General features: G+C 52.3%; 3 protein-coding genes across 3 annotated transcripts; 1 reads left to right on the top strand and 2 right to left on the bottom strand.

Moving 5' to 3' along the window:
* Positions 1–30,693: 30,693 nt before the first annotated feature.
* On the bottom strand, positions 30,694–55,138 carry SPMIP7 (sperm microtubule inner protein 7). The gene is made up of 9 exons (XM_037041076.1): positions 53,502–55,138; positions 48,854–48,951; positions 47,602–47,678; positions 45,954–46,092; positions 43,524–43,591; positions 42,749–42,790; positions 41,061–41,168; positions 33,620–33,727; positions 30,694–31,567 (listed from the first exon to the last, which is right to left on the bottom strand). The coding sequence occupies exons 1-9, from the start codon at positions 54,058–54,060 to the stop codon at positions 31,444–31,446; spliced, it is 1,323 nt and encodes a 440-aa protein (XP_036896971.1). The 5' UTR covers positions 54,061–55,138; the 3' UTR covers positions 30,694–31,443.
* Positions 55,139–55,173: 35 nt separating this feature from the next.
* ZPBP (zona pellucida binding protein) lies at positions 55,174–80,556 on the top strand. The gene is made up of 8 exons (XM_037041077.1): positions 55,174–55,377; positions 57,215–57,295; positions 63,981–64,106; positions 66,068–66,217; positions 70,497–70,715; positions 74,418–74,494; positions 76,890–77,067; positions 80,353–80,556. The coding sequence occupies exons 1-8, from the start codon at positions 55,254–55,256 to the stop codon at positions 80,445–80,447; spliced, it is 1,050 nt and encodes a 349-aa protein (XP_036896972.1). The 5' UTR covers positions 55,174–55,253; the 3' UTR covers positions 80,448–80,556.
* Positions 80,557–81,997: 1,441 nt separating this feature from the next.
* VWC2 (von Willebrand factor C domain containing 2) lies at positions 81,998–129,943 on the bottom strand. Its single transcript, XM_037041309.1, has 4 exons — positions 129,271–129,943; positions 112,214–112,343; positions 83,281–83,657; positions 81,998–82,009 (listed from the first exon to the last, which is right to left on the bottom strand). The coding sequence occupies exons 1-3, from the start codon at positions 129,913–129,915 to the stop codon at positions 83,506–83,508; spliced, it is 927 nt and encodes a 308-aa protein (XP_036897204.1). The 5' UTR covers positions 129,916–129,943; the 3' UTR covers positions 81,998–82,009; positions 83,281–83,505.
* Between the last annotated feature and the right edge of the window lie 11,127 nt (positions 129,944–141,070).

The raw sequence follows: 141,070 nt of genomic DNA, 5'->3' as shown, positions 1-141,070 counted from the left end.
GGGTGAACCCCTTCCCCTCTCGAAGCCTCGGCTTTGTGTCTGTGGAGTGGGAATACTCCCCGCTTCCCAGGCTGCTGTGAGGATGGAGCTCATGAATGTCCATGCCATGGACAGTTTCTGTCACCTAGAACCCTTCCTTTCTTACCTGGCCCTTCTCGTTGAGCTCCTCTGAGCCTCTCCTCCTGCCAGGCTCTGGTCCCTGTAGCTGGATGACCCCACCAGCGGGACACGGGACAGCTGTCCCCAGTGTCATTCAGCCTGCTCAGGCACCAACCGGCTCCTGTTCTCCTCAGGCAGATGCCCTCTCTGTGACCCCCTTGGCACAGCTCCTGACACCTGGGTCCTTCCTGAGCCTGGGAGTTCCAAGTGCACCTGGCTGGGACCTTTACCACCTGCGGACACTGGAAAGGTACCTCAGCTTTTTGACATCACCCATCCCCACAAGGCTGCTGTCAGGAGACAGTGAGAAAGTCTGGCTTCCAAACTGAATGGGGTTGGCCTGTATTTGGGAGGTGCATTTATCTGTCCCTCTGAGCAGTGGTTTACCAGCCTGCATTTTCCAAAGGCTGAGTGGCGAGGGGGAAACCTGAGAGGTGACTCCCTTCCAGTGTTTAAAGACCACTCCAAGTTCATTTCCACATGAGATGTGCGACCCAGACTGTTGAGCAGAGCGTGGTCACGGGTTCCCTGCCCGCAGGGGAGAGATCAGAGGCTGGCATTTCTGAAAGGGAGGGGAATGCTCTTGTGTAGAGAGTGAGGGGAAATCGCCAGGCTGTCCATGATTACCAAAGGATATGTAAGAAATGTGTTGTCTAAAGTGGAAATTGCTCCCCTTGGGTAACAGGAAAAGGCTGGCCATTACATTAGAGGTAGGAAGTGGAGATAATGAAATCGCCGCCCCGTGAGGAGCCGCCTCGATAAGGGGTCTTGCATCACAGTCCCCCATCCGTCTCCTGAGATGCTCTTCCCTCAGGCCCTTGGGCTCCATCCCCAATGTCAGTGGGGGAAATGTGCCCAGAGCTGTCATTAGCACTGGAGGCTTATGCCAGTGAGGCGTCCGTAAGGCAGCCCTGCAACGCCCCCCCGAGACCACATGCACCTCGAGGGATCAGAGCGGATCTTGAGCCTCTGCGCCTCCACAACACCGCATTCAAATGGCCTGAGGGTACCGGGAGGTCACGCGTTCCTATCTCCAGAGAGTCAGGCTTTAGCCGGGTTTGCAGCCCTGCTTGTCCAGAGAGGCCCTTGTGAAATGCCTTTCTGATGTGGCAGTCCAGCTGGGCCCCCTCAGATGGGTGACGGTGTTTTTAGCCACACTCCCCAGTTTGCACCCTGGATGGGCCAGGCTGCTGGCAGGTGGTAGGGTCTTTGGTGGGTGTGAGGCCAAATGGGTGCTTCTCAACGTGTCAGAGATAAATGGGCCCCAAACCCCCTCAGAACACACTGCCGTGTTCACACGCAGTCTCTGTCCAGAGTGGTCACTGGTGAGGGGCCCTGCTGGCAGGGGCTGGGGGGGCCTCCTCCCTCTGTGGCTCAGGACACAGGTCTCAGTGAGGGGGAGCCCGAGATCTGACAAGTCAGAGACCAGGTTGGGACGCAGGCTCCCGACCCTGACAGTACATCTCCCCCGACCCCTGCTCCCCCCTCAGCTGTTGGAACTGCTGTAATGCATGGTGCCCACTGGGGGCACAGCAGAGGGGCACAAGGCCCAGGCTGTGGTACTAGAGTGGTCTATGGGACCCGGGCTGTGGAATCGCATGCATACAGCCCGAGGGCTGGCCTGTCACCGGTGCCTGGAATATGCGTGGGTGGCCCTGCTGGGCACACGCCAAGGGGACAGGGTCTGCAGAGCCTGATGGAACAGAAGGAGTGCAGCCCCCAACGGGCTTGGGCTGGGGCTTGGGCCAGGACCTGGCTCATTAGGATGGAGCTGAGGGGCAAAGGGCTGTGCAGGCCCAGATGAGGTCTTGCCGTCCTTCCCATCAAGGAGGGGGCATCGGGGCCCGTGTGGAAGTGGTTTGCTCAGTGTTGCTCGGAGCATGCTGGATGAGTGGGGGGACCCAGGGGTTCTGGACGCTGAGCCTGCACCCTGAGCCCATGATGCCATCAAAGGTAGCAAGGATGGGGCTCTGGGTGAAGGCAGGCGGCTGGGTGGGGTATTTGCTGGAACAGGCTGATGGCCAGGACCTGAGGGCACCCCTTGCAGGCCCAGGAGACAGGACGGTGTATTACGGAACTCAGAGGCATCTCTCTGAACCTATAGGAAGCATCCTTAGCACCCTCCCTCTTCTCTCTCGCTCTCTCTCACCTGCTTCTGCCCTTCACTGCAGAGATAGACTGCCATAGGTCCAGCCACCCGGAGACTCTTGAGACCCCCAACTCCAAACTGTTGCTCAGCATGGAGGTATTGGCCCTCCGAGTCTCACCTGTGGTGGCAGGCAGGGGTTGGGAGGGATGTCCCTGGAAAATGGGACAACACGATGTTGTCCCGGAGGGTCCAGGAAGCAGAACAGAGAGAATTATATGAGAACCCTGCAGCACGGGGCCCCTGCTGTATTTGGGGAGCTGGGTCCTTCCTGTGAATGGGGTGGCCTGACCAACTCCAGGGACTTCAGGACCCCATGCTTCTGTCTTCTCCCTTCAGTGACGGGGCGCCAGGCCTGCAAGATGGAAGTGGAGACACAGCCACCTCCTGAATGAACGGGCTTAGGCCTGCCTGTTCATTCCAGACCCTGTCAGAGGAGATTTCGGCCACCCCACCCCAACCCCAATGCTGTCCTTGTATTAACTGGCTGGGGTGCCCGGTCCTTGCAGTGGAGAGTTGGGTGAGCCCGTGTGGAGTGTGTGGGTGTCTGGGAAGGGGGCCCCCTTCTGTGCAGGCTGTCCTTTGTTTCAGGATAGCTGCAGACTCAACCTGGAGCACAGGCTTAGAGGCTGAGGACCCCTGACGCCAAGGGGACTGGCAGCCCATGTGAACTGGGGACCCCAGAGTCTACCTCTCTCTCCTCAGCAGCCGGAAACCCCACCCGCGCCACTGCCTTGGCCTTGCACCCGGGCATTGACGTGACCCCTAACTGCTCTCCTTGCCCCCTCCACCCTCCTTGCTAATCCCTTCTCCTTTGGGCCCAGTGATCTTTCTAAAGTGCAAACCCAACCTTGTCCCCCACTGGCTGAACCCTCCCACGGCTCCCCAGTGCCCATGCGTCTAAATCCCACCACAGCCCCAGGACCTGGCTGCCCATGCCATCCAGCGGAGGTGGCATAAGGCCCCGCTAACTGCTGCTGATTGAGTCAGGGCTCCATGCCAGCCTCTGCACTGTGCCTGCTACAGATGATCTCAGATGGACAGATGGGAAAATTGGGGAACCACAGGGGAGAGCAAGGGGAATTCTGTGACTCCTGATATCCGGGAGCATACAGGCCCTGGGGGAAACAGACATTCGGGGAAGAGATACATTGGGGAACCAGGATGGGCCTGGTAGAGCCCAGCATCCAGGAGCAGACCCTCCAGAGTTCTATCCCTCCATGAGCTGCAGAGATGAACCTGCGGGGAGCCCTCCCCGCCATGGCCATGCCTCCCTGCCATGGCCAGGCCATTACAAAGGTGGGAACCAGGGAAGCATTGCAGCTCTGGAAACACATGTCTTCTGTCTTTGCAGGGCCCACACGAGGCCTAGAGAAATCACCGACACGTGCAAGCCACACATGGGAGCCATTCTCAGGGGTCCTCAGCTGTATTGCCACATCTTTGAAGCTCCCATCTGTGCTAAGACCGGCTTAGGGAACTGCAGAGAACACAGCACTGACTGCCGACCACCCCCCCGGCCCCCTGACCCAGGAGCACCTTTCCAGAGACACACATGCCTGAGCCTGGAAGGGCCTGGAGAACACAGACAGGCCCCTTTGCTCTTTCCAGAGATGAGTGTCTTTCCTCTCTGACTCAGTTCTGGTAGCCGAGCACCTGCCTTTCTGGACGTCGTGGTCTTCCTGGCATCCACACCTCCCATGGCCCTTGCCAGGGTGCCCATCAGGCCTTGGGGCCTCCTGCAGAGATGGGGGTGGTGGTGGGGCCACAGAGATGGATCAGCAGCTCCCTCCCCAGCACTGTGCCCTTGCCCAGCGTGGGAGCATGGGGCCCAAGTCAGGCAAAGAGATCATTTACTTATTTCACCTACCTAATCTGGTACTGCTGCCCATTTTACAGATGGGTGTACTGAGGCCACCTCCCAGGGAGCAGTATCCTGGGAGGTGGGATTTTTCCCCAGCCTCGGGGTCTGAGGTCACACTCCTTAGCTCTAACATCTTTCTGCGTCCGTGCTGGATGCACACGTGACATGCTTGGAGGTGGGGTAGCAGTGAATGAGACAGGACCCTGAAGTGCCCCTAGTGCTGGTGCAGAGAGATGCCCAGGGGAGGCCAGCCAATGCCCAACACAGGGACTGCCACCTCTCTATGTGGACAGAAGGGCCAGCCACTGCAGGTGTTGGTTGTGCCTGCTGGCAGGCATGCTAATGTGTGTGCACTGAAACACAGAGAAATGGGGGTGAGGAGGGTTGGGGAACTGGGGGTGATCCCAGAATGGGGTCCGAGGCCCCGGCGCTCTGCAGGCGCTGCTGGCAGGAAGCGGAGGCAGCTGCTAAAGGCCAGCCTCCTCCAGCACCGGGCAGTTCCTGCCGGGTGGAAGCCGAGGCGCGGATGTGGTTTCCAACTCTCTGGAGGCCCCCGAAGATATGCATCCTGGCCTGGTTGGGCTCGATGTGGAGATAAGCACCGGCCTGGAACAAGGCGGGGGCAGGGGCAGGGAAAGGTGCCCAGCATAGATCCCGTTCCCCACACCAGCCCCCAGCTGTCTCCCTGAGCGTCCCCTGCCTGTCACCCCCTTGTCTCCTCGGCCCTCCCACCCCGCCCTGGTCCTGCTGCTGTCTGGGATGTGCCCAGCCGAGCCTCAGTGTCCTGAGTCTGTCCTGTGACGTCGGACCTTCCTGCCCTCCTGCCTACTGAGAAGGCACTGGCCGTGGTTATCAGAGGTTATCATGATGGTCATGGAAGAATTCGCTGCCAGGACAGGCTTCTGTCCCACCTGTCACTTCCACGTCCTGGGCCTGACGTGGTCCTGTGGGCTGGCACCCTTGCCTTGCCTGTGACCAGGTCTCAACCCCGAGCCCCTCAGCCATCAGCTCCCACCTGTCCCCTCAGTCCTCTGAGCTGGGCTCCTCCCAAGCTTGGCTACACTTCACCATCGCCACAGATCCATCCTCAGGCCACCCCTGGGCACTTCACCATCGGTCTCTCGAGTCTTGGGCAGCTCCCCTGTTACCTCTCAGACACAGCTGTCCCTCCTCAACCTTGTGACCCCAGGGACATCTCTCAGGACTGCCTGCAGGGTCAGGGGCTGCCAACCTCTCCTCTCCCAGGCTCTGGGAGACAAGAGTCAGGTCAGGAAGGCACCTCTGGATGGTGGGACTGTCTATCCTTCCCTGGTCCATCCTCAGTGAGACAGAAACCATGTGAAAACCCTCATCCAGCTGACGGGGAACGCCGCCTGGAGAGCGCTGCGGCCCGCATGGGAACTGGGCAGGACCTCAGGAGAGCAGGTTTGGGCAGGAAGGCCACTTGGAGGTGGAGAGACTGAGACACAGGCAGGTGGGGGGCAGGACACGGGAATCTACCCCAGTGACAGTGAACTGTCCCCCTGTCCCTGGTCTCAGCTTTCCCCTCCCTGAGGAGTAAGCCTGGCCAGTGGAGGGCTGTGACACTCCCACGGCTCCTCAGTTCAGACCGAGTGGACATCTTTGTGCTGAGCAAAGCTGTAGGTGGCTCACGGGTTGCCACTCATCTCCATGTGGAAGGGGCTCAGAGCTGTGCTTGCTGACGTCATGTCTTCCCGCAAACTCTAACGACACAAAGTTCGAGGTCCCAGATGGCCTTGGGGGAGGTGAGAAACTGCACGTGGAAGAGGAACAGTCGGTGAGCAGCCTCCACTGTGGCCCCTGGGCAGCGGGCGCCTCCCACCAGCCCCAGCAGCGCCCTGCTGTCCGCCCGCCAGAGTGGTGGTGGAGGAGCTCAGATGCGGCGTGAGGGCGAGCGCACTTCGTCCCTTTGCGTTTGTTGAGGAATGTCACCTCATTTAACACCAGCTTATGAGGGAGGGCAGGAAGGTGTTTATTGTGACATTTTTAGGAGGGGAAACTGAGGCACGAGGGTGCAACAACGTCCCGGGCCTAGGTGGGGCGAGTGGGGCAGGGAAGGAGAGCTCCTCCAGCCCAGGGCTTCTCCCACTGGGGAGCGGAGGCCAGGCCAGGCCTGCTTCCAGCGCTTGGGCCAGGAGGCTGCAAGTGCTCTTGGGTAAGAGGGCTCTAGATGCGGTGGGCTATTGCACAAGGCACCTGGCCAAGCCCTCGAGGGCTCTGCTGGGCTCTGGAGGGGGACCGGGTGTTGCACAGCAGACGCCGCACAGATAAGGGAGATTTGCGAAGTGCCATGGTTGGTTGGAGCAGGTTCCAGTTCAACCCCACTCTCAGGCCGTGAATTCAGTCACTGAAGGAAGGTTCGGTGAAAGCCACTTCTCAGTCCAGGTGCTGCCCCTCAGCGGTGGAGGGCCAGGTGCAGCTCTTGGGGACGTTCAGGGGAAGCTGCACTTTGATTGGCAGGACAGACAACACTTGGGAAGGCGTCAGGCACAGGGGCCCCCACGCCAGCTCCAGCATGCTCTGTGTGATGCTGGGCACGCCATTCCCCTCTCCAAGGGGCGGTTTCCACATATGGAAAATTGTCGACCCCTGAGCACTGATTTCAAAGCTAAGAGCCCGGTGAGTTTAGAAGGTGGGCACCTCCTCCTGCACCCCTGGAGTGCGGGGGTGTGGGGGAGACACCGCAGGGAGACGAGGCCTCTACCCCAATGACCTCCTGCACTCTCCTGAGCATCGTTTTATACTTTCGCTCCTCCCACACCTCAAGTGCCTGATGTCAGTGTTCTGGTGACACCCCCCGTGGACGGGAGGATGGCAGGGACACACACGGGCAGTCCTCCGCCTCACTTCCTGCCTTGTTTCTGCATCGGAGAAAGGATGGAGTTGTGCAAGCCATGTTTGCGGTCTCTCCACCTTGACCTTCTCTTAGAGTCTGTCCACAGTTGTGTGGAAACATCGGGGCTGTGATCACGGGAACACAGAAGGAGAAGTTTCAGGAGCAGGGACAGAGAGTGGGGCTGGGGGAGACAGGAGACCGGGGAGGGGCACTGGGGGGCCCTCTGAACTATGGGCCCCAGGCAGCCTCCCAGCACCTATAAGTCCCCATGAGCCCCTTTTCTCTTTGGTCTTCAGGCTGCGTTGCCCCTCAACCCAGCAGTGCCCTTGTGAGAAGACACTGTCGCCTCTCTCAGCCTCTGCAGTGGGGACTTCACCATCTGCATCCCCAGGGAAAACACGAACGCCCTGTCCCTCAGGGTCTCGTGCGCGTGCACCCCGTTTGGCTGTCCCACGCTGTCCGAGCACCGCTATCCGGGCACCACGGCGTGGCGGCGGCCATCACTCATGGTTGGGGACAGCCCCTGCTCCAGCCTGAAACCTGCCCCTCATCAGCTGTGGGCTCTCGAACAAGCCCCGAAGTCTCCTCACCTGTATACGGCCTGCCTGCCATTCGGTGATAACCAAATTAGGAATGATACCTAACAACGGAACAATCCATAAAGTATTGTTTTAAGATATCCTTGTGACCAAACAAAGATTGCCTTTGCGTATTTGCTTTTCCCCCTTTGGCAGGAAACCACCGTAAATTTCTGTCTTAAAGCTTCGCTAAGATTCTGTGAAAATGTTAGAAAAATACTTTGTTCCTGAGAAAGAGACACCAGTGCTTTACGAGGACAGTTTCTTCAGGGAAATCAAACAATAAGCCGAGTGGCCCCCCCATGGGTGGGGGGGGTGCCCTGAGGGAAGCGCAGGGCCGCTCGAAGATGGAGGGTTTCTCCTTGATGAGTACAGAGGACAGTTTCCGACCAAATAGGACGGTCTTCTTATTTCAGCTGTGGTCTCACTCCACCTGCCACCGTCAGGAAGGACCGCGACAACGTGTCAGCTGGCAGAGGAGGCTTTGACAGCAGAGGAAGAAAAGGCGAAGGAAGAACGCTGCCGACTTGGAAGCAGAAAGACGTCTCAGGGCAGAGGGACCTGAGCTGAGGGGCAGCTCAGTCTGTGGCCAGGACCTGGTGGACTGGCCCTGCGGGCCAGTGGGGGAGCATCTGGCAGTTACCCGCCATCAACTGAATGTGGCTTTTGCCAGAAACCTCAGCCTGAGCTTTCAAAGGTCTTTGGTGACATCATAGGACCCTTCCCAGTTTACATCACTCCCATTTCGCCCAATTGATCTTTCAATGGCATTTCCCCCCAGTTCCCCTTTCACTGCCCCACCCCGACCCCGACACATCTGATCCCTCGGGAAGTTCCCAGGGCTTCACAGTGTCACCTTCTCTTCAAACACAATCATCCCCACCCCAACAGCAAACTCTGGTCCTGGTCCCTGTCCCCATCCCTGGAACACGCCTGCGGCCTCACCCTCCCTTTGTTCTCCAGTCTTCCTGGGACCAGAGTTTGCGCCTCTGGGTTAAGTCAGGACCCACTGAAGCCTCCCGGACCCTTTCCTTCCCAGAGTCAGCCCTGTACCCCTCCTGGCCCAGAGGCCCCAGCTGAGTTCCCTGCTGGCCCCTCTCCCATGCCTCCCTCCGGGCCCTGCCTCCTCCTGTGAGGGGGCTGGTCCTGCCTCTGAGCCTCCTTGCTGCTGTTCCCGCTGCTGGGAATGGGGGCTCCTCTCTCACCCGGCTTCCTCAAAGGCACCTCCTCAAAGAGGCAACTCCCAGCCACACTGAACAGCCCACCACACTGAACAGCCCACCGCACCGTCCCCAGGGTCTTTGGAAAGACAGCACAGAGCTCACTCGACCTCTGCAAGGGCGGCCCTGGGCCTCCCTGTGGGGGTTGATCCACATCCCCAGGGGTCCCCCCGGTGCTCAGAGCAGCTGCACCTTACATGTGAGGACCTGAGTTGAGGTGCACGACTGAATGGTCCACTTTTCAATTCTACTTCCAGCCAGCAGCCCTGGGATCTGGGACATGCTCCTTGTACCCGGAGACATCCTTTTCACTGCTTGTCTTCAGACACAGCCAAGTAGGTGACACCATGGCCACTGACCACTTGGAGCACCCATTCCCCCCTTGACGTGCCCCTCCTCCCTCAGGCTCTGACTGTGACCAAGCCCTGCAGGCTGAGCCTTGAGACAGAGGGGATGACACCAATAAACAGATGCAAAAACTGGTGCAGCTGTCCCCAGGCTGACCACACAGTGCAGGGGCAGACCAGGTGTGGGGCAGACAGGGTGGAGGGGTGGAGGGAGGCTAGGGGGTCTCTGGCTTGGGGGCAGGGTGGGCCTCAGGCTCCTCTGTCTGGATCCTGACATCCTGACATCTGTCCCTCTCCAGGAAACGTGTCCTGCCCTCATGCGGGGCCAGTCGCCTCTCCCCCCACCTCCCCGTTGGGGAGGCAGCCTCAGCCCCTGCACCTCACACCTCGCACCTGGGCGGCTTCCGGAATGGGCTGCTCCCCTGCTTGGAATAACCTCACCTTCCTCCCTGGCAGGCAAGTGTGAGTCACAGGCGACTTCAAACACAACCCAAATGTCACCCCCTCTTTGAATGGTCCCTGCCTCTCTTCCTGCCCCACCCCCAGGGCAGGAGGGCGCCCCATCAACTGGTAGGGCCTGCATGTGGGCAGCCCCTGACCGCTGCCAGCTCCAGGGTGGGATGCTAAGGGCAACACCCGAGACCCGGGCCCAGCTGCACGCCGGGTACACGGCGGCCTCAGCACACGTGTGCCACCACAGGAGCGGGAACTGCTCCGGGCGTGGAGCTGGGCACCCCGAGAGCACTGTGACAGCGCCCACCGGGAGCCAGGAGCATGTCCTGGATGGTGCCGAGCCTCAGTTTTCCCCCTCACTCCCAGCTGGGCAGTGTGCGGGAGTGTGCGTGCCTGGGCCCAGTCACTACTGCCATCTGCTGGCTGTTTACCCAACGTGCAGGCTGAGCACCTGTGAGCTGCCTTCCCTTTCAGGTCCCGGCAATCCCTAGCCACTCCCCAGTTTCAGGGGGAGAAGTGTTCCTTGGGGGGGGGGGGGTGTGCTGTGTTTCTCCCCGTGGCTCTCCCATGCCCACACCCCAGCCTAGACGGCCCCTGCCCCTAGAAACCTGGTCCCCTCCCTGCAGCCTCGGGTGCCCAGGTCACAATAGACGGGTGGGGACAGGCGGCGTGGCCCATCCGGCTCAGCTCCAGCCGGTGGGCGGCACTGGGTCTTACTCTGGCAAGCGTGCGGACATTTTACCAGCATGATGGAAACACGCCAGCCCAGCCCACAGACTCACGCCACCTGGGACCCCTGTCCACGTCCCCTCGTGGTGACCACAGCCCAGAAAACACCGACTGTGCGTTCTTCTTCTCTGATGCCCGAGGCAGTGGTATGGGCCCTGAGGAGCAGGGATCAGGTGCCCAAGGAGTCAGGGCCCTGTGGGTTCTGTCCCAGCTCCTGAAGACCAGGCGCAACAGGGGCATCGGGGAGGGCATGCACACGGGGACAGTGGCCCTCCCTGAAGGCGGAAGCACAGGAAACATTTCAGATCCAGAAAATAAAACTCCAACGGGCCTCATGATTCTCCCGAGAGAACATGGCAGCTCTTCTGAGTCAGGGCGCAGATGCCAGAGCCCTGTTCCAAGGACCACTGCCGTGGCCGAAGCGGACAGACTTCAGGGTGGGGCTGATGGCATGTCTGGCACGGAGGCCCTCTGTGGCGGTGTGGGTGTCCCCTGCAGTGCAATTCCCTGTCTTCCACAGAGACGCCGTGCCTGTCCCCTGCCCTGGGACCAACAGCCAGAGAGACTGGCATTGATTGGAGCTGAGAATCAGAGAAGTGGATGCAGGGTTGCGCCAGTTCCAGCCCTGCCTCGGAGGCCTCTGGACTCTTGCTCTTGGCCTCTTGGCCTTTGTTCCTGAGACCACCCAGCGAGAACCTCGGCTCCTGGAAGGCAAGTGGTTCTCTCCATCATGGGGCCGCCCTACCATGGAGTTGGCTTTTCTGGGTGGGAAAAGGGAAGGGGGCAGGACGGGGGAGGGGCACATCTTATAAATTAATCTGCGAAGGCCACACCACACCCTGCAATCACAGCCACCATTCCTGCCACCGTGGGGGGTGCAGTCATGGGGGGATGACACAGGGATGGGGAGGATGGAGTCACTGGGGTCCCTCGAGGAGACACTGGCGACATTGCCATGATTCCTTCCTGGGAGGCCAAGATGGGCGACGACGTTGCAAAACACATCCCGGGAGCCCACTCCCCTTTGCTTCCAGCGGTGAGCGGCCCCGCCGTGGCTCTGTGCAGTGACCATGCAAAGGCTGTGTAACCAGCACCTGCGTCTGCAGGGCCTGGACACATGAGGGAAGGGTCTGAGAATTCGAGAAAAGAACACATCACTTGACCTCATCCCACCCTCCGGCTGCCACGATGGGAAATGTCCACGCTTTTCTGCATGTCCATGGCAATTGAAAGGATTTCACATTTCCCAAAGGAAAATGGGCTCATTGCTTGATTTGGCATCAATGGTCCGGCAGGTCTGTCTGTGGTCTCAAGTCTTACTCGCAGGGCGTCCCTTCTCCTGGGACTGGCCTTCCCTTGGTCAGCACAGCATGTTCGCACAGCCATTCTGCTCCCACTGTCCACCCAGGGCCCCGTCCCTTGAATGGCTCTGTTCTCCCCTCTCCTGCCACCGCGAGTAAATGTACTTGAGGCAAATGGAAACGTTGCCTGTCTAGTTGCTGGTCTTTGATCAAAGCTGCAGGAGACACAGTGGGTCAAGTACAACCATGAAGAACAGAAAAATGAAGACAGCAAGAATAGCACAATCAAAGAAAACAGCCTTGGAGGACCCATAGGCGAGCCTGTCACAGCACCTTGATGGATCAGCTCGTGTGGGGGGCTTGGCATCCGAGGGGCCCTGGGTGCCCAGCCTGAGGGTCCTTCCCACAGATGCCAGCAGACTGCACCCGCCCAGGAGTCTGGAGGCCGGCATGACTACTCGGCGCTGGGTCACCACAGGGGGGTGAGAAGGTTGGCCCCCTAAAGACAGAGCCAGCATGTTCTGCACCCTGAAATCTGCCAAGTGGGGGAGCAGGCGGCACGTCCTGTGACCGCCTGGTGTGGGAGTGGGCGCTTTGCCTAGAATCTCAGGTCGACTGTGAACAGACTTCTGGTGAGAAGCACAGCAAGGGTTCAATAGCGCTCACGCAAGTGGGGAGCTTCCGCATTAAAAAAGATCCGACTGTGCTCAAATACCCACGGCACAGACGTTCCACTTAACACTGTCCCAAGTGTCCAGTCCAGTGGCGCGCAGTGCGTTCGTTCACACAGATGTCCAACCCTCGGCCCACCGATTCCAGGGTGTTTTTCACTTACCCAAAAGGAGACTTTGCCCTCACCAACTTCTCCTTGCTGCTGCCGAGCGTTCCATTCTCCTCGTCACTTCCTGCGATGGGAGCACACGGCGCTCTTCTGTTCCTGGAGGGTGCATCTCACTCAGCCTCGAGTCCTTGAGGCTCCTCTGCCACATGGCCTAGGCGCATCAGAATTTAACCCCTTCACGAGTGTGGATTGAGTGTGCTCCTCTATTTGTTCTCCGTGACGAGCACTGGGCCCTTTCCGCCTTCTGGTCACTGTGAATCAGGCTGCAGTGAGTGCGAGTATACAAAGTGTCTCTTTGAGACTCTGCCTCTGACTCTGGTGCACACAGCGGAGACCTGGCACTCCTTGGCCATGGGATCATTCCATTCCATGTTGCATTGGAGAAGCTGCCCGACTGCCCTCCGTAGGGGCTGCCCCATTTACATTCCCACCTGTGGGGGAAGGCTTCTCATTTCTCTGCATCCTCACCAGCACTTTTTTTTTTGGTCTGTTTGTTGTTCTCTTTTAAATATGAGTCAGTTTAATGGCCACAGAGCTTTTTGGTTGGACAGACCAGCAAACCAAGACTCAGCAAACCCAAACGGCTTGCTAGAGGGCACCTACTACCCAGGGGCAGGCCTGGGCATTGAATGCGGGGGTCTGGGTCCAAAGCACAGGCTTTCTGTCACCTTCGCCCCAGGTCAACAAAGGGGGTGAGCTCTCGCTCACGGGGCTCCTGCTGACTGAAGGAGACTGCTCCCCTCGGGCCTGTGCACAGCCCACATTGGGGTGACCAGGCAGACAGAAAGTGCTTCCACCAGCCGGCAGTGAGTCTGCAGTGGGCTCAGCCAAAAATGGATTGATAATCTGGGGCCGATCAGACCAGAACAACTCCTGAGCTTCGGTGCAAATGCCAGGGGACCTGCACGTGGATAATTTTGGAAGCCAACTGAAGGTTTGAATTATGACTTGTCTCGGCGCTTCCTGCTTTCAGTTGGGCCTGGACGTGGAAGTGCCAGGCTCTGCCAGGAAGTCTTCTCTCGTGGTTTTACTGGTCAGGGCTAATTTAGGAAGGGCTGGAAATCTCGCAGAAACCCCTTGGGAAATTTTTACCTTGTTTTCCTGCCTACGAAGTTCCACTCGGTTACAAAACCTCAGAAGTGACATCTGGCCTCCCTGCTGGCTTATCTGGGCTAAACCTGGCACTTTTCCCTGCCATCCAGTTCGCTGTCAGGCAGCCCAGACAGGTGACATGGGCCACTGGGGGCTGGGGACACAGGCAGGCAGGGCGCTCTGCTCCCTCTTGCAAGTCCTCCCACGCCCTGCGTACACTGTCCTGTGAGGTGGGCGTCACTGTTTCCATCTCACCGTAGAAGACCTTGAGTCAAAGCAGGTGAGTTAATTTACCCAACACCCGCCAGCTGGTAAACAGTCAGGCCAACAAACTGAAACACATTTCATTTGAAAAACGAGACTTTTTTTTTTCGTTGCCCCTCTCTGTTTCAGAAGTGTCGGAAACAGTTTCCCTCTTGAGGGGTTTCTGAGCTCTTCATACAGGAGGAGAAAGTGTGAGTTCCTTCATCTAACAGAGAACACAGAGGTGGCACAGGGTCCAGGGCCCCCACCCTCCATCCAGTGTCCCTGTGAGTCCCTCCCGGCTGCTCTGAGCACCGCCACCTGCCACCACACCCATCCTCTCTGCTCCTGGACAGACCCACACAGCCTGTGTCCCTCCCTCTCCTCACGCTGCTCCTCATGCCCTCGCCTGACTGGCCTTCCGAGGCCACTTCTAGAAGACCTGTCAGAGAAGCCATTGTTCCTTCCCGAGTCTCAGGCCCCCCCAGCACGAGGCCCAGACCTCTTTCCTGCACGTCACTCTCTCCCCTCAAGCAGCCCACCTGCCCCGCCCACCCAGATGAGGCGAGCCCTGGCCCCCCCGATGCCCACACCTGGGGTTCAGCGGAGCAGGAGCACCTGGGTCCTGAGCCCAATGGGGAAGGCGCATGGGGCGTGCAAACCTATGGGGACAGAACATGCATCGGATTCAGAAGATGATTCCACAAAGCAGGGAGTGGGGACACCCATGACAGTGTCAGCGATAAAAATAGAAGAAAGGAAAGAAATTTAATAAAACATTTGGATGGTTACGATTTGAGGCTGCGAGCAGGAAGGCAAGTCTGATGGAGCAGAGCCGAGGTGGGCTGATCAGAAGTGAGAAGGGGCCCCCAGGGAAGGTGGGTTCTTGCAGGACTGGGGTGAAGGGGGTGCGGACACCCTGCCCGTCTTTAAGAAATCGGCTCCCCTGTTCCCACGTGAATCAGAGAGAACGAGAAACCATATGCAGACGCACGAGGACTTGCGATGGGGTCCCACTGTGATGCACCCGTCTTCAGCTGGAAAGAGTCTGGGTTGAAGAGGCACTGAATACACCTCATTTCCTGGAACCCATAGCTCCCCCTGGCCAACCTTGACCACACTCCCCATGCTCCTGTTAGCTCCCAGCCAGGCACAATCGTCCACCACAGAGCCCAATTCCCAATCAAAGGTCGCCTCTCCTGTGGAACACCTCCCTGGGCACTGGGCTGGGAGTGAACACAGCACGTCTGCATGTGGGCTCACCATCAGTGCGCACACTGCGCGCACGCTGGCCTGAGCAATGCTGGGTATTGAACCGCCATTACCTGGGATGGTGTGATGCCACTGGGACTGGGGTGGCAGTGCTGCCGTCTTCCGGTGAGGCTCGGGGGAAACGCAGCCATCAGCTCCAAAGGTGCAGCAGGTGTGGCGCTCTGCCTATCACTCTCCCACGGGGAGTCGAGAGCTCTGAGCTCGAACCTCCGTGCATCGGGCCTGTCTGCATCATCGCAGGCGCCCACTGTGCGCCAGCCATCGTTCACTCCTTTGTGGAATGAACTTGTCACCTGCTGGCTGTGCCCGAAGATTGAGTGGGTCCCTGCCCTCCTAGAAGAGACAGTTGAGCAAAGAGGAATCAAAATCAAGACCTGATTTCACCTGATTTCACCTGATTCCTCGTGTGGAAGGCGGCAGGGCAGCCAACCAGCTGGAGCCAACAGATGGACCCTTTAGCCTGAAAATGGGGCCCCATGGGCGTAGTTGTACTGGGGGAAAAATTGAACTCCATTTGCTCATGGGGACTCATGGAAAGCGGAAGATTGAGAAGTAAAATTTCAGCATGTTTTTCGCCCCTTAGAATTAGTTTTAATAATGAAGAACCGTGTTTCAGGGTAAACTAATCCAATTCTGTTCCTTTGGAAAAATAAAGAGTGAAAATTCTCGTAGCTGCCCCCGGGATGCTCTCTGTCATCAGGGTACCAGTCACTGGCCTCCTGTTTTCTCATTCTGAGATTCAAACTTGATTTCAGACATTTGGAAATTACATGTGAAGTTCTCAAACATAATTTCCATATCCAGCAGCATTTTGAGCGAAAAAAACAAGTGAGAATCAAAACATTTCTTTTCTCTGGGAAACGAGGTCCCAAGGCTGGTGGTGGCCCCTCTGAGTCACGGCTCCTCTCCCTCCTCCCACCCAGCGGAGCGTGAGGACCCGGGCCCACGGAGGGCGGCGGTGACTCAGAGCAGTTCTGGCCACGTCACCACCTGGGGAGAGCTTGCCAGCGTGACTCACCTCCGGCCCGGCCCGGGGGGCCTCCCTGAGACCCCCTCCAGGGACACGAGCTTCCTGTCACTAACCCTTTGCTTCGCTGGTGCTCACAAAGCATGACTCACAGGCCTGGTCCCCTCGTTGGGTGAGGGGGCAAATGAACCATTTTTGAGTGGGGATCGGCTCCAGGAGGCCAATGCCAGTCACTGGGGGTGTGTTCCCCCTCTTCCCTTGGGGCAACGCACTGTGATTAGCTTTTGGTTTGGGTGGCAGAGCATTCGGGAACAACAAAGTCCATGGTCTTGGAAGGCTCCAGGGAACAGTGAAGTCACCTGTTTCCCCACTCTGCGCTGTGGAAAGGGGCAGGGGTGCGATGGAGCTGGGTGTCCCGAGGAGGAAGTGGGACCGGCTGTGGAGCATCCCTGTGGGACCAGGGACAGATCGGGGGACAGTGTGGCCTGCTGATGCCAGGGGCAGGGGAGCTGATGCCTGCCAGAAGTTTCCTTTCTACCCCGTAATCTTCATACGCCAGCCTGGAGCCTGAGGACAGTTGCCAGGAACAATAGCCTACAGCCCAGCTGAGCTGTGAGGCTGAACAGAATGAGCCCGGAGGGCGACTGCACTGAAAGTAGGCTGGAGACTTCGGGATCCTCAAGGCAGACCAGAGGCAACCAGCCTGTCGGGACAGCCTGAAGGAAGCGAAGCCCCCTCTTTGTTCAACTGTCTCTTCTAGGAGGGCAGGTCCCTCCTGGTGCTTGCTCAGAGATGGTGGAGAAGGTGGGGAGGCTTGGGGGCAGTCAGGTTATGCTTGTATTCTCACCATTTCTGAGCAGTGCTAGAGGAAAATTGTGATAGATTGGAAGTCGAGATGTCCTAAGTCAAAGGCCTATTCATATATCATCTGAGCTTAGGCATGTGCCATGGGGATCGACGTGGACCAGACGCGCAGGGATACCTGAGAGCAGAGAGCTGGGTGTATGCGGCCGAAGACCACCGTGGGAAGAACGAGGTTGTCCCAGAATGCTGGAGATGGCCTGGGCTCAGAATTGAGCCCACATTTGGTGAACGTTAGTGGTGTGGCCTCAGCAGACTGGCGTTGCCCCTCGCAGGCCGCCCAGAACCCCAGTGGAGACAGTCTCCACTGGGCCCAATGGTGGTTTTCGTGTGTCAGCTGGTGACACTACTGGTGACACTACAGGTATCGGCCAGGCACCACTGTGGGTTCTGGACATTGCTGTGGCTGTGAGTGTGTGAATGTGCGTGTGTGTGAGTGTGATAGCCTTTTATGCCACTGGCCTTTGAGTATGGCAGAGCTCCCTCTGCGTAGGATGGGCCTCACCTAAAAGCCGTGGAAGGACTTAAGACCAAACACTGAGATTTCCCTGAGGAGGAAAGGATTCTGCGCTTGCGCTGCAGTGCCGGCCCCTCGCTGCCCACCTGCCTGCTGGCCACCCTGCAGGCTCCAGCTGTGCCAGCCTCACAATGGCACAAGCCAAACCCTTAATGTGAGTTCCCTGTGTGCACATGCACATCCTGCCTGTTCTGTTCTTCTGGGGACCCCGCGGCTACACCCAATACTTGTTACTCTCCCGGGCCCACCTCTTGTGCGTTCAACTTGAAACCTGGTCCCACCCTAGGGTCTCCCAGGCCTGGAGGAGGGGCAGAGACTGATGGAGGTAGAGAGCCCATGGCCCTTGGAGGGAAGGGATGAGGAGCCCAGGCTTCTAACTGGGTGCGTGAGTCGGCTGCACTGAGCCAGGAGCCCACTCAGTGGGTAGACAGGGGGCCGAGGCGGCCTGACAGCAGGCCGGCTGCCTTGTGCCAGGTGCAGGGACCGTCTTGGGCGTGGTGGCTGCACTTGGGGTGAGGGGGAGAGGGGTGCATGTGAGGTGCCCTGTGCCCCATGCCAGGGCAGCCAGGAATGCTGCCAGGCAGACCGCAGTGCTCAGATGGGGCAGAACCAGTGTGTGATGAGAGGTGTGGAGGATGGGCCGAGGTCCATTCTCCATCGTCCTGCCTGAACCTCAGGCATGAGGTGGCCCTGGGGCAGGTCATTTTCAGTGGGGAAACCAGAACCGTCTTGCAGATAATGAGAAAAAGGAATAACTCAATTTGTACCCTAGTGAATAAAAGAGGTCAAGGCAGTCACACAGAAATAGTCTTTTAGTCAATTCTGTCCAAGTGGCCGCGCTCCCCAAGACACGGCTAAGGGACCATCACACCAAGGGGCTGCAGGAAGAGGGCTGGAAAGCTGGGGTCCTTACACCCTCTGGGTGGGGTGAAGGGATTGCCCCAGCCCACAGAGACGCTCAGCAAGTCCTGCCTGCCTGCCCCTCCCCCTGGGGGGAGCCCCTGCCTGGTTTAACGCGGTGGCCTGGTAGCAAGAAATCAAGCCAGGGTCTCCGGGCTCCTGCGTCCCTGGGCACGAAGCCTTGCAGCGCTGGATAAAAACAAGACCCGGCTCCCAGGTCCTTTGTCCTGAGCCCGCTCCGTCCCTCCTGGAACGTCTGTGCCCTGCTGGTGGAGAGAAGAGGCAAGTCTGAAAATCGGGCCCCAGGTTGAGGATCGCAGTTTTTATTGTCTGAAATCTAAGCAAAATAATATCACCTCGCCGGGTGCGGCTGCTTGCTCAGAAAGGACGCGCAAGGCTCAATGAGACGCGACGCGGCGGCTGCCTCCCTCCCCGCGCTCCTGACCGCTTGGAAATAGTTTGTCAAATCGCATTTATGGTCAGACGGGTTCATGCAGCAGCTCTCGAGTTACCCGCCCGGAACTGCACTGGAGATGGGAAACGAGGGACCAAGAGAATAATAAAGGGTCAATTAGGGCTCCAGGGAAGAGAGGAGAGGAGACAGAATCAGAAAGAATGTTAAAAGGAGCCAGATTTTTTTTATTTTTATTAAACCATCCAGGGAGGAGGAGTGTGCGAAAATAAGTGTCCCATTGGTAGACAGAGAAAGTGAACTCAGAGGGCACCCAGCACCAAATTCCTAATATTCACCCTCCTCCCCTCCTAACCACCATCTGCCAGGATCAGCCCTGCCCCCGTCACCTGGGTCACTAGGGCTGTGTGGGCAGTGATGGTGTCAGTATTCCCGCTGCCCAGGTGGGGCCGCAAGGTCTGGGAGCTCAGGCAACCTGCCTGGATTCCCCCAGCCCTCACGGATGGGGTGGGGTGAAGCCCGCAGCTTCTGACGGCTGCACCCCACGGTTCCCCCAAGACCTCTGCCTCCAAGGTGGACAGAGAAACGACGCCATCTCAGCCATACTCTGGTCCTTTTGAACCTGTCTTCTCAGAGAGGTGCTGGGAAGCTCCATGGGGAGCTTGCTGAGCTGGGGCTGTGCTGTGGATGGGGGCTGCCAGACTGTGTCCACAGACAGCCCCCGACTCAGAGAGCAGGGCAGGGGTGCAAGGGCTGGAGGGCAGGAAGTGCTCCGGGATCAGGAATGGGGAACAGCGACCGGGGAGGGAGGAAAGTCCCTCTGGGCCTGTGGGGGGGCCATGGCAGCACCTCCGAATTTCCCACCAGGGCCCCAGAGTGGGGTGTCTGTCCCCTGGCTGGCTGTCCCCTGGCTTGGTCCCTTGGGGCAGGAGGCACCTCCTGTGGCTTCCCCCTGGCAGGGCCTGGACTGTGCCCTGTGCCTCTGAGGAGGGCCAGCAGGAAGAGGGGGACAAGGAGTCAGAGCTGAACTGTCACCCATCAGGACCCGCGCTCAACTAGGGAACACTCTCCTGCAGGGTGGCAGCTTCCTCCTGACAGTGGGAAGGTCCTAGCAGCAAGGTCCCCGCATTTCCCAGGTCAGACCCGCCCCTGCAATCATCGCCATATGGGGCTTCACGGTTTCTAAGATGCATCCATCTGGCCCTTCTGAGGGTCTGTGAGCTGGAGCTTGCGGACCGCCCCACACTGGGAGGAAACCGGGGCCCCACGGTCCCAGGGTTCTTCTTTCCCTTGGTTCCCCATGTCTCACGCCCGGCGGGGTGGGGGGCTCCTGCAGACGCTGCCCCCGACACCCAGGCCCTTCGCAAAGTCAGGTGAGCAGCGCACTGTGAAACAGCGGCTTGTGGGCATGGGGAGGGAGGTCTCAGCTGGCGAGGTCTCCCCCAGGAAGAGACACTCAGAGCCCTTCTTTGTTTTCGCTTTGTGCCTTGACCGCACGGTATGGTGTTGGAGTCGCAAAGCAGGCGGAGCTGCCTGTGTCCATGTTTCCCGGATGTCCAGACACGCCAGGGTCTGCCCAGGGAGTGGAGGCAGAGGCGAAACATCAGCCCGAGCTGTGCAGAGCGGACCACCCCTGCTCTGCTTCCTCGGGCAGGAAGCTGGCGTCCACAACAAGTTGTCCTGTGGTCCAAAGGGATGAGAGCTCGCTTTGTCGGGCATCTGCCCTCAGGGTGCAGGTTTGCCGGAGGAAGAGACACAGGGACTGCCCAGCTGGAGGACCAGGCCAATGCAGTCAGTGGTGCTGACACCTGTGCAGCAGTGGGCACGCACACCCATGTCAGGGAGTGAGGCGGGGTCAGATGGGCAGGTGGGAACTGAGACCCAGAACACCCTGCTCACCTCTGTCTGCAGCCTGGCACAGGGCTGCTGGTGGGAGGGCCCTCTCTAATGGGGGCCTGAGAGTCTTGGACAGTCTCTGGGCTGACAGACCCTTCCATGTTTAGATAGCCCCCCTAAACGTTAGGCACCCCAAGTCCCACAGTGGGGCCCCCCCGTTCCTCTTGCTCCTCTCACCCTTCAGAAAACCGTCATTGTTGGACTGCGGGGACTCACCAGCAAGGGCTCCCGGCCTCTGGCCTCTTAGGACGAGAGATCGCAGGCGGGACCGGGAGTATTATTAGGAGGAATCTTGAGAATGGAACAAAAAACTGGTTTTAAAGCTCCCATTTCAAAATCATGGCATTTGAATAATTTTTGAGCCACCAAATGAAATTTAGTTAGGCTAGTTTAAAGGCTAATTGATACAATTTCAGTTTTGAGTGGAAACATTACTTATGATGCATTGTCATTTATTTTAATGGGCGTTAATGTTGAGACGTAATTGAGCCTCCGAGAGAGAGAGCATCATTAACCCGGCTTTCACTGATCGACGCCCAGGAACTTCAAACACAGCTGCTGGCTGGCTCCTCAAGAGGCACAGCCGGTGTGTCCGGGGAACTCTGGAGGGAGACCAGGTCTTCCCAACTCTCTGGCGCAGGACCCTGGGATGTGGAGGAATGAACGAGATGCCTAGGCAAGTGCCCACCTAGCCTTGTGCCTGAAGCACGGTCAGTGGTCGATGAATAGCTTCCATGTCTTAGGTGGACTGTAATTTCACAGCCGCTCCCAGAAAGTCTCACTGATTTTGCATCCCTCGGCCTCTGGGGGATTCCCGCTGGATCGGGAACATGTGCTACAGGAAGTCTCAGAACAAACCTCCGTCTCGAGCAGCAGCGCCTGTTGAGTTTCTGGTGCAGGGCAGGGCCCCCGGAACCCTCCTGATGCAGCAGAGCACTGGCCCCCCCAGCAGCCCCACACAGGGGGCACTCTCTCCCCCTTTTATATGCCAGGACCCTGTGGCTGGGAGGCATTTGGTCCCCAGATTCCCAGGAGGCACCTGTGAGGTGGCAGAGATAGAGTTTCACCTGATGTGGTGGCCCTAGTCCTGGACGCTCACACCCCTGGGCACCAGGAGGGACCCTGGGGACAGTGGGTCACTTCTGTTTCTGGTCACAGGGCCTGACTCTGGTGCTTTTGAGAAGAGAAAGGAGCATGTGGCTGGGTTGCCTCTGCCACACAACCACGGCCCCTCTCACTTCCCTTGGCCTTGGGACCCCCCCCACCCCGAAGAGCCCGAAGCCCACCACTGTGACCAGTTCCCTGAACTGGCTCCACAAGGCGCTTCCTCATGGCCACCGGTGCTGAGACGTTCTGGGCTGCGCCCTGCTGCCCGCTGCAGGGCCAGCATTCCCAGGTGTTTCTGGGAAGAGCTTGTTGGGACCCTCTTTCCTTGACCGGGCCCATTATGGTCTCTGCTGACAGCAGAGTCCGCAGAGAGTGGGCGCCCGAAACACTGCCCGGTGGTCTTCTCACCTTGGCCCACAGAGGCGGGAAAGGCTTTCAGAGCCTCCAGGGTCAACTGGCCAGGGTGCCAGCACGCAGGCACAGCGCCAGCCCGGGCGCCAGCGCATGGGAAGGCCCAGTGTCTGGAGTAGAGGAGGGGCCCTGAGTCCAGTGCAGATGCACAGGCGTGAGCAGCCCGTCGTGCGAGACCTTCCCCACAATCACTGCACTTTGTTTTCCCCGAGCACTGTGTGTGTGTTAGGTGCTGGCAAGCATGAAGGGTCCCATCAGTCCTCACTGTGACCCCAGTGGAGTAAGTCCTGTGACTCTTCCACCTTCTGAGTGGGGAAACCGAGGTCTAGAGATGTAGAATGACTTCCTTGAGACGCTCCGGCCATCAGAGGAAAGGGTCAGAGTGTACATCCCTGTAGTCTGACTGTGTAGCAGGAGCTGTCACCCTGTGTTCCTCATGGCTGCGTGTGGCTTGAGGACAGACCGTCAGTGCAAAGGGAAGACCACAGAAGGCTGCATGCAAGAGGCAGCATTTGGCTGGAATCTCAAAGCTTGAGTAAGAATTGGCCAAGCAGACAAGAAGAGATGAAAATTCCCAGCTGAAGAAAGCACATGCTCTGATGCCTGGGGGTCAAGGTCATTAGGCGTTTTGGGAACCTCCTACAGAGTTACTCAAGTGAACTTCCTGGTGAGGGTGCGGCAATCAGGGAGGGAGAGAAGGGGAAGTGGCGATCGGGGTTGGGTCACAGAGGCCTGTGGCCGTGCGACGCTGGAGGTTTGATCCTGCTCATGAGGGGAGCCCTTGGAGCAGGTGGAGACCCCCACTGTGGGGCGATTGAATGTGTGGGTGTGCGAGCTCTCTGAGGCTGACTGTGGAGCTGGAGCTCGGTGGGCTGCTGAAAAGAGGGCAGTGGGTGTGGGGGCCAGCCCCTTGGCTCCCGCAACAGGCCAGGTGAGGCGGGGTGAGGTGCGGAGAGAGCGCCCTTGCAAAGCCAGTCAGCAGCAGAACCCAGTCCTTTGTGAGAACGCCGAGTGCCTGTGGGGGGGGGCCGGGACTCTGGGTCCTGCGCTGCCCAACAAGCGATGCAAACTGGCTGGCATGAGCCAGAAACAGGACTGTGAGGGTGTCCATTAGAGGCCTCGGAGACAGTGAGGGTCAGAATCCACCTCCAGGGGGCCGGCCAGAGCAGCGGCAAGGCCCGCGGTGGCCAGAGGTGAGGACGTGAGACTTAGCGAAGAGGCCGTGGCTCTGGTCTCTCTGACTCCCAGGGGGAGCACACACCTGCAGTGCCACAGGCTGCCAGGACAGGCACACATTTGTCCACAGGAAGTGCCCAGGGCCCCTGAGGGCTGCACCTGATGGAGATATTGGTGCAGGCGGCCAAGCATCCTCCCAGACAACACACGGCCTCCCCTCCAGAAAAGCGGCGGCAACCTGACAGGGAGACCAACAGTCTACGTTTGGACGAGTGAAAAAGGTTGAGATGCACAGCACATGAAGGTCATTTCTGACTGTAAAATACAAGCTCACTTCAGGAGTGAACCCGCCCCAATTTGGAAGGAAGTCCATCTATGGCAGAAGTTCTGGCCATCGGGCTGAGAGTCTAGGGCAGTACACACGCAGCTCCCCGGAGTGAGTGACCCTGGGCCAGCCTGACACCTGTTAGTGGGGTATTTGGGCAAAGCCACTGAAGTCTGTGAGCGTAGGTTTCCCCAGAAATTTTGGCAAATCCGGTTCCAGACCTACTTGGCTTCCGATTCAGTAGTCTGTGTTCCCAAACGTAGCCTGAGTGACAAGGATTGAAAACCAGTCAATGGGAAACTCCAAAGCAGTCACCTTTCCACCGCCATTCCTTCCTTCCTGCCTTCGATCCTCCAGCCCCCATTTTCCCAGCACCTACAGCCACCTGCCAGGGCCTGTGCAGGGGGCCAGCACCGCCATGATGCTTCGGGCAGGGCGCGTGGCCTCCTGGGACCTAACGTGCGACAATGCTGTGAGGAAACGAGCCCCAGCAGAGAAGAAAACGCCGTTGTGCCCAGCCAGGGGTGGCCCCTGCTTATCAATCCACTGCTGGGAACTTCCCCGCCTCTCTTTAGCTCCTAAATTCCTAAAAAAAAAAAAAAAACACCAGCAACTCCGGACTTAGAGATGGTGTCACTGTGTGACATCCCCCAGGCCACTTCGGTTGGTGTCTCCCGTTCGTTTCACTGGGGGACATCTCAGAAGGCCCAGGGCAGGGTGGGCCTCGGTGGTGCCCTCTCCCAGCCTCGGCCCTCCCACTGCAGGTGGGCGCAGGAAGGAGCCCAGTGCTCTGAGGCTCTGCTGCTTGACAGCGTCAAGCTGAGCACCCCAGACGGGCAGGGACCTGGACCTCACCTAACCGGCCCCAGGAGAAGTCCGGCCACGACATGGTTAACCCGGACTGCCCTGGGCTGCCTTTCCATGGGCAGAAGTGAGGAGCCCACAGCCTGGGAAGAGCCTGCCCGGTGGAAAGAGGAAGCTCTGGCTTGTGCTTGTGCGTGTGGTCAGGGTGGGGGGGGCAAAGTGGGGGAGAGGGCTGGGAGAGGAGCCGCTGGGATGCGTGGGATTCAGCTGTATTTTCAACAAAAAATGAAGTGATTTGCGAGTCTCAAGGTTGGAATGCAGGTTTGTGTGTCCCATGTGTCGCTGCGGACATGGAAGGATGAGCTTTCGTCCGCGCCCCTCAAGGCCCCAGCATCCCCAGGGCCTCACACGGCATCTGGGATGCAGCCAGTGTCAGCATGTGCGCTTCTGAGTAAGTGCCCGGTGGACTGGCGAGTCTTGACCAAGAGAGCAGCCAAAGGAAGCCATGCCAGGTGCTACTGTGCCCATGGTATGGTGGAGAGGGAGCCAGGCTTGAGGAGGTGGCCCTGGCTTCCCTTTGGCAGCTCGGAGTTTGAGAGAGTGGACACGGGTACCAGCTGTCCTGGCTCCCAGTCCCAGCTCAGCCACTTGCTGTCCAAGGCACCGGGCAGTGCCACCAAACTCTCCCTGTGGTTCTCCCAACTGCCAGTACAGGGCACCGAGCCTGCCAGCGTGCCAACTCTGCAGTTACGTCCTGGAGTGGTGTCAGTGTGATCGTGCCCTGAGTGTGTGGGGTGCGTGTGTGCATGGTTGAGAGTGTGTGGGTGTGTGCGTGTGTGTTGGTAGTCAGCAAGTGAGAAACACTCTGCAGCATCCCTGCCGCAGCGTTGGAGCCTCGCAGTCTGAGCCGCTCCTGTCACGGGAGCGGAAGCGCTGTGCGCTGGGACGCACCAAAGTCACTGGAGCTGGGCCTGTGCTGCAAGCGAACCAGGTGGAACTGTAGCTGCCTCCCAGAGAGGCCATAGAGGCTGTGGCTGGAGGTGGGACACACCTCTCCTTTGGGTCCTGGCGCTGGGCCATTGCCGACCTCGACCACCTGGGTGTAATTTTGTGTCTCCTGCATTTCTGCTTCCTTTTCTGTCCCTTGCAGAAAATAAACAAATATGAGTCTGTTGTCAGATACAGTTGTATTTCAGGTCCCAAGTGACTGAGCAAGGACCTGAGAGGTGAATTCTCTGTGAGGACAGAAGGCACCGTCCTCAGGTCTGATAACCATGGCTTTTAAAGTCTTGGCATTTCTTTTCCCTGTCCTTGGAATGGCTCTAAGGGACCTCAGCATTTCCAGTGAAATGTCTTATTTTCTTCAGGAACTGGTGTAGCCAGAACCTGAAGGCGTGGGGTGGGACGAGGCAGGTGGCTGGGGGTACCTTCCATGAGCCCCCTCAGGCAGGACCACCACAGAGGCCAGCTCAAACCCAGCTTCCTCAGCTGAGGGATGGGGGGATTTTTGGCTGGGACCCTTGGGCAATCCCCTGGCTGCTACCTAAACGGTCACAGGGCCTGCCGCGGACGCGGGCCAGAGGGCGTCGCTGCGTCTCCTGAGAGGAAATGTGACCGGCAGAGGGGCTGGATAAGGGAACTTCTGGGCTGGCTTTGTCCAGAAATTTCCTGTCGGGTGTTTCACTTCACGTTTAGGAAAGGATTGAGGAACTCCTGGGAATCCAACTCACGGGGGGCGTGGCTCGGTGGAAAGGGGCTGTGCGCAAGCCTGTCTCCAGGCCTGGGGACACCAGGCTTCATGCCTCGGGTGGGGAGGGGCCCCAGGTCTGAGAGGTGGAGGCTCTCTGCCTGTGCCTTGTGTCTCCACTTTCCGCTGGTCTTGAATTTGCACTTGGCATTGTCTTTCTTTATCTCCAGGTCTTAAAAGAAAGACGGAAAGACAGACAGGAAACGCGGGCAATGGTGTGGCTCTGGGTACACGCCTTCAGCTCTGCCCACTGTGCCGCAAGCACAGGGCTGCTTTGTCCAGTCCCCGAGCCCGAAGGCCTCCCGTTTCCTCTCAGCCTCACCCTGGAACCTCAGCCACGTGAGGTGAAAAAGCAGGTGGCCAGGCTCATGGAGCTGTGGTAGGGAGTGTGCGTTTCGGCGCCACGCAGGAAAGACTGTGCGTCCTTCCGGGGTGCAGCTCAGCCGTGCTCTGGGCTTCACAGAGCGGATTTGGGAAGCCTGGACAGAAAGAAGGCTTCGGGATTTTCTTCTCATTTCATGGATCCTTAACCCCTATTTAAAGCAGATTCTGGATTTTAGACACAGCCAGTGCGCTGGTAATTATTTCAAACACTTAAAAAAGCTAGTTAATGATGTTCAACATAAGTAATCATGTTAAATAGTAAAATTTAATTTCTTAAAAACTTAAATCCTCATATCTTCTGGAATGCATTGTTCTGTAGGATGTCTGAGTAAATTAAATTCTCTCCTGCACACTAAAGCATCAATTTCCTTATGGTAATTATCTGCTAGATTGGATCTGTCAGAGGCAGGGAAGCAAGCCTGACATTATACCCTCTTTACAAAAAATGATTACAAAAAATTAAGACGAATGAGTAAAATTACGGCTGCGGCTGGTAAGCCGCTGCAAAGCCCCATGGATCACCCGACGCAGGACGCCATTGTGCGGGGCCAAGCTTTTAATGACTACCCGCATAATCAGGCGAGGCCATTATGGACTGGCAGAAGTCACCGATCACACAGATAACGGCGAAAAACGATTTTCCACCGAGGAGAAGCAATTCATTACACACGAAACGCGTTTCTAACAGGAGTGCCCTAGCAGGGGGGACCTGCAAAGTTGGCGGGCTTCTTTCCCGGGACATTCGACAGACACGGTGACGCTTGGGGTCCCCTGGTGCTTCGTCTTGGCCTCAGGCCCCCCCTTCAGGGCCGTATGGGGCTGCTCGGAGGCTGCAGCTAACCAGGGTCTGTGGGAGCCAGCTGGCCCCCTGGCGTCCCTGTGTCAGGTTGCCCCTATGTCTGGTCTAGGTCCTTAGAAGCTCCTTGGGACAGAGAGAACCTTCGGTTCCGAGCTGGACTCCAGCTGACCGCACTGTGGCTAGCCACCGGGTCCATCCACTGGTGTTAAACCCAGCCACATGTGACGACAATCGGGGTGTAACTGCCCAGCTCTCTCGGCTGGCACATTATACTAATTAACTCTAAGGCTAAAGAAAAAGCACAATCCCCATTGAACCCGAGGGCAGCGTAACAACCGTAGACTCCCGCGTTCGGAGCCCCAGAGTGGCTGCCACCCTGTCCCCACCTGCCCCCCCCCCCCACCTCCCTACAGGACTCTCCAGCCCTGGTGGTGCCTCTGTTTCTCTTGGAGCATGATGGCGATGCCCCCCTTGGGTCTGGCCTCACCTTCCCAGTCTGTCTTTGCCCTGGTGCCCCCTGCACCCCGTGAGGGCCTAGCCCTGCTGGAGCAATCCCTGCAGGGGTGCAGGTCAGCTGAGTCCCAGGACCAGATGGCAGGGAGTCCTCAGGCCTGGCAGAAGCTGAGGACATGCCTGGGAGCTAAAAGGAAGGTGGAGGGTGTTGGTGAAGCCAGCCCCACGGTGCTCATGCCCACGAACGCAGGTGGGGACAGTCCCTCCTTAGGAAGTGGAACAACCTCGGAGAGCGTGGCACTGCTTTCTTATCTGACTTAGGCAAAGTCTGAGCATTTTCAAAATAAGAGGGCTCAATGACACAGACTTCCTGATGGTCTGCAGCTCGCGCCCACGGCCTGAGCGGGCTGGAGGCAGCAGAGGCAGAGCACGCAAGGGCTCGTCTTGAGGAAGCCCGCCACCCGCTGCCCACTGCCCACGGGGAGCCCTTCTCCCCAGCACCCGCTCAGCGTGGGGGACATCGGCATGTGCCCAGAACCACGCCGAGCCCACGGTGACTCACTAGTGGCTGCAGCCTCCCCACCACCAGGTGACTGCTACATCACACAGGAGACCTGGTAAGGCAGTGCCAGGTGCCCCAGGGTCAGGGGACTGAGGTGAGCGCCATGCTGAGAGGGAAAGCAGGCTCCATGGTGGAGGTAGGGGACTCCTGTGACTTGCTCTGGCTGCCAGGTCCCGGTGCATTAGGATGGCCGCCCAGGTGGTCGGGGTGAGGCTGCAGGGCATACTCGAGTGGCAGCCCCAGGCTCGGGGCAGGGTGGGCAGGGCTGTTGGCCACAGGGACAGCTCTGCAGCCCAGGGGAGCTGGGGCCTGCTTCAGAGTCCTATTAACTCTGATGCAGCAACAGCTGCTGCAGCTGGTATCTCCAATGCGCCTGGTACCACGGGTATTCTCTCCCTTAGTGCCCTCACCACCCAGCATCTTCCTGATGAGAAGTTCAAGACCTCCACAGAAGTCCTTCACCACAAATCCAGGCGCCATGGCCTGCTCTGAGAGACACTGGTTCCGATATGGTCCAGGCAAGGTGGCTGCCAGGGATACTCAGGGTAATTTAGAAAGTTAGAAAATGAGGAATGTAAAAACTGACACTAGGAGTGGGCAAAAACCCTGGCCCCTCACTCAGGGGCCAGGCCCCAGCAGGGGCGCAGAGGAAAATGGGGGTCCTCCACACCCTGAACAGTTTGTCCCCCTCGCCCCCAGCAGCCCTGTTTGTCTGCGCCTCCTGCACCCCGCTTTCTCCTTGGGCCGGAACTTCACCAGGTGACCAAGCACAGCAGCTCACCCCAGGAAATACTTGGATGGGGAGGGTCCCCTCTTTGCCTCTCGCTGTGTGTGTGGGGGGGGGGGCGCAGTCACGGCTGCAGCTTTCTTAGGCAAGCAGGTGAGGCTCCTGGAGGACGGACCAAAGGAAATCAGTGAAGCCACAGCCAATGAAAATAATGTGGCTCCCTTCCCAGACTGCCTTCACCTTCCTGGCAGAAGAGGGTCAGGTCTACAGAGGTCCCTGCACTCTGACCTCCACCTGAGCCCTGGGAGACTCTGTGGGGCCAGCCCAGTGCCCACTGGGGGCTAGTAGAGGGCAGCTACACCTGGGTCGACCCCTGCACCAGCCTGGCTCCAGCATGAGGGATGGGAGGCAACTCCTTAGTTCTGTGCAGCCAAGAGCTGAGCTAAGAGTAACAAAGATTGGCACTGCCCAGAGCGGCATGAGCCACCCTCCCTGGGTGATGTGCAGCCCATCTGCTTGTGCTGCAAGGAATCTGCATTATGGGTGTTTCTGCCAGACAGCCCCGCAGGAGCAGGGTGGGAGGGCACCCCCATGCCCCGAGGTCTCCCTCCACACATGCTCTGTTCCTCCGGCACCCTGGGCCAGGCCCAGATCCTTCCCACCCCTGCTGTATTCAGACAGCCTGTTTGCAAGTGCCCAGTGCCTTCATGTGCAGGGCTGACTCCCCAGGCCCTTCGGTTTGGTAACAGGCAAATTCATTACACGATAATTCTCGGGGAGACACAGGCCACTAACTCCGTGATCTGCACCGCCACACCTCGACTCGCACTGCAGGCTGTGCTTTGCTCCCCTCACTTTAAAAGGACATTAATGTTTCTGTGACCTTTACTGGGCAGCCCAGGAAACATGCCCTTTCAGCAGCAAGGCCGTGAGAACCAAGAGCCCAAAGTGTAAGCTATGGACCCTCCTTTGAGGAGCAAAGCGGGGCAGACCTTTTCCTGCAGAGAGGGCCCCCGTAGGACAGCTGCGGCTGGAGGCCCGAGTCTACAGATGGGCTCCGACTCAGCTGCTGCAACGCAGGAGGGCTCTCCATGCCTCACTGTCCCACACAGTCTCTTAGGGTTTCCAAGGGTGACACTTTCAGGCAGCGTCTGATGACAAACCACGGAAGGGCAGGTGCCACCTGTCAGAGGGTGGGTGGCCGTGCTGCCACCCAGGGGCACCATGCTGGCCTTGGCAGAACGCCCCTAGAAGGAGCTTTGCAGGTGCTGGGTGTGTGCAGGCATCCAGTGACCGGGCACGGTCCAGGGCAGAGGCAGAGCTGAGGTCGTGTGCTGCCAGGCCCCAGCCCCGGAAAGGCACCAAATGGCAGCAGGTGCCTTGGATCCTAAGCGGTGGTGTCCCCTGACCAAGTGGCCTCAGTGACCTTCACCGCACAAGGCATTGCTGATCCTCCCCATGGTGTGGGGTTTGGGCCAGAATCTCCAGAAATGGAGATTTTTGCTTTGGTCTATTTTTTTTTTTTTTTTTTTTTTACAAAATTGCTCTTTCTGAAACGATTGAAGGGCATGGTCAAGTGCAGGTGGAGTTGATTCTGCTCCAGAGATGAGTCCGCTCAGTGGGAGGGGTGGCCGCCCACTTCCCGTCTGTCCCCGAGTCAAGCCAGTACATGGTGCATCGGAGGGTCAGAAGCCCAGTCCTCGCCCCCAGAACAAAGAGAGCAGGTTGCGCCTCCAGGTGGGGTGAGCAGGGAGGACCCCGAGGAGCGACATGTCTGCTCAGAGTCCTGGGGGGTGTGCTCCCCATGGAGGTCCTGGGGCCGGGGAGGGAGGGTCTGCCCTTTCCACCCAGCTGACATGGTGCCCTCAGGGACAAGTGGCAGTCTCCCTCAGTCACCAGGGGCCTCGGGGACAACATGTGAATTTTTGAGTGGACAATCTGTGATCATAAAAAATGATGGTCTGCACTCTGCCTTCAAAACACCTGCATTAATTTGGTCAGGATATGAGAGCTCTAGGCACTCCGACTCTGGCCAGGAATCTTCTCAAAAGGAACCCTTGCTGCCGGTGGCCTCCAGAAAACCTTGGTCGCTGTCATGGAACAGTGGCGTTCTGGGGCCAGGACCACTGCATGGCACAGGCTGGGTCCAAGCTGCCCCGCAGTCAGAAAAGAGCGTCCCACCTCACTCCACTGGCATAGAAGCACAGGACATACTCCAGTCTTTTATTCCCTGCTGACGGTGCACAGGCCTCCTGGGCCCGAGGTGTGGGTGCCCCTCTGGGCTGGTGGCCCCTCAGTAGCTGGACTTCTCCTTCCCCTTCCTGTTGAAGGGGTTGCAGGGCCTCACAGGCGTGACTAATCTGGACAGCGGTGCCCGGCGATGGAAGAGGCCACCTGCCAATTCTTCCTGTAGGACGCTGAAACACAGTGGGAGGAAAGAAAGATGGACGCATCAGACGAACATAAAAACATGTCTACTCCACAACTAGTCATGTACTCGTGCCAGAGAGCGTGCATGAGAGAGAAAATCTGGGGACCACTGGCCATCACGCGCGCTGCTCCGCTTGCTTGTCCGCCACCTTCACTTGCGAATGCTGCGTTGCGGGCACCGTGCCGCCCTCCATTTTGCTGGCTGAGAGCCCTGGGTCTAGAGTCATAGTAGGTTCCAAGGGCACAGAACAGGAAGCCTTGGCCAGGCTGCTCAGTGGGTTAGAGCATCACCCCCAACCAGCAAGGACACGAGTTCATCCCGGTCAGGGTGCAGACAAGAAGCAGCCAGTGAGTACACTGATAAAGGGGGCCGTGGGTTGCCATCTCTCTCCCTTCTTCTCTCTCTCTGGGATGAATATATTTAAAGAAAATTTTAAAAAAAACACAAAAAACAGGAAAGGCAGCTACAGACCCCAAGGGTCACCACAGAGAGTCTCTCTGGGTCAGGCCAGGGGTGTGGGGACAGAGGCAGGGTCACCTCTCTGCCCGGGCTGCTCTGTCACGGTGTGGACCTGCGCCGTGAGACCCTTTTCAGTAGCAGCGCTGCCCGTGGCAATCTGGCTGCGACTCTGCTGCTGTTTGAATTGTGTACACAGCACGATGGGCTCCTGTGTGGCCGGACTTACAGCGCACACAGTAGCGAGCCCCGAAGTGGTTTTGGTTTTATGCTGTGATTGTCATGGAGCAACTACTGTGTTCTGTCACGGGCTGCAGCCGCTGAAATGAGAGCTCGTGCACACGCAGAGGGTGTGGTTGGGGCGAGGGAATGTCACCCCAGGCAGCAGGGCTGCTGCGGGGACGGGGGTCCAGAGCCCCTACGGGTGCACCCCCTCACTCTCAAGGTGCGGGACTCTCAGTGCCTCGCCCAACCCACCGCCTGCACCCCATCTCCTTAATTACAGCCTTGTCCAGCAACCGCTGTCCTTGCTGTTCTGCATCTTGACATCCCTGCTGAGGTATGGCTCTGCGCCTACCTCGAAACGTGCCTGGGGCTCGCACAGCCCTCGGCTGCTCGGCAACGGCTTCACCGCCTAAGCAGCTATGGCCCAGCCCCCACGGGGCCAGCCAGACACAGGTGTCTATGGCGAGTGTGAGGCCTGCCGTGGGGAAGGGAGTGTCGCCAGACCTTGCCCCCCGTTCACTTCACCCACTTCCCACCTGGCAGGCCAGCACTCTGTGTGTACAGCAGTGCAGAGTTCAAAGCAGAGCGGGGAGTGGGCTGGGAGCACAGGAGGCAGTGGGTAGAGGTGGGGTGTGAGCGTTCCTGAAAGTCCAGAGGCGGTCTGGCAGCAGAGTGCACAGGGTGGGCGGGGGTGGCAGGGGAGGCAGGCGAGGGGAGAAAAGTAAAATACCAAAACAAAAAGTTCAGAGGCAGAAGGAAGGAGGGAGAGGAGGAGGATGGCCGCTTGGAGGGATGTGTGGGCGCTGGCAGCAGGGCCGCTGGCAGGACCTCTGCCCAGGAGACCCACCCTGTGGGTGGGGTGGGAGCAGGTCAGGGGATCGAGCGCCAGGGGGCAGGATGGAGCCTCCAAAAGAGCAAAGCGCAACATGCCTCCCTGCGGTGGAAGGAACAGAAGCAGCGTGAGCAGAGACTTGGCTGTGGGGGAGGGCAAAGCAGAGGGTCCTCTGGCGCAGCCTGGCTGCCCCTCGCCCTTTTTGGGCACAACACGGGGCCCTTCTGTTGAGAGGGACCTGGGGGAGGAGGCGGGCTCCAGGCACAGAGAGGTGAATCTGGCCATACGGGGACTGGATGGCACGGGCCCTGAGCAGGAAGGGGAGCCTTCATCGGGCCGGACATTCGAGGGTGCCGTGCCGTCCCTGCACTTCCTGCACAGTAACTCTCTCGTCCCTTTGGACTTGATGTCCCACTGGTTAAAGCGGGTGGGTTGCCTGTGGGCACTTCACTGCTCTTTAACAGGAGAGCTGTGACCAGTGCGCCCCGGTGTGTCCGAGCAACCTGGGGCAGTGCTCATGCTTACCGGTGCGCTGCGGTGTCCCGCGAGGGGGTGGCTGCCGGGACCTCGGAGTTGGCTGGGTGGGTGGCAGTGACATGAACCTTCCCGGTGTACCCTGGGATATTTGCACAGCTGGAGGAAAGAGATGTGGGAGGGGGACAGAAGATGGAGATGACGACTTGTGAAATGGTCACAGTCACCCACCCCCACACCCAGAACCAGGACAGCAGATACAGCAGAACAGATCTGCCCTTCAGGCTCTGGGACCTGCCACCCGTTGGGAAGGCGGGAGCAGGGAGTACGCATGTCGGGTGACAGCTCTCCGCCCGGACGGAAGGGGCTGATCTCCAGGCCCTGTCTCCGAGTCATCTGAGTTTCTAAGTAGTTCACGTGTGCGGGGCCCTGAGGACAGGGCACAGAGCGGAGACCCTAGTCCCACACGGAGCTCTGCCCCTGGCGCCAACATGAGTGGGCCACACTGTGTTTCCAAATGATGTTTCCTTCTCGTCACCACTGGTGCACCCTATGACCGGTTTCAGATGACTTCCCGGAACTGCTCGGATTTAAACAAGTGCAATCCCCTTACTTCTCTGCGTCCACACCCATGTCCCACCAGCCAGGGGGAAAACAGAGAAACACAACATGTACACGCATGTTTCCATGTGTGTAGGAAGTCCCTGGGTCTAAAGCCAAACTCACATTCAGGAGAAACAGTCTAACACACACTTCAGCGGAGCCGCATGTCTCCCACACTCAAGCACACAGCCTTCTCGGCGTGTGTCCTGAGTGGGCGGTGGGCGGGAACCATAGGACCGGACCCTGGGTGGACTGCATCCTGAGTCTGCTTCAGACAAGTGGCCTTGACTCCAGGAGCTGGGGACTGTATTCCAAGGACACACTGTAGACAAGTCACAAGGCTCGCCACAGTGACCCTGTCACCTTCCTCGTACTTGGTGCCCAGCGTCCTCTCTGTGCTAGGCCACTGCCTCTGGGCCCACTGTGGACGGACAAACACTAGCAGTATCCACACACCCAGAGCAAAGAATGGGGCAGGGTCCACTTGCCACTGTGGTCACTCAGTGTCTGGAACCCCCATTCCTGGGCCCGGATTTGACAGCAGCTCTCAGTGACCCTAACTGAGCTGCCCAACCTCACCAACACGGTGACACTCTGCTAATGAGACAAAGGTAGTGGCTCACACCATGCACCCTTGGCATCCTTCACGACCTTGGTCATGTGCTGGGCTCAGAACCTAAGAGAAAAGCGCATGTAGCTAATCAGCCGCATGCGTCTCTCCCTAGTGATGTTTGGACTCTGTACATGACGACGCACTGGCTTGCCGGGACATGGCTGGGACACCTGGTGCTCAGAGTGAGGGGGACCGATCCAGGGCAAGAGCAGAATGAACAGGACAAGTCGATGGGTCTCGGGAAGCCAGGAAGCAGGGAGCTGAGGGGCAGGGGCCACCACACTGGCAGCTGGGTGCCACCCATGCGCAACTCAACTCCCAGAGCCACAGTGAGGCCCCTCCCCAGTGGGGAGCCCCTGGGCCTCGCATCTGCTGGCAGTGGGGAAACAGCCCTAAGCTCTCAGGAGCACCCTGGGGTGAAAGGGACCCAATGAAGGTGATTCAGCTAGCAAAGCTTTGCACTTAGGTGCCTGACTACCTCCAGTGGAGACGTGAGTGTAAACAGATCATCATCCCACACGCAGGAGCCTGGGTGGGTAGAGAAAGCAGAGGCGTCCAGCGCAGGCCACCAGCCAGATGCTGAGACACTGGCTCCCCAACACTGCTGCAGCTGCTGACGCTGGACCCCCAGCCTGGCTGCTTGGGTCCACTGGGGGCCTGGGGAGGGGAGTGGAGGGTGGGGCAGTGAGCTGCTCATCTGTCTCGGGAAGGGCTGAGGGTGAAGCACTGGTGTGCGGGCTGCTGGTGGGAAACACTGTTACCGCAGCATTTCACAGGGCACCTCGTCCAATACCAGCAAACAGGACCTGGGGGACCGGGCTGCAGACGAGCTGTGCAGACTGGGGAAGGGAGTTCAGCTGCTTGAGAAGCCAAGTCCTCACCCACAGTGACTGAATGTAATCACTGAAACCTGCTGAGGGACATTAGGGGGACGTCGTGCCAACCTCGTATCGGCAGGAGGGGAGTCTCTGCCAGACAGTCCCCAGACAGCTCACAGGCGACCTCATTTTTCAGGTAGGAGAGGCAGCCCAATGAAATGTGCTGAAATGTGCAGCCTTTCCAATGGACTTGCAGATGAGTTACATGTTCAGAGCACCCCCTCCCATTTAAGGAAAGCAGAGAGAAGCAGGAACCATCTAAAAATCTTTTAAAGTCTCCATTTCTTGTCTCTGTGCCATAGTTTCTAGCCCTTTGAACCCCTTTTGTACCCTAGTTCCCCAAGTCTGCCTGGATTTTTCATCGCTGGGCAAATCTGAATCAATTACTGCCTAAGTTTACCCCGAACTGGACTTGTTCAACAAAGCACAGTGAAATGGAAATCACGTGACTTCAGAATCTGAGGAAGTCTAGTTGTCCAGAAAAGAGAGCACGGGTGCGTGTAACTGAAAGCTGGGTGGCCCGTAAAGAAGACAGAGGAGCCCATGCTGTGCATGGAAGGCAGACGGTGCTCACACGCACACACTCCAGTGTTCACCCGCTGTCCGCACGCTGCAGACCAGGCGAGCCCTCGGCAGGCGAGCGTGTGCCGCACCGGACACCACCCACAGCTCGAGAGCCGACTGGTGCTCACAGTCCTCAGTGTCATCCCAGGTCCTGGTGTCCTGCCCACCCATCTGCAGACGTGGGAGCCGGGAAAGGTCCACCTTGCAGGGACACAGCCCTGTGCCCTCCCAGCTGGGACTCCCAGCAGAGCCAGGAGCACTCTGCTAGGTCCCGAGACGGCGGACCTGTGGGGTGCAGGTGGGAGTCCAAGCCATTTCACTGGGTTTTCACGGGGATTGGTTCTATGTCAGGGGCAGAACTGGGCAGAAGTCCAGCTGGGTCCTGACAGCTTCCATACCAGTGAGTAAAATTTTCAAATGCACATCTAGAGGCTTAAAGAATCTGAGGTGGGCAAAGACCACTGACGCAAAGGGGGCAAAGGGTGTGAGAGAGACGCAGAAAGGAGTGCAGGGGCCAAGATGGTAGCGGATGGCACTGAACCCCAGAGCTGCGCCTGCCAGCATATGGCCTTGGACAGGGAACTGAAGCTCTGAGCCCCCCTCTGCCAGTGGTCTGCCTGGGGCAGGCGTGACGGTGTCTGGGTGCAGAGCCAGCAGGGTGCAGGCTGTGGGGTGGGGAGCAAGTGGGAGGGGGATGCTCAGGAGGTCAAGGCTGGGCCGTCATGGAGGTCGGTGGGAACGGAGCGGGCAGCAGAGAGAAAGAAAAGGGCCGAGTGCTTCTTCACTCTGTGAGACGCAGACACCACCACTTGGGCCACTGGACTGCGCTTCTCTGATGGACACTGCGGCCTCCAGGCATGCCCAGGCACTGGAGTCTCCCTGCCATCACCGCCCTGCCCAGGGACTGTGTTCTGTTCAGTCCGGACATGCTGCACCCCTCCCTCAGTGGGGCACGGACCCCGTGCTAGGGGAAGGTGGTGGGCAGGAGCACCTTCCCAGCGGCGGAGCCACCCTGGCACAGCACAGGGGGACTGCAGGCTGTGCTCTGGGCCGGTGGGGGTGGCACATGGCACTCGGCAGTCCCTGGCGCCTGGACGGTGTGGGGTGTGGGCCTGCCCTGTCCCCTGGTGTGCGCCTGTCCTTCTCCAAGCCTCAGTTTCCTTGTTGGTAAAGTGGGCCGGACCAAGGGAGATGCGTGCTCCTCCCACCCCAGGTGGCTCCAGCAGTTAGTCCACACAAGCCTGTGTGGCCCAGCAGGTGCCCCCACCTGGGGGTGGGGGGCAGGCTACACACTTTCGGACCCGACTTTGCACAGGTCTCCTTGCATGCCATCCCAGTGAGGTAGGTGCTCTGCACCCATGGAAGCAACACCTGTGGGAACCACGTTGAACCACATTGACCTGCAAAACCACCGCTGGGGGACAAAGAGCTTCCTGTGGCGTGCCCCTCCAGCCGGAGAAGGGGGACAGCTCAGCCTGGAGCAGACGGGCGGGCCCTCATCAGCCTCGCCTTCCCAGTGTCACCTCGAAGACTGTCACTGGGCGGGACTTCGTATCTCTTCTTAAACTCCCAAACAGGACCCTGGTTTGGTAAATAGCACGTGTGTCCTGAAGGGACAAAACAGCCGTTTGTCCAGAGCTTGGAGAATCCCGCTGAGCCCAAAGGGTGTTTCGGGTCCCAATGACCCCTCACAGTCTGAAGTTAGAAGTCAGGAGCTTCCCTGGGAACTGCAGTGACATTCTGAGTTTCTTAACTTTACATGTTCTTCAGGAACTGCAAACACCTACCAAATCACCAAGTACTTTCAGCGAGGAAACCAGTGCAAGAGCCCCACTGGGAGGGTTTTGTCCCCCAGAGACGCGCTGGCAGCGCGCACAGCTCCATGTGGGGGTGTGCGTCACTGCGCTCCCACCTGAACGCAGCAGGGCACAGCAAGAGGCAGCGAGCGCCCAGCTGCGCAGGAGCCCAGATGGGTTCCGGCGGGGAGACGCAGGCGAGGGGTGTCCCTGAGACCTGGGGGGACAGCGACGCCATAGCAGGAAGGCACTGCTGTGGGTGCCAATCCCATGACGTGGGGATGCCAATTCTAAATGGTGTTTCTGATTGTCAGTCCAGTAGTCGTCAGTCTACAGTCAGTGTATCTAAACCATAAAAACAAAAACCCCACAAAATCCAAAAAGACAAGCCACTAAAATGGGAGGCCATATCGGCCAATGATGCATCTGATAAGGGGTTGAAATCCAAAATTTATGAAAAACTCACTCTACTCAACACCAGAAAAGCCCCAAAAATCCAATTAAAAAATGGGCAGAGGACCTGAACAGACTTCTCCAAAGAGGACATACAGTTGGCCAACAGACATATGAAAAGATGCTCCACGTCACTAATCATCAGAGAGACGCAAATCAAAACCACAGTGAGATATCACCGCACACCTGTCAGAATGGCTGTTGTCAACAAATCCACAAACAACAAGTGCTGGAGAGGATGTGGAGACAAGGGAACCCTGGTGCACTGTTGCTGGGATTGCACACTGGTGCAGCTGCTGTGGAAGACAGCATGGAGTTTCCTCAATAAATTAAAGATGGATCTGCCTGTGACCCAGTGATTGCAGGTGAGGAAATTTATCTAAAGAAGCCCAAAACACTAAGTTGAAAGAACATGAGCACCCCATGTACACAGCAGCACTACATACAATCACCACGCTGCAGAAGCAGCCTGAGTGCCTGGCACTGGAAAAGCTGTGGCGTGCTTGCCCAGTGGAACGCCGCTTCACCATGAAAGAGAAGGAAATCTTACCCTCTGGGACAGCAGGGATGGACCCGGACAGGGGGTGTAAAAATACAGTGAAATAAGTCAGTGAGAGAGAGACAGACACCGTGACTGCACGTAGACGTGGGATCCAAAGAGCACTATAATCGCACGAACAAAACAGAAACTGGCCCATCAACACAGAGAACAGACTGATGGCTGGGGGCGGGGGGGTGGTTGGGGGCTGGATGGGAGAGGTGAGGGGAGTAAGAAGCACAAATGCGTGGTTACAAAATAGTCTCAGAGAAGTAAGCACAGCACAGAAAACGTAGTCAATTATATCCTGGTAACGTGTGGGGCGAGGTGGGCACCAGAGGGGTCAAGGGGAACCCCCTCTAAAGCGTTCAACTGTCCAACCACTAAGTCGTATGCTTGACACCAATACATAATAACAAAACTTAAAACAACAGAGCGAACAGCAAAATGAGGCGGAAAGCACGCCCCCAAATCTGTTCAAGTTAAGCAGTGAATGTCACGTGAAAAATGCTGCAGCCTGCTCTTCAGTCTCTGAGAGGGACCCCGGAGAACGTCTCCTAGAACTATTCAGCATTCACGTGTCCATTTCAAAGCAGAAACATTATTACATTTTCATGCCCATCAAAGATTTTTTTAAAGATTTTATTTTTTAGAGGGGAAAGGAAGGAGAGAGGGAGAGAAGTACCGATGTATGGTTGCCTCTCGTGAGTCCCCTGCTGGGAACTGGCCTGCAACCCAGGCATGTGCCCTGACTGGGAATCGAACCTCCATCTTTTTGTTCGCAAGCCCTCACTCAGTCCACTGAGCTACACCAGCCAGGGCCCGTCAAATATTTTCAAATTGGTCTATCCTGTATCCCTGCTTTAACATTTCTAGAGTGACTACATTTAATAGCAATAATTTCTTTTCAGAATTGATCGAAGACTCACATCCACTGACCCTTCCTCAGGACTCAGCTCCATGTCACATGGGGGACTGAGGCTCCAAGTCCCCAGGTGGCAGTGGTCCCTCCACGCATCGGAGGGATGGGGAGTAGTCAGCTGGCCTTTCGGGGGACTTGGCTCACCCGCTTTACGTCGTAACCACTTTGCATGAGCTTGTCAGCCCTGCAGAGTCCCTGGGGGCGGGAGGGCGAAGCCTTCGCCTTCTTCATCCTCACGTCACCACGGCTCTTAACACACTCTCTGTGTGACTCGTTTTACCTTTTGGTTGGGTTGGACAGACATTTAACTGAGGTAAGTTACATAACTGTATTTTAAAACCAAGTGCAGTTTTGAAACATGTTTTGCAGTTTGGCCAAGTGGTCAAAAGAATTTAATAGTCAGGACAGAAGACAGAAAAATTCAGGATTATTGCAGGATATTGGTTTAACCACAAGTACTTTCTGAAAGCAGTGAATGTGAAATGTAACTTGTTTCTCACAGGCACATCACATGCTTTTAAAAAATAAAAACAACAATATTTAGAATACAGCCACAAGTCACACCACAGCTTTGCATGGAGCCACGGCAGGTCTCTTTGCCACCCAGAGCCCGATGGCATGCCACCATGGCACTCACCAGCTCGGTGGCGTGGAGAGCGCCCAGGATTTCGGCTGACACCAAGTGTCCTAGGAGTCACGCGGAGGTCATTTCCGGGCCTCAGTACTCCCACTGGCACAGTCCTCAGTACTCACTTAGTACTCAGTACACCCACTGGCACAGTATTCAGTACTCACTCAGTACTCAGTGCTCACACTGGCACAGTACTCCATACTCATTCAGTACTCTGTACTCCTACTGGCACTGTACTCAGTACTCACTCAGTACTCAGTACTCAGCACTCCCACTGGCAAAGCCAATAAACATGTGTATCAAGGCACCTCGGTGAGTCTGAGCCCAAGACTGTTGTCTCCTTGTGACAAACTGCAGTTCACTGAAGAAAGGCTATCTGTCCCCTTCAGCGATGCGCAGTGGCAGGCCATATTTCATCCCTTCATTTCCAGTAAAATCTGTCACCATGCCCCATCCTTAATAACAAAGTAGGGATAACAGTGAGTAGAACTCACCAACTTGTGTTTGTGCAGAGGATTTGGGAGTGCCGTGGCTTGGCCAAAGACTTGATGTCCCCACAGGGGTTATCCACGTCATCGGCATCAGTGGACTGCACATGGCCACTGTCGGGTGAGAAGGACAGACAGCGTGGGCTTCTTCACAGGAAACACAGAAGAAATGGACACACAGTGCTCTGACCTCTAAAAAAAACCCATTTGCCAAAATATACCAAAATTTGAAAATAAAAGAAAAACCCACACATGATGGTGGAACAATTTGCCTGAAAAGAAACAAAGCAAGGAGGTTTTTCCTCTCTTGAACAGGAGTCCTCAAGGTCTCCTGAGCTGAGTGTGGGCTGAAGGGAGTGTGGTGGCCGGTGAGTGTGTGTGAGCAGAGGCAGCTAGCTGTCTCTGCAGCCCGGGGACAGCCGGTGTGGGACTCAGCAGGCGACCTGGGCCCCAGGGGTGAGGGGGGACAGACATCTGCCAGAGCTAATGGGGCTCCTGGGCAGACAGAAATGCACCAGCGCCTGGGCGACCGAGCGCCTGGGCGACCAGCCACATGCCTTGGGGCCTGAGAGGAGGCTGAGTCCCAATGGGTCAGGGGTCCTTGGGGAGCGGCAGGGCTGCTGCTGGGAAAGCCAGTCGACTCGGCTGGAGAGCCCAAGAGGCCACAGAGACGGGGAAGGGGTGAAGGTTCACGGCCCCCACCCCTCCATTTTCTTGCATTTACTTTGCTCCAAGGTGCTAAGACCTTAATGCTCTTGTCCCCTCCCCCCATACCCAGAGCTCCTGTGTCAAAGCTCAGGCAGCAGGAGGAGGCGGTGCTGCAGTTGGGAGGGTAGGGCACTCCTAACGGGACTCATGCTCTTACAGACGTGACCCCAAGAGCTCCCTCACCCCTGGCACCACGCGGGGACCCAGTGAGAAATCTGGGACCTGGGAGAGGACCCTCACCTGACTACGCTGGTGCCCAGACTCCAGAACGGTGAAGAGTACTGGTGTTTGGAAGCCACCCAGTCGGCATGTTTGGTTACAGCCGCCCAAACAGACTGAAAGGAAACCCAACACCCTGCGTCCATCCGAGGCAGAGAGGGCCTCAGATGGGTGCGCACACCTGCGCCCCCCACAGAGCCAGATGCAGGTTCAGACGAGAACGAGGCTGCATGCGTGGCAGCACTGTCAGTGACACATCGCACCTTCCACTTCAGGTGAAGTCGTCTTCCTGGTCACCCTCGCCTGGGTTAGGACTGCCCAAGATATTTCATTCCCAATATAGCCAATCTGGCAAAGCATAAAAATGCCACTCCCCATTTCTTTATTAAAACCTGAAGCAAACCTGCCCTGGCTGGTGTGGCTCAATAGATTGAGTGCCAGGTTGTGAACCAAAAGGTCTGTGGTTGGATTCCCAGTCAGGGCACATGCCTGGGTTGCAGGCCAGATCCCCAGTAGGGGGCGTGCAAGAGGCAACTACACATTGATGTGTCTCTTCCTCTCTTTCTCCCCCCTTCTCTGCTCTCAAAAAGTCAATAAAATCCTTTAAAAACTATCTGTCGCAAACCCTCGATGGAAGTGCTGACACCGAGTGCACACCGAGCCAAGGACAGGCAGGATGTGTTAGAAAGCAGGAGCCACCACAAAAAGTGGGTGCAAACCACTCAGATGAGATGCAGGGGCCTCAGAGCATAAGGAACCTTACTCACGTGTAGAGAGGGATGTATTTGCTTCTGGAACTTGGACTCACACTTGGAAAAAGAGAAAATACGGGCAGTAGAGTTACTGACATTTACTTAACAAACATCAAATTATTGCAGTATTTCTTTCACTGAAATAAAAACAAGGCCTTCAGAGCCCTCTCATAGGAACTGGCTTCCCAAACTGCTAATTTGAAAGAGCAATAACGTAAGGCATAGTGTCCACTGGGCAGTAAGCAGAACAAAGTGGCCCGAGCTCTCGGGGTCGCGGGTCTTCATGGGTGCTCATGAGCTGGGTCTGGCGCCAAGCTCTCCCCCTGGGCGTCTCTGGTTGTTTGTCGGCTGCTTGCTCCCTCAGAGATCAGACAGGGTGGCCGGTCGTGGTGAGAACAAACATAAAGAGACTTTCAAAGTCATAAATGCCATTTTTCAGACTAAACGAAAAAGGTACATATGTGGGAGGATTTCTAATAAAGTCACAATTTTTAGCATTCATGGAGCTCTAAAGAATTATATGACACAGGGGCTAATAAAAGGAATTTATAGTCCCTTGAAGTTCACCCATTTTGCCGCATTAGAACGCTTCACGTCTCTCTAAAGCACCCCTGATTTTTAAATTGTTGGGGTGTGCTGAGCAGCCTGGATTCTGAGGGGGGCTGAGAGACAATGCACAGAAGTGGCAGCCTCTAGAGGCTCCCCAGCCACGGGCCAGCACCTGCTCTCTGGGCGACGAGTGGGCACCAGCAAGGAACCGGTGCTAACAATATTAGGAGACAAAACTTACAAATTCACTGGTTTGACCGGCACCAAGAAAGATCTTGTCTGAAATCTGTCCCAGAGTCCACCGACCATCTGAAACCATCAGAACAAATGACTGAACTTCACTGGGAAAGTCACTGGAACCTCTAGTCCATGAGCTCACTTCTAGTCCGTGAGGTCCAGTGGCTGTAACTGTGCTCTGCGCCTCTGTGCAAGCCCCAGGCTCCCCGTGGACCGCGTGCTCAGAGCAGTCCCAAGCGCACCCTGGACATTCGCTCTGAGGGACTCTGGTCACAGACCCTACATGTCTGCTGTGTCATTGTGACTGGGTCTGTCTCACCCCCACCTCCCTTGGGGGAGCCCGTGTGGAGGTCTACTTTGGTTTTCACACCAGAAGCTGTGCTCTTTCAGGTCTCCCTTAGCCCCCCACTCCCCGCAGCCCCAGGCAGGCCTCCCTGTTCCTGCCAGCCTGAACCCTGAACTTGAACCTCATCTTGCAGAGAAGGGGCTCGGACACCAGTATAACTTAACAACAGATGATGTGTAGTAAAACGACCCATCTTTGTAGGATATCATTAATACTCTCACATGGTTGAGAGGGCCTTAAAGATGTGTAAGTTGGACACCTTTGCTCTTGTCCTTTAACTGATTTTAATTTTCCTGTGAAAACCCCATGAGACTATATTAAAGCTGTTTTTCCTCTCTTAATATCATTTTTCTCTGTAAAAGCTGAAAAAAGTTTCAGGATTATGTGGGCTTCTTAATGCGAGGTTCCGGAATGCCCCGCCCCCACCCCGGGTTGATGCTGAGGATGGTGTTTCACCGTGGGGGGGGGGGGGGGGCTCCGTTCCAGCCCTACATGCTTCACTGCAGGAAAGGGTGCTGCCCCCGTGCCTGTGGGGCCTCTAAGCAGAGCGAGCTGTGGGAGGGATGCGGGTGTCCCAGCAGATCTGCCCGCGCAGCGCAGTGGGTGTCCGGAGTGGGGAGTGAGGGCTGACCCCTCGCTCCGAGGCCTGGAGGGTTCCTGAGGGTTAGCCTGGCAGTGCTGTCCTGCGTGGCAGGAGTAGAGGGCGGCGGGCAGGCTGGCCGGCACAGGGGCTGGAGGNTCTTAATGCGAGGTTCCGGAATGCCCCGCCCCCACCCCGGGTTGATGCTGAGGATGGTGTTTCACCGTGGGCGGGGGGGGGGGCTCCGTTCCAGCCCTACATGCTTCACTGCAGGAAAGGGTGCTGCCCCCGTGCCTGTGGGGCCTCTAAGCAGAGCGAGCTGTGGGAGGGATTCGGGTGTCCCAGCAGATCTGCCCGCGCAGTGCAGTGGGTGTCCGGAGTGGGGAGTGAGGGCTGACCCCTCGCTCCGAGGCCTGGAGGGTTCCTGAGGGTTAGCCTGGCAGTGCTGTCCTGCGTGGCAGGAGTAGAGGGCGGCGGGCAGGCTGGCCGGCACAGGGGCTGGAGGGAGGGGGGTGCAGGAGCAGAGGTGGCGCTGCGGCAGGGTCGTGGGCATGTGCCCGAGCAGGGGGATGGGTCCACGTTGCACAGAGTGCGGGCTTGGACTCAGTGGAGCATTGGGAAGGGGCCCCAGGTGCAGGAGGCAGCCCTGGCTGTGGTGCCGACAGGACCGTCCCTGCGATGGGTCTGCGCTGCCCAGGAAGGAAACATGCGGCCACCTCTGTGGACGGCCACCTCTGTGGACTCAGGCACGCCCCGCCTCCTAGACCCAAACAGCTTGGCGTTCATGGACAGACTTCCCCATTCTGCCCGGAAAGGCCCAGAGGTCAGTTCTAGGTTCATTTCAGAAAGTGTCCCTGGCACAGGCTGTCTGGTGGAGCTGTAATCACTTCTCTGAGTCTTCACTGTTCATGCCTTCTTTTCCAGTTTTTAAAATGGGCACAGGCAATGCGAATGACTCTTGAGAAAGAGGTAGCATTAAGTTTCTAAAATATTCACACAGTTATAAAAAAATCTGAGGTCACTGATGACCTTCATGGCACGTACTTCCAATACCCCCCTGCCCCCCCCCACACACACACACTTGTTCTTCCCAGGATGCCACCACTAAGCCGAGTCTCACTGCCACCCAGCATTTGGGCCGTGNAGAGGTCAGTTCTAGGTTCATTTCAGAAAGTGTCCCTGGCACAGGCTGTCTGGTGGAGCGGTAATCACTTCTCTGAGTCTTCACTGTTCGTGCCTTCTTTTCCAGTTTTTAAAATGGGCACAGGCAATGCTAATGACTCTTGAGAAAGAGGTAGTGTTAAGTTTCTAAAATATTCACACAGTTATAAAAAAATCTGGGGTCACTGATGACCTTCATGGCACGTACTTCCAATCCCCCCCTGCCCCCCCCTCACACACACACACTTGTTCTTCCCAGGATGCCACCACTAAGCCGAGTCTCACTGCCACCCAGCATTTGGGCCGTGTGCAGCAGCCCGCTCACTGCTGCCCCGGGGCTCTCTGACCTGCGTGAGGGCAGGTGCCCTCTCATATCTTTTCAGTGTGAAACACTGTGTGATGGGGTCAGCGGCTTTCTCCACTGTCGTGTCTTCCGGACCAAGTTTTGGTGGCAGCATCTTGTCCCAGGGAACAACTTCATAAGCTCTACAAAATTATTAAATGATGACAGTTTACAAAAAATACATATTCAGATAGGATAGCTCACCCCACACCATGCACTGTGGGCAGCAGAGCTGGAAGGTGTCCCCCAGGGTTCCTGCCCCGGCCACACAGGCCCTAGATGGTGGCCTCTCCTCAGGCGCAGGCTCAGCAGGTGGCCTCAAGAGGCTGTCACTCCTGAGACTTTGTGTGGCCACTTCACAGGACAGAAGGGATTATGCCCATGTAACCAGGGTCCCTAGTCAACTGAATCTGAGTTCATCAACAAGCAGATGATTCTAAGGAGTCCAATCTGAGCTGGTGACCACAGTGGACACTCCTTTGCTGTCCCTGAGCCAGCCGAGAGCACCCAACAGCTTCAGTGGGCAGGACTGTATCAGCAGCCGTCATGACCTTGGAAGACACCTCAGCCTGAGAAACCCTGACTCCAGGCCCCATTGGGCAAGCCTGGACTTGTGAGCCGCAGAACCAGGAGATAATGAGTGGGCGTGGCTTAAAGCCACTAATCGGTGGCCATCCGTCACACGGTGTTGGGGAACTAAGGCGTGTACATGTGTGCATCGTCCAGGTTACAGAAAAAGTTCGTTATGTCGAGATGCTGGAACACTTGCTTTGGGGCCCTCAGCGAGTGGTCTGGCCTTAGGTACCCATCTACAGGCCATGGCACCCGGAAGCATTCCTCTAGTGCAGACCGCTCTCCCTAACTTCAAGCAATGCACCCCACTGCCTGACAGGGCCACTGGATGTCCACTGGCCATCTCCATGCTCTGTGCATCCCAAACCAACTGCTGACCCCTCCCTCCGACCCCACCATACCTGTCTTCATGATGCTAAGGGACACAAGCTCGCTATGTCCATCTGCACAGCCCACACTTGACTTCCCTGCTTCAGGCTCATAGCCTCCAAGCTGGGAATTGTGCGGGCTCTGCTTCCAAAACACACCCAGAAGCCAAGTGCTGCCTGCCAATTCCTACCTCCTACCTTCAGCTATGGCCATCTCTGACCTAGACAGCAGCACGTCTCCAGTGTTTTACAGTCTTATCTCCTTCTCAGAGGTGAACTGTTACCTGTGTTTGTTGCTTGGTGTCTTCCTCCTTTCAGAATTAGAGCAATTTGAGGGAGCAAGATCTTTGCTTTATTCGCTGATGAATCTCACAGTACAGGGCATAGGCACATAGTGGGTTCACTACATGTTTTTTGACGGAGTAAATGAACTCCCCCTTAAGCTCTCTCTGCTCCTGTTTTCTGAGGCTGCGCTCATCCCCTCTCTCTCCCTGGGTGTCTCCCTTTTGGGTTCTACTCTTCCACGAAACACAGGGTTCCCGCTGACTTCTTTCTGTTTACATCGGTGACAGACAGAAGTGACTACGTAGCTGTATCTACGTCCTCCGAATTTCTCATAAAGTTTGGGATAATGTACATACAATGGGGACATATCGTTAAAGGTAAAAGAATCACATTTTTAAATCAAGTTCTATTTGGAAAAATTCTTACTTTTGTGTAGAGGACTTATAAAAGCAGTGCTTTGCACTGTATTTCTTGTTTGGTTGTGAAAGTGGCTCGCCATCACCCTAGAAGTCATAAAGAATAAAAGAGATCAGACGTGCGTGGGGATTGGCGATGTTACCTACTCACCAGGCCTTCTCCTTACTCCTCCTTTTCTTCCTTTATAGCACCTTCTGGATCAACAAATGGGTGCTGCCCTACCCACTTTCCTCTACTGTCTCGGAAGGTTACATTGTGTGTATATTATCCTTAATGATGAAGTTAAAATTCACAATACGTGTATTAAAGTCAATGGAAAGTCAGATTTTTGTGAGAAAACTTTTGAATTTTAAATCTTGGCAGATAGTGTTTAGATCCATGGAATTATATTTAATTTTTTTGTCTTATTAAATAATACAAAGACACTAGCTTTGAGATATTACCTTCTTCCTTTCAACTCATCTTTATAAAAAGAATTTAATTAAATATTATTATAAGCATTTTTATTGCCACCTCTGGTGGTTACTATTTATTTAGATTTCCCACCACATTTTACCAGTCCTCCGCCCACTTTTTTCCACTGTATTCTCCTTGTTTTTTCCCCTTGGTTCTTGGTTCTATCTGGTTTTCACTAAAGTTCAATTTTCAGTAATTTTTTCAAGGATGTACATTTCTGCTACTTCTATTTTTTCCCTCATCCTACATTTGACCTGTGTCCTAGTCGTCTTCAGAAGTCTAGTTTGGTGGTTATGAGCTCCCGGAGCGTGGGTGGTGTGGCTGCACCGACTGCGGGCCACACTGAGCAGAACAGTCCAAGGGCATTCTGTGTCCTCCACCCCCACCCTCTGGGCATAGGTCTCCCTTCAGCTTCAGGGTGACTCGTTCAAGGCAGCATACAGCTTTGCTCATCTGTTTTGGGACTCGTCATGCTCCTCTGGTCTGAGAGTCCAGAACTCTGGAGTGGGGGCTGTCAGCCACGCTCGCTACCCCTCCTGCTGCTAGAGGGGTGCACTTGAGGAAATGGGGTCTGGGCTTGGCACTGCCAGCCTCTCCCACTCAGTCCTCCTCCTGAAGCGTAGTTGAAGGGATGGCACAAGGCAATGAAAACACGCAGTGATCGCGAAGGTCCACACAGGGCCTGGCACATCAGACACGTTTTATAAATCACAGCTGTCTGCCAAGGCTCAAAATTTCAAAGGCACAGACCATAAAATAAACAATCACACATGTTGTATTGCATCACCTGGCGAGGAAATCTTACCATGCATGTAGCTTCCTCATCGAATGTATATGTGTGATTCATTGAGCACCCTTCATGACGATGCGGTGGAGGCGGGACTTTCAGTGGGCTTGTCCAACCTGAAAACAGACGCGTGCTTCCACCAAACTGCGATAACCATTTCTTCTTCCACCGGAAATACTGCCTATCAGAACGCTACAACGTGTGCTGGTGACTGATTCTTCTCAGCTGGTAATCTAGCAATTTTTCTCATCATTGAGAACAGAATAGCTCTGAAATTCATGTGTTAGGACTATTACACTAATGCAGAGTTAGTATTTATTACTCACTGGGAATTTAGAAATTATCTTGAGACAAATTAAAATGAAAACACAAACACAACAAAAATCATAGATTCGGCAAAGGCAGTGCTAAGGGAAAATTTTATAGACATGAATCCTTACCTTAAAGAAGAAGAAAGAGTTCGAATCAACAACCTAAATTTGCACCTAATGGAGCTAAAAAAGAACAAACTAAACCCAAAGCTAGCAGAAGAAAGGAAGTAATAAAGATTAGAGTAAAGATACAAAATAGAAAAATAGGGAAAATCAATGAAAGCAAGAGTTGGTTCTTTGAAAAGATCAGCAAAATTGACAATTAGCTAGACTAACTCAGAGAAAAAGAAGACTCAGATAAATAAAATCATAAATGAGAGAGAAAACATTACACTGATTTTACAAAACTAAACTAACTATAAGAAATTTCTGCGAATAATTGTACACCAACAAACTATATAACCCAGATGAAATGGACGATCTACTAGAATCACACAACTGCCCAGACTGAATCATTAAGAAACAGAAAACACGAGCAGACCTATAAACACAAAGGAATTTGAATCAGTAATCAAAACCTACCTAGACAAAATGCTCTAGACCAGTTGGCTTCCCTGGTGAGTTCTGCACAATGTTTAAGAACTGACATCAATCCCCCTCACTCTCTTCTTAAAAGCTTAATGAGGAGAGAACACCCCCAGGCCTACTCACTATGCAGCCAACATCACACCGACACAAAAGCAGGACTTGACCCCTAAGAAACACCAGTGCACAATTCCTCTACAAAACACTGGGGAACGGGGTTCGGAGCATGCCGAGAGGACTAACCACCCTGGCCAAGCAGGCTTCACTCTTGAGCTCGAGTACCAGAGGTGCGCACTGACGCAGGACTGTAAAATGCGCACCTGCTGCGAGAGTTGGCGGGGGGGGGGAGGGTGGCCCCTCACAAAGTCAAACACAGAGTCACTGTGGGGTTGAGTGCTCCCACTTCTGGGTGCACATTTAAGGAGTTGAAAGCAGGGTCTTGAAGAGATACTGGTACATGTGTGCTCATAGCATTAGTCACGACAGCCAACAACCCAAGTGAAGAAACCCAAGTGTCCACGGATGAATACACAGTTTAAAAATGTAGTGTATACCTGATGTGGAAACTCATACAGCTTTAAAAAGAAACGAAATTCTGACACATGCTAAGACATGGACATTGCAGTGAAATACGCTGGTCACAGAGAGACAAATACTACATGATTTTACTTATATGAAGTGTCCAGAGTGGTCAATTCATTGAGACAGAAAGCAAAACTGGCCTCCAGGGGCTGGAGGAGGGGAGAACTAGGCAGTTAGGGTTTATTTGGTACCAAGTTTCAGTTTTGCAAGATGAAGAGAGCCATGGAGCTGGATTGTGTAGGGGTTGCACAATGCTGTACCACATACTGAAAATGGTTAAGGCGGTTGTTACAGAGTGAATGTTTCTGCACCCCCAAATCCTCATGTTGACGTCTCCCCCAAGACGTGATGGTATTTGGAGGCTGGGCCTTTGGGATGTATTTACAACACGAGGGGAGGGCCCCACCACAGGATGGGTGTCTTTCTGAGAAGAAGGGAGCCCAGAGTGCTGTCTCCCAAGTGAGGACAGAGCACAGATAACCTTCTGCAAGCCAGAAAGAGGGCCTTCAACAGGGCCTACATCAGCTGGCACCCTGGCCTTGGACTTCTCAGCCTTCAGAGCTATGAGAAACAGAGGTCTGTTGTTTGAGCCACCCAGGCTCTGGTACACTGTGACAGCAGCTCCAGCCATGACAGTGATTTTAAAAAAATAGGAAGGCATACGAAGAGCTATAAATATTGACACTAGGAGGATGCAGGCAGGGAAATCAGGCAGGACACAGTAGGCAACCTCTTCTTTTTCATAGACAAGGACGACTGCGTCATCTGCTGCAACGGGAGGCAAAGAGACCAAGCGGTGAAGGATTTGCATAAAATTAGGGTGAGTTTGGAACATTTGATGGGTGCAGGAGGAAGACAGCCAACTCCGAACAAAGAAGGAAATACTGCACCCAGTTAAATGTCTAGACAAGGCCAGAATTGGGCAAGTCAGCAACCCAAGTTGTTGTGATTTGGCTTTGGTATCTACGAATGCCTGCTGGGTTGTGATACAATTAATTCTCAGAAGATGTACTTCCTTATCAGAATATATTGGCAATCTAAGTATTTAGGTTTGCTAAAAACTGAGTACTTATTTATAATTAATGACTCTTTCCAGGGTCTACAAAGTTCTTGAAAGCCTAGGACAGATTATATTGAGACCAGTCCCCAAATTCCTGGTATTACTCTTTGAAAATGTTAAAAGCTAGTAATAACAAGTACTATTAATTGCATGCTTTAACATGTTCCAGAAATTTTGCTATTTGATATTTTTAATTCATTACTTCTTACAACTTTACAAGAAAGTACTATTATTGCCAATTTAACTAAAAAAATGGACAAAAAATTCTAGACTTTGCCCAGCTTTATAATATCTAACATTTACTGGTGTATTGCCTCATGTTAGACACTTTTACATGAATCACACTTAATGGCCAGCACTCTAATCTCATGAAGGATTATGAGCATGTGAACTTATTTTACAAACTAGGACACACAGGCATAAAGAGATCAGCGACTACTCCGAGGCCACAGTAAAAGTCAGCTTTCTGCCTGGATTTGAGCTGGCACAGTCTGACCCTACGGCCTCTCTTCTGCTGCGCAAACCCAGGTGGTGCAATGTGGAGGCTAGATCAGCTCTCTACTTGGTTCTGAATTGTGGGCACTACCACTGCTAACCTTATTTTAGTCAGAAATTAGCTTTTATAAGCTATTTCTTCAACTTGTAATTTGTTGGAATATAGTTCTTAGAAAAACTTACACAAACAGCCCAATATTGGGCTGGGTTTTCGATCTTACAAGTAGAGTAGCATGGTGACCCTACAGAGGACAACTATGCAAAACACATTCAGTTCCTCTCAGGAAGTACCCTTGACAATGAATGCTGTTACAAAGTGGAACACGAGCAAATGCCTGACCTCATCTCCTTTACTGACAGATTAGAACAGCAGGCACCAGTTCAGAATCAGTGAGATGTGAGACGGACCAGAACTCGCCATCGTCCCCTCAATGCAGATACTTACATCTTTTACACCTAGTTAGTGTTTATAATTTGTAAACAAAAGTGCATTTCATTCTTAGTAATGCTATCTTTCCCTACATTGTATTTCCAATGGATTGTAAAACAATGATTTTTTAAACATGGGCTGTTAAACTTTCTTTATATGCTTCACAGGAAAATTCCAAAGAGAACTTTTCCTAAGTCCCCTGCCAAGTCCACAGCTGGAATGCACAAAAAGCATAATTCTCATCCTATGCTTGTGTCTCTGCAAATTGCTCTTTCTGGCTCAAAAGTGGGCACCTGGAGGGCGGGGCTGTGAAAGGTACCTATAATTGTCTTCTTACCCTTTTCTGACCTCAACTGCCTGTGGCTCTCTCCACGCAGCGGCAGGACCAGCGATTGCCCACACTGCTCCACTACTCACTGGTGTCACTGTTCCGCCCCACATGGTCCTCATGGGCCTCTGGGCCATGGCCGGGTGCTGAAGAGGAGCAGCACAAGGCTGGTGCAGCTTCTGACGCCGGAGGTGTCATCAACCTCCTTGTGCTCCCTTGTCTGCCAGACACGCGTCCATCCAGGGACATTCCCTGGGGCTTTCATGTGGAGGTGCATCTCAGGACTTCTGGGCCAAGTCCAGGATGCTCTCTGGAAGCACCTCCTAGAGAGGCGCAGGGCACAGCTGTTGGCAGGGCTCATCTGCTGTACCTCCAGGGCTGGGCACAGCTATTTCTACAGGGGCTGCTTCTACCCTACTCCTGTTCTTACCAGACCTGCAAATTTACTTCCAATTACTTTCCCATTCTATTTCAGTCCTGGAAACCCTTGCGTAATCGTCATATTATCCTTTCAAGAAAGAGATAAGGAGAGGAGGCATGCTACATATTTATCAATGTCAAATACAATTTGCCTTGTGGTGAAATTAGGTTATCTACATGTCTAGAATAAATTATCTAACATATACTTTGTGTTGGTCAATTATACTCATAAACGCGCTTTGAAAGGTCAAATCTTATTTTACAAATATGATAATTTTAAAAAAAGTTTATCATGTTTACTAGTTTTCTTAGTCTGTAATTCAAAAATAAGATTTCCTTATTCTGTTCTTTACAACTTTATGTTAAATCAAATACTAAATAGTGAATCTTATATCCATGCTCTTCTCCCTTGTCTCAATGTTTAAAAATTATAAACCCTATGTCACTTTATTTACCTCCAAGTCTTGCTCTGATGGAAATGTCTGGTGTTGACCTAGAATTCCATTTCCTATCTTGTTTCAATTCTTCTAAGAAAAGTGTTTGCCTTTTCAGTGTCGTCTGCAATCCCGTGTCTGGCCTGGGAACTCGTTGTTGAGGTTTCACATCACTAAAGTCCACCAGGCTTGGTATGGTTCTGCCAATGTCAGGGTTTAAATCAGCATCAGCCCCGGGACTCACAAACCCTGAACAAGGGTCACCTAAGGGCACATCATCACGAAGTGGAAATAATGGATAGTCTGGCCCATGTGGTGGGGGGTAAGGGTAGTGTAAGTGATAGTCTGGCACGCCTGAAGAGGGATAAGGATGAAATTTAAGGAAGCTGGGGTTGCATTTCTTTTCCATTCTGCCAAAATCATGTCTGTCCTCAACTCCTTTCACAAAAGGCATGTTCATTTTTCTTAAGAGGTTACAGTAATGTGGGTAATCTATATTCTCCACAGGGTTTATTCTGGAAAGAATAGCCTGTTCAGAGATACTTATCTTCCCAGGGGTGTGCTGTGAGTACATATCCATGGCCTTTCTCTCTTGTAGAATTTTGGATGACTATAAACTGTTTCTGATGACTCCTTTCTCTGTAACCACAAAACATATACTTCCAATAGTTGAGAACTGGTTAACCTATCATATTATTGGCTTGATTTTTAAAATATTTACACAGTAGGGTTTCCTTTCTGTTTTAAAGGTGAGAATTTTTTTCTTGACCCAAAGCCATATAGACCAGTAACAAGCCAGGACAGAAAAACAAAACAAAAAGAACCTTTGCTGCTTAGTAACAGCTAGAACTGCAACACATTGGATCACTCATTTCTTCCTATTAAAGGTGACAATGCACACTGTCATTAGACATTGTGTTGTCATAGTTGCTGGAAACTTCATTCTTCAATGTATTTTCACGAACTGGGTAAGATGTGTTTCTCTCGCAGGTCTGCACCCATTAAGTAAATCCTCCCAGCTGCAGAAAAGCAGAGACACGATTCTCTTTAACACATTCGGGCGACAAATACTCTCGCAGGCTGATAGATGGTTTTATCTATTTTTCTGATCTTAGGTGATAAAAGACCAACTTCCAGGTTGTGTGTGGCATGAAGATCAATTGTATGTAAAGTGACTCCCTCTGTTCTTCTCATTGAGCTTCTTCCTGGGGCTAAAGACCTTCCAGGCGACCTCAGCGGTGTGCGTTTACCCTCCAGAAGTCACACACATCTGCAAGAACTTAATGGCTGCCGTTGGAAGATGGAGGCAATGCTCTGAGGGCTGCCGGTCTACTGACTCTCTCAATGCTCACTGCCTGTTGTTCAGGGCTGGCCCCGAGGCCCAGCCTCAGTCTCCCACCAGCTAATGAAAGCGCCTTCTCTGGGCGCACGGAAAGGCAAAAGCGAGAGCTTCTGGGCCCGCGGCTGCTTCCTAAGTTCCAGAACTTTTGACAGGACGCTCATGCTCCTAAGATTCCCTGAGAGGCAGCATGGTCCCGAAGGCCCAGGTGCATCGGGCAGGGCAGGTTAACACTGCCTTTCTTCAGCAACCTCAACGACTCTCGGCCCGGCGGCCATATTGGCCCGGCCCCGCCCCCGCGGCGGAAATAGAGGTTCATTCTTCCGGCCGCCATTCTTGTCCACCGCCCGCCAACTTCCGGTGCGGGGGTGGGCGCGCGCTGGGTAACGACGGGTGGCGCCGACGGTCGGCAGGTGGCGGGCGGCGGCGTGTGGATGGAGGCTTCGGCCCCCGGCCGGGCACGGCGGGGCAAGCGGCAGGCCCGGGCTGCGGGCTTCCCGCTCTTCCGGGCCGCAGTCGTCCTGCTTTCTGCCTTTGTAGTGCAGGCGCCCCCGGCAGGTGAGGGCTCCGCGCCGCCGCTGGTCGGTCTGGGCGTGGCTCCGGATGTGAGCGTTTGTGCCTTGTGCCCCGCGGACCTTCCGAAGCGCCTTCCCGGCCGGCACCTGGCAGAAGTCCTAGGGAGGAACCCGCGTGACACGGGAGCGCTGGACGGGGACGTTAATACCGTGTGCACAGTCACGTTTTCTAGTTAGGTCGGCTCTTAGTAAACGCCCTGAGTGGTCCGTGCGGCTTCGCCAGCGCCACCTGCGCCCGGGTGGTGCTACGTGTACCTCGCCAGGGAGCCAGCGGTCCCGATTTGAGGCTGTCCTTGGTGCTGGAGCGCCATCTGTTGGTTCTAGTAGTAAATGCAGGGAACTCTGGGTTTTCGGTTTTGACATCTTGCTGCCCCTGTTCGTTTCCTCCGTTGTAGCCACTCAACGGAGTGGCTACACTCACCTTTTCCATCCTGTTTTGAAATTACATCTAAGATGCTGATGAACAAACACGGAAGTGAGAGTTGACTTGAACTGTTGTCATGTAACTAGGCAGGGTTTGGCTGCGTTTCTGTGTTCAGATTTTGTGTTAGGCTTTTATAAAAATAAAGTATCTCCGAGACTTGAATAATAAACACGAAAGTGATTTGTTTAAAATGCTAAAAATTGTTCAAATAGGGGATAATGTAGAAAGAAGTCCTCCCAAGAATATAAACGTAGAAGGGCTTTGGTGATGGGCACGGGAAAAGGAAGAGAAAGGAAAGGGATGGAGTGAAGCTCGTAGGAGGAAACAAACCTAGGCATCAGGACTGTAAAGGTCAATGTTGTGGTAGAAGCAGGAAGTAACCAGTAACCTTTCATTACCCTCTAGGGAACGGGTGCTTTGTGAGCTTGGCCCAGGGTCCTATACTAGATAAAGGGTAGGGTGTGCATGCCTTCTTATGGTCCAATAAGAAAATCAAACTTAAGTTTATAAGAAGTACAATAAGCAGTCAGTATTGTAACCTGGATACTGTGAAAAATAAAGACTGGTGTTAACACATTTTATAGTTTATAAAATATTCCATTTAATTCCTGCAACAACTCTGGAAATCTGGAATGTAGTCTCATTTTGCAGATGAGAAAACTGAAGGGTTTAAACTCAGGTCTTTTGACTTTGAACACCATACTCTTTTTTCTTTCTTCCCTCTCAATTCAAGGATTTGGGTAATGCTTTATAGCATTTTTTAATACTGCTCCTCCCATTAGTTCTGTGCACACTAGTATATCCATCACACTTGCCCATTCAACAGTGACTGGAGAATAGCAGAGTATATCATATTTAACAATCATTATGTAATATTTACTATGTACAAGATACAGTGCTTGGTGCTAATTCTTGATGAGTTGGCACAAACACTGATCCTATTAGAAACAGAGCTTTTAACCTAATAAGGAAAACTATATATGTGCACAAAGAACCGTAATACAGTGTAGAGTGGGCGTTATAAGAGAGGTGCTGGTGATAGACTGGGAAAGGTCGGAAATGAGATCAGCAAACAGAAGGTTTAAAGGAGGAGGGGACATCACATGATCTGCATCTTGAAGGAGGCTGGATTTAGACTTTTACAAATGAAGAGAGTATTTTAAGTGAACATAAAAAAAGGTGGAGGAAAGAGATAACAGGGGGAGTGGGGGAGAGATTAATTTTATTGCATGATAAGGGCAGTAGGGCTGGAACAAGGACACCATTCTCAGGGGGTACAGACTAATGGTTCACCTCTTTGACCAAGATCAAGTGTACTATGATGCTGTGCTATTTGAATGTCTTGGAATTTCTCACAAGGCAGATTGTTGCTCATTTCTTTTTGTATTTTTGATAGTTGGGCATTTGATTCGATTACCAAGAGGTTTTCGCTTGTCCAAAGATGTGCTGAAAATAGTGGGATTGCCAAACTCTCCAGGTATCAATAGATTTCCTGTAATTTTCAGAAAATAATTAGCATTGATTTAAGTTTTATCAGCCTTGTCCAAAAGTCTACTGTTCCTCAGCTGTTATTGTCTCCTATAGCCTCTTTCTTCTATGATAGTGGATTAAAGTTGTTTCCTTATACTCAGATTAATCCAAATCTAATCTCCACACGTAACTGTGTTAAGTGTGCAGAAATAGTTATTTCTAAAAGTTAATGTAATTAGAGTTGCCTATAATGTTTTCTTGTTATTATATAATAATTACCATATTATGAAATATATACAGTTCAAATATACTAGATGTTTTTTCAAGTGAGATCTATATATCATAAAGACTTTGGATTCATAAGATTTTGCAGTAGTCATGAGGCATAGCAAGTAAAAATTTTTTGAATGTTTTCTTAATCATGTAAATTCAGGTGTCTTAAAATCTCTCCTTTAAAGCATGTAATCCAGTAGTTTTTAGTATATTAATAAGTTTGCACACACTGTAATTTTACATTTCATCATTGCATAAAGAAATGCCATATCCATTCAGCCATCATATTGTAGCTCCTGGAAACCACTAATCTGTTTCCTGTTTCTATGAATTTGCTTATTCTGGGCACTTCATATAAGTGGAATGACACACATGTGGCATTTTGTGTCTGGCTCCTTTCACTTAGCACAGTGTTTTCCAGGTCCATTCATATTATGGAATGTGTCAGTGCTTCAGTTCTTCTCATAGCTGACTGATACTCCATTGTGTGGGTGGGCCACTTGTGCACACCCATCAGTTGGTGGGTGTTTGGGTAGCTCCCACTTACTGGCTCTTTTAAACAACGCTGTTGTGAGCGTTGCTGGCCGAGTGTCTCTGTGCTCACACACTCCAAATCTACTTAGTCTGTGTGCAGTGGACTCTCACTGTGGTTTTCATTTGCATTTCCCTGATGAGTAATATGTCAAACCTCTTCTGTGTTTGTGAGCCATTTGCATACCTTCGTATAGAAAGGCCTATTTAAGGTCCTTACCCATTTTTAAATTGGGTTGATGTTGTTATTATTGACTTGGTAGGTTTTTTTTTTAATACATTCTGGGTACTAGACTCTTACTAGAGATTTGACTTGAAAAATACTGTCTCCATTCTGTGGACTGTGCTTTCATTTTTTAAATTGTGTTTCTTAAAGCATACATTTGAAATTTTGATGAAGTCTTATTTCCTTTTTCAGCTTGGTGCTGGCACTTTGGGTGTTGTGCCTTCAAAACTATTGCATAATCGGCACTCGCAAGTTTTAATCCTGTGTTTTTAGATGACTGTTATAATTCATCTCTTACGTTAGGTTTTTAAGCATTTTAAATTAGTTTTGAATATGGTGTGAGGTAGGAGATCATACTTTTTTTTTTGCATGTGGATATCCAGTTGTTCCAAAGCCACTTGTTCAAGAACATTTTCGTTCTCAAGACAAGAGGAATTGTCTTGGTGCTCTTGCTGAAAAGCAGTTTCCCATAGATGTCCTTTTCTTCTGGACTCTAAATTCTGTTCCGTTGACCTATATGTCTGCCCTGGGGCCAGTGCTGTACTGTCTCCGTTACTGCTGTTCTGTACTAAGTTTTGAAATCGTTCAGGATGGTTCGATGAAATTTACCACTTTAAAGATTGCTCTGACTATTCTGGGCCCCTTGAAATTCCATGTTAACTCTAGCATTAACTTGTCAGTTTATGCAAAAGTCCATTGGGATTTTAATATGCATTACCTTAAATGTGCAGATTGACTTTGGGGTTTTACCACCTTAACACTACTAAGTCTTCCAATTCGTGAACTTCCAGTTCACATTCAATGAACTTCCCTCACTGATGTTTTAGGTGTTTAATTTAGGTGTTTAGTTTCCCTCAGTGATGTTTTGTGGTTGTCAGTGTGCAAGCCTTGCACTTGTTTTGTTAAGTGTATTCCTAAATATTTTACCTTTTTGGTGTTACTGTAAATGCAGTGGTTTTCTTTATCTGGTTTTTGGACTGATCACTCCTATAATCTAGGAATACGACTGAGTTCTGCAAACTAGTATTGTGTCCTGCCACCTTGCTACCTTGCCGAACCTTTTATTAGCTCATGCGTGTGTGTAAGGGGAGGAGGAATTAATCTTCATGGTTTTCCATATGTGACATCATATCATTTGCAAATAGAGGCAGTTTTATTTCTCTCTGTCCAATCCATATGTTTTTTTCTGTTGCCAATTGCTCCAACTAGAAACTCTTCCAGTTCAGTGTTGATGGTAGGAGACACCTTAATTTTATCCCTGACCTTGGAGGGAAAGGTTTCCGCCTTTCACTGGTAAGTATAATGCTAGCTGGGAGCTTTGTGTAGAAGCCCTTTATCAGGTTGAAAAGGTGCCCTTCCATTCCTAGTTTGTTAACTGCCTGAGGCATTATTGTGAAAGGAGGCTGGGCTTTGTCAAATACTCTTTCTGCATATATTGAGATGGCCATGAGGCTTTGTCCTTTATTCTAGTGATGTGATATGTTATTACATGGAGTGATTTTTGTACTTTGAACTAGCCTTGCATTCCTGGGCTTAATAGCCATTGATTTTGATGTATAATCCTTTTTCATGCTCCTGACTTGGCTGCTAACAACTGAAGGATTTTTATGTCTCTGTTCCTGAGGGAGATGTCGCGTTCTTGTGTTGCACCTGTCAGATGCTGGTCTCAGGGTAACAGTGGCTCTGTAGAATGAGGTGGGGTGTGTTCCCTCCTGTTGTATTTTTGGGAAGCATGTGGGAGCTATTGTGGATTAATTCTGCTTTACTTGTTTGGAAAAACTCACCAGTGAATTCATCTGGGGTAGGCTTACTTGCCTTTTGGGAAGTCTTCTGGTCACTCATATAAACAATGTGCTTGTTTTAGGTCTCTTCGGACTTCCTATTGCATTACGGTCCCAGGTAAAAAGTAAGCTACTGACTGTACTGAGGATCACATGTGTGTAATGCATTGCCTTCCCTCTTGCTGTCTTCAAAATTCTGCCTTTGTTTTTGGATGCTGACTGCTAATCATGTGTGTCTGGGTGTGGGTCTCTTGAATTTATTGTAGTTTGAGTTCATTAGCGTCTTGGAAGTGTAGATTCATGGTTTTATAAAATCAATTTTAGGAAGATTTTGCCATCATTTCTCAAATATTTTTCTGTCCCCTTTTCTCCAGTTTTCAATGGGACTTGCGTTATATGTGCACTGACATGCTCAGTGGTTCCCTGCAGGTCTGTGAAGACTGTTCATTTCTAGTAATTCTTTTTTTCCGCTGTTAGATTGGATGATCCCAAACTGACTCACCCTCAAGTTTATTTTTTGTTTCACCTGCTCAGGTGAAAACAAATTCTTTGTAATGAATTTGCCAGTTCAGTTAGGCCCTGTACTGGGGCCTAACTTTTGATTCTTTTAAATAATTTCTGTCTCTTTATTGGCAGTCTCTACTTGAGGAGCCATACTTTTTATACTTTTCTTCAGCAAATTAGGAATGATCTTCTTTGATCATATTTTAAAATAACTGATTTAAATTTCTTTGTGCAGGAAGTCCAAACTCTGGGCTTCCTCAGAGATAGTTTATCTTGGTTGCCTTCTTTTCTTCCTGTCTGTGGCTCTACTTTCTTGGTTTTGCATGCTTCATATTTTTGGTTGAAAACTGGACTTTTTAAGTCACATAATGTAGCAACTCTGGAGATTCCCCTTGCTTGGGTGTCGGTGTTGTTGCTCCTTGCCGTGAGTGTTTGTCAGCAGCTTGTCAGTGCTCAGCTCACTCAGTGAAGCTAATGGCTGCCGGAGACCCATCAGCCACCTGGAGCCAGCCTGTCTCCCAGTCCCTGCTGAGGGCCCTTGAGTGCTCCTTACGGCATCCCTGGAACATTAACTGGCCGCTGACAACCCGACCTTACTCTTCCCTCTCTGCGGTGCAGAGCCTCAGCTTTGGCCAGAGGTGAGAACTCGAGGTCTCTCGGTCTTCAGTGAGCATGCCAGTCTCGGTCACGCATCCCACCCATCCATGCATGGGACCCCCTGTCTTCCCAGGTGTGTAGCATAGAGTTCTCATGGGCATGCACTTCCCCTTGGCTCCCCTGGGCTGTTACTCAGTGTGTCAGGCAGTTACATCCAAAGGACAGCTTTTGGGTGTCTGTGACAAACAGCCTTGGGAGAGAGCTTTGTACAGCAAGTACACTCCAAATCAGGTCAAGTGAAATCATCCTCGTGAGCAGTATCTTTTAGGAAACTGCCAGAAATGTCAACAAAACAAAACAAAACAATGGCTCTCCAGGAAGGAGGCCTTGGAGACCCTTGAAATTGCCCACCTCTCTCCTGGTGGCCATTGTGCCTGTGATTGTGGTGTGTGGCTTCTCAGGGCTCTCGCAGAGCTGAGGAGGGTGGGGATACTGAGAGTGAGAGAGCCATGCGCTCTCTGTCCTGGCCAGGCCTTGGTCTTCCAGGCCTACCATGACAAAGTTCCCCAGGAGGGACGGAGTGAGCAGGAGACATGGGCTGTCCTGCAGTTCTGGAGCTGGCAGTCCCCAGGGTTGGGCAGCAGGGGCCTTTGTTGAAGATGGGGGGAGGGTCTGGTCCAGTCCTCCTCCTCGGCTACACGCAGCGTCCTCTCCCAGCATCTCTTCATGGGGCTTCCCTCTACATCTGTCTGTCTGCACCTTCCCCTATATCAGGACCCCATCACGTTGGACCTGGGTTTGCCTTCACAACCCCACTTGAACTTGATGGCTACTGTAAAGAGTCTGTCTTCAAACAAGCTTGCTCTCTAAGGGACTGAGGGTTAGGACTTTACCATATGACTTTGCAGAGAGGTATAATCCCACCCATTACACCAAGATACACTTGTTTTTCTTGAATACATTTTTACTGGGTTCTTGCAAGTCTGATTAACTTCCACAGTAATGAAAATGTTGAGTGCTAGCAATTTCTACTACTTTTCTCATTACCTTTAAAAGGAGATAATTTTTGGAGTTTTTTCTTTCATCGTTTTCACTGATATCACAACTTTTATTACAGCTTTTGTTTTAAAACTGTAAACTTAAACCTGAATTATAAAACACTTAAGTAAAACTAATTTCCTGTTTCAATGCTTTTATATTGGATATTACTTATTCATGAAAATGGATTAACATTTCAGTTCATCATGTATTCATGTATTTTTTATATCACAAAGTATAATATTATATGATATTTTACTAATTTGCCTCCATGGAATCCTGACTGCCTGTTTTTTTTTTTTTTTGTGCCTAGAATTTCTCCAGTTGCTTCTGCCATCCAAGGCCCCAGCACCTGTCTCCTCTGTTCTATTATCTTCTCTTTAAATTAGTCACGCATCATTCATTCTTTTTTCTTCAGTTGGCCCTTTATTTTTATTCACTCATATATCCATCGATTTGGTAGTCATTTATACATCCTTGTTGCATTTTTAATTCACTCCATTTGGGGGAGGTGTGTGTGATGAGTGCCATGTTGTCAGTTTCTTTTGGTACCTGTCCCAAAGTGTCCTGGCTGTCTCGTGCCTGGGAGTGGAAGCTCACCATCCTAGGGTCCGGGCAGTCTGGGTCTCACTGACGTCGCTCTTCGGAATGGCTGTGTCAGCAGACCTCCCCTGCGGCACTCACCCACATCCTTGCCAGCACGAAATGTCACCCACATTTTTTCCCATCTGCTCAGCTGAAATTGCTGCTGCCTCTGCAACATCGTTTTTCTTGCTGTTTTCAAAGGAGATCTTTTCATATTGTTATGTTTTGGTTGTGAATCCATGAGTGGTTTTCTTTGTTGCAGGTAACTTCAGGTATTACGTTGCTCTTGCTCTCTGTCCCAGATGTTAACTTTGCCTGCGTTGTATCGAAATGAACAGAAATTGTTAATATTTAAGCAGTTATTTGTGCTGCTGCACTTCCGAAGATGAGAGGGCCTTCGTGACTGATGTGAGCAGAGCCACACAGTAGGGTAACCCGTGCTCCCCTAGGGAGACCGGCGGAGCTGACCCTGCAGGCGGCAGAGGTTACAGAGTGAGCTGCGGTGGTGGGCGGAGGGCCAGAGCATCAGGCTGAGGAGCCGCAGGAGTGGCGGTTTTGTGCAGTCAGTGTTTGTGAAAGAAGTTAGGGAAGGAAGGGGGAGTTTAAGGCAGACAGTAAAGAAGTAACAGAAGAGATTAATGGAGGAGATCAGGGAAGAAAAGTCGGTGAAGTGGCTGTCTTTGGAGCAGTTAGTGGACAAACTTGGTAAATGTTTCATGAGAGAATGATGAAAGTAGAATATTATGAGTACATAAAGGTAATAAAATTTAAAAATAGTAACTTTACATTCTAATAATGTTATACTAAATAAACTCTAAATAACTATAGTTAAATATAAATTTCTAAGACAGACTTGATTTTGTTACTTAGTAGATTAATAATTAAATTCTCCTAATAGGTAATTAAAAGTTCATTTTTCTACCTCTTCTTGCTAAGTAAAACAAAAGAGCACCAAGTTTTAGACTTTTTCTGGGACAGAAAACTGTATATTATTTTAGAGAAAATTTATAAAAGAAATATGCCCAGTTCATTTTGTGTGGCCATTATAACCTTAGATACCTACCTTCATTATCCTAAATGCTGAATGACAATTTTGATACTGACATTGGAAATGTACACCAATGGTGCCTCGGGCACACGCTGACCTTGTGTTTCAGTGAAGGTCTACGTCATGCTCCACCAGAGGAGCCCCCACGTCCTGTGCGTGACCCAGCGGCTGCGGAACTCAGAGCTGATCGACCCGCTGTTCCAGTGGCACGGGCCCAAGGGGAAAGTCATTTCAGGTATGTGCTGCTTAGGCGGGCCCAGCCCAGTCAGTGTTGCCCAGCTGTGCAGAGGAGAGGAGGGGCGGCTGTGTTTCTTGTGCACGGGCCTCGCCCTGCACTCCTGGTTCTGGGGCCACTTTTGGGAGCTGAGGCCTGTTCCCACAGACCTCCTGCTGAGCCCAGATGGACGAGGCGCGACACCGACTGGGGAGTTCTCTGGCCACCCATGTGCCACACCAGAGGTGTCACATGTGTTTGAAGTTCGAGACGTCATTGTGGTTGCCTTTGTCAGACTCCCATTAGTCACCCATTTGTGAAGGAGCAACCACAATCCGGGCTTTTGTTAAAAACACAGGGGTACTCTGAGCCTCGGCCTTGTAGACATGGCTGTGTTTGTTCCATGCAGCCCCACATGGGGGCAGTTTGAAACTTCACTAGTAATAGTTTCCTACCTTTTATTTTATGTTTCCATCCAACCAAAATCCTGACAATGTGGATATTTGAATTTAACCTAAATATTACTATCGACTTTGAAAATGGGGACTAACCTGCATGTGGAATATTTCCACATCAAAACCATGCTTTTAAACATGCAGCGTGGTGAGACTGGCCGTGTTTGGCTGCATCACCGAGGCTGCGCTGGTGCCAGGGGTGCTGGGTGCCTGGGCGTTGGTCCAGAAGTGAAGGGGGACCCAGGCCCCTCCCAACAGTGGGCTCAGTTCCCCCACATTGCCCAGGAAACCAGGCCCTGTTCTCACAGAGGCACTTCTCCACAGGGCAGCCACTCTGGGTGTGACTCACTTGCTCAGCGTTTTCTCCATTCGGCTTCTTGTTTGGCCATTTTGAAATGCATATCTCATTTTTATTCTAATTTTCATTTGCTAAATGCTGATTTGTTTTTGCATTGTGGTTCAAAACACGTAGATTCGCTCAGCCTTGCTAAGAGTTCAGATGAATGAATTTTCATCTTAAAGGTCTGTTCAGTGAAGCATCTAATCATCTTTGCACACCTTCTGAGGGTGTTTTTCTATACTGTTCTGTTCACCCTGTGTCCTCATTTCTTTCTTAACCCTTGTTGGCACATTGGGAGAGCGCTTGCGGATGACAGCCTACAGGTTTGTCATCTTGGATGAAGGAAGAAATGTGCTTGTGCAAAAGCTTGCTGAAGAAACATTAGAGAAACACTCGTTTTCTTGTATGTTTTAATGTCTCACAGTTGACTGATCTTGGCTGATTTGAAGGCCCCACGTGTGCAAATGTAGGTAAGACGAGTGCAAGCCCTGAGGCCAAGAAACAAACACCCACGCATGGACGGGCTCTGCAAGCCCAGGTGTGCCGTCACCAGGGCTGGAGGCCCGTTTAGCAAATGGTTTACAAAGTTCCCAGCCAGCCCTTCTACCAAGTAAACATCATCCTCAACTTTTACAATATCATTTCTGGCTTTTCTATACACATTTACCATGTATGTGAAGGCACATGTACAAATATATGTATGTGTAAGTATATATGCATTTTGCAAGAGTATTTTTAGTATTTTGAATTTGATAAAAAGAACCAGTATATAGCATATTTGTCATGTGTCCGATTTAGTTCTAAGCAGTTCCACACACTGATGATTACAGGCAGCAGCCCTGTGTGGTAAGCACGGCCATATTCTTCATTCACGTGTGGGAAGCAGCTGTGTGTGTGCAAATGCAAGTGTACACATCGTGAGTGCCCAGCTCAGTGCAAAGGGCTCATCTGAGATTGCTCCAGGTGTGGTGGTGCGGGCAGCAGCGGGGCAGGTGCAGAGCTGAGGTTAGGAGACAAGGCTAAGGTCAGCAGCTGTGGTCAGCAAACCCCAGGCGCCCGCGTGCCCCTGACTCCGGCAAATGAGTCTGCAGATAAATCCTAGCGGTTTCCTTCCACACAGAAAACAGTTGTCTTCCCTCCGCCTCCTGCGGTGGAAGAGACTGAGTCCTGCCCCTGTCGCTCCCCAGAAAACAGCACCACGCACATCACGTCCACAGGCAGCCTGGTGTTCCGGGACTTCGAGGAGGGCATGACCGGGGTCTACACGTGCTTCCTGGAGTACAAGCCCACGGTGGAGGAGGTGGTCAAGAACCTCCAGCTCAAGTTCGTCGTCTATGGTGAGACGCGCCTCCTGGGTGCCCTGTTGCTTCCCAGCCTTCTCCAATGCTGGCCTGTTTGACAGCTCTCTTTGAGTGCTCCTCCTGGTTTCTGCGCTCTCAAAGTCCAAGCTGGACGCTCGAGTGCGTCGGTCATCTCCACTGCCGAGAGTCAGGGCTGTGTAGGATCCAGGTGCAGACGCTGTGCGGGGCTCTGTGCGGGCCTTTTGGTTTCTGTGGGCCATGGGCGAGTCACGGGGTGGGGGGTTGCCCAGGGCTGCGCCACTTGCAGCCACAGCATCGGGCCCAGGAGCGTCTCTGGGTCCTTTTCCGGCCGGGGTGTCATCGTCTCCGATTTCAGCCGTTTTGGAATGCACAAAGTGATACTTCATTTCGGTTTTCACTTGCATCCGCCCCGTGTCTGATAGTCTCGAACACGTTTTAAGAGCGTATCCTCCATCGGCAGGTCCTCGCTGGTGAAACATCTTCTGATATCTTTTCCTGTTTTCTAACGGATTGTTTGATACATTACTGTTGAGTTTTTCAGAATTTCTTTAAAACTGTATTTCTAGATACTGTTCTTTTACTGATTGTTATTTTCAAATTATTGTTATTTTCTTTTAGGCTGTATCTTGTCCGTTCAGTATCTTATTGGGATCTTTTTCCCCAAAGGGAGCATATCCAGAACACTTTCTTCTTTAAAATATATTTTACTGATTATGCTATTATAGTTATCCTATTACCCTCCCCTTGTTCCCTTAAGCCCTGCACCCACCTCCCACCCACAAACCCCCCCACCCACTTAGTCCATGTCCACAGGTCGTGCGTGCAAGTTCTTTGGCTTCTCCATTTCCTATACTGTTCTTACCCTCCCCCTTGTCTATTTTCTACCTACCATTTATGCTACTTATTCTCTATACCTTCTCCATTCTCCCCTCCACTTACCTGCCGATAACCCTCCATGTGATCTCCATTTCTGTGATTCTGTTCTTGGTCTGGTTGTTTGCATTGTTTTTATTTTTTTAGGTTTGATTGTTGACAGTTGTGAGTTTGTTGTTATTTTACCTAAGTTCATACTTTTGATCTTCTATTTCATAGATAAGTCCTTTAACATTTCATATAATAAGGGCTTGGTGATGATGAACTCCTTTAACTTGACCTGCTCTGAGAAGCACTTTATCTGCCCTTCCATTCTAAATGAAAGCTTTGCTGGATAGAGTCATCTTGGATGTAGGTCCTTGTCTTTTATGACTTGGAATACTTCTTTCTAGCCCCTTCTTGCCTATAAGGTCTCCTCTGAGAAATTATCTGACAGTCTAATGAGAACTCCTTTATAGGTAACTGTCTCCTTATCTCTTGCTGCTTTTAAGATTCTCTCCTTGTTTTAATCTTGGGTAATGTAATCATTATGTGCCTTGGTGTGTTCCTCCTCGGGTCCAAATTGTTTGGGACTCTCTGAGCTTCCTGGACTTCCTGGAAGTCTATTTCCTTTGCCAGATTGGGGAAGTTCTCCTTCATTGTGTTTTCAAATAAGTTTTCAGTTTCTTACTCTTTCTCTTCTCCTTCTGGCACCCCTATGATTTGGATATTGGAACATTTCAAGTTGTCCTAGAGGTTCCTAAGCCTCTCTTCACTTTTTAAAATTCTTTCTTCATTCTGTTCTGGTTTATTTCTTCCTTCTGGTCCAAAACATTGGTTTGAGTTCCAGTTTCCTTCCCGTCACTGTTGGTCCCCTGTATGTTTTCCCTTATTTCACTTGTCATAGCCTTCACTCTTTCCTCTATTTCGTTACTGTACTCAACCATTTCTGTGAGCATCCTACCAGTGATTTGAACTGTGCATCTGATAGGTTGGCTGTTTCTTCATCATTTAGTTGTATTTTTTTTTCTAGAGCTTTGGTCTGTTCTTTCATTTGGGCCATTTTTTTTTGTCTTGGCCTAGATATTAAGTAGTAAGGGGTGGAGCCTTAGGTGTTCACCAAGGCGGGGCAACCCACATCACAGGGGAAGGGTCTGAGAGGGAACAGTGCCGCTTACTCTGCTCTCTGCCGTTTTCGGTCACTTCCCCTATTTCCCACAAGCAAAGTGGGCCCATCTGGTGCTGATTCCCAGATGGGTGTGTTTGTGTACGTTCTAGAACCCCGTGGGTCTCTCCAATGAACTCTCCTGTGAGGCTGGGAGTTTCTCCTGACACCGCAACCCCTACAGGTGTTTTTAGTCAGAGGCTTTGGGTCTTTATTCCCCGCCGTGGAACTCTGAGTTGCATGTTCTTCTCGCACCCCAGTTCTTCCTCCCGGTTTATCCGCACACCAGTGTGGGACCACCTGCTCTGCCAGCCTCTGCCTTGCTCATCCTGGTCCTCCAGCCGCCACCTTCCCATGAGTCCTTTCTGCCCCCACTGCTCATCTCCGCCCCTCCTACATGTCCCGATAAATGTTTCTTCTTTAACTCCTTGGTCGTTGGACTTCCATACAGTTCAATTTTCTGGCAGTTCTGGTTGTTTTTTGTTTTTTAATTTGTCATTGTCCTTCTTTTGGTTGTGTGAGGAGGCAAAATGTACCTACCTATGCCTCTATCTTGGCCGGAAGTCCTACTTTTCTCAATTCTTATTTATTTCTTTTACCTTTGACTCCCTTTACCCCAGCCCCATTCTCTGCCTCTGGTAATCAACAATCTACAGTCCATTCTCTGTGCTTATGAGTTTGTTTTTTGTTTTTTAGATTTTACATGAGGTATCACATGGTATTTGTCTTTCCCTGTCTGACTTACACCACTTTGCATAATGTCCTCAAGATTCATCCATGTTGTCACAAATGGAAGCATGTTATTCTTTTTCATATTCCATTTCATACCTGTCACCACAATTTCTTTAGCCATTGGTTTCTCAGTAGACACTTGGTTTGTCTCCCAATGTTGTCTATTGAAAATAGTGCTGCAGTGAACATGGGGGTGCACACATCTATACTCGTTAGAATTTTTACAAAGTTCTGTATTGCTTTGTACATTAATTTTCTTTTAGTTACCTTGCACTTGCCTTTTTGTTTTCTTCTATTTACTGCTCTTGATTTACCCAAAGTTGGGGTAAGGTAGTCTGTGATTTTCACTTATGTTTTTATTTTCTTCAAATAAATACCCAGAGTGGGATTGCTGGATCCTACGATAGTTCTATTTTTGGTTTTTTAGAGAACCTCTACTGTTCTTCACAGTGGCTGCACCAATATACATTCCTACCAACAGTGCACAAGGGTCCCCCTCCCCATGCTAACACTTGTTGTTTCTTGCCTTTTTGATGCTAGTTATTCTTATTGGAATTGCATTCTGATAAGTGTGAGGTGATATCTCATTGTTTTGGTTTGTGTTTCCCTGAGGTTGAGGGATGTTAAGCGTCTTGTCATGTACCTGTGGGCCATGTGTATGTCTTCTTTAGAAAAAATGTCTATTCATATTTGCTACCAACTTTTTAAATTGGGTTGTTTGGTTTTGTACTGTTGAATTATATGAGTTCTTTACGTATTTTGGATATTAATCCTTTAGAAGGTATATGATTTGCAAATATTTTTTCCCATTTGGTAAGTTGCCTTTTCATTTTATTGATGGTTTCCTTTGTTGTGCAAAACTTTTTTAGTTTGATGTGGTCCTGTTTATTTTTGCTTTTGTTGCTTTTGCTGTGGTGTCAGATTACAAACTCACTGCCAAGACTGTGTTGAGGAGCTCACTGCCTATGTTTTCTGCAAAGCATTACAGTTTAAGGTCTTATGTTCCAGTCTCTTGTCTGTCTGGAGTTGGTTTTTGTGTGTGGTGTGTGGAGTGATCGGTTTCATTTTTTATCACATGCTGTCCAGAAGGTACTGTTCCTCTCCATTGCATGTTCTTTGCTCCTTTATCCTGTGCATAACGGAGGGTCACAGGAGAGAAAAAACAGATAGAGGCTAGAACAATACTTCAAAAAATAATGTCCAAAAATGTCTGAGTATGATAAAATGCGTGAATCTACATATTCAGGAAGATCAATGGAATTCAAGTAGGTTAAATGCACAGAATTCAATACTGAAACATTATGATCAAACACCAGGAGATCATCTTGAAAGCAGCAAAAAAAAAAAAAGAAGTAACCTGTTATATACTAAGAGTCTATAAGAAGATTAAAGGCTTCTTGTCAAAAACCATGGAGGTCAGAAGGCAATGAGATGACATATTTAAATAATGTATTTATTTTGTATAATGATTTTTCTTGAACAGTTGTAATCTGTTTTACTTGCTTAACTAACTGCTGTGCTATTCTCTGCTCCGTGTCTCCCCAGCGTATCGTGAGCCTCGTTTCTATTACCAGTTCACAGCTCGGTACCACGCAGCTCCTTGCAATAGTGTCTATAATGTGTCTTTTGAGAATAAACTTCTACAGATTTTAAGCAAACTTGTTCATGACCTTTCATGTGAAGTTTCATTACTGAAGTCTGAATGCCATCATGTTAAAATGCAAAAAGCTGGTTTTCAAAATGAATTGTTTTTTAAATTTGCAGGTAAGTATATGCAATTTTTTAAGAAAATAAGTTGAGAATACAAAGCTAATTTTAAAGACCTATGAATTACCAGTAGTGGTTTTGAAGTATAAATGTTATGAAACTGGTATTTTCATGTTCTCTACTTTGACTTAGCTCTTCTAGCCTTCAAAGTAAAATTCCACTGACTTATGTACTTAATGAGAAGTTTGTACTCAACTAGTTTAAACTCTGCTGTGATAATTTACTTTAGGATGGAATTTAGTGTAAGGAATGTCTATTATATGGCTACAAAAATTGAATTTGTAAAAGTGTCTAATTATAGTAAGACTGGTTAATGTTATAAACAGAGCGAACATTCTAACAGCTTGGGGTGCTTATCCTAATAATTCAGAGTGGAGACCCAATACTTTCTGGAAGAAAATAGTGTTTCAGAGGAGGAAGAGGGAGTCCTCCGGTTTTGTACTTCCCTTCCTTTGTCCTCGCCACTGCTCCACAGGCCTCATAGGCCGCCCTCGTCCCTCTTTCTTTCCACCCCCAGACCATGGTCCCAGCAGACCGTGGTCCCAGCAGACCGTGGTCCCAGCAGACCGCGGTCCCAGCAGACCGCTCTTCACACTGACTGGCCCCTTCCACTACAAGATGGAGTGTGTGCTGGGAAACCTCCAGCACATTCCTCACTGAGTTGTTGTAACAATCACTTACATAGTTTCTCTTTGATTCCTTTTCATAAGTGCTTTCTCTTTATTGTGTTATCTATTTGTTCAGACATCATTTTTCTGTGTTTTTGTCTATTATTTTCTTTAGCTTGTTTATTAAAAAATGTTTTCTGTTATTGATTCCAGAGAGAGGGGAGGGAGGGAGAACGAGAGGGAGAGAAGCATTGGTGCCAGAGAGAAACTGATCACTTGCCTCCTGCATGTGCCCAGACTGGGGCTGAACGCGCAGCCCAGGCACGCGGCGTGGCCGGGAGTTGAGCCCACATGACCTTCCGGTTTGTGGGGCCGCCTGAGCCACCCCAGCCATGGACCATGGTCAGGATGGTTGGTTCAGAGTTCACGTCTAGTAGGTCCAATGTCTGTGCTTCCTCAGTGACAGTATCTGTTGCTTTTTAGTGCGTGGTCCATATTCTCCTTCCTTTGTGTGCCTTGTAAATTTTTTGAAAAGTGTGTATTTTGAATATTCTAATATAATACTCTTGAAATCAGACTCATCAGCCTCTTTTGTGTTTGTGGTTGTTTGTGTGGGTATAGATTTTTGTTTAGCAACTTTGTAAACTGCTTCTGTATAACTGTGTTCTTTGTTGTGTGGGGTCTCTAATGTGTCAGCCGTGACTCTGTGCCAGGTGGTGATTTGATGCAGATCTCTTTAGATGCTGCGTTTGAGTCAACTCTCATGAACCGAGCATTCCCCTGGTTGTTTGAAACAACGAACTGTTTTCCATCGTAACGACAAATTGGCTCCAGCAGCTTTGGCCATGTTTTGGCATATCTGAGCCAGGACATGGCCTGCGGTTTCCTCCTCTGCCGTGTCCACGGTGTCATTCTGGTGTCCTCACTGTCCTATCTTGTAGAAAGCTCATCTTGAGAAAAAGGCAGGTGGTTTCCTCCGGGGGCAGTCAGCCACCCAGCTTCGATGATGCGTGCATTCCGTAGGAGGCGGAGGCGCAGGCCTGGAGAGCGCGCTCTGCAATCCAGTGGGGCCCGGCTTGCCGAGCAGCCAGGCTGCGTAGGCTGCCTGCTGGCTCTCCTCCCATTGCTCCAAGTGCTCCCTTAACCAGGGCCCTGGGTCAGTCACTTGGGTAACCGTTACCTGCACTGATTCTGAAAACTGGTCCCTTTGCTGGTTCTGTTACTGGTTCCAGTGGTTTTGCTTTAGTTTAATGAATAGATTTTAATGAATCTTACAATGTCCTTAAACTTTTGTAAAGATTCAAAGTAAAACAATTGTGCGTTACTGAAACGGCCGCATCTCACAGTTGTGTGGTGTCGACACGCGACAGACCTGGTCCCCCATCTTCTATGTCACTGCGCTTTACTGCCAGTGAATGATACTCGAAGGGCTTTGCTGCGTTTGGCCAGTGCTTCTTATAACTCCAGCGCATATGTGTGACACGTAGGTGATTTTACTTTCCTTTGGTTTAGATTTAGTGTGGCCTCATTTTAGAAGAAGTTAAGGTAAAAATAGGCCATAAAAACCCTTCCCTGCAAATTTACAGCCCGACTTGGAAGGCTGCTCTAGACGAACGACTGTCCGTCTGACTCTGCAGAACCGCTGCGCTGCGTTTCGTTGCCTTGTCTGCACTGTAGTCGCTCGCCGTGCTTTACGGGGTCAGTTCAGGTGGCTGCTGCGCACCCACTCTTTTGCTACTAACTGAGTTACTGTGAAGCCTTTGAATTTTTAAAAATTCTTCTTTCGACACAAAGTATAACTGAATAGGTCACATTAAGCATCAGAACAGTGACTGCTTGTTTCCACAGCCGTGTGGATGTGACCGCGGTCAGGCTCCACTAGGCTGCATGCAGGTGGCTGAGTGTCACAGGCAGCAGCCGCCCACAGGAGGCTCTGCTCCTGGCCACCAGCAAAGCTTAGGATGGGGCCTGAGGGCAATCTGAGAACAAGAGCTCGCACTTTCCCTTGTCCCCATTGCCACTGGCAAGGCCCAGGCCCAATTCCAAGTCTTGGGGGCACCTGGTCCACATGTAGGCCGGGGCAAAGGTGTGGGTGCACAGAGGGTGAGGGCCCAGGGCCCACAACTAGTCACCTGTCCTGCTGCTCTTTCACGTCATGCCTCCCCCAGGAATCTGGCAATGGCTTCCTTTTCTCTCACGCTGAGAACCAAACTGACCCCTACAGCGTTGCATACCCCTGCAGCCCCTCTGCTTTCTCTGCTCATTGGCCACGCTTCCTTCTTGTCATCCTTTCAGTGCCCTGTGTGAGTTTCCACATGGGCCGGTCGGACTTTCTCATCTCACAGGCAGCTTAGTCCTCCACCGGTTCACTCGAATGCCATCCGTCGTCATCCAGGTTACAGCTGTAATCGCATCACAGCCTCTGGATTCCAGTCCTTCTTCCCCACTCCCATTCTTCTCTTCTCTAACCCTCATACTTACCACCTTTTTACATAGGACTGTGCCTATGTCCTGATTATTGTGTCTTGTTACTTTCTCTGCCTTAGAATAGAGCTTCCAGAAAGGCGTGGGGTTTGTCGATTTTGATCACTTGTGCATCCTAGACTCCTGGTGCAGAGCAGCTCCCGATAGTTATTTGCTGAGTGGATGGGTCCATGGGAGCCTGCACGGAGGCACATGTGCGTGATTTCTGCCACTGCGGCCACTGCCACCCTCCACCTCACCCAGCTTCTCGCATTGTCACTGTGGGTTATCCCTGTCGAGTGACGAAGAATTAGTCACATGACACACACTCTATAGTTAAAATGATCCTATTGTTAAAATTTTATTAACACAATAGCCAAACATTATCTATCAAAAAAGTTGAATAGTTTTTAGGTTCACTGTAGTTGAGAGGTTTTCCTGATGTATATGAAACACATATTTTGCTGAGGATTTTAACTAAGAAAGGGGGCTTTAACATTAGGAAAATCACATCATTTTTTGGTGGAGGAGAAATAGTTGACAGATGAGAACTTTTTATTTAAAAAGCTAATTTAAGTATTGTGATACAGCACATTAGATCCATTACAAAAGGAACGTGTTTTCTCAGTTTCATGCTTGGACACTGAAAAAGAGCCCAAGCCATGCGACGACCAGAGCTGTGACTACTCCAGAAGGCTGTCCAAGGTAGGTCTCGGGAGGCGGGGCAGAGACAGGCCACGCCCCGAGTGGGTGGTGCAAGTGAGCATCCTAGCTGCTTCTAAAACAAACTGCCCCCCACACACACTGAGGGCATTCAGTAAGAATAATAAAACTCCATCACGTGATGAATGATGAGAATTTAACAGAGCTAATATTTTTATGAAATCCTTTGAAATTCACCATTTTAACTGCATTGAGATGATCTCCCTTTTATTTGGCTGTGTTCAGTGTTTCAGAGCGATTTGCGCTGTTAGTGTCTAAGTAATAAGTTTGCTCAATAATGTTTACTGGCTGCTCTCAGAGGGCTCTGCCCCCAGAATGCTGTGCCTGCACTTGGGATGAAAATTACACTGTAACTGTCAGGATTGAGTTCACTCAGTTCTTTCTTCTACATCGTACTGAACATGTTGTTCATGTTCAGTAAATTTATGATGATATCTTCTTACCTCTGATCATTCTAAATGACCATGAACACTTTATAAAATCACTTCTAAATATCTGGAATATTACATTATTTATGTTATGATAATTGTAAAACTTTTCCTGTTGGAGGTGGAGGTGTTACATTCTGAGGTCAGTATCCATTACTTTTGTCCTGAAGGTAACAAGCTGGTGGGGTTTTCTCTTTATAGCAATTTATTTATTTACTTTTAAGTATATTTTTACTGGATTTATTGAGGTGACACTGGTTAATAAGATTGTGTAGGTTTCAGGTGTATGATTCTAGGGCACTTCGTCTGTGTGTCATACTGTGGTCACCTCCCCAAGTCCGGTCTCCATCCATCACCATTTATCCCCCCCATACTCTCTAATGTTTATTCAGCCATATTAATTCCTTGCATTTTAACCAGATGATTAATTTATGGAGAGTTTCCATAATTATGATTGGTTCTTGTATCATCCAAATGGGTGCAAAGTTTTCCTTTATGTATCTGGAGTCCTTACCCACCTCAGGTGGTTCCTCAGTTTACCCTGTGTTTGGCTCAGACAACCCCATGTCAGCTGTCAGCATGCTCACAGAGTTCCTAGTTCAAACAGTGTCTTCCCTCCTTTCCATTTTCATCACATAAAGCAACTGTTCTTATTCTTCTTTTCAGAGGGAAACTAAGGGTAGGGAGAGTTGAATGTGGGTGGTGGGGGCGGGCAGGGCAGGAGGGGGTAAAGGGGAAGAGGGGCAGCTATAACTGAACAACAACAAAAATTTAAAAAAAGAAGCAGGGATCTGATTTACATGATCATTTTTATTCCCATCAGGTTTTCTCAGGTCTAGTTTCATCGATTTTCTTTTCAGATGGACTGTTAGGAAGCTAAGAGATTATGAGTGTGTTTCCCGGAACTTTTCATTGTAGTTTGGCAATTAAGTGTGGTTTATTAGATGCAAGGTGTGTATCTAATTAATTCTTAGGCACTTTCTTAAGGAAAAATTGTTTGACTGAATAAATAATAATGAATTCACCCAAATTTATCAAAAGCACAAGAAAACCATTTAAACTGTAAAAAGATGGTAACTGAGTGATAGAACTGGAGTTGTGTAGATGTGTTGGATGCAGTGTATTGAAAATCATTTTTACAGTTGTGTATAGGAGTTTTTGTCAAGGATGTAGTTTGTGAGATGCTTGAAGGAGGCAGTCAGCGGGGGCCCAGCGGGGCCCAGTGGGGGTGCTGACAGACCAGGAGGAGCCCTCCCCTTTGCGCCAGGACTAGATCGGAAGGGAAGTAGCTATAGTCGAGCAGAGCTGACAGGCGTGTGGACGGTTCGGACCTGTGCCCACACCTCATGCTTCAGCTGACAGAACCTGCCCGTCCCTGAGAAGGACACGCCTCTGTGACTTGTACGAGTCTGTCCAGAATGATCATTGCCAACAAAAAAAAGCCATTAACCATAGATCACAATGATGCCTTAATTATTTTGTAAATTAAATTTTTTGGAACCCAGAACTGTAGGTTTTACCTTATGCTGTGTTTTCTTTTGTTTTTAAACCTGATTTTTCTTTGTGGAAAGAGCGAATGATATCCTTCTTAAAGATTATTAAAGTGCATTACTTTAAGTACATTTGTTAGAGTACATTTAATTTCATAAAGCTTTATTGATTTTGGTCACAGTCCGTCCATATTTCATTCCGATGCCAAGGAACCGGAGTTTGGGTGCATGTTCAATGGGTTCTTCATGCCACATCTGGGAATGCATCTGGAAATATCTGAGGTTTGAGGTCGACATCTTTTGATTTTTACATGTGTTACTTATGTCCTAGGAATGCAAGAAAAAATAAGAACCTCAAGAACTTGGTTTTCCCTGCTTCTAAATATATAAGCAACCTATGTATTCTAAAATTACATATATTTGTGAAAATAATGTTTTCATGTTGTGTTTCTACTTTAGGCTAAAAATCTCATAGAGCGGTTTTTCAATCAACAAGTAACGGTCCTAGGCAGACGTGCAGAGCCATTGCCTGAAATCTACTACATCGAAGACACCCTCCAAATGGTCTGGATCAACCGCTGCTTCCCAGGCTATGGGATCAACACCCTGAAACACCCCAAGTGTCCAGAGTGCTGCGGTACGTGGGCAGATGTGGTGTCGGGCTTCCTGCTTGGGGTGCCCCTTCTCGTTGTTGTGCCCAAGCGAATGCCTGTCATTTGCTTTCCACATGATTTAAATATTTCTGTAGTTTATTTGAATCAGTGTTTGAGAAGACTGTGTGCCTCTGAAAATAGGCAGGAGAAGCAGCTGTTCTGGTTTCGGCCTTAGTGTCCACATTGTAGCAAAGCAGGATTAGGGGTGACAGGTGTTTAGGAAGAAAGACAAGGTTATGAGCAGGAGTTTTTTACCCCACAAAGGGTCAGATCACCTTCTTCTAGAACCAACCACTGCTGGGTTCACACGAGTCTAGTCTGGAGCAGGTGTCACTTACCTACTTTGGGGGAAGTGCGTGAACCAGCAGTGGTTTCCCTGGCGCCACAGGGTCAGGCCCCCAGCCAGGTTGCCCCCCCACCCTCTGACTGTGCAGCCCGGCGCAGGCTACGGGGCAGCCAGCTTCAGGTCCGCAAGGCGCCCTTTTCTGGAGTAGGGTGAGCCTGTTCGTCTGGGGGCTTCAGGCTCCATAATGAAGTGCCAGATTTCACTGAGTTGGTGCCACTGTCATTCAGTCTTCTCTGTTCTTTTCTCCTCTCCACTGTTTTAAATTAGGTTAAAAGCGTTTTTGCAAAACATTCTCAAAAGCCATGCAGGTCTCCTGTGTGTGTCATGGCAATTAGTGCCGTTAGTCCAGAGGGGCAGACCTGGCGGTGGCAGGTCTTCCTGGAGACTGGCATCTCAGTCCCAGGCTTCCTGGGGGACAGCAGCGGCTCTGTGCATCACACAGCCACTGTCCATCAGAAGGTGTGCCCAGCCACAGCCTGTTCTCCGCAGGGCCTGCGCTCAGCAGTGCCGTTCCCCGTGCCAGCATTCTCCCGCCTGGGCAGGCCAAGAGCTTCTGGAGTCGCGGGCGGTCCTTTCTTACTTAGCCACGCCACTCTCTGTCGTGTTCTCTCTGTGCAGCCGCCGGAGAGTCCAAAGCCTTTCATTTGTTGTTGCTGTTGTTGGAATGTGGTTTTTGCTCAGTAGTCAAGTTCTTTGATACAAACGGCTGTTCACATTATTTATTTTGTTCCCTTGGGAACATTTTGGTAACTGTGACCTTCCGGGTGTAACTCTCTCCCCGACACTGCTTCGGTAGAGCCTTATAGGTTTTCTCGTGTTGTATGTTCATTTTCACTCACTTCAAAATGCTCACTTCTCTCTTGATTTCTTCTTTAAGCAATCAGTTATTTAAGCAATTGGTGATATTTAATTTCCAAATAGTATGGAAACTTCCAGAGATCTTTCTTTTTACTGAAACCTAATTTATTTCAGTATGGACAACATTTCTTTCTGGTATGTGTGCTGTGAAAATATTTTCCCAACTGAGGTTGGCATTTTTGTTTTAAGAAAAAAGTTAAGAAGTTCAATTTATTACTTTTTATTCTGTGGTTTATGTGCCTGTGTATTTTTTCTGCCCTGCATGTTTTTTTTTTTATTTTTTGCATTCAATTGTTGATGCCTCTTGCCATGCTATTGTTTATATGTTTTATCTTTTTTTCTTATTAAAAAAGACACTTTAACATTCCATGTAATACTAGCTTCTAGGTAATGAACTCCTTTGGCTTTTTCTTATTTGGAAAGCTCTTTCTTTGCCCTTCAGTTCTAAATACTAGCTTTTCTGGGTAGAGTAATCTTGGTTGTTGGTCCTTGCTTTTCATTACTTTGAATATTTCTTGCTAATCCCCTCCGGCCTTCGAAGTTTCTGTTGAGAAATCAGCCGAAAGTCTTATAGGACCTCCCTTGTAGGTAGGTAACTAATTGCTTTTCCCTTGCAGCTTTTAAGAATCTCTCTTTGTCTTTACTTACGATGTGTCTTGGTGTGGGCCTCGTTGGGTCCATTTTGTGTGGGACTCAGTGCTTTCCGGACTTGTGTCTCTTTTCTTCACCAGGTTAGGGAAGTTTTTAGTCATTATTTTTCAAATGGGCTTTCAATTCCCTGCTCCTCTTCTCCTTTTGGTGCCCCAGGATGAGCACATTGGTGCTTTTGAAGTTCTCTCAAAGGTTCCTTACATGTTCTTCATTTATTTTGGATTTCCTTGTTCTTTTTGCTGTTCCAACTGGGTGTTTCGTGTTTTCTTATATTCCAAACGATGGCTGTGATTCTCAGCTTCACCTGCAGTAGTGTTGATTTCCTGTGAATTACTCTTCTCTTCGGTTAGTGTGTCCTTCCTCCCTGACTGGTTCTTATTTATGGTTTCTATGTCCTTCATAATGCTGTTGCAGTCCTCACTAAGTTCCTTGAGCATCTTTAGAACCATTGTTTTGAACTCTGTATCTGGTAGTTTGTCTCCATTTCACTTAGTTCCTTTTCTGGATATTTCTCCTGTTCTTTCCCTTGTGACCTGTTTCTTTGGGCATTTCGCCTGCATGTCTGCATATGCAGCTGTGTGTTAGGTGATGCTACCACGTCCCCTGGCCTTGGCAGTGCGGCCTTGTGCGGTAGGTGTCCTGCAAGGCCCTGTGGTGAAGCCTACCTGGTCACCCAAGCCAGGCGCCAACTGTGGTGACGTAGTCATGCCATAGATTATTCTATGTCAGGGATGATCAGATTCAGTTAAGTTAGACTAAGTAATTTTATCAAAATTACACGTTTAGCAAGTGATAGAAATAAGATTCAGAATAGGGGTGTTGTTAGAAATAAGCTACCCTTTCCATGTTTGGGCTGTTGTTTCACATCTAAATTATGGGCACTATTGTGGTCACACGTGTTCCACCTAGGTCCTGACCGCTGGGGCCTCTGCTGTAACTTGTCAGTGACCCAGTCGGCCTTTCCGACCCAGCCCTGCTTGGTCAGGGAGTCAGTGATGGGTCACGGTCTCAGTCCAAGCCAGGGTCAGAGCGGGAGGCTAACACTGCACTTGCAGGAGGTACGTAGATGGGTCAGACTGCACAGAAACGAATCGTGGATGGGTGGCCTCGAGGTGGGCAGGGAAGTGGGGGGGTAAGTGATGGGTATAGGGTTGCAGTTTCTCCCAAGTGAAAACATTCTGGCAGGTAATTGTTCAGCCGTGTGAATGTTCTTACCACTACTGAACTCTGAACCTAACAACGGTTAGCAGGGTAAATTTTAGGTTATGTGCCATTTTTACCACAATTAAAAGCAGAGATGTGCGGGGGGCGGGGGAGGGCAAAAAAAAAGCAAAATGATAGTTTTCAAGGGAAAGGAACCTTCTTTGTTAGCCTGCATTTGAGGACGCCTGCTTACGCGCCCCTTTGTCCCCAGTGATCTGCAGCCCCGGCTCCTACAACCCCAGCGACGGCACCCACTGCCTGCAGTGCAACAGCAGCCTGGCATTCGGGGCAAAGGCCTGTCTGTAGCCCGCGCGGCGAGCCCACAGGTTTTGTGAGCACCAGAGTGTGTTTTTGAAAAATTAATACATAATAAATCACTATTATGCCAAAATTAAATGTATCAGATTTTACTAAAGAAATAGTGTCATTGTTTTCGTTGAAACACTGTGTTTAAATGTTTTATGGATGGTGCATCCAGTATCCTGTATCCATTAATGCCGGACCTGAATGTGCCTCCCAAGCATTTCCTCGGTCATTGCTTTTCAAAAATAGTTGCAGAAAACTGTATTGACTTAGCCCAAGAGATGTTCTGGGTTTTTCAGAAACAGCCTGTGCTCTCAGCACAACATGGAGGCTCTTTCTCAGGCCACCCTGTTCTTCCACTTCCACATTCAGTTTATTTCAGTGCTTTGATTTAACTTTATGGGACTGCATTTCTTTTTGCCTGACCATTCACAGTTCGGATTCACAATTAAAAAGACTGCCAGTCTGATTATTGCTGTTTTAAGCCACTTTAGTGTCAGGCCCAGTCCCAGAAATACCGTGGGCTTTTATGCAGTTCCCTGTGGCCGCCCGGAAGTGCTGATGCTTCAGGATGGAGTGACCGCTGCGCATGCCTGTGCCAGCCTGCAGACTGTCACCGGGCGGGGAGAGAGGACCGGGAAGAGGCCCCATCACCCCCACCCCACTGCACTTCCGCACCGAGCGCCTTACAGGACAGGCCCCGGGACTGCCCGCCTTGTCCCCTCCTGCTGCAGCACTTCGTGGGGACACGAAACACCAGTCTGAAGATTTAAAATACACGAGCACTTTACAAAACTCGTGGTCTGTCAGTTTTCTAATTATCCTTGTATCTATATTTGTATCCACTTCATACTCCCCTGGAAATTTCTCTCTTTAAATTCCTTTCTTAAGGTATAAACATGGTGTAAGTGGAAAATATATATGTCCTTGTCGAATTCTGCAAATGCTTCTGCTAAGCCCTTCACTGTGCGTTTTTTTGAGGTTCTTCTTTTTTTTTTCTCTTGCAGTCTCCTTTTCTCTTGCGTCTTCTTCAGCTCTGTGTTCCTGTCCCAGTTCCCACACACCCCCCCCCATTGGCCAGTCCCTCGGGAGCCCCCTCCAGGAGCTGCTCCGTGTCCCCACAGCCACGCCCGGGGGAAACCACTTTACGTCTTGACCGGCCCTGTTGGATTTTGCCGCCTCTCGTCCTTGACAGACCCTCTGAAGTCTCAGACGGACCTCTGGAGTGTCTTCCTCCGGATGCCATTCCCACGCTGCTTGGTGACCTGACTCCTAGCCCAAACAGCGTTCTGAATGTCCTCCTGGGTGCTGTGATCCTTCCAGAATGATGTCAGTATCCTGCCCGGGGCCAGTGGCCGCCAGGGCAAAGGTCCTCCTCAGGCAACAGCCAGCATTCAAAGCTGCTGTCCCCTCTTCACAGGAGCTGTCTTAGCTTTCAGAAGAGAATTTTTGTTCTTTTTTTATTCATAAAGAAGCCTTTCTCTCTGCCCCGGTGGAAGGCACTGCGGCGAGAGCCTGCAAAGAGAATTTGAACTTCAGCGCTTTACTGCTGTAACTGCACATTTCTAGTCACGTGGGTTAGTGAGCATCACGTGACTTAGGAGAGGATGAAGAGGTGCCATTGCCGTCTGTGCCGGCACGGTCACAGGAAGCCATCTGAAGGTGTCTTTGCTCCAGCTGAACCCTCACCCTGGTGCAATTTCCCACCTGCTGTAATTTCTCATTCGTGTTATGTCCGGCACCCAGAGTCCTGAAGGCGGGAAACTGGGCTTCACCCCCTTCTTGTGATGTAAATCGCAGTGATTTACCCTCAGTGGGCACTCTGCCCAGATTTGGGGGAAACCCTTGTATTTGCGCTGCACAGGCTTCAAGCAGTGGCTTTCGTCCCGCCCTTCCCCCTGCACCTGCGCAGGCTCTCACCCCCTTTCCCCTCCATGTGCCAAAGGCTGGCAGGTTGACAAAGGCAGGAATGGCCTCTACTACACATGGATCAGACTGGTGGGGCTTGGAATGAGTGGCCTGCAATGACGGGATAGGTGTAGCGGGCAGGTGGTCTTCCGAGTTGTTTGTTCGAGCCCATTGGATGGAAAAACTGCCCTGTTCCCCTGCTGTGGAGGCATGACTGACAGGTGTCCATCACACAGGGGGGACGGTGATGCCAAGGAGACACAAGAGCCCCTGAGGGGAGCGCTGGGGCTCCTGTCCCACATTCAGATTGAGGTGCAGACTCGCTGGGGAGCTCGTTTGCCTTAACTCCCCCCGAGACAGGCCAGGGTGCTCCAGCCTGATGGCACCATGACGCACACTGTCCAGCCCACCTGGCCCTCAGTCTGGGGACAATCTAAAATCATGGTGAGGAGAGACAGTAATGCCAGTGAAAATGAAACACACCTGTGTCCGTCCAATGTGGGGGGGGCCCTCAGACGGACAGCAAAAGTGCCCCTTAGTTATCTCCCAGCCACACTGCCCACAGGACAGCATGGAGGTGACAAAAGCATGGAGGTGGTCCAGGGGACAGTGAATTAGGATCTTCCGAGGAGAGATGCTAGACCCAGTTGTGAAAGGGGACGGAATGGGGACAATTTCAGGAGAAATCAGCCCCCTTATTTCACGATCCATCAACGTGCGCACAGCCCTGCGGTGGGGACGGAATCAACTACACCGGTGACAGGGTCAGAGCCGGAAAAGACACCAGGCCCACGGCAGGGACAGTTGGCAGCACAGATCTTTAATCGGCATCTCTAGAACACCCCCGTGTGAGCTCCCTGACAGAGGGACCACTGGAAAGGCCGTGCATGCGCCACAGCAAGCTTCACTACTCACTGCGAAAATGCACATTCAGGGAGAGGCCTCGCACCCCCAGTTCCCGGAGGTGCTTTGAAATGCACGCACTTCCTCCTCCCGCAGTGGCCGTGACCAAGAAAAGCAAAAGTACCCACAGTTTTCCACCGTTCCTTATCCACAGTCTGCTCCGCCTCAGGGGCGGCCCACAGAGCCAGCCCGCGCGTCCGAGGCAGGAGCGCCCTCTGTGGCAGAGGCCGGCACAGCACGCGGCCCGGGGCTACATCTGCCGGCACTCGTGCCTCGTGCAGGTGGCCTGCCTCTCGATGCGCCACGTGCCCTCCTCGTAGGTGCAGTGGCAGATGGTGCACTCGTCCGTCTTCACCTCTCTCCCGGCCGGGATGACGGCTGTCTCCGCGAAGCAGTTGGGACCTGCAAGGCAGAGACGTGATTCATGGCGTGTGTGTGGACATGTATCACGCATTTCATTCGTGGTCAGCCTGACAGCCGTGTTCACGCACACTCTCTTGCGGAGGGCAGTGGGGAAGTTATCGTGTAAGTGATGGGCAGCTCCCCCACACTTCTGCTGAAACAGGACCAGTGGTATTTAAAGCTTGGGGGATACCTGACACAGCTGCCGTTTTCACAAGATTATCCCACTTGGGGGCCTTACCCACAGGCCAAATCTGCAATCATTTGAGTTAACTAATTCTAAATAATCATAGAGAGAAACACAACCATGACTTTCAAAGAGCCACTCTCATTCCTCCCGGCGCTTTTCGGAGTGATCATTTAAGCCAGCTGCTCTAAATAGCCTGTAACCTGCGTCCCGCCCATGGCACCTGGCGTGGCTTTGATTCAGGACAGTCCCTGTATGGCCCCTGGCACAGTTGCCCACCCCCGCCCAGAGCTTGCTGCAGGTTGGGAAATTCGCTCCGGAAACAAATTCCTGAGTGAGGCTGCCGCCCCCACTCCAGGGGGCCAGGCTCTGAAGAGCCCCCTGTCTGGCACCTGCCAGGGCTGCGTCTTCCCCACCTGTCCCCAGGGACTCCTGGGGTCCGAGGTCAGCTTCCGTGCCACCCGCACAGGTGACCTGAGCTCAGGGTCAAGGACAGGACTCCAGGGTCACACAGACTTCCAACGAGTTGAAACGGTTTCAGGTGTGGCCTACACACCAGATTCAGGTGTGAACCTTGGCCCCGCCCTCGAGCTTCTCTCCAACACGTGAGCACCTGACCCCACTGTGGCTGAAACCTGGCCGGGCTTGGTGCCTAGGCAGAGAGCTCCGATTCTCCCTCTCCCTTCTTCTGCTTGCCAGGTCTTTGATAAAGTACCCGACAACCTTGTGGTGGTGGCCTTCTCTTTGCCGTGGAGGTCTCCCCTCACATATGTTACTAAAGCCTTGTGGACATTTCTATCCCACAAAGCAGTGTTGGAAAATGAAGCAATAAAACATGAAGTGTGGCGGACCCCTTTGCCCAGCAAGTGCAGAGCCCAGAGGCAACACTAGAGGGCAGCACAGGCCAATTCTCCAGACAGGTATGTGGGTCACCCCCACCCCCCCACCCCGCGCCCCAGCCCCCATGGCCCAGCACCAAAATGCTTCCTGACAACAGCACCTACTCACCTGTCCTGGTGACGTCGACCACGGGTTTTGGTTTTTCCTGACCTGGATTTCAGAACTACCGATTATATCAGCCATTGACACGTGACCTACAGCTGTTGGGAGGAAACCCTCTTGCTACCCCACCAGATTTGTGCATTGCCTTTGTTCATCCAGAGCAGCGGGGGCAGCGGCAAATGGCGGACAGTGAGGCCAGGAGCGCTTAAACCGGAGAATTTTATACCTCGAGGGGACCTTTGTTCAGATTCCCTCAACACACAGGTGGGGAATTGAGACAGAGGGACCAGCTGGGGCCAGACTGGAGCTGTCCGGGAAGCGGGCACCTGTCTCTCCAACATTCCAGTGCCACCCACCACGCCAGGTGGCACCCGTATTCCAATAGTTCGGCCACGAGGGGCAGTGCATGGGCCGGCCATCACTGCCGCAGAGTTATTCTGAAATTACCTATTTCAAAATAACAACAACACAGCAACACAACAAAGGCTTAAATAAAAGCAGATGATGCCGAAAACATGGTGACTCTCCCGGGGAAAAACTGACAGCCAGCCCCATCCTTAGCTCTCTGCGCCATCCTATAACAGGATGGTCCCAGCAGGCACGCAGCGTATCTGTCCACCCAGATGCTGGGCTCTGATGACTGAAACAGTGCCCCAGAGAGCAGCCTCAGAGCCGGAGAGGCCCTGCGGTTCCTGGTGCACCATGGTGCTCTCTGTCTGAAGTCTCCTCGGCCCTGTGCAGGGTGCTGGTGGGGCCCCTTGCTCCCCTGCTCCTTCGGCCCCACCTCCAATTCTACGGAAGCTGCCCTTCCAGGAGGAAGCTCTGAAGCATCTCCGAATCCTCGGGAGTCAACGCGGCTGAGTGCCTTTGAACCCTGCAAACCTGTCACAAGGAATCGGGCAGAGCCGCCCTCAGCTGAGCATATCAGAGGCATCGCCAGTGAACGCAGACTTTGTGTTTGAAGTTGACTTGGCAGGTCGAGCCAGGCTTCCTGGATGTGAAGGCTGAGTAAATAAAGCAACTCCACCACTGTAATTAAGAGAATCGTCAAGCTAATTGTGCCATATTTATTCATGGCAAACGAAACTGTCTTGACAGGTAATGACTGAATGCAGATAAGCCTGTCAGAAAAGGGAGGCGGAAGGGGCATCTTAAAATAGGATGACATGTCAAAGCTTATGGAAAAAACAAAAAAAACAAAACAAAAAACTTCCCCCCCACAGCTCTGGTTCTGGAACTGCCCTTGGAGAACACTGGATGGTTTTTCCAAAGACATGTTTCGCCGAAGCACCAAATAAAATATGAGTTCTCCAAACAGCACATCCGAGATCACCCCTCGGGAACTATCTGGTCCTTCCGTAGGCGTGTGTGGCCTTAAAGGAGCATTGGCGTCCATTGCCCTGTTTTCAGGACTCTATGAGACCGAAGTCATCCTCTGTACAGATGTGGGAGTGGAGGTTCAGGGGTGTGAAGGAAGTAGATTAATTCCTTCTCATTTTTCATGTAGTTTGGGCAAAATCAAACTGGTGTGGCTACAGGCTTGGCAACAGCCCCATTCCCTCTAGCTCTGGTGGACAGACAATGTGTCCCGGGACCTCCAGTCAGGTTCTTGGGGTCCAGAGCTCAAAGACCCAGGTGCCCAGGCTTGCCACGCCCTTGGGCACAGAGCCTGGCCCTTCCCCTGGGGTCTTCAGTTGTCCCTTCATTCATTCCTTTTGAATGTGGTACATGGTACGTGCCAGCGCAGGGCGCGTTCTCTGAGCCTGGTGCATCGCTCCCTGGTGGCACTCTGCAGCTCCCCGCGCTCCGGTGCCTGACACTGCACCCCCTTCCTTTGCTCCATGGTAGCTGCTGTCCCAGCTGGTACCAAATTCGGACACAAGTGAAAGGAGAACACAGCCTTTCTCTTTTTCTCACGTCTCCCTTTCCAGCAGTCTTTAGGAGTGACTCATCTTTCAATACTTATTTTAGCAGCATTTCGGTCAGTGCCATCTCCCAGTGGAATTGTTAAAGAATGTGGGTGAACAGACTCTAAACCCCTTCCCAGAAGTTAGCTAAAATGGAAGGCTTTCCTCACACACTCCCCTGTGCCCTTGGAAAGCTGGAGAGACAGCCTGACAGACCGGGGGCAACGCTGGGTGTGGCCATTTAAACTTCACGGGTCAACTGTGTGTCTGCTTCCAGTGGCAATCAGAAGTCTCTTAGCAATAAGGGGACACAGATGGGCTTCTGGATCTCTCCGTCCTCAGAGAGAACGGGGCTTTGCTCCTTCCCTTACCCCTAACAGGCCTTAGGGCTGGGCACAGGCAGGAGGTGGGACAGGAGTGAGGAACTAGCTGGTCAGGACAGGACAAAGGACAAGCAAAGACCAACCATGAAACACAGGGCAACTGGAGTAACTCGGAAGACCAAGCTGTGCCCCGTTCATGGCGGGGTCTGTCTGAGAGTTGGTCTCCCAGCTGCGTGGCTGGGTGTTACTGGGGGAAGAGGGATGAGCCAAAGAAGGAACTCTTTGGCCTATTAGCAGACTTTAGAAGGCATGTGGGGAAGCCTGGACTTTCTCGGTTTAAAAATAAAGCTATTCCACGTTTCTCACATCACCAACGGGAAGACAACCCTCAGGGAGAAATGGCCCAGGGAGAAGGGACATCAACACAAGGTACAGCTGTACGGTCTTTTATCAAGAACTAAGAAAACGTTGGGGGTGCCTCACAGAGTTTCAGCTGCACAAAAGGGCTGCTGAGACCCCAAGGGCGCAGTCCCCCACAGCGCGACAGGGTGCTGCCCACAGTCACGGGTACCTGAGCCTGGGGACCGGGGCAGTGCTGGGCGAGAACTATAAGGAGCTGGGGGGCAGGGGTGCGATCTGCATGTCGGAGGTAAGGAATCGTTGCCCCAGGTCCCTGCACACACACCTTGAACCGCACCCCTGGGTAGCCACCCACCGGTCTGAGTCAGCTGAACCAGTGACTGGCTTTGGATGGTGGAGCCACAGCGAGTGACAGAGGCTGGGAAAATGTGCGCCTGCCAGGGGCTGCGGGCTTTCGCTGCTTTTCAGAGCCCAGAGCCCACGTGTGAAGAAACCTGGGCCAGCCCACCTGAGGAGGCGGGGTCGTGGGGAGCCGTGTGGGTTACAGGATCCTGACCTAAGTAAGAGAATCCTTACTGTAGGCCGCCAGCCCTGCAGTGGCTGCCGGAGGTGAAGGCTTGCTGATACAGTGCTCTCGGGATCTCGTTCATCTGCTGGGAAACCCAGGGCTGGAGGCTCTGGTAGCTCACAAAGGGGGTAAGGGGGGAGTCGCTGATGGATCCCTACCCTCCGCCTGAACTTGGCATTCCCGTCACATCAACACACAAAGCCAAAGACACTTCCACACGACCGTAAGGGAGCAGGACTTCAGAAGTAGTCTCTACAATTTTTCACAAGGCAAAGGAAGACCTACAAAAAATAAATATCGCGTGTCAACCACGCAGCAGAGCCGGCAGCACCAAGCTCCTGTCCACCCTTGGGGACTCGGAGAACAAGGGGAAGCTGAAGGGCCTCTGGGGTGCGCCCTGGGGGGACTGCCAGGGATCTTCAGTGAGCTGGGGTGGCTGAAGCAGGACAGAGGCCAGGGAAGGTGCAAAGGTGGCAGGAAGCTTCAAGGCTTTGCTCTGGCTCTTGCTTCTGCCCTCCCCTACTCCGATGCCATCCTAAAGGCAGCGTTCATGTAACGGGGCCCAGAGAAGCCCGCCGTCAGCTCAGGTGGGTGTCTGGCAGATCCTGCATGCCAGCTTGGCACTGCGCCGGGGTGCCCACCCCTCTGGACATGCCCCTGGGTCCCCCAAGCCACCAGCAGGTCATCCACTGAGGTCGGTTCCGGCTGGAGCCTGCAGTTCAAAGACGCTGCCCACAGGGGGCACTGCGGTCCAGGTCACACTCACATCTGCTCTTTGGGAGTCAGGGAGAAGGAAGGTCCAGTTAGGGGCCCCGGGGAGAGGCCCAGGCCCCAGCAGCTGTGCTGGACTAGGCTCTGGGGGAAGGTGCCCTCGGCAGGGACACGCAATCCCCGAGCAGCGTGACCACACAACAGGGACAGCCACCGATGCGGTTCTGACCAGCTGGGTGGAGGGGCTTGACCTGCCCAGCTCTCGCCTCTCCATGGGAGTCCCACGGACAGCTCTGTCCACGTCTTCCCCGTCCACTGACCCTGCTGCTTCTGCGGTGGCCCCTCCTCCTGGAACGGCAAGCTAAACACGTGACCTTCTCCATGGACATTGTCTCCAGCCTGTTGGCCCCGCCATTCCTGAAATCACGAACCCACACTGCAAAGTGCCTGCCTGCCTGCCGGTGGGGTGGCCATGGTGTCACAGTGGGGAACATGCGGGACCGAGGACGGGGGCTGGCGCGGTGCTGCCGGCCACCCGCACACTCCCACATGCCCCTCAAGGTAGCCCTGCAGCACAAGAGCAGGGCGCTCCACCCCAGGACAACCTCTCTGGCCGCTGTTCTCCTAAAACACTTTGCAGATGACAAGCCGTGTCCTCAGAGGAGCCAGGGTGTCTGCCCACAGAGGTGACTCACAGAAGCAAAATGCCACTGCCTGAGAGGCTGGGACCACAGAAACGTGTTCCTCGCAGTGGTAGAAACTGGGGGCCCAAGAGCAGAGTGCTGGTGAAGGCCCTGTGCCTGGCCTGCTGCAAATGCACGGGTGAAGGAAGCCCTCGCATGTCCTTCCTCTGGTCCTACCTTCCAGTTCCTAATGGGAGGACTGGGGGGCACCCCCAGGGTCTCTGACCCTGCACCTTGTAGCTGCCGTGCATTTAGCACGTGGGTGTCTGGGACTTGCTTTCACAGAAGGAGCACTCTGACACCTCCTTGGCTGGCTGCCACAGTGCTGCGAGGGGCCCTAGCCCATCGGCGTTCATAGGAGCTTCATGCTTGTAACCTGAAAGGTGTTTTTATTGTGTTTTATTGTAAGGGCTGAAGGGAACATCTCACTTGGGCCTCAGAAAAGGAAGTAACTAGGCTCCTTCCAAGGAGCACATTTTCTTCATTTATTAGCACCATGGATCATGGAAGGGATGGGATCTCTCCCCTTGGCTACTAGAAAATGCAAAACAGAATTTGCATTTCATCTCTACTAAGCAGATGTGACCTTCAGGGTCATAACCTTGCCACTGGATTTATCTTTTCTCTCTGTCCTCTCAACTTGCTTCCCATTTGAATTTTAAATGTCCTCGTCACCTCTGTCTTGCGTGAGCCTTGTCAAATCTTCCAGAAACGACGTGGGGTGCAGTGGGTACAACTCCTTTGTCATGTACACTTGTCAACTTTGATCTCCAACCCAGCCCCCGAACACCAGGGGCTTCCCGGAGCAAGAGTCCAGCTCCCCGCCAGGCAGGCTGCAGCCTCATCCGACTGTCCACGCCCATGCCCCGCACTTCAGAGAAAGGCCATTCTCCATTTTTAGCTGGTAAGAGGGGCCCTAATGCCTCTACCCGTCCCCGGGGGACACCATGTTCTCTCCCAGCAGAGAACACGCAGTCGAGGTTACTCATTGTGATTGGTTTCCTGGCATTAATAACAGTTTTTACAAAAGATAGACACATTTCCAGCGATTAATCCAAAAATGTTCCCATTTAATTACACTCGATTACCCAAGGCAGTGTGCCGGGCCCCCTGAGCTCTGCAGAGCCCTGGGTATTTCCACGCCCCACCCCTTGAAGACCACAGTGGCAGCTCTTCATTTCAAGCCCTCACGTCTCTGTGGAATCCATTTAATAAAACCATTTGGAAAGAACTGGGTCACTTTCGTTCAGGTTCTCAACTCACTTCAATAGCTGCCTCCTGTTATCTGTAAACCAACTTTTAATGTCACACAAAGCAAAAGACGTAGGGTTCAAAAACTAAAATTCCAAGTCATTGTTGACCATGTTCTTTAGCAACAAATGGTGCCACCTTCTCGTGTCTTTTGAAATTTTGTTCAAGGGGCAGAACCGAGGTGGGGTGAACCTGTGGCCTGAGTTCTGTGTGAGAAGGTCTCTTCCTGCGTACGGACGCATGGTTTCTTTTCCTTTCCAGAGTGTGTGCACACACACGTCTTCTGTGCCTTAAAATTCTGAATGGTTTTGCCAGACCCCCAGATGATGTACGGAAATTCTGCGCACCCCTGAGTAAAGGGTTTGCATAAAAGCCACAGACAACAACATCCCGTGTCAAAATATGAATGAAAGCCATCAACCCACACATTTTTCTTCAAATTTTTGACCAGTTTGGTTTTATAGATATAAATACAGTTCCTGAGATATCTGTACAAAATATTCTATCCAAATGGAGTTTGATGGCGTAATGCCATATTGGGTCAATGGGGGAAGAGCGCCCCCCCCCATTCTCAGTTAAATTCAGAACGAAAACGCGTGACCTAGTATGGCCCCTCCCTCTAGGTCCCGGTCACTGGTCACTGCCATCGACAAGCCACCGGTTAATAACCAGGCCCCGGTAAGCAGGCAGCTGTATGTTCTTCAGGAAGCAATTCACACTATCATCAATTTCCTGCATAAGGAATTCAGTCATGATGCCACTGGGAAGGCTTCATCTTTAGTGCTCCTTCTGTTTAAAAAATAATGGTCATTATAGCAAATTAAAATAAATATGTAAAGAAGAATTGAAATATGAATAACTTTCTAGGACAGAGTCCACAGCAGTTTGTCTCCGTCCTTCCACTGCCCATAAATAATGGAAGAGCCTGTTGTATCGTGTTTTCTAATCAGCGGTTCCTGGCCTGCAGGCGGACGGTGGTCCTGCACCAGTTTAGTGAGCTCCCTGGTTAGTTCTGGTGGTTCATCTACAGACTCTGGGTTTGGTGCATCCCCCCTTCTGTGAACAAAACTTGCTTCCTCCATCTTCAACTTCGTATTGCTTTCCTGTTTACTACGTGTCTCGTATTTATTAGGATTTAATCAAGTGTTGAATTTAGAAACTGGTGAGAATGGTTATTCTTTTCTTTTCCTTGAAGAGAATACTTAGCTTCTCCTTTAAGTGGATTTGCTTAAGGTTTTGTTTGTTTGCACAGCCCACCGAGGCCCCCGCACCGCATTTCTTCTTATTCATGATTGTTCTACTTTCTAGTCACAAACGGGGATGGGATTCTGTCAGCTATTTCTTCTGAACATTTGGGAAAAGTCACACACTTTCTTCTTTAATAGGTCTGTGTGGCCGACGGTCTCCTCGTGACACGGGTGTGGTCTGTGTCCGTGGATTTGATTGATGGTATTCCATGTGGTAACTGTTGTATTTAGGCATGTAACAATAAGTTACAGACACTGTCTTTCTGCAAGGGCTTTTTTATTTTTTTGGTCTATAAAGATTTGGGAGAATTACATCCTTTATTCGAAAAAATGCGAAGGACTCCTGCTTCTTGAGATTTGACAAAACCCACCTGTAAAACAATCTGGACCTGTTCTTTGTGAGCAGATTTTTAAAAAATGAAATCTATTGATTTTTACCTTTTTTCTTGAGCCAATTTTGGACAGTTATATTTCTCAAAAAGTGTTTATTTTGCTTAGGTTTCAATATTTCTTGAACAAAATTATTCACTGTGTTATTTTTCTCAGTTTTATAGAATTTTGATTATAATTATAGCTGGCCCTCAGGTCTTTTTTCTTCTAAATATCGCTTTCCTGTACCTTTCCCCCTTGTTTCACACCTGATCTTGGGTTTCTTTACTATTTTTAGTTATGACCATACTGGCAATGCACAGTGCCATGTTCTCTGCAGCTCTCAGTTCCTGACGTGCGGAAACGCCCCTACTCGGCTGCGCAGGGCCCCTCGCCCCAGAAGTCTACAGACTGAATGTGCTCCTGTGCCGCCTGCCCTCCCACTGGGCCCCGAGGGCCTCCGGAGCCCCATCGTGGGAGACGGGCCTGGGCCTCCCTCTGCTGCCCGGCACCCATCCCTGCCCTCTGCCCCTGGGAAGCTCTGCCCAGTCTCTGCTTGCAGAGGGGAAGGCATGACGCTGCTTCTTGCTGCCTGGTCCCAACCGACTAGCCAAACCGACTAACCATCGTCTGGGATAGCACATCGTCGCTCTTCTGTTCTTTTCCATTTCCCTGTAGCCTGCGCCCTTCCTGTCCCCACTGCTCGCCTCCCATGGCCCCCACGTGCCCTCCCCTCGGCTGAAGCCGGAGTCCAGCTATGTCTGCACTGGGCATTCCCCCACCACAGCGGTCAGCAGAGGACAGAAGGGTCGAGTGTCCAGCACAGCTGTTCACTGACAATTTCTAACCCTGTTTTTCATGCTGCACCCCGACCCCACACAGTCACAGGCTGAGGAGTCTCTGCCCACCCGGACCCTCCATCAGCACGCACAGTCTGAACCAAACACTAGATTCGGTGGACGTGTTCCAGACCCGCAGACGCCCACACCGATGGCCAAACTTCTGTCCCCACGTGGGGTCCCAGTGCCGGTCTCCGGGCCTGCGGCCAGCCCCAGGTGCCCAGAGCCACCGCGGTGCTGACCGTCCCACAGTACTCTGGTTTTGACTGCTCTCTTCATTCCCAGGACCCGAGGGACTTGCCTACTCTGTTTAGTGTGTTCAAAAATGAAACAAACTATGTATAATTACCCAGTATTTTACATTTGCTGTGGGAAGGGTTTCGTGAACCTTGGCTCCATCTGTCTTCTCTAGGGACACGTCCGTATGTAGTGCAGACACTGACACCTAGTAGGGCTCGCAAATCGATGGGGTACTCAGCTTTCTCGTGACCCTGGTGCCCAGCTGTATATTGACAGGATCCAAACCTCACTCCCAGAGCTCTGTCTTGTCTCAGCCTGGGGTCCTTGATGTGTGATGAACGCTATCCTGCCCGGACCTGCCCAGACCCATGGGCCATGTCATTGAACAGTGTTGTTCCCACGGAGCCCCCCGGGAGTGAATTGGCCCCTGGGGAGAGAGAACAGAGGACCCTGGGACACACCAGTCAACTGCACCGGGTCAGCCTGGACGTTCGCCCCACAACGCACAGAGTCCGTACAGTGTCATTCAGCAGAGAGAACTGCGCTGCTCAAGGATCAGAGGGGAAGGTGCTGGAAATAACAAGCCCCCCCCCCACTCCCGAATCCTACCCACCAGCCAGCCAATAACTGCACCCGAGATGCCAGGCCTACACCCGGCCCCTGGACTCGATGACCCAGAGGTCACCTCCACAGGCGCCTCCCTGGTCTGGCCCTACCTCCGAACCCCCAACTCCCACCACCTACTTGACAAAGTTGCTTGGACCCCTAGTGGGTTTGTAAAACGTAACACACCCAGAACCAAATCCTTCCCTCACACCCACCGCCATGGGACACCTGCCCACACACATCCTTCTCAACAAACACCCAGCCTGTCCACCCTGCTGCTCAGGCCGACCTCCCCACCGCTGGCCTGCGCACCGCTCCTGCCCCAACCCCACCCACCCGCAGGTCTCACTGCCCGGCCCGTGCAGAACTTCAGCCACCCCAGGTCCGGCCACATGGTTTCCTGGACTTGGCGCATTTCCCACTGGAGACATGCGCGGGCCACGGTTGCAATTCTGGAAACGTCCGTCTGCATGAAACACTCATAGATTGTGGGCTCCTTGGGGCTGGCCCCATTCTTGGCCTGTCACTCTTAATCCTGGGGCTCCACAGAACATCTGGTAGGCACGGGATTGGTGATTGAGGATAACTTAATGACCGTTACCACTGGGAAGCTCCTTGCCCAGCAGCAAACAAGACCACAGCAAATCTTGACAATATAGAATTTTATCTGGGGGTCAAGGGCCTCCCCCGACACTTCCCCTTTTGTGTTCTGGAAAATGGATGACCACAAAGAACTGTTCTTTCCTGCAGGGCTCAAAGGGGACTCCCAGGTGCCTCCTGGCCCCTCCACAACCAGACACAGCCCCTCCGACTCCTATTTTCTCCTCGTAAGTACTTAGTGGGATGTCCACTGGTGAACCACAACACAAAGGGAATACGAAGTGGGGGGGGGCTTCTCTCCAGGCCCCTAACCACGGGGACATCCTCAGCCCATGCAGTACACAGTGCAGCCCCAGCTGGAACAGGCTGGGCCCCGGGGAAATGTCCTCAGATCTGCTGTCCCCTCATCGCCCCCCTGTCCACCCTTGGTTCTCTCTGCCCTGTCCTGCCTCTGTCCCAGGACCTGTTGGCCAACTGCAGGGGCTCGCAGGTTCTCACGGGGATAATGTCACCCCACCCCCGACCCCCAGCAATGTTCTCTTTCCGCTTGTGAGAATCTCTTTGAATATAAGTCTTCCTTTCCTCTTCAGAACTTTTCATCCGGCAGCGCAGCATCTCATGGATAGAGCAGGAGGGTAGGATCGCTCTCACCGTCGGGGAAGCAGGGCCCCCGCCTTGCTGGAGCCTCCCTCCTCGGCCTCCATTTCCATGGGAGCAGCCCTCTTCTTTAGGGGATCCCCCTGCACTGAGCATGAACCTGCTACCTGCATATCCCCCCTGGGGGACCCAGGCAGAACCCATCCCACCCTGTGCCTGAAACAAGCACTTAAATATCACATCCCTCCCTGGAACCCCCCACAGCTCCTCTCCAGGCGGAGTGCGTGCGCTGCATTCGTCCCATCACCCTAAATTCCAGCATCCAGACAGGAGGGAGCAGCCCTCTTTGGGGCCTCCACTGAGAAAATTTATCACTTAAAACGGCAACAATCTAAACGGCAAAGCACACCACTTCAATAGAAAAAATCCACAGCAAGACAAATGACGACAATGACAAAGATCACTCAGGGTTAAAACCTCAAAACTGCCATGTCAGACACGTCCGCTGGGACAAGGGGCAGAGCAGGCATCAGGGACAGAGCCCTGCGCCCAGGAGCCAGAGCGGCTTCTGAAGCAAGAGCAGGAAGAGGCCTCCCTGGAGGAAGTGCCCAGTGTGCGACACTGCACCAGGCGTGATGAGCGGCGGAGTCCCGGGCCCTCGGGGACCTGCAAACCTTCCAGAAAGTGAGAGACATCCTGAAAGCGCCACATCAGATACACACCAGCCCCGAAAAAGTGTCAGCAGCCAAGTGGACAGGAATCCCTATGGTTACAAAAGGCAAATGCACAAATTTCGAAGTTGCATCCAGTCAATTCCACAGGTGACGAAGTCAAGAAACCAGAGACATCAGAGAATTCTAGCACCACGTGGCACTGGCGCCCTGCACACGAGTGATTCTTCAGGAAAGAGCTTCCCTTCTGTTCGGAGAATCCTACTTACTGAAGATACGTTTTAACTGTAAAATATGTATCGTACGACCAGCTAGGACGGAAGAGCAGGAGAGTGCCTCAGATTTCCTCCTGCAGGTTCTGGAGGAGGGGCGAGCAGAGCCGAACCATCACGAGAGAAAATCACTGCAGCCGATGCCATCCCCACCCAACCACCCATGCCCGTAAGGCTGACTGGGGTCTGGAGCCAGAAGAGCTACGTCTCAGTGGCTAGGGGCCACCGGAGAAATCTGTGAACATCACACACAGCTGTAAAAACCACCACACGCAGCCATGAAGATCTGAGAGCAGATTAACCAGAAAAGCAATAGCCCAAGGGCTGGCTGATGATCTCCGAGTTGGGCATGACCAGGCGCTGCTTCAGAGAGCACGACATCTCAAGGGACAGTTGCTCCCCTGACCTGGAGCAGCAGCCAGACAGCCTCAAAAAGTGGAGCTGGGTTTAGTGCCATCCTTCCTGCAACACGTTAACCTCCAGAGAGCTAAGGGTGCAGAGGGCCCAGGTGGGCCACGGCCAGAAGGTGCTGCCCCTCCTGAGAGACAGGACATGCGCACAGGGATGGCAGAGTGACCGGCCAGGAGGCAGCCCCACGCTTGCCAGTGTTCATGTCTGTGCATCCGAGAGCCTGAGGCTGCAGAGAGGGCCAGCCAGGAGGGAGTGTGCACCCCGACACCCACCCTTCCCAGGGCTCACTGAGTGTGCCGGGGCGGTGGGGGGGGATGTTTGGGGAGGGGCAGCACTGCTGAAGAACTGCTAGGCTGCCCCGTGCTGGTGAGGAGAGTTACCACCATATGTTGTTGGTGGGAGTGTGGCACTGTGCACACTCTTTGGTCATGGTCAGTTTCTCATGACATATGACTCAGGACCTGCTCCCTGTTACTCACCTAAGAGACCTAGAGGTGCGTGTGCATGGACAGACTGCACAAACATGTGCATGGCAGTATGTTCATCACAAACGTAGCCCATCAGCAGGGGGAGGGAGGGATATACAAAGTGGACCACTCAGCAAGGAAAGGAAAACAAATGCCAACAAACCCAGCACCATGGGCGAATCTCAGAATGACCGTGTTGGATAAATGGAGCCGGATGCAAACATCTCACGTACGGCTCCACTTACATGAAGTCTGGGGACACACAAATTCCCTCCAGAGATGGAAATTGGAGAGCAAGTTTCTATCTGGTGAGTGGGGTGGGGCAGGAATCGAGTGATCATGGACACGAAGACATTTTTCTGGGGTGACGGTTAGATGTACACTGGGGTGATGGGATGTTCATGATTATGAAAACGTAAACTTGGTGATTAGGACCTGCACATTTTATTGTATGTAAATTATGCTACAATAAAAGCTTGATGAGAACTTTGCAAACAAGTATCACTGTGAAAACATATTCAGAGAACAGAATGGGGGAAGGACTGCACTCTGTCATGGAAAACCAAAGGGTGACGGTGTTACAGGGTGTCCAGACGGATGTCCCAATGCCCTACCGTAGAAGGCTCTTAGCGTGAAGTGGGGGAGGGGGCCACAGGCCACGGCACAGAGAGGGCTTGGAACTGTTCCTCACACCAGGCAGGCCTCCTGAGCGATGCCGCCGACTAACCATCAGCATGATGGTGAGAACGGCAGGAAAATAAAGGGACTGTCTTGCTGGGTGTATGGGGATGGGGGGCTCGGGGTTAGTGAGGTACTGAAATGGGCTGGGCTCTTCTGGAGAAAAAGAAGACACTGGGGCATTCGAGACACGTGAAAGTACATTTAGTCGGTCAAACAATTTTGCTAACGATAAAAAACCCACTTAAAATCTAATTACATGTGCTGGCATTCCGGAATGGACAGAGCTTCCCTCCACTGCGTGAGTATGAAAGTGTCAGCAAGGGCTGTAAAAACCCAAGGATATTGAAAAGGACATAAAATCTAAACACACAGAAATGCTAGCCCTGCTGAAAAATGCCCCCAGAATCTGAGATACGTAATTGTGTTATGAGAGCATGAAATAGCAAGCTAAACAAGAAATAGTAAAAGTATTTTAAAATGTATTGAGTGTTACATTAAAACTTGGGAAGGTTAAAAGGATGACATGTGTGTACTCTGTACAGTGTGTATAAGACCAAGAGAGACATAATTGTGGATAACCTGATTTTTCCTGACTTGCCAAAGATGGAAGCTTTCCCTAGGAAAACATACAGAATCCGTGTAATGTTAACATTCCCACCAGGCAGTAATACTTGTTTAGAAATGTACATGTATGTGTTTGCAAATCTGTTTACTCTGTTACTCTGTTACTCTGCAAATAGCAAATCTGTTACTCTGTCTCAGGCTCTGTAAGTCAGCTTTTGTTATAATGTTTTTCAAACTTTCAATAAGTCATCAAATCTGTCCGGAGGCCTAGAAATGCACTAATGACTTTTCAAGCAGAACCGCTCGTTTCCTAACAGGTTTGTAGAGCATGAAATATTGATAATTATCACTGGTCCTGGCATGTAATATTTATTTCCATTAATATCTAAACAGCATATAATTTCAGTATGATTTCTTCTTCCAGCCAAAAATAACCCCGAGAAGGCCTCCGGGACGTGTGAGGCTCGGTCTGTGATCACTGCCCCCGGACGGTAGCCTGGCTGCTCAGCCCGAATGCCCTGCACTCATGGCGACACCTGGTTGAACCAAATGTTGCTGAATCCTGGGCTACGATGAGCCCCACCTTTTAAAGTTCACGGGCAATTCACTGATCACATAATACATACACCATTTTCAAAAGTTTAACAATTCATTTTCTTTTTTGGCTACAAGATTTTGTGAGACTATGGAATTGAGCTTCTTTAAAAAAAAGGATCATGGCTTCATACTTCCAGCTATGAGTAGGAGACTTCCGGCAACGGTGGTGGTGCAGGCGGACAGCCACGATGAAGAATAGACCAAAGTGATGATGCCTGGAAGGCGATGGAACACTCCCACAAACAGAGGCCAGAAGCCTGGGAGCATCTGCTCTGAACAGACAACAGCCCAAAAGGCAAAAATCAGGGCTTTGTGGCTCTTTCCAACGGGAGCTCCCAACCCCCTATTTTGAGTCCTGACCCAGAACAGTCACAGCCTCCAGGACAGAGTCAGTCTTCCCACCTCAGGGATGGGGTACAGGAAGTTCAGGCAGACACTCCTGGAAGAGAAAAAGCCAAGAAAGGCCCCGACACAAAATCCAGCCACAAGTCCCACCTGCGTCCCTGTGCAGCGAGGATCAGCTGCCAGCCAAACACTGGGGGTGAAGGAGAGAGGCGTCCATCCCTGAAAGACCAAGTGCGCCCACCAAGTGGCATCTGGGAAGATGCTGTTCTGTGGACCACGCCGATCTCCCGGCACGGGTGCAGGTGGGGCCAGAGGAAGCAGAAGCCTCACTGGTGGGAGGTGTCAGACACCACAGGTCCATGGGCAGAGAGGCTGCAAAGAAGGAAGAGGAGCTTGGAAGCAAGGAAACAGCAAGGAAGCAAATCTGTTACTCCGTCTCAGGCTCTGTAAGTCAGCTTTTGTTATAATGTTTTTCAAACTTTCAATAAGTCGTCAAATCTGTCCAGAGGCCTAGAAATGCACTAATGACTTCTCAAGCGGAACCGCTCAAGTTTCCTAACAGGTTTGTAGAGCATGTAGAGAGGCTGGGCCTGGATTCTAGCGTAACCTGTGCAAGCACATGGCTGGCCCGTGAAGTGCACCGGCCCAGGGAGACCCCAAGCGATGTGGGCTGAAAAAGGAGAAGCTGAAGGCACCAAGCACCGGGTGATGCAGTCGCACCCCATGGTGGTGGGGGGTGGGGGTCCACGCTGACAGCATGAATCCCCTTGAACTGGGTGCCCACTGGGATAAGAAGCCATCATTCTCTAAAAAAACAACCGAATCCAGATTTGAGGAACATTGCATCTAAAAGGTATTGTCTTTAAACACAAATCAGTAGCCACAAAAAGAAACACCAATAACACGTCTGCCCCAAGCTGAAGAAAAAAGACCAAAGAAACAAACTAAGAGGCCATCTAGATGCTAGATTCCCCTTTGTCAAGGCAGATGGTAAGGTGTGCACCAAGGTTTTTTAAAAACATGGTCTTAGTGAAACTTAATGAGGGAGCATATAATGAAACTTAATGAGGGAGAAGAAACTGAAAATTATTTCAGAAACAGACTGGAATTCCTACTCCATGAATTCCATGAATTCCACTCCATTCCAATGGAGTGGAGCTGCAAAGTCCAAAGACTGGAACTTAAAAATACATCACTAGATGAACTCAACATCAGCTTAGAGAGGGAAGAAGAATCAGTAAACTGGAATGCACAGCAATACAAAATATCTAATAAGCAAACAGAAAGAAAAAAGACGAAGGAGAGGCATGTGTGAGAAGACAGGAAATTTTCACACGGGTACTAAGAAACCAAGAAGAGTAAGAAAGAGCAAAAGAAGCGGAAAAATACTTGAGGAAATAAAGAGGGAAAGTCTTATAAATTTGGTTACTTAGGGATTAGGAAGATGCAAGAATAACCAGCAAAAACCCAGTGTTTCAATACTGGAGCAACAAAGAATGACAAATGAAGCGAGTAAAAAATTTGCACCTAATATTAGCAAAAAATAATACCAGGAACTGAACTGACAGAAGTCATGCCAGTCCTATGAAGCAGAAGCTGTGAGATGTTGCCGAGAGGCGTGAAAACGACCAAAATGCTCGCAGAGACGGCCACGTCCACGTCTGGGCGAGGCGTCTGCTCTCCCCGGCAGTGATCCAAACTTCATGCTGTAACAGTCAAACCCAAATGTTTTCGGGGCTGTCGATGTGGAGTCGTGGGCCCATTAAATTGACTCCTCTGAAGAGTATATTTTTAATTGAGAAAATCCTCTCTCTAAAGATGCAATTATTTGGTGAACTCAGAAAGTCTGTTCATGGAAGACATTCTTGTTTCCAGTCACTGTGTGTGTGGACATGCCAAAGGTGGCCAGAAGTCCTGCTATCTCCGGGACACTGGAGAGTAACTGTCCTTGACGAAACCATCATAAGACGAGATTCACCAAGTGAGTCGTCCCTGTTTCTGAGTTCTGAGCGTTTGCTAAATCCAGACGTTGGAAAGATCACAGACCTTTCCGACTTTGTCATTCATTAAAGAAGTAACAATATAGAATTATCTTATTTTTTTTTTAAATTTAATATATTTTATTGATTATACCATTACAGTTGTTCTATTCCCCCCTTCATTTCCCTCCGCTCTGCACACCCCCTCCCCCACCATTCCCCCCGCTTTAGTTTATGACCACGTGTCTCAAGTTCTTTAGATTCTATATTTCCCCTACTATTCTTGCCCTCCCCCCTATCTATTTTCTACCTACTGTCTATGCTATTTTCTGTACCTTCTCCCCCCTTCTCCTCCTCCCACTCCCCTGTTTCTAACCCTCCATGTGTTCTTCATTTCTATGGTTCCACTCCTGATCTAGCTGTCCTCTTGGTTTGCTTTTGTTTTAGGTGTGGTTGTTAATAACTGTGTGTTTGCTGTCCTTTCACTGTTCATATTTTTCATCTTCTTTTTCTTATATAAGTCCCTTTAGCATTTCATATAATAAGGGCTTGGTGATGATGAACTCCTTGAACTTGACCTTATCTGAGAAGCACTTTATCTGTCCTTCCATTCTAAATGAAAGTTTTGCTGGATAAAGCAATCTTGGCTGTAGGTCTTTGGATTTCATGACTTGGAATACTTCTTTCCAGCCCCTTCTTGCCTGTAAGGTCTCTTTTGAGAAATCCGCTGACAGTCTGATGGGTACTCCTTTGTAGGTGACTGTCCCCTTATCCCTTGATGCTTCTAGGATTCTCTCCTTCATTTTGGTCTTGGCTAATGTAATTATGATGTGCCTTGGTGTGTTCCTTCTTGGGTCCAACTTCTTTGGCACTCTCTGAGCTTCCTGGATTTCCTGGAAGTCTATTTCCTTTGCCAGACTGGGGAAGTTCTCCTTTATTATTTGTTCAAATAAGTTTTCCACTCGTGGCTGTTTCTTTTCCCCTTCTGGTACCCCTATAATTCAATGTTGGAACGTTTAAAGATGTCTTGGAGGTTCCTAAGCCTCTCATCATTTTTTTGAATTCTTGTTTCTTCATTCTTTTCTGGTTGGATGTTTCATTCTTCCTTCTGGTCCACTCCATTGATTTGAGTCCCAGTTTCCTTTTCATCACTACTGGTTTCCTGTGCATTTCCCTTCATTTCAATTAGTTTAGCCTTCATATGTTCCTCTAATTTGTGACTAAAATCAACCTCTGAGAGGTTCGCTATTTCTTTTTCGCTTAGAGTTATCAGTTCTGGGGCTTTGAGTTCCTCTTGAGCCATATTTTGGACTGTTAGTGCCTGTTACATATGAGGAGTGGAGCCCTAGGTGTTCACCAGGGCCAGGCCACTCAGTCGCTGGGTTGTGATGCTGTATGTGGGGTGAGGTCAAAGGAAAGCAATGGCAGCCCCCTCTGCCGCCTCCCGCTGCTGGGGCCGAGCGGTCTGGCGTGAATATGCGATTGAGGTCAGCCTGCCACCTTGCGCACTTACTGGGTCAGCCCAACACTGAGCTGCCTGCACGCCTGGGTCGGGGGATCTTTCCTGCCTGACCCTGCTCTGCTGCTGGCTCCGCCCCTCTTACCGGTCCAGTTGAATGGTTCATTGTTGTTGGACTTCCGTAGAGTTCAATTTTCTCTTCTTTGGCTGCATCTTTGTTTACTAAACCTTTGTTGTATTCAAACTTGGTTGTGGGAGAAGGCACAGTGTTTCCACCTATGCCTCCATCTTGGCAGAAGTCTAAAAAATTATTTTGAAAAAAGAATACCTACAGATCCAATTTTCCAGTCAAAATCTTCCGCCCCCAAACTGGTGCATTCCAAAACACCATAATATAACTTGGAAACTAAATCTTAAACACCTGTGGAGTCCAGTCATGTGTGGGCTCGGCACTCTTCATTTGGGAGTTTTCTCTCTACCATGGGAACTTTCTAGAACTTGTAAAGCTGAAGGTTTTTTTTCCTATCTGTTAAATACTGGGGTTAAAGATTTCTAATTGATTTTGAAGCAGGCAGCCAAGATATAGAGAGTCCACTCACAAAAAAATGACTCAAAACACCTTGTTCGGCACCTAAGCTGACGCCAGCCAGTCCTTCCAAGTGTTGGCCATTTCTGCAAAAAATCCGGCTGGACAAGGGGCACTGCCGTGAAGCTGAGGACTTTTTAAATCCTTACCCAGGACATGTTTATTGATTTTAGAGAGAAAAGTAGAGAGAGAGAGAGAGAAAAAAAACATTGATGTGAGAGAGAAACTTCAATCACTCGCCTCCTGTACATGCCCTGACCAGGGATTGAACCCACAACCTTTTGGGGTAGAGGACGATGCACCAATCCACTGAGCCACTATGGCTGGGCAAGTTGAAAATGTTTTTTTATTCACACACAGACATGTTTGTAAAAATATTTTAAAGCTTTTGGCAACTATCGCTTTGATATTTATAGGATACCTCCATTTGGAGGCGATTGTGTGCCCCACAATGCACCTGAAATACATGTCTCTTCCACCACTTCCCGAAGCCGGTGAGGTTGTGTCTTTGTGGGAGGGTCCACTTTGACCAAAGTTGACTCACAGGCTCAGGCGTAGATCAGTTCTACATTCAACACTGGACTTTCAAAAATGCATCTAAAAGAGCATTAGCACTAGCAATGGACATTCTACCATTGATGAACTTAATTTCTAAAAGCTTTGTTTTCATTCCAGGCATTGAATTAAAACAAATAACCTGACTTTGTTTTTGGCAAATCACTGAATTGATTTCCTACTTGAAGTACGTGAGACGCTGATACAAAACCACCATTAATTTCTCGGTATGTCTTTCTTCTGCACTTACAGCCAACAATTCACGACTCTTGCCTTACTTTTGTACAAACACAAAAACCCTGCAGTTGAACAAGAGGGGAGTTCATTGAGAGTGGGTGGCTCTCACTGAGAATTCATGGCTCAGGGTGACGGATAAGCAAACACCTGTTCCACGGTCACCCGTGCTCCATCATTGTCTTGAGATAGTCTTAAAAGTGCGACTGACCCGAAGCCAGGAAGCCGAGGGTCCTTGAGCAGACCCGTGTTTCTAGTTCATTCATTCACCACCTCCCCCACCAATGACAGGACAAAGTCTCTGCAAATTCCAAGTTCAGCATCAGTAGCCCCGTGAAACAGAAAATCAATACTACAGGTTTGCTAAATGTTCACCTTCCTCCTAATTTCATTCCTTTTTCTGTTTCTTTTGGAGACATTGCTAATGAAGCGTTTAGCTGCAAGACAGAAATCTTTATTCAGAGCCTGTCTGGGAGGCCCCGCACCCAGCTCCAGGCTCAGGCTGGCGGTCCCCTATCCTCACCCTGATCTTCCCCGGGACCCCTGACCTGCCCCACATCCCAGCCTAGACTCGGGCTGCTTCTTTGGGGTGTGATTGCCAATCTTCCTCTTTTCAGTACTTTCCAATGACAGGTTTTTCCCAGTTGAGTTAGGAGTGAAGGTCACGGTAAATCTGGACGGTGGGGATGGCTGCTTTCAGTGTGGTGAGAACTCCTCTCTGCTCCCAGCACTTGAGTTTGAACAAGCACGTGCATTCGAACAGGCACGTGTGCTGTTTGAACATGTGTGTGCTCCTTCGGGACGCAAGACAAACACCAAACTCTCATCAGCTGGATTAGAAACTGTGGCCAAGACATCAACAGTGAGACATTTCCTGAGCAGGCAAAAGACCCCCTGGCGGGCACTGGATTTCATTTTAATTTTTAAAAGATAAATTTGCTTCCTTTGCTAAGTTCCTCTAAAGTCAGACTAGACTGAATAAAAATTGATTTCGCTGAAACTGATATCCTTTTATCCTGGCGCTGCTCATGAAATCCTAATGCAGGAGCCCTTGCTTCGGGCTTCCCATGGCTCCCCAGGGCCAGCAGGAACCAGCTGAGCATCTTCATTATCCTCATGCCGAATTTGGACACTGAGCGCTGGGTGCCCAGATGGTCAGAGCCCAGGGTGCCTGGGGAGCAGAGGGTCAAAAGGTCCTCACAGGAGCTGAAAGGGTGAACTTCCCTGTGGAGATTCAGGGAGCTTAGCTGGGTTGCAGTGTCCCAGAAAGGACGGGAAGCTTGGTTTCTCTCAGCTCATTTTATTTAGAAAAAATTGCAGCCTTGGAAATACTTCTGGAAAGATTTTAGTTTGTTTTGCAGTCCCCACAGTCCCCATGTGGGTGTGCCAGGGGACGAAGCAGGTACAAAATGAGCAAGCTGCACCCTTGCCTTGGGGCTGCTCCTGCACCCTGGAGAAACAGGTCAACATGGTTACTCCTCAGGGGAGCAGAGACCATGGGGGGTGGCCCACAGTGCATCCCATGAACAGGAAGGCAAGGAGCACCTCACCCATAAAGCAGGAGACAGACATTAGCACCGGTGGCTGAAAACAGGTAGAGTCCCTGGGCACCGCGAGGGCCCAGGGGAAGGGGTGTGACCACAGTTCAGCCAGGAGCCCTTGTGGGAACAGACTGAGGGGTAGGGAGCAGAGGGCTCTGGGGACAGGCAGGAGGCAGTGCAGGCTGAGCCTTTCCAAGGGGCCCGTGAAGCCTAATTTTTAGGAGATAAATGAATTTAAAGTTTTTAGGGGGAAATGTGAGACATGTTTTGTGAATATTAGTCACATTTCTTTTATTTGCTAACGTATTTCCTTTAAAATAAATAAATAAATAAATGAGGTCTGTCCAGAAGGTAGCCATGTATTATGAAAAATAGAGACATTTATTGAAGGAGATACAAGATATACAAGAAATGTTGTACAAAGGACAGTGATGCCTCAATCCCCTTTAAGGTAGACATTTCGGGACTTCACAAAGTTCTCCCAGTCGCCATTAGCTGCCGTATCATATTTTCCTGAATCTCACTGAAGGTCTGAAACCTCTTCCATTTCAAAGATGATTTGAGTTTTGGGAAAAGCCAGAAGTCACAGGGCTCCAAATATGGGATGTAGGAGGGCTAAATCATGTGAGTGAATTAATATTTCACCAAAAAACTCTGCATAAGATGTGATGCCTGCACGGCACATTGCTGTGATGAAGCTGCCAATCACCAATTGCCTGTAGCTGTGGCCTTCTGAATCATCTGAATACTTTCCACGGAGGAATGCTCAAGCTTAACGCAAAATTGGATGTGGGTTTGTTGTTCTACTTGCCCAGTCATCTTGAATGTGATGACCACACAGTACACGTGCTCACTCAACAGCATCTATTGACCCCATTGACTAGTACAGTGACGTCGTCTTTGTTCACATGCGCATTCCAGTCCACTCTCCTTGGCTGCCAGGTGATATTGATGTCAGCAAGCCATTCTTGTTGCATGAACAATGGCTGGGCTTTTCTGGACAGACCTCATGTGTACACACACACACCCACACACATACCTTTTAAAAGGCAGGTTCACACGTATGCTCTCCCATTTCATCTACCCTTTTTACAAATGAGGGAAGTGAGGCCCCAATGTGTCTGGTGGTCCCCTTGGGGACCCAGTAGGAAGGGCAGTGGGTGGGACCAGAGCCAGCCACCCCACCCCCAGCTCCAGGCTGGCTTGGGGATTCCCAGATGCCCTGCCTGGATTTTCTGTCTCTCCGTCTGCATCAGGGGAAGGTGACATGGGCGTTCTCTCCACTCAGAGAGTATGTGTCCACCTCATTTTAAGTGTTGCTCTTGTCAATGACCTGAATAACTGACTTACACAACTAAGATGGAGGAAAACTGGAAAACCTGGGAATTAACCAGACAAGAACACCACTCCTTCTGGGCACCCAGAATGGCTCACTGAGCAAAGCTGTCTGAGACGGCCACACCTTCGTGTCCAAGAGCCACAGATCTGTAGCACTGAATAGCTCTCTGAGCCAGCTGGTCCAGTCTAGAAGCACCTGTTCATGAACTCGGATCCCAGCCTCTGAGCACGTCTGAGCAGGTGTGTGCAGCTGTGTGCCTCACCCAGCGTCCAGCGCTCTTCAAAAAGGCGAGGTTCATTTCCAGTACTGGCGCTGTGTGGACACCTCCTGGGGTGATGGCTCTTCTTTACCTGCAGTTCATCTTCCTGAAAGGCAACCACAAGGTCTGGGGTTTGCTGTGAGCAGAATGCATCTTCAGACCAGCAGAGAGGGCATTTTCCATTCCTCGGACACAGCCGCAGGAAGTCCTGGCTAAGAACATTCACTGGCTCATTCTCCCAAGACTGAGATAGATTGGGGGAGTCAAGGGCATAGGTATCTATCTTCAGGTGTCTTCCGCTGACAGCTCATTTCTCTGGAAGGCATCCCTTCTGAGGGTTTTGGATGCAACTCAAGGCACCTTGGGTAATGGCCCCATGGATCACACTGTGGACGCGGTGAAGATACCTGCCCGAGCTGGGATGAGTAGCTTTTACCTTGTGTGATGACTGCCTTCCCCGTGGCTGAGGACAGGACCCAGGCTGCAGACATCTGCACTGCTACATGCTGTCACGTGCAGATGGGTGACATCCAAGGAGCATGGACAAGTTGTCTTCCGGAGGACAAGTGTGGCCGCAGCCTCTATCCGCCGACCACAGCTGGGCAGACCTCAGTGGTATGCATGGTACAAATTCAGGGCTTCCTGGAAAGGAAACCTGCCGGTGGGCGTCACTTTTCAGAATCACAAGTTGAAGTGCTGGCTGTGGAAAGTGTCCTGAGCCCTTAGGTAACAGCAGGTGGGGCTCACTGCCCCCCAGAATCCCTCCTTCGTCTGCGGGCTCTGAAAGAAGGTCGTCCAAGTAAATGGGCTGCTGTGCGCCAGCTCAGCAGTGTGGCCTGATGAACAGGGGCTCTGATTTCAGAAAGACCCCACAGTGAGACCAAACAGGAGCCAGCCTTCCCTAGTGAACAGGGGTCTCCGTGGGGGCCACAAATGTGTGTGTGTGCGCGCGTGCACACACACACACACACGCACACACACAAACGGATATACACGCCCCACTCCTTTCTGTCCACTCCCTGTGATTTAATTATCATCTTATCCTACTCTTTGAAAGAAAAATAAGCAACCCTGTCTGGTACTTCTCACACATTGGCCACACAACGGCTTCTAATGATTTGGGTTCTCAGTATTTTTCTCTAAAATGTGAGAAGACTTTTCACTCTCCTCCAACAACATGGCCATGCTCATTTCCCATGGAAATAAAGCTGAGACTAGCGGCCACCGAGCAGCACTGATACTGGAGGGGGACACACAGTGTCGTCGGGGAGCCCAGAGACCACTGTGAACCTCAGTGATTTCCTCGTGCTGGGACCCGTAGGGATCTGAGTGCAGCCCAGGTTCAGTCCCGCAGCACGCCTGGCCCCCAGGCACCCTTCCCCGCACGCAGACCGAGGCACCATGCCCACTTGCAGAAGGAAGATCTGTCCTCTCCTGCTCAAGGGGCACGGAAGGCGGGGGCGGGGCGAGAGGCTGAAGCGAAGTTCCCTTTCCTTCTGCGCCCATCACCAGAGAGAACCTGAAACCTGAGAAGTCAGTATAATACCCACTGTTCCTATAATTGAGAAAAACAACAGAAAACAAAAGCAGCACCTCCAAACATCCTTCTTATCAAAGGAGAATCGGGGTGAGATCAAGCTGTACAAGTCAACAAAGTGAATATATTAAGTTGTGTTTTATTTGTGAATTCATTTATATTCCAGGCATTCTTGGGCTCCAACTTTTGCTGCTTTGAGCTAAGTGACTTTGGCAGCCTGCAACTGAGCGGCAATTCTCCTCCTGTCGGGAGAAGGGGCTACTTAATGCCGCAGGTCAGGAGCTCTGAGTGTGGGGGGTCAGGGCCAGTCCCCTGAGGTCAGTAGTTAAAAATCTTCACAGTCCATCCACGTGCAGCCTGCCCGAGCATTTAATTTCATACTAGCCACCGTTTGGGATGTTTTAAAGTCTGTGATCTATCAAACATGTAATTTTTTTTATGAAAAACATTTGCGTGTGCGTGTGTGTGTATGTGTGTGTGTGTGTGTGAGGGGCATGGTTGAACTGCCATAAATTGTTTGGTCAATTACCGAACAGCATTCAATGCTGACAGAAGCTGTTTTTGTTTTTCAAGCAGATATTTTACTGAGAATTCCAAACACCATTTGCCCCTTCAAGGTCAGAATACTCAGTAACTCAAGACGGCTGGAAGCCAAAGGCTCTCCTCCACTGGACAGGTTCTCACCAGGCTTAACAGGACCGACATGATTAGACACACTGAGGTTTGTTCCCAGTCATAGTCCTGAACATTGGAGGTTATTGATAGTTTGATATCAGATCAAACCCTTATAATACAAATCCTTCTGTAATTTGTAATTCTTCTTGAATCCAGTTTTTTAAAAAAACTACCCATTCTTCTTCTTTTAAACAAAATTATTTATTTCTTTCTAGAGAGAGGGAAAGAGAGGAAGAAAGAGAGGGAGAGAAACATCAATGTGTGGTTGCCTCTCGCACGCCCCCTACTAGGGACCTGGCCTGCAAGCCCTGACTGGGAATCGAACTGGCGACCCTCTGTTTCTCAGGTTGGCACTCAGTCCACTGAACCACACCAGCCAGAGCCCCATCCTCCTAACGAGCCACCCAACCCTACTTTCCTTTGCCTCCTGCTGGTCCTCAAAGCACAGCAGCCACTGGAGAGCCTCTGGAAGTTCGCTGTCTGGGCAAGAACTTCTTCCTCCCTCTCCAAACCAACACTCTCTGGTGTAAATGTCCTGCCAGTTTCAGAGTAGACCTTATTCATACAAATGGCACTTTCCAATGTGTTATGCTTATTCAAAACAATTACATCTTCATGACATAAATTGAGCACAAATGGAAACACATGAGTTTAAGTCCATACAAAATGTTAGCCTATCCACATATGATAAGGAATTAATTCCAGCCCTTGACTGGTGTGGTTCAGTGTATTGAGCACTGGCCTGTGAACCAAAGGGTCGCTGGTTTGATTCTCAGTCAGGGCACATGCCTAGGTTGTGGGTCAGGTTCCCAGTAGGGGGTGCTTGAGAGGCAACCACACATTGATATTTCTCTTCCTCTCTTCCTCCCTTCCTGTCTCTAAAAATAAATAAATAAACTCTTGGGAAAAAAAAGAACATAGCTTCCTGACTCTAGACCCTAAGAGGAATCTATTTAAAGACCAAGCGGAAGTGCGGAGAAGTCTCGAACTCTCTCAGTGGGTGTCATGCGGGTGGCGTACAGAGACGGCACCCTGTGAGATCTGTGGGAGACAACGAGTGGGAACAAAGGTGGTGCCAATTATGACGGGGATGGGAAGACGCAGGGAGACACAGGAGACAGAGAGCAAAAGAGGTAAAGCCGACACGGTGACGGGCCAACCGCAGGCGAACACAGTGAAGGGCGAACAGCTGTTCATGGAACAGCTCCTTCAGCTCCTCTGCAGCCCTGACACTGCTGTAGAATTTTCGGGCTGAAACAAACCCCAGGGAGTGAGATCCTGTCTCCCCATCTGTGTAAACATCGGAAGGAGGATTCCCTGCCTGTCGAGTGCCAAAGTGCTGTTTCTTGACCCTGACGGACGGGAGGACACACAGTGTCCTGGACCCTGAAGATGCCTGATGCAGGAGCGTCCTGTAGCGAAGCCACTCACTGAATGCCCTTGGACTTACTGAGAGCTTCTCTGTCCACCTGCACCCTTGGGCAGGGTGCTCTGCCCACCATATGCTGTCACCGTATGCTGTGCACAGGCCACAGCACCACGGGGCTCCTCAGCGGGCTTGCCCACTCCAGCCCCAGCGAGACATTGCCAGCCACTCCTCACGCATCTCCTTCCCAGACCCAAGTCCTTCTCCTGCCGTCAGTCCTCCATGACACCCCTGCAAAGTGCGTGGAGGCCGGCCAGGCTGCAGCCAGGGCTGTGACTGTGTTTTGAAGGGCTCAGTCCATGCTGATGCGCCCGGGGCTGCACCTCACAGAGTCCCTTCTTTGCACTAACACCCCGGAAGGAGCAGCCAGCCCACAGAGGAGCTCCGGGCAGCTTCTATAGGGACGCCTGGGCCCCTGCATACCCCTGGGAGAGGCACATGTGCTGCCCACCAATTGTGCCAGTTTCATTGGCTCAAGTGCAGAATGTCCACATTGTCTTGGGCACTCCTAACAACCCTGGGTGACCATATGCCACTTCCAAAGTCCACAGCACAGGGCCACCAACCCTGGGCTGGCAGCCCCGCCCATGAGGAGCTGCAGAGCCCGCAAGTCAGCCCACCCCGCCTCCGAGAGGCTCAGGCTGAGGAACTGCTTGCATCTCCCTGAGCCAACCTGTAGCTCCTGCCCAGTCCCAGCACCAGGCCTCGGGGACCCTGCGGAGCCAGCCCGCCCCTCTCACTAGGAAAGACACTCACGTACTTGAAGACCTGGTCGGTGTCCCCAAACTCAGCTCTTTCCAAAGGTGCACCCAAGGGCTTTCCCAAACTGTCCTCCGGAACCTTCGCTCCTGAGCCCATTCTCCCGGGGAACACAGGCTTGTCAAAGATCCTCTTAAAGTGTGAAGCCCAGAAGGCACTCCACGTTTCAGATAAAAGGGGCAATTCTCATTATTCAGATGTGGGAACACTCGCCTTTGTAACCGTGGTCAAGGACATCCTGCCTGCCCTGCTCACAAAGCAGGCGAGGCTTTGATCTGCATGGGCTCTCCCTGGAAGTGGGAGGAGGTTCTCTTCCTGCCTAATTTGCTTATGAAGAATATTCAATTAGGTTTCAAGTTTTAATTTGCTTCGGAATGAAAAGTAAATGAACTCAACCCGCACGGCTGATGTGTCTTGGAAAGAGAGGAGCTGCTTTGCAAGAACAAACACAGTTAAATTAAAATAAGCAACTTTCCTCAACCGTGGAAACTGAATTCTCCCCAGAGAACTTCTTCCCCACAAAACACCAACCTGATGACCCGCCTCACAGTCACTGGGTGCCTCGCGGCCACGCCCACGCACACCTGTGGGGGTGTGGGCCCACGGCCCCCCTCACACACCCACTCATCTTTCAGGTGCCCACAGCAGTTGGAGAGCTCGTCCGCAGGGGGTGGGGAGGTGCACCCCGTGTGGCTGGCGTCCCACGTACCATTTTTGCAGATGGGGCAGCACTGGTCGGGCTCGTACACGGGGTCCACGCACTCTGTCTGGGGACACGCGGACACGGAGCACAGCACCTCCCCGTTGGCCTCGCAGCGGCACCTCTCGCAGGGGGACACCTGGAACGGAAGCCCACGATCAGGCAGCGTATCCCTGTCCTCATGGGGCAAAGTCACGTTCCCTCCACCCCCCCTGCCCCCGCCCCCAACTGTGTGATGAAGGCATCCCAGTGTCCTAAGAACATAAAAAAATATCCAGCCCATTGCTTTTCAAAGTGTGGACACAGGGTCTTGGGGTGTGGCAGCCGCCTCAGGTGATGGACCAGGGGGTCCCCTCTCAGCTCCAGGTGGGCATCTGTGTTACTGATCCACATGCTGAGGGTTTTGTTTAATAATAAGGAAATAACACGTCACATTGGGCTCTTGCCCAACCACTCACCAGGCAGACAAATCCCTCTTCACAGACCTGCCCGGTGCTACCCAGTCACGTCTGACTTAGGAACACAGTGGACCAGGAAAGCAGGGAGAGGGGGCGTGCAGGGGAAACTGAGACACTTCTCTGAGCCGGGCCCCTGGCCAGGAGCTGCCTGGCCGTGACCTCAGGTAACCATCAGCGCAGCTGGGACGCACCCACGACTGCTCCTGGCCGAGTTTGCTGACAAGGACACAGAGACTCAGAGGTGGTGGCAGCGCCCTGCCCAGAGCCCTCCTCTGGGCCGTGCCCCAGACCCTGGCTTCCCCTCGCCTGGCCATCCTTGGCAGCCATTGCCCCGATTCTACCTCTGGATGGTTTCAGTCGGGCGCCGGGGCCACTCCTGGAAAGGCTGGGAGCACACTGCCAGCCAGACCCTCCTGCAGTAGCCGGGGGACGCAGAGGGTGGGGCCGCTGTATCTGAAAACCTCCGTGAGTTCGTCTTCCTGGAGCTGACCCAGGAAAAAGCAGAAATGGGGCATGGGGACCCCACAATCGAAGGCAGAAGTGGGGCGTGGACTGTAGGCCTGAGAAGACAGGGAGATGGGGAGCATGTCCAGCTGAGTTTTCCAGGTAGGTAGCCTGGTTGACTTGGGTCCTGTGCCCATGACACCCCGGCCCCAGGACCGGAAAATGCACAGCCCTCACAGGCCTTCCTCTGTCTCCACCACGCAGGAAACAAAAAGTGCAGCTCCTCCCCAGCAGCCTGGTTACTTCCTGAAGCAAAGGTTGGATTGCACGTAAGGGTCTGTTTCTCAGGCCCTGGACTCTCAGCCCAGCTGGGGCCAGGACTGGGGCAGGTGGTTCCGGGTCAGGGTCAGAGCTTCCTATCTGATCACCAGGGTTCCAGGACCCCGGCCCAGGACCCAACCCTCAAAGCAGGGATCTCTGGCCTCTAGTACTGGGCCTTGGAGTGGAGCCAATCCTGACCTGCAGAGCCCCTCCTGGGTCCTCCTGGGCTGGCCCCCTGGGGGCCTGGACTGAATCACAGACGTGTCAGGCTCTGCCTGGCTCACTGCCAGGCTGGCTCCTCCGCCAGGAAGCAGTCTGCAGGACCCAGCACACTCTGGGAAAAGCTCCTGCCTATGTTAGACCCACCACAAACTCTCCCCCTCCAGGGGTCATCTTCAGTGTCAGCACAGGGGAGCTGGTCACCCCCTTTTGGTTAAACCATCATGTGCCTCCTACCTCAGCCTCCCTGGTGTCATGCACGTGGCTCAACTAAAAACCCCTGCCACAGACCACCCCACCTCCTGCTCCCAGTCCCCCCAGCTCAGCCCTCATCCGCCCTCGGGCTGAGCTCTGGAGCCTGGTCTAGGTGTGGCAGCAGCTGTGGGGGGCCAATGAGAGTGGCTCCTGCCCAGGAGGGCTGGGCCTTAGCTGCCCAAGATGGGAGGGGCCTTTAAGGAGACTGGCCACTGCAGCCCAGGGGCCCAGGCCTGGGCTCTGGCCATGACGCAAGGCTCAGAGCAGCCATCTGGCATTCTGGGTCACAGGGACCCTCCTTACAGCTCCCTTCCCTGTGCAGGTATGGCTAGAGCCCCACCCACTAGGTGCCAGGTACAGGCAGATGGCTCCCGCAGCTAGGGCTGGGGCAGAAGATGGTCCTGCCCCATGACCTGCTTACATCCCAAATGGCTGGTCCCACCATAGGCCCCAGGTCTGAGCATTAGATCCCAAATGGCTGGTCCTTCCCCCCACACTGAGGAGTCCTCACCACCCAGCTCAAGAGCAAAAGGCCTCTCGACACTGCAGGGAGCACGCATGCCCGGGAGCCACGGGGTCCTTGTAGGCAGCGGAAGGGGATCCCAAAGCACGCTGAGGTCTGGGGAGTTGGGAAACAGCCTTTTCTCACCTCCAAACTTTCCACGTCCCCCCAAAAACTTACCTGGGGGTGAGCCTAAAGATAACAGTGCCTCTTGACAGCCATTTGCAACCTGCCTTTGACATAGTGCGCCTTATCACGGAAATGCCATTCCTGGTGGTTTTCCAGTCACAAATCCACGTGCAGGACAGATTGAACCTGGGCATGTGGCACTCGAGGGAAAGCTTCATTCTCCAGGTGCCCTCGGGGCACCGGGGTTAGGCATCCCGCTGAGTAAAGGGGGCGTGGCTCCTCGGAACAGGGCGTGAGAGTGAAGACCCCTTCTGCGCCATCCGTCCATCACAGTCCAGAGGCCAGATGGTGGTGCCCACCTCCGCCATTTTTCAGCAAGGGCCAGAGCCCTGTCCCTGTCCCAGGGACCAAGCAGGGCACGAGGGAGACAAGGAAGGCTCAAGGCCAAACGTCAACAGCACAGCATGTTGTGACAAATGACACGACATCCCCTAAGGGGGGCTTGCTCAGCACCTGAGAGAGAACCACTCTGGGGCGGGCCCCATGCCCTCCACCCTGCTGTGCCGCTGCTCCCGGGACCCCACATGAGACCCCACACCAACAAACACCTTGCACCCAATGCCCCCTGTGCTTGGTCCTGGACTACAAGCAGCCTCCCAAAGTCATTGTCTCAGTTTTATCACCAGATGGCGAAAGTGTCCTTTCCAGCTGCTGTGTCTGCCTTCTCATGCGGAGCTGAAAGCACTTGCAGGGAAGTCACCAAGCCCCTTTGGTGTCAGCCACTGGCTTCCTATGACCTGGGACTGTGTGATTTGGGAGCTGGAGGAAAATGCAGGAGCCAGGTCTTTCAACTCTGATTTTTCATGGGGCAATGCCCCCCAACAGGGCTGGTGGACTGCCAAGGATCCCCATAGCCAACTGGAGCTGCCGCCTCAGCCCAGGGTGGTCTGGCCCAACCACCGGCTGCTCAGGCACTGTCTTCATGGGTACATCCACTTTCGCCAATGCCACCTGAGCACCTTTAAGAAGTCTAGAAGATTCTATGCAGGTCACAGCTTTCCCTCCATCAGCCACCACAAGCTCAGTCTTTCCCCAGCCCTGCTCCAGGTTCCTGACCTGAAACTGTCTCATCAAACTGGCTCCAGGCATCTCAGGGTTCTGTCTCCAAACCAACAGCAGCAGCCAGTTCCCCAGGGACAGGAGACACCTGCCCAGCAGCCTGCTCCAAGTATGGTGTGATCTCCCCCCACAGGGCTGGCTGGGGCCCCCCTCCAGCCCCTGTGTGCCCCTCACGTGCCCACGTGATGCAGTCATGCTGCAGCTACCTCCCATCCCCCCTCCCCAAGTTGCTGGCACAGCCTCTGCCTCCTGGGGCCCTTCAGAGAGATTTCTTTGTTGTTCTTTGTCTTTTCATCATCTGTCAGAGGACGCGTTTGCACACAAAGGGACTTAATTAAGAACTGTCCCCAGAAGCTGTCAGCTTCCAGTCTCGGAGAGAAAACAAGTCCACCCACCACAAGATGGGGACCAGGGACCGTGTAACAGCCTGACATCCGTCCTGTAAGGCTGTCTTTTCTTCCCGGAGAGTGACTTTTCCTCCTTCATGGTTTGGTCACATGGAGGGGAGCCCCTCTATCTGAAAACCCACAGATCCCCTTGGGGGTGATTTCCTCAGATTCCTGTTGGTTGTGCAGGAGCTCACCTGGTGGGGGGTGTGGGGGTGGGGCAGGGATGCAGGCAGGCTGTGCTGGTCAGGCTGTCCTAGGGGGCACACAGTTTGGGATGAGAGTGAGGAAGACGGTCCTGGGCCAGAGACCCAGGCTGGCCCACCTCCCAGAGGATGGAGAACACTTGGACCCCACGCAGCACCAGCACACTGGCCTCCTGCTGTGCCCTGAATGTTCACGCCTCCCCCAAACCACACGCTGGAGCCCCAACTCCCAATGGTATGGTGTTCGCAAGTGGGACTTCGGGAGGTGCTCAGAGCCTGATGAGGTCCTGAGGGTGGCAGGGCCCTTGCAGGGACCAGTACCCTTCTGGGAAGAGTAAGACACTGGGGACCACTTTACTGTCCCTCTACCCCATGAAGACACAGTGAGAGGGGAGCAGGCTCCTCCACAGAACCTGCCTGAGGCCACCTTGGTCTTGGACTTCCAGCCCCCGGAACTGTGAGCATCAGATGTGCGCCCACGGCAGGCCACCCCCGACCTCCACGCCCCAGCCTGCTGCAAGCAGAGCTGGACAGAGAGAGGGGAGGGGCCCAGCGACCCCGGACCACAGGCAGCCAGACTCAGGGCTCCCCAGACCCTGGGCCCCCATGGGGCGGGGCCTCTCTGCTCTGCCTTGGGAACCTGGACAACGTTGAGATTAGGAAAGGGGTGCGGACTCCTCTACCAGATACTTTTCTCATTCGTAGATTCCTAAACTGAAGGGGCGGGATGTCCACTGAGCATTTCTACCTGGAGCAGCCTCGGGGGGAGGAAAGGACACACTCCTCCGGCTAAAGCAACGGGAAGACCCAAACCCACTTGGCTTTACCGGAGTTTGAGCGAAGGACTAAAGAAGAGGAACACTTGGGAGAAAGGGACAGAGGCTTGCATTCCACTGAATACACTAGTGATCGAAATGAAACATCTCCCCAAGAGCAGGCTTTGAAAAGGTGGGAGTAAGGGGGTCCCAAGAAGATGGGAACTCTTGGGGATCACCAACTCAAACTCTTCCAGGGATTCAGCAAACAAGAAAAGGAGAGGTGAGCACCGTCAGAGAGGGTGAGGACCACGGCGAATGAGGGGAATGGCGCGTGGAAATCGGCAGGGATGCCTGTTCCTGGGACACAAACCCACACACACGCAGCTCGGCGACCTGGAGGCACTCTTCATCTCAGGGGCAGTGACTGCGCTCATCCTGAGCAGGCTGAGGGGAGATGACAAGAGAGTGTCTCAGCTGCCTTCCCCAGAGCTGGCTGGGCCCCAGGAGCAGGGCTGACACTTCTGGCCACCCAGCGGCCATGTGGACTCTGGTCAGATGCCAGCCGAGGGCAGGGCCTGGCCTCTCGTTGATGCTCTCAGGGGCCCACGTTCGGCCAATCANCCACCCCAGCTACTTATCGCTCCTTCTGCTACCGTTCTGAATGAGTATTTCTTCTTTAACTCCTTGGTTTTCAGACTTCCATGCAGTTAGATTTTCTGTCAGTTCTGATTGTGTTTTGTTTTGAAATTTGTTGTTGTCCTTTCTGAGTTGTGCAAGGAGGCACAGTGTGTCTACCTGTGCCTCCATCTTGGCCAGAATTTTGACTTTTATGTTCTGGTCTCCATTTCCACATCCCACTTGCCCAGGAATTCTCCTAGATTCTTACTATCCTGCCTCACTCTGACTCTGCACTCCATGCACGTGAAGTGTTTGCAATGTTCCAGAATGTTCTATGATAGGAGGCTGCTAGACTCAGCTCAGGAGGACATGGAGGGTCAGTGTAAGGTAGCTGTTGAACCCTCAATCACATTTGTCATCCATCACGGATTTCAAGGCCTCCACTGTGTCAGGATTAGTCAGGATCTGGAGACAGAGTGGAGAGCAGGGATAGGACCCTGGCCCTGGGAGTGTGGCACTGCCGTGGGGGAGACGAGCCATTAGTAGAAATGCCACAGAGAAACATGATCATGACCCAGTGCAGTGAGGGAAAGTTCCTGATATCACAGAAGTGGATGACCAGGAGACCTACAGGTTGCCTGTACATTTTTCTTTATTTCACTTTCATAGCCTTCATGTTTTCCTCTATTTTGTGACCATACTCAACCAGCCCTGTGAGCATCCTGATTATCATGTTTTCAGCTGTGCAGCTGAAGGGGTTTGGCTACCTCTTTGTTGCTTAGTTGTATTTTTTCTGGTTATTGATCTATTCTTTCACTTGGGCCATTTTTTTGGTCTCAGTCCAATTGTTAGGTAGCAAGGGGTGGAACCTTAGGTATTCACCAGGGTGTGGCAAGTACAGGTCCCCTTCCACTGGTCTCCATCTTATCTGAAAGATGTAAAAGATAATGGCATCTGAAACAGAACAATTCTGCACAGTCACAGAACAGGGAAGATCTCTTGGAAATCAAATACATCATAGAAATGAATAACTGAGTAGGTGAACTGGAAGATTCATGTTGTTCTACTAAGTTGTAGAAGTAGAAAAGTGTGGGAAGCAGGAGCAAAGACCTATTAGTCTGCCAGTCAAGAAATCCCCACAGGTTTATAATGTCTGTCTAAAAATAATGATGAGTAGGAAATGATTTTTAACATTTTCATAAACATTTCTCAAAGTTGACAGATAACAAATCACCGTGTGAATGGCCTGAACAAATTCTTAGTACAGGAGATAAAAACAGACCCACACCGAGACACAACACAATGGAATTTGAGAAAGAGGGTGGCAGGGACCTTGAAAACTTGAACAGGCAGCAAACATGGGCATGGAGACTAGAAGACATTCTTGCAATGCCTCCTGCTTTCTGCAGAAAAAGTTATTTCCCACACAGGGTTCCATATCCAGTCAAGATGAGAATAAGGGCTAGGATAGCCTGCAGTTTCTGCCTGTGTTTAGAGTTTTCATAGTTAACTTGTCACATTCTGTTTGGGAGATACTACCAACGTGGAAAAANAGCTGGACAGAGAGAGGGGAGGGGCCCAGGGACCCCGGACCACAGGCAGCCAGACTCAGGGCTCCCCAGACCCTGGGCCCCCATGGGGCGGGGCCTCTCTGCTCTGCCTTGGGAACCTGGACAACGCTGAGATTAGGAAAGGGGTGCGGACTTCTCTACCAGATACTTTTCTCATTCGTAGATTCCTAAACTGAAGGGGCGGGATGTCCACTGAGCATTTCTACCTGGAGCAGCCTCGGGGGGAGGAAAGGACACACTCCTCCGGCTAAAGCAACGGGAAGACCCAAACCCACTTGGCTTTACCGGAGTTTGAGCGAAGGACTAAAGAAGAGGAACACTTGGGAGAAAGGGACAGAGGCTTGCATTCCACTGAATACACTAGTGATCGAAATGAAACATCTCCCCAAGAGCAGGCTTTGAAAAGGTGGGAGTAAGGGGGTCCCAAGAAGATGGGAACTCTTGGGGATCACCAACTCAAACTCTTCCAGGGATTCAGCAAACAAGAAAAGGAGAGGTGAGCACCGTCAGAGAGGGTGAGGACCACGGCGAATGAGGGGAATGGCGCGTGGAAATCGGCAGGGATGCCTGTTCCTGGGACACAAACCCACACACACGCAGCTCGGCGACCTGGAGGCACTCTTCATCTCAGGGGCAGTGACTGCGCTCATCCTGAGCAGGCTGAGGGGAGATGACAAGAGAGTGTCTCAGCTGCCTTCCCCAGAGCTGGCTGGGCCCCAGGAGCAGGGCTGACACTTCTGGCCACCCAGCGGCCATGTGGACTCTGGTCAGATGCCAGCCGAGGGCAGGGCCTGGCCTCTCGTTGATGCTCTCAGGGGCCCACGCTCGGCCAATCACCGGCAGGTACTGGACCTCAGCTGAGGAGGCAGCGGGCACTGCTGGCTGCTGCCTTCATCCCGCGCTTCCTGTGGAAGCTGAGCTTCCTCTCCTGCTTTCCGGAATTGCCACAGGACGGAACCAGCAGTTTCCCCAGGTCAGGGAGTCCCTTTCCAGGGACCATTAAGCTGGGGCATCTGCACTGAAACAGGCAGGCGGCTCGGTCCCCAAGAGCTGACCATCCACTGTGTCAATCGGCTCTAACTGTCACCAAGGAGCAAGATAAGCTTATTGCCTTGGCTTCCCGGAAGGCCCTGACCTCAAGAGGGGACCTGAGGGAGCTGAGATTGACTTCAGAGCACAGCTTATGCCTCGGGCCACTGGTGTCCCCTGCTCTTCACAGGCCCCCGGAAAGGCAGTGGCCTTGTCAGAATCGTTTCCTCTCCAACCTGCCCAGCGCTGACATTTCTGTGCATGTGATAGCATGGCGAACCCACTGGCAAGCTGAGGCGAAGGTGCTGGGGGTGTCCCTGTGTCCCCAGATGGAGCTGTCAGCCATGTGGGTGTGTGACTGGGAGCTGAGCTCTAGCTCCTGACACCTTAACAGAAATCAGTGAACATGAGCTGTGACCTGCCTGCAACTGGACTGGCAGGTTGTTTGTTCCAAGTCTCCCAGAGCAAACACACTGAGTTACCTTTACAAAAGGAACGTGAAACTGGAGAGTGAAACACAAGTGCGAAGCTGATTCAGAGCTGGGCAAGAGGAGTGTATCAGGGAGGGGGCAGGCCAGCGAAGGGGTCGTCCAGAAGGACCAGCCCCCCGGGAGAGGCGGCATCGCTGTTCACTCCCAAGCTGCCTGGTGAGCCAAGGGGGCCACGAAGCGAGCGCAAGGAGGCTGTCATGTGATGTCGCCGTGGAGGGCTCTGCATTTTGTCCCTGGCAGCCCCGGAGCCAACAGCCAGGGCCAACAGGAGCTTGGAGGCTTCTGTGACCACAGCCCCAGACACCAGGAGGGGCCTTCAGGGTGTTCACCTGTTTCGTGATCGACCGAATGAGGAGCTGGTCTCAGGGATAACTTTTCTCCCAAGAGCATTTAAAAGCTGTAGGTAACAGTAGTTCCTGTTTGTTTAAAGATAAAGTCCTCAACTTGAAATTCAGTGCAAGACACACCCACCCCTGGGCAGCACAGAGGCATGAGGTCCACCTCCAGCGAGCCATCGCCACCACGGCGGCCCCCTGCGTTGGGTCTGCATCAGCAGTCCACACCTGCACACCCGACACGGGCCACAGGGGGCCGCTCTGCACCCTGCAGGATGTCGGCAGCGTGTCCGGCCTCTACCCACCAGGCATCAGTAGCACCCCCCACCCCAGTAATGATGATGAAAAGCATCGGCACCTGCACACTTCCCCAAAAGCCCCTGCCGGGCCAACGGGGCATGGCTGAGAGCCGTGCCTGCCTGGCTCTGGGACTGCACCTCCAGGACCTTGTGCCTCGTCCCAGTTTCACCCTTTGGTTACACGTTTAAGTTCTGGGAGTGAAGGGTTTTCGGTGGGATGCTCTCATTTTGGGGCAGATATGTGTGTTCAGTCTCAGCCCTGAGAGGCAGTTTTGCTGGACACAAAAATTGAGTTAACTCTTCTTCTCTCTTTACTCCTTAAAGATCGTCTTCTACCGTTTGGGGCTTTCCCCTGTTGATGAGGTGTCAGCTGACAACCTGCTGACCATATTCTGTAGATAAAGCCTTTTCTCTCTAGTTACTGTTAACACCTCGCTCTTGCCTTGGTGTTCTCCTGTGTCTCTGTAACCGGTGCGGCTATGTGGGGATATCTGTTCGCGTCACCGTGCTCGGGTCATGTAAACGTGAATCAGGAACTAGGGACCTGTCCGAGTTGGGGACCCTGTCTCTCCACGTCTCCCACCCCCTCCACCCCCTCTCTCAGACTCCGGTCGGACTGTTCCCAGGTCTCTGCTCTCTCCTCTCATTGTGCTGAGACCTCTTTTCTTGCACCCCATCCACGTTCCCGTGTTTCGTTCCGGGCCTCTTCTTCACACACCTGCAGGTTCACTAAAGCCTCGTGATCTGCACCTAACACACTGTCAAACCCTCCTGCTGAAACTGATTTTTGTACCATTCGTGTATACAACTTCTGTCTGCTTCCCCTCCCCCCCAAAGTTGACTAGGGTTTTGGATGCACTTGGGTTGTTTACCCATCCATTTTATTTTGGCGTGGGTTTTTTTATGCATATTAAGTATTCCCATCTATGCCCAGCATCTGGGTCTGTTCCGACTGCTTGTCTCAGCTGACTCTTGTTTACGAAGTCCTTTCTTCTCATGTGTGATTTATTTGGACACCATGCACGTTCTTGGAACACTATTTGTGGGGATTCTTTATGGCCGCGGGCATGTGCTTTGTCAGATACCAGCCTGGGACCCCTTTAAACAGAAATATCCCACGTGGGTGTTTGAACCATTCAGAGAAGCAGGAATGTGGGCTTCACACCCATAGGCGGGCATGCGTACTCCAGATGGCAACTGTTCAGGGAAAGCCCTCCAGCTCTGCACAGGGCTCAGGCCCGGTCGGAGGAAGGTGTCTGCCCTGCCCTGTGGCAGGACGGGCTCTTGGTGAGACCCCTCCTGGTCTGACCTGACTCTCTGCTGGGGTCCTGGACTGGCCACAGGCTCCAGCCCAGCCATGGGTACCAAGGGTCCAGGCCCCGGGTGTCAGCAGAAGCTCCCAGACAGCAGCCGCTGCAAGACTGAGTTTCTTCTCCAGATTCTGACTTCCGCCTTTAAGGATGAATTTCTCTTACTGTTTTGGCCATTTCAGCTTTTAAAAAGAAGAGTTGTATATGATACTCAGGATTTCATGAGTTTTGTACTTGGTGGGATTTTAGGCTATTACTCTGTACTCCATATTGCCAGGCAAGGGGGATGTGGGGTTCCATCACGTTTACAGCAAAGTCGTTTTGGCTGCAGGAGGAAACCTGCAGAGCCTCCCGCCGCCTGGATTTCCCTTCACCCGGTCTGTCCGAGGGCCGGCCAAGGGCTTCGGAGAGAGGCACAGGGCCGGGGCAGACGCCAGACACCATCCTTTCCTGCAGATTTGAAAGGCACTCTGTGTCCTGGCTGCACCCCAGTGCCCAACAGAAATAGAATGCCCAGTGAAGTCCAGCTGGCAGTGTGTCAGCCAGGGAACAGACAGGCAGCAGCAAGGGTTCCCAGCGACATGGCCAGGGCTGGGCCGTAAAAGATGGCGGTGGCGGCGGCGGCCTTCCCTCCAGTGCCTGCTTGCACCGTTGGAGAAGGATGCTTGTCTCCTCCCTAGAAATCTGCCCCGGGATCCCTTTGCCACTTAATAGCACCACAGGGAGGCTGGATGCCTGGCTTCCACTGTGTCCCCACCAAGGCCCTCAGACACCCCCTGAACACGTCACACACTGTAAGTCATGCGATGGGTTGTCACTGTACCTCCAACATCCGGACCAGTGCTGGGCAAGTAAATATCCAAACAACATTTTGAATAAACAAATGCAAGGATGTTTTCTTTTCATTTGGAATTTCTCAGATTTGGAGCTATCACCTGAGAAGGAAATAGTTCCAGGAAACCACAGCCCCCCTGAGCCCCTCACTAACGACGGCACAGGGTGGCCTTCCCAGAGGCAGGGAACCGTGCGGGGGGCATGCCCAGCACAGAGCACCTGCAGTGCCCCGCATGTTGGCCCGGCCACAGGTGCGTTCAGAGCTCTGCAGGTTTGAATGGCTTTTATATGTGTGTCACGTGCTCCTCATAATGTGACGGATAAGCAGGGTACACTCCAAGTTTTACCACCAAGCAGTACAGGGGCTCAGAATCACCCAGGCACGGGGGTGAAACGGAACCAGGCTTCCCACCAACGGATGGCTTTGGATGGCAGCCACTGTGTCCTTGGAGTTCTCGTTGCAGGCTCTCGACCCAGACCGGAGGGGTGGGGCTTGACAGCCTGGGCCCTGGGGTCCCAGGCCTCCTCTGATACCAGTTGGCTGCCTGATTTTGAATAAAGCATCGGTTTCTTAAGGTGACATCTCTCGACCTGTGCAAAGAGAGACACGACAGAGCCGTGTGGCTGAAGGACCACAGATAAACCATGCCAAACGGGCATGTGGTCAGCTGGAGGGCAGAGGCCTCTCCAGTGGGGCAGCCTGGCTCAGCTCTGGCAGAGCACAGCCACCTGGGAATCATCTCAGTTTCATGACAGTCGGGCCATCTGGGGTGTATGTGAGCCCTGCATCTGTCAAACACCTGTACTCACTCACCAAACAGCTGCATTCTGTGCGGGGGGCCAAGCGGAGCCCTTCCTTGGGCTGCAGCTGCCTCTTGGGCCACGGTTCTGTCCCCCTTCCTCCCACAGGCCTGCTAATCTCCAAGGTCCTGGCCACGCCTGGAGGTCGAGTGTTCAGTCCACAGCCCATCGGAGGCGCTCCCCGCGCCCCCAGGGAGCTCCTGGGACTGAAAGCTTCTGTTCTCACTGCAACTCAGGACTTCACACTTTGCAGAGCATGGATATTCGTTTCACCCTGATGCCTTGAGTCAAATAATCTGCATAAACTGACACTTCACCAAACTCATCCAGCGTTCACTGGATGTGCTAGCGGTCAACTGCTCCCAGCCTGCATGAGCTTCCCCTTCTCCGTGAACTGTACATTCTCTTGGCCACACACGGAATGCCGCTTTGTTGCCGTGTGGTCATGAAGAGAAGGCAGCGTGGCTGGAAGTACATGATTTCCGGATCCAACAGGCCAGGACTCCCATCCCAGCTCCACTGTTGACTAGCTCGGCGACTTCGGTCCAACTTTTTTACTCATCTGAACCTTAGTTTTCTCTCCTTTAAAATAAAGAAAACACCAACTTCTCAGTCTGTTATGTAAATCACCAAAAAGATGTGGAAAGCATACAGGTACTGAGTAGACATTGGTTCCCTTCCTCGCATTATGAATGATCAGACTTTTATGGAGTTAATTCCACCATATCTGCTGCACGGAGCATGCCCATGGGCGGTCAGGCAAGCTGTGTCCCCCACACCAAGTTGGGGACTCATGGGAAAGCTCCAGAGAAACCGCCCTCGACGTCCAGAACTTTCCGACTCTCACTGGGAATGAGCTAGTCTGGGGGCAGCTGCAGCAGCACGCTCTGGAGACGAAGGTCAGCTTCTCACGGCTGATTCACTTGATGCGGCAAAGCTTGGTCATCACGGTGCTGCCTTATGTGAAGAGCCATCAGCCAACAGAGTATGGACTCCATCACTTTGAGGACACGCAGAATCCAGTCTTCTCCAGAGGTACTGCGCCATCATTGCAACAGAGATCTGTTTAGGTGGACCTTTGGAGTCCAAATTTCAAGTAAGGTTTTTTTTTTCATTATTAAACTTCTGGAAGTGCGATTTTGCAACAGGGTTAGTGATGAGTCCGACGCAGAAGCCCTCGTGGAGGGTTGCTGGGCCCAGTGGCCCCAAAGCATCCCACCTGCTACCGCTGAGCCCGGGCCGACAGCACTGGAGCTCTGTCTTGTGAGCAGCACTTACTTGCAATTCATCTTCTTCCTTCTTCTTCAAAGACGTGTACAGTTGCCAGTCAGAGCGCCTGGCCAGCCGCGACAGCCAGTGTGGTACACGGACTGAACAAGCACCAGCCAGCCCACGGCAGCAGTGTGCGGTTTCAGTGCTCCTGAGCAGTCTCATGTCTGGGAGTCATGTGAATGCCGTGAGGTTCTACAGGATAGGGGGACAAGCTTGCAGGCTCCAGGTCCACAATCGCCATCCCCCCAGGGCATCAGGATGCCCGGGAGAGGAACAACTTCCTTTGTTGCTCCAAATGGAATCATTTCATTTACACGCAACAGAAACCATAGACTCGCCTATTCCCAGTTGGGTGCCTGCAGGTAGGAGCTGAAGAACAGGACACTTGGTCTAATCTGAGAGGCAGCGAAGGAAATTCTACTAGTCACTATGTTCTTCTTCAGATAAACAAGCTAAATTGCAAACATCCTGGATGAATGAGGATGTTATTGTAATTATTATTAGCGGCTGAATAATGTTTTGTTGAAGCAATGAGTGAGGTCCTCTTGCTCACATCTGGCTGAGCTCAACGGGGGGTAAGAAATGGGAGTTTCATGGGGTGTGGGACGGCAAGAGACGGGGGGAGATGGGTGTGAAGCACAGAAGAGACTGGACAGAAAGGGCAGCAGCAGACGCCTGCCCAAGGACAGAGAAGCACAGGAAGGCAGAGACCAAGCGCACCTCTCAGGCACAGGGCAGGACCTGGGGTTCTGTCTGCTTCTCCCTGCAGACCCCCAGTGAGCACCCCACACCCATCAGGGCTTCTGCCCCATAGAGCAGAGAACAGACTGTCTGTGCCTCCCTCTCCTCCCCTTCCCTGCCAGGAGGTACTGCAGTACAGGCTGGCCTGACTGTACCCCAGCCAGCGTTTCAGGAAGGAAATGTATCCCCTCTCCATTTTCCATGCACTCTACGCTCTGCAAACCACAGGCTACTATTTCTCCCTCCAAAGCCCAGGATCCCCCGAGCAGGCGTGTGAACAGTGGTTGCACCCAGGTCACGCCCTGTGGGATATTTGCATCCCACAGACCCTTGGGCTTGCAGCTGACCTTACCAGGGTGTCCAAACTTTTGGCCTCTCTGGGCCACACTGAAAGAAAAAGAATTGTCTTGGGCCACACATTAAATCCATTGCAACATGTCATCACACACAAAATCTCATCAAGTTTTGAGTAAATTTATAATTTTGTGGCGGGCAGCAGTCACAGCCAGCCTGGCCTGCATGCTGCCCACGGGGCGCAGGTCGGGCACCCCTGCGCCCACACCCTTCCTACCGCCGTCCTTCTGACACCCCAAAGGAAGCATCCTCTCCTGGCATGGAAGAAAAGGAAAATACCGACTGACACAAAGCTGCATTAAAGTAGGGAAACGCATGGACATTTTCCTCATACAAACAGAAATGGAATCGCCACGTAGTCGTGCGAACTGCAGGAGGAGCCACAGAATTAGGAAGGTGTACCTGCTGCCCGACATTCCTGCCCATGGACGTCCTCGTGCCCGATGAGGACAGCACGGATGTTGAGAATGAAGTGTCATTTGAAGATGAAAGATGCAGATAATACTCTAACCATCGGTTTGTGGGAACTTTATTTCTTCCCGAGACTGTGACCTCCCCAACCTCTCTTGCTGCTGTCATCTTGCATCTCCAGGGGGCCACTCTCACCCCACTTGTTGACCAGGGTTTGGACACAGGGGTCAAATAAGAGGCCCCCTCCCCATACCCAAAGGCAGCCTCGTGGCATCTCAATGCTTGGCTGCAAATTACTAAATAGAAGTTTGAGGTGTTCCTTCTAGCTGGGATCTCAGGGAGACAGGGTCTGCTCTGCCACGTGTTTGTACGTTTAAGATCAAAATGCTGGTAACATCTCCACCTTCCTCACTCGCAGCTCCATACAGTGCAACAATCCCTGTGAATAATTAAAACCAACCACTTGTCTTTGATCTTAAAACACTTCGATTTTTCTTATGAACCTCAGTCTCAAGAGAACTGTTCTGTTGGGTCCACGCCTACAGCCCTGTCCCAGGCCACCCTGGAAGTCCCTCCTCTGGGCTTCACCAGCATCCACAGCCACACCTGCCCCTGTGCTTCCAACCCGCACCCAACACACCTGGGAGGCCCTGCCCTGCTCCCCAGGAGTCAGGCAGCGTCGCAAGGGTCCCGGCGTACTCATGGCCAGGGCCTGGTTCCCACAGGTTTCTCATCAGAGTTTTCTTGGTTCCTCCAAGGGCCAAGGGCCGAAGCCAGGAACTGTGAGGGTAAACAGGTACGATGGCATCGGCTCCCCTTAGCTTACCAGTGGGAAAAGGAACCCCAGAGGGGACGCAGGTGGTTAGTGGCAACGCCAGAATGGAGACTCACGTTTCCTGACTCTAACTCTGGGAGTGTTTTCTACACTTCCGGCATTATCTATCGCTCCACCCTCCTTGTTGTCTGCTTCCAACGCCCTTGGGACTCTAATCCGAAAACTCCATGCAGGCACTCACATCCTGGGGACACCCTGAGTCCCCACTGCTCAGCGGCTGTGTCCTGGGGGACTCCAGCAGGATCCTCCCTGGGGCTCTAGGTCCCAGGAAGCCTTCTGCAGCCCAGAAAATCTCTAGCATTCCAAGTCAGTGGGCCAAGGCCAAGTTCAGGCAAGGGGTGGGTGAACCCACCTCTGGCAATTGGAATGGATAGACAGCACTCTACTGTCTCCCAGGCCCAGGGGTGGAGAGTCAGGCCTCTCTGAGTTCCCGCAGGCCAGCCCCTGTGTGGTGGGCCGCATCACCACCCCAGCCCCTGCTCTGGGGTCTGGGCTTTGAGGTCCAGCTGAGTGCAGGGGTAAACACATGCGCCCTAGAGTAGAACCAAGGTGCAGGATGCAAGAATCTGCTTGGGAATCACTGCGTTGCCTTCAGCACGTTACTTAAGTATTCTGTGTCTCAGTTGCCTCTTCTCCACAAAGTGGAGATACTAGATAAAAATCTATAGCATGCTTTGAGGTTTAAGGAAGTCAATGTAGGTTTGAGTAACAGCCTGGGGCCTAACACGCAGTAGGCGGTCAGGAATTGGCCACTGCTGGTAGTACGTTTGCTCATAGAGAATAAAAAGTCTTTTTACCCATGAACTGGCTTCTTGTTTCTGCTGACCACTATGTTTTGGCATCCAACGAGCAAGCATTTTCTTCTAATTTGTAGAATATTTGCATGGTACCCCAACATATAATCTAGGGAAATGGCTTATTTGTGTGAATCATCTCCCTTGAGTGGCTATTGACTTAAGAATATGTCCAGAATGTCATGGCCGGTCGCCCCGTGTTTGAAAACAGGCCGGGCATTTCAAAGGCAACACTTTGATTAGGGAGCGTTTCACTCCTGTTATAAGTGCAGCTTAGAGGAGGTCGGGCCTACGCCTTCAGAGCCGGCTGGGCTGGCCTCTGAGGAAACCCTCTCACAGGGAAGGCAGAAGGAATAAAGGCAAGCGGCTGCATTGCTTCAGAAGATCGCCTGTGCCCCGAAACAGAGAGACGGTGTCCGGCGGACAGGACACAGACAGCGCTGCCCACCCCTGGGGGGCCGAGAGTGCCTCTTCTCCACAGTGAGGGTGCACTGCGCTCCGGGCGGCCTCACTGTCCCCCGCCCCGCCGCGACCCCCCGGAGGTGCCAAGTCGCCCCGGGCGCTGGCCTCTTACCACGAACTCCTCCAGAGTCTGGTAGGTCTTGCCTCGGAACTCGCAGTAGTTCTTCCTCTCCTTGCACTGCGGGCAGCACTGGCTGGTGTCGACGTGGATGCAGCGCGGGTGCAGCCGCGGGCACTCGGGCTGCGCGCACAACGGCCCCTCCTCGGTGCACAGGCACGGGCAGGCCGACGGGCCGGGAGCGAACTTCTCCCCGATGGCGTACACGAAGCCGCTCTCGTCCACGCAGCCCTTGCCGCGGTAGTCCGGGTATGCGTACTCCTCCGGCGGCTCCGTGGCGGGAGCAGGGTCCGGGCCCGCCGCGTCCTGGGCGGCGGCGGCGGCCGGCGGCTCCTCCTGCGGGGTGTCCCCGCGGGGCCGGACCTGCAGGTCCCCGGCCTTGGAGCCCGCGCCCTGGGCGGCCCAGGCCTGCTTCTGCTTGCTCCACGCCTCCCGGCTGGAGAGCCCGCGGCCGCCCTTGCTCTTCCAGTCCCGGCTGCCGCCGCCCTCGTCCCTCGCCGGGCGCCCGAGCTCGCGCTTCTCCTGGCCGGGCCGCTCCGGCGCCTGGGCCAGCTTCTCGAGCGGGATGCTCGGACTGCACAGAGCCACCATCAGGCAGCAGGTGACCAGGAGAGAACTGGACAGCGCGCCAACTGCCATCGCAGTGGACCCGGGCGTCCCTACCACGTCCCGGCGGGCGGGCGGGCGGGGAGCGCGGCCGAGGGGCGAGTCGCATTCACAGCCCCGGGGCGCGCCGCCGCCAGTCGGGAGCCGCTGTCCCTGTGGAGAGAACAGCAGCACAGCTGAGCCCCGCGGCCCGCGCGCGCCCCGGCCCCCTCCCGGCCCGCGCTGCCCGGCTCCCGCAGCGCCCTAAGGAAGGAGCGGGACCGCGCGGGCCCCGGCCGCAAGCCCAGCGGGGACGCAAGCCCGGTGTCCGCGCCCAGCCGGGCTACTTAGACGTCCCCGACTCGTGGAGATGGGCATGAAAGCGAAGTTCCAGAAAAACGCCCGCCGCTGTGTTTCTCCCGTAGTCGTGAAGAGCGGTGGAGACGGCCTAGGGCGGGTGGCGGAGTAGGGGGAAGCAGCGACCCCGACCTCATCCCCCAACCCCGCTCGCTCCCACCCACCGATCTCGGGTAGAATCACAGAACTCAGACGCCCAGGGTGCCCCTCCCTGGGTCCTGGCCACAATCCCCAAAAGTTACCAAGTGGAGAATGCCGCCGTGGAGCTGAACACGCACGACCCTGCTGGGAGCTAAGCAGGACCCCCCACTCCACCCCAGGGACCGGAGGAGGGGGTCAAACAAAGCTGCTAGGACCCCCTTCCTAGTCATTTCCAACAACTCCCTAAGTGCTTCCCGCCCTCCTCCCAGACCCCCCTTCCTGGGAGGGTGTTGGGGGTTTAAGACTTGTTTCCCACTGGCCACAGCAGCCACTGGGATGGGAGGAGAGGCTCCTCGAGGGGGACAGGGCTCTGTCTCCTAACTGCTTTGTACCCAAGAGGGGGGTCGGGGGGCTAAAGTTTGCAGTGGGGGAGGCTGGGGATGAGGGTGCAGGGCAGGGACGAGCCCCACTCACTATCCCTGTCCCCAAAGCCTCCCTAGACCCCAAAGTTTCTGCAGCCCAAGGGGCACAGATGCCTCAGGGTGCAGGCAACCCAGCCACTCTGAACCTCCCCTTCCAACCCCATCCCCCAAATTCAGCGAGCGCCAGGGTCTCCCTCCCCCTCACCGGGTCTCCAGTACGGTTCCGGTCATCTGTGTCCCCTGCTCATTCCCAGGCCAGGCCCGGTGGACCTCAGCCCCAGGAGAATCACCCACATTTACCAACTTGAGGAGGCGGAAGCTTGCCCGGAGCTGAACGGAGTCCCGGGAGCGGACACCCAGCGTGCACCCTCACCCCTGGGGCTGGGCGCCCAGCCTACGTACATGATCGCAGAGAGCCGACCGGACTCCGGGCTCGCGGAGGTCGCGGAGGGAGCAGCGGAGCGCGCGGCCCTGGGGCGCTGGCACCCATCCTCCCCACAGCTGGGGACCCGCGCGGGGCGCTCCACGGAGGGCGCAGCCCCACCTGCGCGCTCCGCCCGGCGCGTGCACCGGGCTAGGGCGTCTCCGCTGGCTTGCTCATCGCGCTGCCGGCGGCCAGCAGTGGCTGCCCAGCCAGCGTCAGAGCCCGCGCCGCCCTCCGAGGCTCATCCCCGGGTCTGGTCCCTGGGTCTCTGCGACGAAGCGCGCCCTGGGACAGCTGCAGCTTGACCTCGCTACTCCCCTCCGGCAGGAGCAGGGAGCTCTCGGGACCAGGCAGCGGGGACGCCGGGCAGCGGCGGCGCGTCCGTGGCAGAGGAGATGCCCGGAGCGCGGCGGGCGAGTGGCTCGGAGGCCGGCCTGAGAGACTGCGCGCCCGTCTCGCCTGCCGCAGCCGCCTCCCGCCCCGCGCGCGCCCCACTCCCTCCGCCGCTGAGGTCGAGCTGCCTGGGTTTCAGGGGACTTCCCGCCCACTTGCTCCCCTTCCTGGAGGCACAACCTACCTGTCATGCTCGCGCGCAGCAGCGTCCCCCACTCTGCGGCCAGCCACCAGCCTGACCAGGGCTGCCATTCTCGTTCCTTCCCTGTCAGTCATTCACTTTCCGCTGGACCTTTCGTGCTGCCCACCACCCACCCCCCCCGCCGCCTTTCTTTTATTTATTTTTTCCTCTAATTTCTTCCTTCTTAATTGGGCCCCTCTGGCTCTCCACCCTGTGGACATCTTGGTTTGCCACTGCTGGGAAACTGAACCACAGTGAGCTTGATTTGGAATTTGAAGGCTGGGGCAGCCGAGCAGACTGTGGGGAGCTTCCTCTTCTTTACCTTTACAAACCCAAAGGGATGGATGTGTAAGAGTAAGAAACTCATAAAAAAAATCCGCACAGCATCCTTACTGGAGATCTGTGCGTCTCCCCTGCCTCCTTCAGCCTCCCGGGCTGCCCACCGTCCTTTCTGCCGCCAGCGGGAGCGTTAATGAGTAACTTTGTTCGGATGCTGGACCTTAAGCACAGGCCTGTGTGTTCAGATTTGTTTTGACTTTTTGATCTTGGTCAGGAAATATGCTCCTTTTCTTGGATAAAGGGGGAAAAAGTGACAGTTCGAGTTAACCCCTAAAGTGGAATTTTTATGGGGATATCTGTCCCTGGGTCCCTGATTCCTACCGCTGTCATCTTGGAATCACTGGAAATGCTCAGATGCATGAAAACTAGGGGATCTTATGGCACACGGTCAGGCCCCACGTTGCGGGGGTGCTTTGAGACAAATTCCTCTCCCGCACCCACCTCATAACGGGTAAACCAGAATCCAGGAAGGTGCTAGAAAGGGCAGGGAGGCCACAGGAAGCCTGGGGGAGAAGCTCCCCCTGCCCACTGCCCATGCGTCAAATAAACAAGAGACAGAGAGAAAGAGGGAGAGGGCGCCAGAGCTGGGAGGAGGGTTTCTATGTGATTTGCATCCCTCTGCCTTCGCAGTCCTTGCTCTTTCTTCCTGTCACCCCAAGGCAAGAGACAGGCCCACTTACCCTACTGTGTTTAACCTCCGTCTCCCCAGATTCCCCATTCTCCAGACCCCACATGACTTCCCTCCTGAGGACATGGGGCAGCAGGGGACTTGGTGTGAACAGACAGGCAGGCTGTGCATTCTGCAGGTGGGTTCCTGGGACTTCATGGTGTCCACGTGCCTGTACCAGCCCAACCTACAACAGGGAATGGAGAACACGTGCACACTTGTGTGAAGGAGGGGGGGTCCCCATATGGAAGGTCCCCCAGACCTGGAAGAAGGAGGGGCAGGTTCTCCCTGGAGGGAGACCTAAGACAAGACGCGCTGAGGTGGGAGGCACCTGGGAGGATCCGGTTGGAGGGCACAGGAGGGAAGTCATGCTGGGGACCGTGGATCTGCATGTTGGGGATATAAGGCTGTTGGCAAAGGGCGCATCTGTGGCTTGAGCATGAGTAGAAAAGAGATGGAAATAAGCTGCAGAATGAAGTTAGGGTGACTAAAATGAGAAACGGGGCCTCATGGAGCCTGGAAAGCAGATGCGTGGAGGCAACCAGCACCCTGTGCCTTTTCTGCCTGCGGACTCAGAGGACTGGGCTGGGGGGCGGGGCTGCCTGAAGAGGTGATGGATGGGTGAGGAGCTGCTGGGGAAGGGAGACTTCCAGGGTCCTGTGTCCCAGGTGCTGTCTGCAGCAGTGCTGGCAGAAAATGCAGAGCCTCTCTCTGCGCCCTGCAGACCTTGGGCCGCTGGGACCCAACCCATGGGCACTGCTTTCACTTAGTTCCTACCTCTGGGAAAGCCACCTTCGACTTGAATTCTGAACTCGGTCCAGGGAAAAAGAAGAGCTGTGAAACCTTCATCTTTTGGGGGTCGAGGAAGTCAAAGCCATTTCCATCTGAAATCAAGACTCAGAAGGATTTTCGTGATTCATGCAGAAGGTAGATCAGTAGCTCAACCTAACAGGCAAAGAAGCCGCCTTCGGTGCTTGGGCGGTGGTTTGTGGATGCACACAGAGCAGGCCTGGCTCTCGCCAGGTAAGGCTCTGCTCCATGTGAGGCTACTGGTGGGCAGAGGCAGCTCCATTCCATCTTGAGATCCCCCCACCAAACTGCCCCGAGGACCTTGCAATGGCCTCCTCCCCCGCTGCTCCCCCCCCCCCCCAGGAACCCATACGCCAGAGCATTTGTAACACAGCGCTGCACTTGTTTAATTCTCTCTGGTCTTCTGTGCCCCAACCCCCTTCCTAAAGTCACTTCTATACACATAGCCTGTCGCTCCCGTGCCCTCCTAGCCTGCAGCCAGGCCACAGCAAGTGCTTATCAGAGGATGCAAAGAAGAAACACAAACCGCAGGGCACAGAGTGCATTCTCTGCTCCTGCCTCTGTGGCCATCTCCTGTCCCTCCCCACCTCCAGGCCTGCTCATCTCAGAGGGAGATCCTGCAAAGGCACTGAGCTCTCGCTCTCTCTCCCTCTGCCCCTCTCCAGGGTCTCCCAGGTGCTTACTTTTCCCCCTCTCACCCAAGAAGATATGCACTTGGTTCTCTCTCCAGCAAATGAGAAACTCCTTTCTTCCAGCACCAGGTATAAGGCATCCTGGGATTTCTCTGTTGTCTTGGGCCCAGAACAATTCCTGTTCTATTTTTCTGCCTGTGCCGTCTGCATCCAAGTCACCCCTACTCTCCTGCCGTCTCTCAGAAAAATACCCTTGCAGGGTTCCTCTCAGGGACTCAGCATCAGGCCCCCAGGACTGTCAGAGAAGCCGTGACTTGGCCCACGGAGCGTGGCTGTGGGTAAGGCCTCCCCACCGGAACTTGCCGAGCTGGTCTCTGCTACCTGGTAACAGCCTTTATTTTATTCTTTATACCCAGCTATTCAATTTGGCCCTTTTTTGGGTTATCTTCATTGCACCTTCCAGTGTAAATTAAACTGCCAGCCCACGTTTGTTTCATCTAGAGATTTAATGATGGAATAAACAGCCTCCAGTTTCCACGGCCAAGCGGAGGACGGTGTGGCACACAGCGCTCTGTGACCCTGGGTTGAAGCCAGGCCATCAGGGTGTTCTTTAAACCTACCAAGGCTGCCTTCTAGACTTGCATTCAGGTCACGTTTCTTCCTTCTGCCCCAAAGATGTTGTTTCTGTTCATCCGTTCGAGGTTTTTCTCATTTACATGCGTATAGTTGGCCCTCCATACCCCAGGGTTCTACATCCATGCAGAGTCCACCAACCCCGGATGGAAAACACTCAGAAAGAACATTGACATTGCTGCTGCTCTGTGCTTTGAAGTTCGGCATAGCGTGTTCCCAGTGGTGCAGGTACAGACATTTCTTCTCGTCATTATTCTCTAAACAATGTGATGTGACAACTACTGACATGGAGTTGACACTGTCTCAGGTATTATAGGAATTGAGGGATACTTGAAGTACACAGGAGGATGTGAGCGGTCTGCACACACTGCAGTCTTCTGTGTGAGGGACCTGTGCATCCACGGGTTCGGTGTTTGCAGGCTAGGTGGTGGTGTTCTGGAACCAATCTCCCATGGATCTTAGGGAGGCCGCCCTGATTTCGGCGGGGGTTGCATGCAGATACTGCGTGTAGACAGCCCGGGCTATCCATAAAGGCTTGACACCCAACATCCATTCTCTTTCTTCGGATAACAGACACTAGCCTAATCTTCCACCAGAGAACCAAATCCTGGTCCGTTCTCAGCCACCTGCTCCTCGGGCAGAGCGGGACGAGTCAGTGTGCCCAGGCCAGCCTGCACCACCGTCGCTTAGCCGCAGGGGAGGGCCAGGGACTCTTGAGGGATCGTATGACACAGTGAGTCAGACCTAGGACTTCTGCGTGAACCACCTGAGAACAAGAGTTTTCTCCTTCGGGTTTGTGTCATGTAAACATATGGAGGCTGGACCTACCAGGGGCACGAGACCTGTAGATTCTACCTGCGGTGGCAACAGCACAGAAGAAAACAGAAGCAAGAAATCAGGACAAACTCCAGAACACGTTGTGGCAGCGTCCAAGAAGGCTCTCAAAGGTGCCTTCAGTCGCCAGGGCAAACCTGGATCTTTATACCCGCTTTTGGCCAAGCTGATTTGAATGGGAGTTTTCTGTTACTTGCAGATTCAAAAGCCCTGACAAACAAAACAATTCATTGATGGACTCCAGTGACGTCACAGTTCCAACGGTGGCCCCAAACATATCTGCAGGCACCACAACCACGCCATAATGGTCAGACTGTAAGTGGCTTTTGTCTCACAGTCAGTGTCCTCCCGAGTGCTCCCTCACTGGGGACTGAAGCCACTGCGTTCTCTGCACAAGAATGCCTTTCATGCCGCCCCAGCAAATCCGCCGGGCTCCCGGAGGCAGAACCACTCCTGCATTGTGCGAGGAGCCTCTGCTGCCAGCTCAGCTCCGTGCTTCTGGCAGCCCCAGCATCCAGTGGAGACTTCTGGGCCCCTTCCAGCTGTCGCACCGTTTAGAAACACTCAGCCCTGCCCAGCCCTGCCTGCGCACTGATCGAAAGAAGGAAACAGCCTCGCAGACCCACGATGTTTACTTAAATCCTTTTCATTGTACTTTTATTTAAATGCGCGCAAACATGACACAGCACAAATACTTTCAGACAACTATAAAAGACATTTACAGATCAGATAAAAGAGAAACCACAAAACCGATGGCACTGGAGTTAACCCTGTGACTTTCAAGAGACTGTGCAGCTCGAGGCCGAGCTCCCTGTCAGGACAGGATCTGTGTCTGGTGTCACCTGGATTCGCCGGTACTTTGCTCTGTTTCAAGCACTTTAATGATCCCTTAGCTTGGCTCCCACCCAACACAGCCACAGCATTTATTCATGAAGACTCACTGTCGTTTCCTATCAGGTCTATGAGGGTTGATACGGTGCTAGGGGTAGGGTCCCCATCCCACTGACCAGCGTCAGCCAGAGGGAACACAGTCACTCTGTGGTCCCCCATAGGTGGCCATCCGAGGGTCTGGAGCATGCCTGTGTCATTCCCAACCAACTTTACTTTATTGACAATAGATTGCACAGATTTGATACACTTTGGTGAATCTCGGCAAACGTCTATGCACGTGTCACCAACACACGGGTCAAGGTACACGTGTTGTTCTGTTTCAGAAAGTTCCTGATTGACTCTTCTGGTGATGACGCCGCCCCTCGCATGCCGTCCCTGGAAGCCCTTTTCTCCCCCTGGTTTAGGGCTCTCAGTGCATGGCTTCTTCACACCCTGCCCGGGACCCTTAGTGTCTGAGCCCTGATGCACAGCGCTGCTTCTGAGACACCCACCCACATTCTGTGCACCGGAGGCCGCTGGTTCTGACCGGCGGAGTAGGGCTCCATCGTGTGGCTCCGTTCATGGGGCTGTTTCTGGCTTTCAGAATGAAGGCTGATCAGAGCATTTCTATACAAGGCTTTTCGTGGATATCGGTTCCTGGGGTTTTGAGAAGTAGCATTTCTGAGTCTATAGTAAGTGCGCGTATAACTTCCTAAGACATTACTTTCCAAAATGATTGTAAATGTTTCCCTTCTACCAGTGATGTGTGAGCTCCCTGCCATCCTGTGTCCTTGTCAACACTGATGGGATCATTGTTCTGGTTTTTTGACTTCAGCCACCGTGGCGGCTGTGAAGTGGATCTCAGCGTGGGTTTAGTCTGCATTCGCCCTCGTAGCTGGACAATGTTGGGCCCGTTTTCGTGTGCCTTTGGCCTTTGGTCTACCTTATGTTTGGAAGTCTGTTTTCAATTACCTTTTTTTAATTGGTTGTTTATCTTTTCTTGTTGTTTCTGAAGTTTATACCCTTTTTTTCTAGAATTCTTTCCATACAGGAATTGTGACTATTTTCTCCCATTTTCATTCTTTTCAAAAAGTTTTAAAAGCTTGTTTTCTAAATTGTTAACAATGAGATGAAAGCAAAGGTTTCTAAGTCCATGTTTTCACTTTTAAACAGTCTCTTGAAAAGCAATAATTTTACATTTTTCATAAATTCCAACTTAACCAATTTCTGTTTTATTCATTAGTGTTCTTTATGTGTGTACTTTCTAAGGCATCTGTACTAATTCCAAGGTGAGAACAGTTTTTTCCACACTTTCTTGCTGATGCTTTATAGTTTTAGCCTCTGTGTTTAGTTTTGTGAGTGAGTTCAAGGTAATTTTATGGTTTATTCCAAATTAGAAGTCAAGGTTATTTCATTACAGAGAACCTTGGCTTTTCCAACATCCTTGTTAAAACAGTTGTCAGAGGTTTTGAAAGTTCTGTGGGTTGTGGAGTCCGAGTTTAGATCTCCGTTTGGTTCTGTGGATTTATGCGGACACCCTGCGGCGATCATGCTGCACCACCCCGGCAAAACCCGTGGGTTAACGGGTTCCAGGGGGCACCGGCCTGTCGCTGCCTTGGCGTTTCGGCACCCTCGGAGGCGACATGCCAGCCCAGAGACCTATCAGCAGTGTGCCTAGTTCCTCCTCACCCAGCACGCTGTCCTCCTCTGGCTGACACCTGCCTCTGCCACACCCGCGGGTGCCGGTGCCAGTGCCGTGAGGCTGAGAGGGTGCCGGTGTCCTCAGCCAGCAGGCAGCCTCCCCCCAGAGATTGGGCTCGTTCCGATTTCTTCGCATCCACAATTCCTCAGTGAAATTTTTAAAACTTTGCTTTTGACATTTTCTTGGTACAATGGCAGGGATTTCACCCCCTGCATCCAGTCTGCTAGGTGCTAAATGGACATGGGACCAGCTTATAGGACTTTTTTTTTAAAAATATTTTATTTATTTATCTTTAGAGGGGAAGGGAAGGAGAGAGGGAGAGAAACATCAATGTATGGTTGCCTTTCGTGCATCCCCTGCTGGGAGTTGGCCTGCAGGGAACTGGCCTGCAACCCAGGCATGTGCCCTGACTGGGAATCCACCCGCGGTTGTTTGGTTCGCGGGCCTGTGCTCAATCCACTGAGCTACACCAGCCAGGGCTTAGGACTTTTAATAATTATTGGAAATATGAAGGTAAAAACTTGAATCGATGAAACACACCTAAAATCCTCAGAGCTCAGGTCCCAGCACGTGTAGTCCACCATAGCCTTCTGGGAGGTGAGCTTCGGAAGGGACATCACCTTTGTCCTGAAGGCCTTTGCACAGACTCCCAGGATGGCCTCGGGTCCCAGCCTCTCGCCGCTTGAGGTCGCTAGACAAGTACGCAGACTACTTCAGGAGACATACCTACACTAAAAATACTGTTTGCTGTCTGTCAGACATCCAAACTTCATTGAGAACCCTCCATCTTTACTTGCAAACTCTCACAGCCTGACTTCCGTGTGGTAACACTGACTCTATTTATGCGAAGACTTCCTACGAGAAAACTTTATGATGGTTTCTCTTTTTATCAAATCAAACAGTTAAAAATGAGTTTTTAATATTCTACTCTTCTATGTGATCAGAGCATTGCAGATAAAGGTATTTGATGTATAGAAACCATTTTATGACCTTGGGTTCTGAGGAAAGGACTCGAGCAAATGTTTTATAGAATTAAAATTTCCTTTATTACATTGTAATGTCCTGAGGGAAGAGACACACTCTTTTTACTGATATTAAAAATATTTTGAGGGCACTTAATAAAGGTTCAAGGGAACATTTGGGAAACATTGTATAAGGAAATAATCAACAATAATTTGATCGTCCAAAAGAGGCTTTGCATTTTGGGACATTGCTTTTACTCTCCATGTGGATATAAGATGTGTGTGTCTATACTAGTTGTAGATTATGCCTCAAACTCCAGCAGTCACCTGTCGCCACAGCTAGAGAGGCGTTCACGGCAGCCGCTTTTGTAGCAGCTGCAGGGCAACTTGACCTGCTGACTACGCGCAGGTTCACACACCCATCTGCGTTCTGCAGGCCTGAGATTGACTCTTCTCACCTCTTCTCCTCCTTCTCTCTGGCTCTGCCATGAGCTTGGGCCTTTCCTCTGTGTAGGAGCTCACTTCTGCCTGCACTTAATCACCTCCTGGGGGGGCGGGGGCTGGGAGAACCTGCATCTGAAAGTTCATTCTCGTGAATTCACAGCAGCTTCAGCACTGACTGTCCATGTTGCTGCAGGGCTGGTTCGGCACGATGAGCCCCGAGAGGGCCAGTGCTTGCAACTTGGGTGAGGTGGATCTGTGCAAACAGCTGGGCACGATGAGATGGCGGGGGTGGCGGGGATTCAATGCTCACGTTCTCTCCTACAAGCAGAGGGTCCGAAAGGGTTTTAACTTTCCATGCCCTTTTACATTGTCCAGTAAATCACTCTGAAGCAGCCGTGATGTCGGTGCATGAGACTGTGACTTCTTGAACCACCGCAGTCTGGCGGCCCCCAGGACCTGGTCCTTCTCCCCGCAGTCCACGGCAGGCTCCTCAGGCTCCGGTCTGGCTCTGCTGCAGTGCGTTCATCATGGCTGTCCTTTACTTACACAGAACTTGGCTAACCAACTGGGACCAGAGATGCGTCAGTTCGGAGCTCCTGATCAAATGCCACCTTCTCCAGAATGCCTCCTCCCATTCCCCCAGGGCAGATCGCTCCCTCTGGGTACAGATGACACCTTTTCTGTGTCCCTCTTTGCCGCCTGCAAAGTCCTCCCCACGTGTCACAGAGCTCCTGGAATAAAGGTTTGTTATTGGACCTTGTCTCATTCCTCATCCCACAGCAAAGCCTGTGTGATCAGACTCCTCACCTGCTTCCTCTTGTTTCTCTCACAGACCCTAGAAGATGGCCACATGCACAGAAGGCTTGCAGATGGTTTTAGCAAATTGATTCATTTATTAAAATACAAACTACTCACCCACACGGTCTCCCAAGATCTTTTGCCATTTTATGTCCTTAAAAGCCCATTATTATTGATAGAGCTTCTTCTCTAGCCTCTAGCTAAAAAACTTAATTCATGGCATACTGAGCACAGAAGTTATTTAAAATGATATGCTATTTTATTTATCACAAGGAGAGACTTGCATTCTGAGAAAAAATGTAGATTAGTAGAGGCATAGATTTATTATATTTGTATATGCATATAAGCCTGGAAGAATATAAACCAATACATTAATAATGCTTCTTTATGGAAAATGAAATTCTCTGTGACTTTTCTCAGGTTTGTTTACTTGTGTTTTCTACCATGACTAGATGACTTGAGTTTTTGTTTTTTTTTAAGGGAAAAAAGGAAATGCCACAGCTACAGCACAATGCAGATAGAAGTGCCATCATTTGGGGACATCCCTCTGGTTTTCAGGGTGTGAGGACCTGCGGCCAGGGGGTGAGCCGTGAGTCTAGC

Source organism: Sturnira hondurensis, unplaced genomic scaffold (assembly GCF_014824575.4).
Source record: "Sturnira hondurensis isolate 20B ecotype Veracruz unplaced genomic scaffold, ASM1482457v3 Scaffold0002840, whole genome shotgun sequence".
In the NCBI taxonomy this organism is placed as follows: Eukaryota; Metazoa; Chordata; class Mammalia; order Chiroptera; family Phyllostomidae; genus Sturnira; species Sturnira hondurensis.
Note: the sequence above shows the minus strand (reverse complement) of the source record. Positions and strands in the feature narration are given on the sequence as shown.

Excerpts from the sequence above, each read along its gene's own strand:
- SPMIP7 (XM_037041076.1), bottom strand. The coding sequence starts at position 54,060 with ATGGATATGTACTCACAGCACACCCCTGGGAAGATAAGTATCTCTGAA. Across the intron at positions 46,093-47,601 it reads TATAAGTCCTCTACACAAAA|AGCTTATGAAGTTGTTCCCT; the intron begins GTAAGAATTTTT and ends ATAATTTTGTAG. Across the intron at positions 33,728-41,060 it reads CTCTGCACAAACACAAGTTG|CTGTGCAAATATCCCAGGGT; the intron begins GTGAGTTCTACT and ends TCTTTCCTCCAG.
- ZPBP (XM_037041077.1), top strand. The coding sequence starts at position 55,254 with ATGGAGGCTTCGGCCCCCGGCCGGGCACGGCGGGGCAAGCGGCAGGCC. Across the intron at positions 55,378-57,214 it reads AGTGCAGGCGCCCCCGGCAG|TTGGGCATTTGATTCGATTA; the intron begins GTGAGGGCTCCG and ends TATTTTTGATAG. Across the intron at positions 66,218-70,496 it reads GCTCAAGTTCGTCGTCTATG|CGTATCGTGAGCCTCGTTTC; the intron begins GTGAGACGCGCC and ends GTGTCTCCCCAG.
- VWC2 (XM_037041309.1), bottom strand. The coding sequence starts at position 129,915 with ATGGCAGTTGGCGCGCTGTCCAGTTCTCTCCTGGTCACCTGCTGCCTG. Across the intron at positions 112,344-129,270 it reads AGACTCTGGAGGAGTTCGTG|GTGTCCCCCTGCGAGAGGTG; the intron begins GTAAGAGGCCAG and ends CTTCCGTTCCAG. Across the intron at positions 83,658-112,213 it reads CTGCCCCATCTGCAAAAATG|GTCCCAACTGCTTCGCGGAG; the intron begins GTACGTGGGACG and ends TCTGCCTTGCAG.